The following is a 144,179-nucleotide window of genomic DNA, read 5'->3' on the forward strand; positions in this document are numbered from 1 at the left end:
CGAGTGACTTTTGATGTTGTTGATAAAAACGATAGCATAGGAGATCGACATTACAAATCTGTTCAGAAAATGTTCCGATCGAGTGTGCATGGGTGATAGGCTCTCGGAACAATATCATGGTCGGAACTGAGAAGGAGGCACGAGTGTCGGCTTAAATCCGGGATGGAGCTGTTTAGGGGTTCGTATCTCTCAAGTTTGTCTTAACTTGTCACAAAAAATCAAATGTAAATACAAAATTTAGTCATTGTTTTGATCAAAATATTAAAAACACATTTACATGGGGTAGAAAAACAAACTTAATACTTTCTTGTATTTCATCATCATCATCATCTTCCAATACTGTGCAGAAACCTCCGCTGGAGTATACTCGCACATTAGTTGTGGTGCATTCAAGTAAGTGCAGACAAAGAGTGCTGATCCTATATATACATATACAAGGTGAATGTGCAGCTTAAAAAGATGACTGGAAAGTGGACTGGTTAGGTGAAGGAGACGCCACACACTCTGGACTTGAAGACGTCTAGGGTTGGCGACTCACTGACGGATAGTGTCGGGGAAGAAAGAACCTTGCAGTAAAGCTGTGCGGGAGAATGGAACACGGGATCTCTGAGAGTTGCCCCTGGTGGTGGTGTTTGAGGGTATCAGCTGGCTGTCAGGACTGTCAATGAGATGGTTGACGATTCGGTACATCATGGTGGCTTTGGAGATTGCTCTTCGTTGTTGTAGAGATTCCCATCCGAGGTCATTCAGCATGGATGTAACACTGCTTTCTCGGGAGTAGTCGTTCATGACGTACCTGGCAGCACTGCGTTGCACAGACTCAACCTTGGCGATATTTCTCTTGGTGGTAGGATTCCATACGCAGCTGGCATACTCAACAACTGGTCTGACAAATGTGTTGTAGCAACGGGTCTTGACATCACGGGGACAGCAGCTCAAGTTGCGTCGTAGGAAACCAAGGGATTTCATGCCTTTCTTGCTGGTGCAGTCTGCTTGTCTGTTCCAGGATAAGTTGTCAGTGAATTCAACACCCAGGTATTTGGCGGATGGGACTGCCTCCAGAGGATGGTCATGGATAAAATATGTAGAATTCACTGGCTTGCGGCGTTTGGTAATGCGAAGAAGTTGGCATTTCTCGGGGTGGAACTCCATCAGCCATTTCCTTTCCCATTCTTGCAAGGCGTCAAGATCGTTTTGGAGCTGGGTTGCATCATCGGTGTTGTTAATAACACGGTAAATAACGTTGTCATCAGCAAACAGTCTCACATGGGAGTCAACAGAGATACAGTCTGGGAGGTCGTTAATATACGCCAAGAAGAGTAGTGGGCCCAGGACTGTTCCTTGGGGCACTCCCGATGACACAGGTGTTTGGTCTGAATATTCTCCATCCAAAACCACCTTCTGGACTCTGCCCTGGAGAAAGTTGCTGATCCAGATGAGCAGGCTCCCATGGATGCCATAGAACTTGAGTTTATGGAGGAGGCGATGGTGTGGCACTTTGTCAAACGCCTTGGAGAAATCAAGAAGAATGAGATCGGTTTGGAGGCCTTTATCCATGTTGTGAGCGAGGTCGTCAACCGTGATGATGAGTTGAGACTCACATGAGCGGGACTTCCTGAAACCATGCTGGTGGTCAGTCAAGAAGTTGTGTGACTCGAAGTGGCGCATCACTGAGCTATGTACGACATGCTCGAGGAGCTTACTGCAGATGGAGGTGAGGGAAATAGGTCTATAATTGGATGGTTTGTTCCGGTCACCCTTTTTGAAGACTGGTGCGACGGTGGCCGACTTCCACACATCAGGGAGAATACCACTATCCAAAGAGGCCTGGTACAGAATGGTAAGCATGGGTCTAAGGCTATCAGCGAGTTCTTTTAAGAGACGAGCTGGGATGTTGTCTGGACCGGTGGCTTTATGGGGGTTGATCTTTTTCGGCAACTTGATGACACCATTAGTTGACACCTCAATGTGTTGGATTGGTGGAAATGGGCTAGGTCCAAGGTCTGGAATGCCTGAAGTATCTTCATTCTTGGTAAAGACAGAGCAAAACCGGTCGTTAAGGATGTTGGCCTTGTCTTCGCTACCTGTATATGTCGCACCCAACGGACCACGGAGATGAGCAACACCATTGTTGTCGCATCGCTTGCTCGAGACATGACTCTAAAAACGCTTTGGGTTTGCATTGAGGTCTGAACAGATGATGTTGTTTATGTAGCTATTGTACCCCGCCTTGCATGCTTTTTGCATTTTCTTCTTTATGTCACTGTATCTGGCCCAAAGGCGATGTTTGTGTTTACGGCGACAGGAGCGGGATTTGTTATAGGCACGTTGTGTACGCCTGCTGAGCTGTTTGATTTTGCGAGTGACCCAGGGTTGAATTTTGAAGGAACAAGATCCAGTATTTGAGACAACTTGGTTTCAATGGTGTCCCACATGTCGCTTACCGATGATGAAGTGTCATATTTTGCAACAAACTCCTCCATCATCTTGTTACCTTCATGATGAATTATATCCATGTCTGCCTTGTTCCATAAATAAATCTTCCTCCGCACAGGTTTGCGGCGCTTGGGTTTAATATCTGTGTCAACAAAAACAATCTCGTGATCACTTATGCCTGGGATTGGTAGGCACTTGTTGACACACGATGGGCGATTTGTCAGGAAGAGGTCCAAAGTGTTGTCCAGTCTGGTAGGAAAGGTAACAATTTGGTCAAGGCCAGACTCCGTCATTGTAGTAATCATGTTGTTGTTAATTGCTTGTGAATACTGGTGTCCCACTCAATGTGAGGCAAGTTCAGATCTCCTCCTATCCACACTATAGATTTGTTGTTGCTATTGACAACTTTCTGCATACAGTTACATAGGCAGGTCATGTAGCTCTCGTTGTTATCAGTGGGGCGGTAGACAGCGCCGACAATGAGGGATTCACTTTTGTTTATTCTGTTCTGTTTGATATTCAGGTCAATCTGAACAAAGATGGCTTCACAGTCATCAGCTGTGAGCAAAAGTTTACCATCTAAACCAGGGCCAACACCTATGGCAACTCCGCCACAGCTGTCTGATCGGTCCCTCCTGTGTACCTCATAATCTAATTCAGGGGGGAGATTTCATGATTGGCGATGTTTGGATTCAGCCAAGTCTCTGTCAGAATTACAATTCCTGGTTTGGCGGTGTGTAAAATGTTCCAGAATTCAACAAGTTTGCTTCTAATACTACGGCAGTTGATAACGAGGACACAAAGATTTGCAGGTGGGTTGGAACTGGTGGCTTTAGTTGATGGATTGGGCTCATTCGGGGATGAACAAGCAGAGGGCAAGCCAATTGGGCTAGTAATACTGCATCCACCATCAGAGTTTTCCTGCGATTCATTAATTGATGTTGAAAGTGACGAATCAGAGTTTGTAATGATTGACTCGAAGAAGCTTGATGTAAACTTAGGAATACCACAGGCAGGACATTGCCAACTTGCACTGGTAGTACACAGGTAATTAAATACATGTGAACTGATGTGGACACAATTCTTGTGGAACCATACTTCACAGTCATCACATGCAACTGCAGGCGCTTTCCAGCGAACAGCACGGTCACCTACACCGCATGGGTACTTGGGTTTATAAGGCATATTACAGATCCATGTGGAGGGGTATTTGAAGCTTAAAATGATGATAGTTAGTAACCATCATCCACAAAATCAAGATGGCTGCCACTTGGCGGCAAAAACCAAGGTCATGGATACTCACTTAACAATCACCAATATAAAAACGTGAGAGGTGGCATACAGCTGTATGACTTGCAAACAATATGTCTGAAGTAAGATTGAAGGTGGATGGTTATACTAGAACTCAGATTTCTACTTGCGTGTCTACTGATCAGCATCACCAGTGTAGGTAAGCTTAAAGGCCTACTACTGTAGTAAGAATGATAAAGTCTTCCGAATTCGGATCCTGCATTCAACACAGTGGAAGAAGCTTAAAAAGTCTCAAAATCCAGCACAACAAAGAAACAGATTTTCAACAAGTATCAATCCAGGTGATAAAGGAGATACTTTGAGGTGAGTAGATGGCTCCAGGAAACAAAACAAAGTGAATTTCCAGGTAAAAATCAGGTAAAAATCAGAGAGGTCAGGAGACCATGTCTACATTACATTTCCACGTGTATATCAATTGGACGTTACCCTTTTCTTGGAAAAACGAAGTGGAATTAGAATTTGCCATATATGTTCACTGCAAAATTCAAGCGTTTAGATTCTAAACACTTTTTTGTAATAGTATGAAACGTTTCACAGTATTTATTTTCTAAACATGTCACAGTGCTTAGTTTTTATAACAGTCAAAACCATGTTTAGAAATTAAACACTATAGTGTCCAGGTCAACTAAACACTATAGTGTTTAGTTTCTAAACATGATGTTGACTCCATGTTTAGAAACTAAACACTATACAGTTTAGTTGACCTGGACACTATAGAGTTTAGTTTCTAAACATGCTGTTCACACATGACATGTTTAGGACAATGTGTTAAGCCAAGAAGTGTTTAGGATTTTCAATCACATACCTAATCTTGAACATGTGACATGTTTAATGTGATTTCAACCAAAACACGACAGATTTTCCGTAAAATATGATCATGTCATTAATGCACTGCCTAGTGCTACAATAATGTTGTAAACAAACATACAAAAACTTACATTTTCTTTGTCATTTAATAATTAACCAAATTTCAGAAAACACATTACTTCCTTCGACCATTTTCATGTTTTACCACATTTGTTTTCAGAATTTTTACCATAAAACAGTGGTAAAAATTGTTACAATGTATCATATATGAATATCATTAAATAAGGAACACTATGCCACCATCCGTACAATTTATCTGACATAAATATGCTAACATGCATAATTAAATATCCACAAACATGGTCATGAAAATATCAGAATAGTCACAATTTCAAAAATGCAATACTTAATTCACAAAATCAACTTTAGGCCAGGTGACCCCAAATTTTCTCATTTTGCAGGGTAAATGAAATAAGCTAAATCAGTTATATTAAATCTGTTAATTTCTTAAACTATTACCTGAACACGAAGTGAGAGAAAAAATTTGAAAATGAAAAGTATAATCTGACAAAACTGGTTTTGTGAACAAGTTGAGGGTTTATGACTCAAAACATCATCACAACTAGCAGATATTTGAACAAAAGTTAAAGCAAAAAAGACACCATTGTTAATGCCAACTACCATTTCAGATTTCAGGAAGCAGTCACTCCACGGCTATGTAATTACACTCTGACAATACACGTAAAAAACTGCATTTCCTGAATTTAATATTTAATCTACCATGAAACAATATTGGAAAGTAACTATGCGTACGGTAATCAGTGAAGGATCAACAGCTCTTTACACCAGATACAATTATAATTTTACTTTAAAAGATTGGAAGAACTTGTCAATGTTTACTCCATTTACAATACCAAAGAGCATTAAACTGTGACATAATAAAATTGTAAATAAACGATGGCAGCCATCACTTTCGTGTATATATTTATTTATTTATATAGGTTTGAAAATGTGAAAATATATAACCTTACGATTACTTAATTATTATAATACACCAGGTGCAAAAAGTAATCTAAACCCCTCCACAAGTTTCTTGAAAATAAAATAAAAAATCAACATGAAAAATGCAGTAAAATGAGTACAAACAAGCCTACACTGCAAAAACAGCAGAGCAACACTTAATAAACACTTTAACACATCATAAACACTTGTTTGTACAGTGAAGGTACAGGGATGTTAATTTATAAACACCCAAACACGTTTAAAAATATGAAGGTGTTTATGTTTTTTAAACACATCTTGTGTTAAAAAAACATAAACATCTTCATATTTCTAAACGTGTTTTGTGTTTATAAATTAACACCCTAATACCTTCACTGTACAAACAAGTGTTTATGAAGTGTTAAAGTGTTAATTAAGTGTTGCTCTGCTGTTTTGCAGTGTAGTATTGGTTCATTGGTTCTTGAGATAGCTCTTGATATTTTGAAAAAAATATCTCAAAACCTGGAATATTATGTTGTAGCCTATGACTAGCACGCATAGCACTAATATCTCCGACATAAATTTAGCCCATTAACTATACACATTTATATCACCTCAGCTATACTTCATAATATATTTAGCATGCTCAATATTGATATTATACGGTGAATGACAAAACACACCAGGTGTATCCAGCTTGTACCGTAGATTACAAATATTGCTCGTTTCGGATATAATATTATACCATGCTATCAAACGCAATGATCTAAAATAAAATGCAATTTTGTAATAAAACCAAAAGCATCTCGATTTCGTTACAACATGGTTTATTTGCTACCTAGTATTAATTATATACCTTTTTAAGTGCACTCTAACATTACTGTTTCCGATGAATATTTCTAGGCAAAACGTAAGATTTAATATTAAACTATTTTGATACCTAATACATTAAGTTACAATTTTGATAGATACTGTATCCTTAAGACTGGCTTAGATGAATCGTTACATTGAAGAGTTTTCCTCAATTCCAAATACCCTAAAAATCACGTCCGATGGTCTCATGTTATCAGCGGCATACATTTCAACTAACATATGAATACGTATACGTGTCGTTCTAGATAGTTAAGGAAACTGTCAGTGGTTTTAATCATTTGTTTGAGGTAAGGGTTACAAAAATTTATATTGTAGATAAAGCTCGTATGTATTTTGACTAAAGGATTTTAAAAAGAAAAGCAAACAAATGCTTGTTTAAATATCTATTGAAGCTCGAATTACTAATACTACCTGAGTTTATTTCTGTTCAGAGTACTAGAGTTGACAAGTTTAAGTATTGACATTATAACTGGGATATAAATAAGTCAAACGAGGAATCAGATGTAAAGTTGTAGATTAGTAATATTTAATATCTATATTCTCGCGTGTACCCATAATACGATGTTAACTCGACAGATCTGTAATCATAACACACTACTGGTTGATACAACATAATTATCATAAAATTAGAATATGTGTGGGAGTAGGGGATAGACTCACTCTGATCATGGAGGTAGTGACGGCATAATGTGAGCGCCCTCTTGCAACATTGGAAAATTCTGGTTATGTACAAAAGTATAGGCAAAATGGATGTTAGGCTAACAATGCTAGGAACATGTGATTTTTACCAAACTTACTCTTTTAATATAAAAAGATGTGACTATTTGAAACTAACAAACAAGTGAGAAGTCATTGTATCTTGAAATAATTTTACAACAGGGAAATGAAAACCACATATTTTACTCTATCACTAAAAGGAGCGCAACGGATGGATCTACGATTAGCTTAAATCGTTTGGGAGTCAAGACGCGCATTTTTGTGACGGATGAAAACCTTAGGACGGGGTGGTACAACCCCAGTAGTAATATGGCCTTTGTTCGTGTTATAAATGTTCATTCTTCTCGTCTGGTGTCCGTATTGACGATGAAGGAGACGGGATACGCTTCGATACATTTGGGTAGTTTGTCCCTGGGTAGGATCCCTTCGAAAGTTTGACGAACGACGTCGAAAGCCTTGACGATGCGAAGCAACTCCACCATATTCATCCTACTAAAACACTTAAATGTCAAAGGTCCGCAATGACATGTCTCGAGTTATTAATTTCTACCATGGAATCCCACCTGCTTACGCTTTCATACAGGAAATAATATAAAGGGAGTAATTAATTACAGGAAATAATTGAATTGGTGTCAACACAATGCCAGCACACACACATGCAACACATAAACGTCTCAAAATGCGTCGATTACGCAAGGAAATGCGTCAATTCCATAACAAATTGACTCAAACTGCGTTGATTGCGTAACAAAATTCTTCAATTGCATAACAAAATGTGTAGATTGCGTAATGAAATTTTTTAAAGCAAAAGGAATTTTACAGATTTAAGATTTGAATTATGACGAGTTGACTCAGTGGATATCATTTTATTTTTCCATTTTATTTTCGTTAAAAAGTGTGCGAGCTACCTTCGTCCACAGCGCTATCGTTTTCCTAGACGTTCTCAATCGTACTGAAACAGCCCATCAAATTTAGATCGATCTTTGGCCACCGTTCTCTTCACAGCTTGGTCTACGACGACTTTCTCCATTTTATCCAATAGATTTTCAGTGAAAGCTACATAAACATCTTCGTAATTGAGATGTGCATGGCTTATTTTTGCAAAATGTCCAGTACTGATCGAAATAATTCCGTGTCACGGCCCATATGGACCTCGTACTATTAACGATAAACATCATCTTCTTCATCTTCGTTCTATGCACCATAAAAGCAATATGTAAAAGTTGCAGGTCTTTTCGTAAAGAGCAGGGGATCAGCCCGTGTATGTTGTCTGTCACACTCAGCATTGAGGTCAACTTGGGCTGCCCTTTGGGGCTTGGCAGCATATCGGCCCGTGACGCGCTTTGAGGAATCTGAGTACATTCAGAAAGCGTGGATAAATGCCGTATTATTATTATTATTATTATTATTATTATTATTATTATTATTATTATTATTATTATTATTATTATTATTATTATTATTATTATAGTAGTAGTAGTAGTAGTAGTAGTAGTAGTAGTAGTAGTAGGCCCATTCTCCGATAAAGCGTTCAAGTTTGGTCTCAGGAATGACAAAATGCCAACCACGAAGAATTCATAAAATTCATTCAGAATCGTAAACTTTAATAGTTTAAGAACACAAAACAATGCATGGGTGATTTTTCAACAATACTTCATTTTTTAGCAATATTACTTGTACGTATTGGGGGTAACGTATCAGTGGTAACGTATCTGTGAAGCCCTTTCCCACCCTTGTCTTAATCGTGCAAGTGTAAAAACTTACCGACTTAATACCCATACTTGATCAATCATCACCCAATGTACTAAAGTATGGTATGGTATAAAGTCTGGTATGGTATTTGGCTTCATTTATCACAGCGTTTTTTCCGAGGGAGTAGAATTTAGGTAACGTATCTGTGACGACATGAACGTAACGTCAGGACTTTTTGCCATTAATAGACCTGATGATATAATATAACTATGGAGCCTGCTTGATACATCACATATGAGAAAATTCATCTAGCCAATTATTTTCACAGATTGTTATCCATTAGAAAAATGGTAACGTATCTGTGAACAATATTGGCGACATAGTCTCAAAAACATGTTGACAAAATTTAATAATCTGTGTTGTGATGTTTTATACTTTATAATAAGGGCATGATACCAGCTAATGAAAAGTACCTATAATCCATTATTATTATTATTATTATTATTATTATTATTATTATTATTATTATTATTATTATTATTATTATTATTATTATTATTATTATTATTATTATTATTTTAACATACAAACAACGTAATATTTGTGACAGGGGATAGATTGCACTATGTCACGTGGAACACACTACTCAACCTTGTGATAAGAAATAAAGATTCTAATCGATCATATATATAGCTGTACGTAGCTTTAATAAGCTGCGCGTAGCTAATTTAACGTTATGACCTCAAACGCTTGCCATAAACGTATGCATATGAGTACGTGCAGCTAACTTCAAATCGAGGCTATGAACGGTCTGTCTTTTAAGCTATATGACATAACGTTTCTGTGCAAAGACAAGTAAGGGCTCTTATAAGTGTGTATCTGAAGCTTATATTTCTATGTGAGTTTCTTTCAGTGAACTGTGTTATTTGAAATTAACAAATTAGGTTATTCCTAATGCTTTGTTTAAATCATCGATTATTTATAGTCTTACTTATTTTCACCTCTAGTATAAGGTAGCACTCGAAGACAAATTAATTTGACAAGTAGAATTGATTAAATATTTGTTCAAATCATCGATTATTTATAGTCTTACTTATTTTCACCTCTAGTATAAGGTAGCACTCGAAGACAAATTAATTTGAATTGATTGAATTGAAAAGTAGAATTGATTAAATATTGATATCCCGGAACGACTATTTTGTTTTAAACCCTGTGATTGTTATGATATGCACATATTAATCACGTGTTTAACATTGAGTAGGCACAAATACACAATCAATATTGGTGCATCAAACACTACTAAACTTTGCTTGTTCTGCTCATGAGAGCTATTGACGTATTCCCAGATATTTGTTGTCTATCTCGTATTCTATTTTTTGTTTGGTGAATCTAGGACACCTTACGTTAGTGCCTACGAGTTGTCGTCTTGATGTCTTGGTCGAATTAAAATATATATTTCAGTACATAAATGCACAAGTTTGTGAAAATCCGATTGTAATTTCCATAGTAAATATCGCGGAATGGGAAAAAATATTCTCTACTCGTTTTTTTTCTTTGACACCTCAAGGAGCGTCACACATTGTTCAGTTTTCGAGCCTTGGATGTTGACCTGATTTTGACTGGGGGTTGTTTCAGGTTAACAAAGTTTCTGCTTCTAACGACATGTTTAAGAGAGCCGCTGTTTCGCCAGACAATAGCATTGTCAACAGTAAAGTAAACCTGTCTTAGTCATAAGAATTAAAACTGTATAATGACTGAAATAAGTTTTGAAAATAATGTTTCAATGCATGTTAGTCATAATAGTTGAACACTTTTTTTCCACTCAAACATTATATATCTAAACGTCGAGCTCAAATTTCCAAAAGGTCTGCCTCAATAAACCAATATAAAAAAATCATGATGTGGTGAACAGCGGCCTCTTTCAAGAGTGTACTGTTAGCAATATGATCTCTCGATCGTGTTGTGTAACTTCTGTTAAGGGAGTGAATATAGAGTTGTCGAAAGAATAAAGAGTGACTTTCCTCAAGGCTGTCTTTGAAATCTAAATCCCATTAGATTTAAAATCACGCCCGACGTCTCAAGACATCAGTGACAGAAACATCAGCTAAGCTATCAATACGAGTACGTGCTGCTCTAAAAAGTTAAGAATAACTCGTTTGACTAAAGGCTATTGTAAACAAAAATAGCGATTTTTATGTGAGTTTGTTTCAAGGGCTTCATAGAGCTGACATGTTTCATGGTCGTAACACGCGAGCCGTTAAAGAAAATTGAAATCGGCGAAGTCTGTCAAAGCGCCCATATTTTGTACTGAAAGAATATAATTCATCCCCATCTACTTCCACAACAAATTATACACTGAACTTACATTGAAATACTCTTGTAAAAAGTACTTCATCTGTATCTTTATAGTATCAATATAAAAAACACCACCTAATGACGTTTTGAACTTTGGCATATGATAAGAATTTATGGGAATCTTGTATAAATTATATCATAAGCTACTGATTAAGTTTAGGTTGATTATTGTAAAGTCAAATTCCAAACTTGGTCTCACATAAATGGTTTTCCTCAAGGCCGGCTTTTGAAACGAAAATACCATTAAAATCATGCCCGACGTCTCATATCAGAAATTTTAGCTAAACATATGAATACTAGTACGTGCCGATATACAAAGGAAGAAAATGCTTATATAAATATCCATTGAAGCTTCACGTAAGTTTGTTTCAGTAAAGAGTAATAGCCTAGGTTACTAAAGCTGTTATATAGGATCAACCGATGTTGAGTTTGTTCCAGGACACTGATCTTCTATAATCTGAAAGTTCATTTTCCTGACTCAGTCCTAGGTTTTGGAGGGACAAGATTACCCTGCTTGCTACCCCTAGTTTGATAGGTCGAGTATTCATTTACTTTGTGAAATATATTGCACAGGTACATTTCTTTTAGAAACACATCTATACACCATGACATTGAGATGTCTAGCCCGCCTAGTATCAAGGTCAGTCCACCCTAGAAACCCTAACATATCTTTGGTGGGGAAACGCCTGTTGTCTTTTAAAATAGTTTTACCTTGTTTAGATTTTTAGCAGCATTACCCCACACCACATCGCAGTAGAAGAATCAAAGATTGGTACATTGTGCTCAGGGTGTCATCTTTCAAGAAAGACCTGGTTCTGTATAAGACCCCTATCTTTCTATTAGTTACTTGAAGAGTTTGACCTCTTCAAGGACATTATCTTGGATTTCAACTTCAAATTTGTCAGGGTTCTCGGCCCCGGTGGGTTCAGTTTGTATTTAAAGGTAGGACGTATGACCGTTCAAGGATTTGAAAATTACCCCTATTTCACGGGGAATCGAGGACATTTGCAGCAATTTTACCCCCTATTTTGCGTGAAATCAAGGAAAATTTGCCCCCAAATACCTCCCCTATTTTTATCATTTTGAGGACGCATTTTCATTTCACCCCCTTATCACGAGGAATCGAGGACATTTTTCCGAAATAAATACCCCTTTTTTTACCATTTCAAGGACGCTTTTGAATTTCCCCCCTATTTCACGGGGAAATGAGGACAATAACGAAAACTGTAGCGGACGAAAGTCCTAGAAATACACCCTATTTTTCATTTCAAGGACAATTTTGCTCCAAAACACCCCTAATTTGGACAATCGCGAACAATTTTGTCCTCGAAAATTCCGAGGACATTTCTTGAAAAGTACCCCTAATTGGAACCATCATGCGTACACATTGTCAGTGAAGACTGAACCCACCGGGTTCTCGGCACGTTTGATGTTACTTCCAAAAAGCATGACCTTTTTTTTTTTGACATTTAGGGTGAGTTTGGTCACCTTGTACATTTCCTGAGTTAATGTTGCAGCAACCTGAGATACACTTTAATTTTGGGTAAAAATTGCTGTGTCATCAGCATAAAGGCACACTTTAGCCTGGTCCCTGTATATATGGGATAGAAGATCATTAACATAAAGGCTAAACAACAGGGGTCCCAGAATAGATCCCCGTGGCACGCCAAAGAGAAAGGAAGCATCTCAGTTTGCTCGTCATTGATTTTACAAATTTGAAAACGATCACTCAGGTAGGATTTTAACCAGTCAAGCTCCAGACCATTGATTCCACTCTTACTCAGTTTGTTGATAAGCATTTTGTGATGGACTGTATCAAACGCTTTGCGAAGGTCTAAAAAGATTGCGCCAGTTGGAACATGCCTTCGTCCAAGTTTCGAAGCAGGTAGTCAGAAACATCTAACAAGCAAGTTTGAGTTGAATGCTCTGGTCTGAAGCTTGAATGGTCAGGTGACATAATATCGTTACTTTGGAGATAACTATATAATTGATCATGAATCAAACGCTCATACACTTTCATTATAGGTGGTATAACAGAGATGGGGCGATAATTACTTGTATTTACATCCAATAATGCTAAAATTTAAGTAAAGTTGACATTTGGTACTTTTTTGCAGTGTTGAAAAAATATAAATGCAATTGTTAAAATGATGAAGAACTGCTTTTTTCATTTTCTCATTATAAAGGATACTAAATCACATTCAAATATGAATTTTAAGTCATTTCAAGATCTTTTTTATTTTGGAAAATTAACGGAAAATATTACTTTATGACAAATTATGTTGGTCATGTTGGGTCTGAATTGGGACCTGTGAGTTTCCTATGCATGCCCAGCAACTTTATATCCATTCATTTTGCATTTTTAGACAATGCTTTATCTAAAAACACCCCTTTCAAATGATTTTTTTGCCATTTTAAAAGTTTGAGTCAATGTCATACTTTTGGACATTGTCACACTTTTGGACATACCCTAATACTGAAATTTGTTGCAAACACAATTTCCCTTCATCTTTCCAAATTAATCTTTTAATGCATCACTTGTATTTAAGACCTTTTAATCAAAAAGTAAAATTGATAAATTACATTAAATCAAAAATATAACTTTCAAGATATTTCTGATCAATGCATAAATGGTAGAAAAGTGCACATAATGTCATAGCTGTATCTCTCAGTGAAAATGATAAAGGTAGCAAAAAGACGCTCACTTGATGTTCCTATTTTCTATCTGTCCACGTAGTAATGCAAAATACACAATATGTTGATTACTTACATGACTAGGGTGCAATGTTCAACTTGATATCGTTATGAATTCGGCAGAGTGACGAATCGAGCATTTTAGGCAAATTGAGTTTTTGTATGCTTGTGATTATGTTTCAGGCGATCTTTCATTTCCATCAAAAATTAATGATAAATCTTACTTCCCGACGTAGATATTGAAATTGTGATTTGGACGAATCGCGCCTAAGTGCGATTAATGAATTTGACCAAAAGACGAATCGTATACTTAGCTGTACAAATCAGGTTGATAAATTGTATAGTATAGCTGGAAACTCCGAATTTTCTATATTACATGTCATTTACTGTTATTTTTGATACCAATGGGTAGCTATAGGTGTCTTCTATCCAGTGATGCCAAAATAAGTACAAACATTCCCCACACGATATCGCTATGGCGTAATTATGTCAGAGCGCCGTCGCAAAATTGGGAAATCACAGAAAAATATACACAAAATATAGGCCAATATTGTTATATCTACTCTAAAATCTCTGATTTCAACCGGAGTTTTCACTAAATATTACGGGGATGACTAATTATAACTTATATACCAAGTTTAGAATCTATAGCCTTAGGACAAACAGCAATTTTTACATAAAATCCCCAAATCAAGGATGAGTGCTATAGTTTACACGTAGTTAAATGCGGATTCGTCCCCGTATGTAAATCTTTGCGCAGCGATTGACACTTTTTGGATTTAGCATAAAGCCGAATAGCTGTAAACACCTGTTTTGAGGGATATTTCGATTGTTTCAGAACATGCAAGTATTGCAAATAATTAGTGCACATTCACTTCTATAATATACATTTCAAATGAGTGCTCACGAATGTTCTCATATTTTAGCAGCGCCGATGGAATGGTACCAATATTTTCAAACGCCGTTTACTCAGAACAGCGATTTTGCGGATTCGTCACTCTGCCGTATTCATAACGAATATTAATAGTAGCTATGCACCATTGGTCTGTATCCCTATTCTATTCAGACGGGACAGTCCCCACTCCCTCGGTACATTATGTCGTGTCGATTTCGCCACATACCGGTTATATATAATATTTTTACGTTATAATTTGTTGAAAACGTTGTATTTTGTTGATGATAAAATAAAATAAAAACATTTACTTGCTGTTGTTGTTAGTGAGCCGTGGCGGGGCTCTTTAAACTTCTGCTTACTTTACTTTGTCAACGTTTTTTGGTGGATTTCCTCAATAGAATGTGGCGCTTGGAAAGTTATCAGGTTATGAAGTAGTCCATGAAACGAACAAATCAAAAAATACATGTTTGAAATTATTTTGTGATTGATTGATGACAATAAATTGTTAAATAAAACTTTATCATTCGTTTATTTTCAAAACTTGCCGGTCAACATGTGTGCATCTGATAATGCGCGTAATTGCAGGCTTGTACACTAGTATTTATTGTAATTTATAATTAGAATTCTTTCAAAGTTATGAGAACTGGACAAAAGTATGAGAATTAAAACTTTGTCATCCAAATGAATAAGGAATACTAATTCACGTTTCAACCACCTGCCACGTTGTTTTAAATAGGTAAAGTTAAGTTTCGACCGTCATCCTGATGTGCAATATATAGCTTGGTTACTTTGAAGACGAAATGTTGTTCTCTAGAGTTGTGTTTCCTGATAATAATGATACGAAGCAAATGTTTGGTATAATTTAATATTTCAGCACCTCGACATGGTAAATAATCTAGATATGGTCAACATTACATATGTCTCATTTCTAAAGCAGAAATGGTATATCTCATTACTTAGTAGGTACGTCTTCCTCGCCTTCTCAAGACGAGGTCAAGTTGCTAATAGTAGAAATCGGTATGTCTCATGCTTATCCGACAATGTGAGCTGAACAGCGTATCTGCACTTGAAGGCACAGACTTTTGTAATAGGAGACGGAAGTACCTGCTTCTAAATAAGTGGATTTACGTATCTCAACTGTGATCAAAGAGTGTGCAGCCTACAAATGTCAAAATTTGTCATATCAGTTCTGTAATATCATTAATTTTACATGAACATATTGACAACCCTGTTCCAGTAGGGAATGATGATGAGCACGTGTAAATTAATTACAGCTTATAAATATACCAGATAAACAGGAATGTATGGTTGATTTTTAGCTGCCGTGGGGACACTACAGTTCCCCTAGAATGACTAATAGAATCGTATTTGTTGTGAAATTAGGGCGAGCGAAGGGACCAGGAACTTTTGTTCTTTTGAATGTTGGTATTGATTCTGAGAATGTTTCTTTGTACATCCGTTTTTATTCACGCGCTATTTAATATAAACCTGATTTCAAACTAACAATAAAAATGTATGTTATGATCTGAGCAATATTTCTGTTCGCCTCGTATGCTATGGGGGTTTAAAAAGTATTAACTTATGAATTGATGATCAAGCTCCTTAGCTAGACAATGAGGACAGTGTTGACACAATTTTCTATTGCAAAGGAATTATACTTTTGATAACGAAACATCCTATAGTAGTTACCATTCCTTTCTATGGTTAGAAGGTAAAAAAAAGTCATTACCCTCATTACAGAAAAGACATGGAGTTTGGAAACATTATGCCTATGGAGACACTTCAAGGTCATTTACGGATATACAATACCAGAAATGTACTCGCACATCCCTCTAAGCTTAATTTGCTTTTAGGTCTCTAACACACATTAATCCATGTTCTGTGCCGTTTATGGTTGTCTGATGTTATTGTTGTTTTATTTGCGATATTGATAGTTATTGTCTGGTACTCTAGTTTGTTATATTAGGCTAGGCAATTGGAAAATATACGACTCTATCACTACGGAATACTATTATGAGTCTTTATTACGGCGATACCCAATTTAACGTTTTGTCCACCCGAGGCACCATGCATTTTGAATAAGAGCACACAATGCGCAATAAAGGAAATAAAGACACCAGATCTGAAACTGGCTTTATATGAAATCAAGGTTGATTTTTGCGTTCTGTCGATTCCTTTTTTTCGGTTCAAACTTACTTTCTAATATTTCCTCATCTAACTCCAACTCCACTTTTTCTATTACCTGCAATAGTTACTTACACAACGTACTGGATATTTTGTAATGCACACCACAATAATTTGCGCGCATTTCCTTTCGACATTTGAATAACCCGCCCATATTTCTTACTTTCTTTTGTAGAGCATGAACATTTTTAATGTAAAGATATGAAAATAGAACAACGTAATGTTTCTTTACTTATACAACACCAGGGACAATAAAACTTTGGGTGCTCCGTTCTACGTCAGTACAAATGAGGTTAAGAAAATAGCAGTTGTTGAAAATGTACCTTACATAGAGTGTGCTGACATTTATCTTATCCATTTGTACGCGCTCTTTTAGCAAAGTTATAGTTCATTGAATTTACAACCGTATGACAAAACAGGCGACAATATATATTTTTGCACAAGATTAGCAATTTAAAGATAATTGGCCATTGCTCATTCTAGTGACGCTAGTGTATGGACAATATAAGTGTGCTTTTTCATTTAATGACATAAAATGTCAAGGAACACTTGAGGTTTTGACTTTTATAATCTACATGTTGGTCCAAAAATGTGCTGGATAGGTAGTTTTTAACAAATTTACATATAACATTGAATTGCGTTCTTTGTTGACCTAGTGACGAAAAATGTTCTTAGGGGGAAGTGTTAGCTTTGGTTTGATATAAAAAAAATCTGATTGGATGAGGAAAACACTTGGGGTTTCGACAAAAAGCAATCAAAGAGGCCCATTTTCAGCTAGAAGCTCCAAAGCTCTCACATTCCTATGCACTCAACCGTGTAATGTAATCAAAGACTGTGGTGAATACATTAACTGCTTTTGTACTCTGCTTGGAAGCTCCTGGACGAAAATGTGTTCTCAGGTGTATAGAGGTGGAAACTGTGGGCATGATGGTTTATTAAGAGAATCGTTTTGTATAGAAACATTTCCATATGAATTTAGATGTCTCGTGGACAAACATTACAATAAGTAGTTGCTCTAAAATGTGTCATAAAAACAGAACGGTAAGTGCTAATTACTTCGGGGTTTTTCACAAATGGTCACTAATGCATATATCATACACATAAACTTTTAAAAACCAAAGAAGTCATATCCACTATTGATTGGATAAACATCTCATCTGTCTAATATCTAAAGGAGAAATGTTCCTACGAAGCAAACATGGCAGTTCTATTCCATTACTAGGATTTTCTTTTTTGCTCTCACAAGATGAACGTTCTCACGAGTTCAAGTGCTTAATAGTAGAAATCGGTATGTCTCAAGTATAACTGATAATCTGTGTTGAGAAGTGTTTCTACACCTAGAGGCGCAGACCTTTCGGATTTGGAGACGGAAATGCCTGCTTCTAATAAGTGGCTTTCAGTATCTCATCTGTGATGAACAAAAATACAGCTTAGATGTCAGAAATGATCTGACATGCATATGCTGCTCTTGTAAATACGTCCATACAAAACATATTTAGGACGCAATTTACTGTGAGCCAATATTATGTTTACAATAAAACAACAAACCAACAGCCAAGTTAACTATAAAACAAGTTCATAATAAATGAGTCATTAGTTACCCCATGAATATTTTTCTAAAGCCACTTTCCAATAATGAATCAATACGACCAATCATTCTTATAGTAGGTTCTGTAGATAAAGCATGCCAGGGAATCTATGTTTAAAATTAAGCTGAAGTTTAGTTGACTAATTTATAAGTTTGTTTCTTCGGTGTCATTCTTTAAATCTAATGGGACTTTAAAGGCGCTAAACTAAATACCACCGTTAACGTAATGCTTCCCCCAAATTTATGATAGAAATGACCGGTATATAATGCCCTTTACGTAAGAATATAAAAACATGATATACCTTTACAGCAATTGAAAGTGATAACTAAACCGGTCCTAGTTGCTGATTGGTGCAATTGTTAATTATCGTGTCGAACAAAAGTAGGCATGGGAAAACGAGCATAATTTGCCATCGTTCATCATTCAAAAAACGTGACCTGGTGCGCGTTTGCGGCAAAGAATGACAGCATAATGCATAATAGAAATAAACTATCAGTTTTCTTTTCATAAAAAGAATGGTATCTGATCTTTCTTGTCCTTTATGCATCCTTTATGAATTTATTTCAATGAAAGTAGATCTATTTTTAACAGCTGAAATCTAGGAGATAACGTTAACGACATTTCAGCCACGCACAAGTGACTTGGTGAAGGGGGTCGCCGTAGATAGCTGGACGGGGTATTTTTAAAGGACAGGCAAGTGTAGCTGACAAGCGGGCGACAATATATATTTTTGCCCAAGATTAGCAATTTAAAGATACTTGGCCATTGCTCATTCTAGTGACGCTAGTGTATGGACAATATAAGTGTGCTTTTTCATTTAATGACATAAAATGTCAAGGAACACTTGAGGTTTTGACTTTTATAATCTACATTTTGGTCCAAGAATGTGCTGGATAGGTAGTTTTTAACAAATTTACATATAACATTGAATTGCGTTCTTTGTTGACCTAGTGACGAAAAATGTTCTTAGGGGAAGTGTTAGCTTTGGTTTGATATAAAAAAAAATCTGATTGGATGAGGAAAACACTTGGGGTTTCGACAAAAAGCAATCAAAGAGGCCCATTTTCAGCTAGAAGCTCCAAAGCTCTCACATTCCTATGCACTCAACCGTGTAATGTAATCAAAGACTGTGGTGATTACATCAACTGCTTGTTGTACTCTGCTTGGAAGCTCCTGGACGAAAATGTGTTCTCAGGTGTATAGAGGTGGAAACTGTGGGCATGATGGTTTATTAAGAGAATCGTTTTGTATAGAAACATTTCCATATGAATTTAGATGTCTCGTGGACAAACATTACAATTGGTAGTTGCTCTAAAATGTGTCATAAAAACAGAACGGTAAGTGCTAATTACTTCGGTTTTTTTCACAAATGGTCACTAATGCATATATCATACACATAAACTTTTAAAAACCAAAGAAGTCATATCCCCTATTGATTGGATAAACATCTCATCTGTCTAATATCTAAAGGAGAAATGTTCCTACGAAGCAAACATGGCAGTTCTATTCCATTACTAGGATTTTCTTTCTTGCTCTCACAAGATGAACGTTCTCACGAGTTCAAGTGCTTAATAGTAGAAATCGGTATGTCTCAAGTATAACTGATAATCTGTGTTGAGAAGTGTTTCTACACCTAGAGGCGCAGACCTTTCGGATTTGGAGACGGAAATGCCTGCTTCTAATAAGTGGCTTTCAGTATCTCATCTGTGATGAACAAAGATGCATCTTAGATGTCAGAAATGATCTGACATGCATATGCTGATCTTGTAAATACGTCCATACAAAACATATTTAGGACCCAATTTACTGTGAGCCAATATTATGTTTACAATAAAACAACAAACCAACAACCAAGTTAACTATAACACAAGTTCAGAATAAATGAGTCATTAGTTATCCCATGAATACTTTTCTAAAGCCACTTTCCAATAATGAATCAATACGACCAATCATTCTTATAGTAGGTTCTGTAGATAAAGCATGCCAGGGAATCTATGTTTAAAATTAAGCTGAAGTTTAGTTGACTAATTTATAAGTTTGTTTCTTCGGCGTCATTCTTTAAATCTAATGGGACTTTAAAGGCGCTAAACTAAATACCACCGTTTACGTAATGCTTCCCCCAAATTTATGATAGAAATGACCGGTTATAATGCCCTTTACGTAAGAATATAAAAACATGATATACCTTTACAGCAATTGAAAGTGATAACTAAACCGGTCCTAGTTGCTGATTGGTGCAATTGTTAATTATCGTGTCGAACAAAAGTAGGCATGTGAAAACGAGCATAATTTGCCATCGTTCATCATTCAAAAAACGTGACCTGGTGCGCGTTTGCGGCAAAGAATGATAGCATAATGCATAATAGAAATAAACTATAAGTTTTCTTTTCATAAAAAAATGGTATCTGATCTTTCTTGTCCTTTATGCATTACTAATATTGAACTGACGAATTTATTTCAATGAAAGTAGATCTATTTTTAACAGCTGAAATCTAGGAGATAACGTTTACGACATTTCAGCCACGCACAAGTGACTTGGTGAAGGGGGTCGCCGTAGATAGCTGGACGGGGTATTTTTAAAGGACATGCAAGTGTAGCTGACAAGCGGGCGTTACCCTGATCGGAATAGACTGTAGAGAAACGTTATATATTCCAGAACAGTTTTGGATATTGAACTTTTTTTTACGAATTCATATCCAGTAATTATTCTACATAGTAATTACAGCAATTGGAAAAAAACACTTTTATGTGCATCTAATTTTAGAATCCTTGCAGAAACGGTAAATCCGTTTGAATTATAGTGACAAATACAAATTGAAAACTATTTTAAAAGTTTATTTAAAGTGTGTGATTAATTTGGAAACATAATAACAGATAATTTCTGAACCATTGACTGACAGACAGTAAATCAATTTAACATCTAATAACAACTGCAAATTATGATTTTTTTTTTTTTTTTTGTATAACATAAATAAAAAAGATAATTTAAAACAATCATGAAAAAATGAAGGTAATGGCCCTGTTTGCATTCATGTTCGCATAAAACCCATTTTTACAGAGACGAATAACGGCCTTTCAAATTGATTAACTTGAGTAATGATCTCAAGTGCATTCACCTTGAATATGTGGGATGTGTTGTCATAACCTGTTTTCCAAGGCACTGCGTTTTCAAAGCTGGGACTCAATATAGGTTATTATTATGTTTTGATGAATCCAATTGTGTAAAAATATTGGATCCGAGACAACATAATGATAAAATTTAATGATTTACGCCCAATATTTATTGGTCTTGGTATGAGTTTATGTCGGACGTGACTACGCGGCGTCTAATATTTCCAAACTAATATGTGTGGGCTTAAACGATCCAATTTTATATCACTATTGGTTAGAGGAGTAAAGGGATGTTGAGAGCCCAAAAGTTAGTAGCAGGAAATTTGAAAGAAGTCTAAGCTGTTGACAAAATATTTACGTAGACGTAAATACATCACAATAACATAATGCAGACAAAAAACTATAAAAAAAACCTAGACGTTAGCACTATTGTGGATGGGCGGTTGAGTAATAGTACCAGACACCGCAATTGGCGAAAAGCCCACTATGGAAACAGCACTGCCTTATTTCAAGACAATAGTATCATTGACTAGCGAAGCCTACGCAAACTTTCGGCAAGAGTGCTCTCATAAGTCTAGAAATAGACATCAGAATAAAAAAAAATTAAAACCCAGCGATTAGCTCATTTTATTGTGCATCATTATACATATATTATACTATTCGATAGACATTTTTCTGTGAAAAATCTGTGACTAGTTGAAAAATCCGTGGAAAATCACAGATTTTGTCTCCTAGTGAAATGAACGATTACACGCGTTAATACAATACAGTAAGCCAAATAATTAAGGTACCAGTTATGTTCACCCCTGCGTATCCTAATCAAAGACAAGTATGTCCAAATTAAAACAAACAACAATACCTGTACTCTTTATAGCTCTGATTTGAGGCCTTATTAATGAAATTGGTTGATAGTTAAAGAAACGGCGATCAGTGTACTTCGCTTATATCTATAAATGCGCTTTTATAAATGCCCACTTGACCTATGAGCACGTCATACCAAGACCAGCAAGCGTGACCATATCCTCATGCATTGACCACTATACAGAAAGGGACAGGAACTCTGTAGATATATATCATCAAATTTAAGTATTAATTGAATTGCAAAATTATTACACATTTGCAAACAACATTTTAAAAGTATTTGACGACGGAAAAAACATTCAACGACGGAAACGTTTACTATATATTCACAAAGTTGAACAAAAATGACAATTTTGCTGCACATCAGTCTCATGTTGTTCCGCCTTTGCATTCAAATGTAAAGAAAGACTACTCGCTATGTAAAAGGTCACTTCGAGACTCACTGTCTATAAGCTGTTATGGCCGCGCGGAGGTGGTCACGTGTGCATTTATAAAAGCGCATTTATATATATAACCGAAGTACACTTGTGATCTAGAACCTAATGAAGAGACGAAATCCAAAGTTGCACTTTTGTGTTCTAATCAATGGAAGCACGGCTCTAGTTTTAACGTGCTAATCAATAGAGCACGACGCTGCAAACTGCAACTTTTAAATTGGCATCTTCTTGGGTTTTGGATCGTGGTGTCTATATTTCTTGAACAATTTCAACAAATGAGGTCTTAAATTCGAGCTAAAAGATGTGGCTTTTGGCTGCTGGTTCCAATTATGACATATCTGTCTTTAGTTAGAAAATACACTGGTGAACGTAACTGGCACCTTAATGTTTTGGCTTACTGTATACTAGTATTCCAATTTGACCAACAGACGCTGTTTTCCATACTCGCTCATCCCTTCCTAAAATGTGTGTATCTCATTTAATTAAGTCCTCTTATTTAGTTTTATAATGCAACAGTGTTATAATATTCATGTCTTCAATGAAGGTAAACAACCTGAATATAACTTTTGATTTGCATTCACATTGATACACAGTGGGTGAATTATAAGAAATATAACATGTATTCCTGATATTCCATAGATATAACATTGACCCATAGAGGAAAGAGATAAACAGAGAAAGTACCACCAGTCAAAGTCCCCGTGTATTGTATGCTACCAGTTCTCGCATATTCATGAGGGCCGATTGTTCGATTGTGTCGTGTCAAACAATCACGCCAGCGCTGCGTGCCTTCGCGTATACGCGATAGAGCGTTGCGTGCTTTCGCGATTACGCGATAGACCATGAAAATACGCGGTAATTGCGTAGCAGTCTCGCCTGGCGCATTTCATGGAACAATCGGCCCTCATTATCGGATGATGCGGAGACTTTGACTGGTGGTACGCGCTCTGTAGTCTTCTGTGCATTGACCGCTTTAATCAGCGGTGGCGAAACGATTTTAAAAGTGGGGAGGGGGCAGTCAGCTGACTCAGGTGGGTGTGTGAGAGGGACTGTGCTCCCCTGAGAAGGGCTCTGGTAACAACGTTTGCACAGTAATTTTGTGGGACATGTCCCACCACTGTAAGGCAAATCGTGTAGGTCTATATATTACATATAAAAACAGGGAAAATCTGTTCCAACTGACCGGCGGGGAACCAAAGGATGGATCCAAAAGGATACAATAGTGTCACACTAGCACTGGATAAAATTAAAAACAGGGAAAATATGACACAACATCCAATGGGGGAGTAACATAAGACATATAAACAAAGTTAAAAACCCGACGTTTCGAAAAGACAAAACTTTTCTTTCTCAAGGGATAAAATAAGAGACCTGCTCTCAGTATATTGGAGACCAGCTCTGATCAAAAAATGAAGATAAAAAGCTGCATTGACTGGAGCATTGATTATAACAGCAAAAAATAAAAGAAATCTGAATAGCTGTGGAGGCTTAAGTGTGTTGGGACAGGTGTGAAAAACCATAACAGCAGGCAAAGTATGGAGAGCCAAATGGGACAAAAAACTGTAGAAAGGCACACAAATATATGGTAGGCCAAGCAGGTCACAAAAAGTGGAAATCGACAAGGGTAGGGAAAATTGAAAATAACCAAAATCTAATGAAAAAGGGGGACCACTGACCCCACAACCCGGCACACGGAACAACATAGCCCGCCTAGGTGGGACAGCCATGCGGTACCAACGTCTATGTGCGTTGGCTCCCGCTCTCAGACCATGGAGACGGCATGCCAGGAGTGGAGAGGTGGTCCAATTTTGAACAAAAAGTGATGAGAAAAAGGTAAGGGACAGTGACCTGCATGACCAAACCATAGGAAAGGAGGGGGGATTATTGATGACCCTTGATGTTGATGCCTTTCGGTGTGGTAGTCTGCAGTGTTTTAATCCATTTGGCTTCCAAAGCCAGACGATGGTAGTAGTTCTTGCTGTTAGGTCTGTCAATGGCCATGATGGTGATGTCGTCAGTGCTGTGACCTGTTTGATTGAAGTGTCTGGCAACTGGCTTGTCTCGGTTGTGTTTAGTGTCCCCACAGTGTTCAAGTAACCGGGTCTTCAGGGCTCTCTTAGTTTCACCGATGTATTGTTGACCGCATTTCTTACAGGTGATGAGGTAGATGACATTTGTAGACTGGCAGTTGAGAGGGTGTTGAATATCATATCTTTCTCCAGTGATGGTGCTGCGGAATGTCTCACCAGCAGTCGTATGCTTGGTCTGCTCTCTGGTGTGTTGGTGGTTGCAGGCAGCACATTTGTTGCACGGAGAGAATCCCAATTCAGGAGCTTCCGTAGAGGGGATCTTGAGAGATGATCTAACAACCAAGTCCTTGATATTTGTTGGTCTACGGAAAGCTACCATGGGTGGCTCCGGGATGGCTTTCTTGCAGCGTTCAGAGGCATGAAGAATGGGTAGATATTTGTGTATGGTGGTGGCGATGGTGGAGTGGATAGGGTTGTAGGTTACCACAAGAGGAATGCGGGTGCATGTTTCTTCCTTCAGCCGAGGTTTGAGAGCCTCTGATCTGGGGACTTCAACAGCCTTCTTGACTTGTTTGTCAATAACTTTGGTAGGGTACCCTCTGTCACGTAGATGTTGTTTGAGTTGACTGGCTCGGGTGCAAAGGGTCTCCTCAGATGAGCATATGCGTCGTAATCTGAAGGCCAGGCTGTATGGGAGACTTTCCTTAGTATGTTTGGGATGACAGGATGACCACTGCAGGTACTGATGAGTGTCCGTAGGTTTGGAGTAAAGATCACTCTCCAGGTACCCATTGTGCAGGCTGACCATGACATCAAGGAATGGAATCGACTCCTTAGATTGCTCTGCTGTGAACTTGATACTGGGGTGCTTGGTGTTGCAATGGATGATGAAGTTGTCAAGTTCTTCTTGGCCATGAGTCCAGATGAGGAAAATATCATCAATATATCTCAGCCAGATCAGGGGTTTGTAAGCAGCCGAATTCAAGAAATCCTCCTCAAGACGGCCCATAAAAGGCAGGCTCCTGAGGGCGCCATCCGTGTTCCCATTGCAGATCCATGGATTTGAAGATAGTGGTTGCCAGCCAGTTCGAAGTTATTTTGGGTGAGAACGAGCTCCATGAATTTGCTCAAAGTGTTGATCTCAGTGGGAGAGTGCTGCTGACTGAGATAGTGTTGGGCTGCTATGATGAACTCATCGGTGGGTATGTTGGTGTAGAGGGATGTGACATCCATGGTGCAGAGGATGGTGTTCTCAGGTAGAGGACCATGTTGAGTGTTGATTACGGAGAGTCTACGCAGGAAGTCATTGTCATCCTCCACATACGATGACAGAGTTTTAACATGGGGCTGGAGATGCAAATCAACATATAGTGATATCTTCTCTGTAGGGGTGCCACAGCCACTGATGATAGGTCTACCAACAGGAATGGTGTTGTATTTCTTGTGGATCTTAGGAAGTATGTAGAAGCGACCAGGTCTCGGTAGCTTGGGATTCAGCGCAGATTGCATGTCTGCATCAATGACAGCTGTAACCTTCCGAGCGAATTTGGACCACCTCTCCACTCCTGGCATGCCGTCTCCATGGTCTGGGAGCGGGAGCCAACGCACATAGACGTTGGTACCGCATGGCTGTCCCACCTAGGCGGGCTATGTTGTTCCGTGTGTTCCGTGTGCCGGGTTGTGGGGTCAGTGGTCCCCCTTTTTCATTAGATTTTGGTTATTTTCAATTTTCCCTACCCTTGTCGATTTCCCCTTTTTGTGACCTGCTTGGCCTACCATATATTTGTGTGCCTTTCTACAGTCTTTTGTCCCATTTGGCTCTCCATACTTTGCCTGCTGTTATGGTTTTTCACACCTGTCCCAACCCACTTAAGCCTCCACTGTTATTCAGATTTCTTTTATTTTTTGCTGTTATAATCAATCTTCATTTTTTGATCAGAGCTGGTCTCCAATATACTGAGAGCAGGTCTCTTATTTTATCCCTTGAGAAAGAAAAGTTTTGTCTTTTCGAAACGTCGGGTTTTTAACTTTGTTTATATGTCTTATGTTACTCCCCCATTGGATGTTGTGTCATATTTTCCCTGTTTTTAACTATATATTACAGTTTTGTCAGAACATCCGTTTTGATTCCACCTTTGTTCCACTTGCGACTCCCAAAATGTCCAACCAGCACTTCATTTCTAATATAACCATTAGAAATAATCGATATTTCTATTGTGGCTTGCAAAATCATCCATCCATGGGTACATTCGAGAGTTGATTTTGACAAAATTAAAAGTCGGAATTGAAAAATGGTGCAATCAAAACCAAAATGCTGACAAAACTATTAGATATATAGCCCTATATGACGTGCTTTAGAAAGTCAGGAAATATCGTTCGTCACCGAATTACTTTAAAAAGCAAAAACGTTGACCCCAGAAAAAGCTCGTGGGTCAAAATGAAGCCTGTGAAAATCAACAATCTTACATTAGAAGCCTAAATTGCACAGTTTAAAACCAGGGTTTGAAAAAAATACAGTACCAAGCATTATAGTTTGCTTCTGACATTTACCGAAGAAATGAAAATTATTGCTATTCATTTGACTGAGAAAACTAATTATGAAGTGAAAAGGTGTACCTAAAAATTGGCTTATTTCAACACCGAATTCGATCGTTTCAAGCGCCTAATTAGGTGACTGAGTGTGTCTTGTTTAACAATAGGCATCGACTGACCATCGTTCAGCCTGTATAACTCAGCTTAAACCGCTTTTTGACGTCAGTCTATTCAATAAACCGGAGATTAATTTCTACGAATCAACACTTTTACATCTACAGAATGGGATTTGTACAGAGAAGTGTGGGTTCGTACAAAACATGTAATATACAGTTTATTTAATAGAATTGCGGTTGTTTCTAAAAAAAGACAAAAGAAGATTATCAAGAACAAATAAGATGAAAGACATCAGAAAATAATGAAACCATTTTACACAGTACAAAATACAACGAAAACAATATTTTATTTGTACAAAGCGCGTAACTTACGTTTATTCCAAATTATATAATATAGAGATTCTGTAATTGTATACAAAATATTATGCTTTTAAATCTATATTTTAACATTTCCAAAAGAATTAGAATCATGTATTTTGTTTCTGTATAAAATATTTATTTTTACTGTTAGATATGTCCGCTTTTAATTTGGGCCCAAACAGACGATGCAAACCAACGAAAATCGCTATTTAATACCAGCGCAAATGTCGCCAATGCGAGCCAATCCTTCGAACGTGAGTCGTGTCGGTTCTTTTGATATGTCATGACTGTAATGTCCAAAATTTACACAAAATAAATGGAATAGTTACAGTTATTTCATATTGAAATGGTAACTATGGAAAGCCAACCATGTAATAGTTTTTTAATTGCGCATTTAACCCAATATTGAATTCAGTCCAGGTGGCGGCGGATCCGATATCGCCATTTTTGACGTCGTCATTGGATTAACACATAATCATCACAAACAATATTCTAAATTTGATATGTGGGTTCAAAGCAAAATTATATTACTGTAAAACCATGGGGTTCGATAAAGTGCCCCATTGTAAGTATGCTGTTTTTCAATTTAAAACTGGTAATCGTATGTTTTGAATGGGGCTGTCAGCCAGCCCCGAACGTCACGTGTCGCATGTCCTACACCGCCTGATTCTGTCTGCGGATATTATAAGCTCTCTCTAGCAAGGTCACGACGTCATATTAATTACAATCCGCTCTTACATAAGAATTGGATACATGCTAATGAGCTATTGTCACATCCTGATTTAATAATCCTTGGTAATATACAGAAACAACGCAGGCCTTCCTTCGGCAGGTACACTGCAATGATAACATGTATGTTGTGGATGTTAATGGTTGTTAGATTCTCACTTGCTTTGTAAACTCCACTAGAGACATTGTGAATTTTTGTCTGTCCGTCTGTCCATTCGTCTGTCCATCCTAGCCCGTGAGCATTAGTAAGGTGCGGGAGAGGGGCACTTGGCGGTTTTTCAAATGCTATTGCAAAACATGCTCATGACGTAAGCAAATACTTACATTGTGGGACTTTTTGTATACCTTGCGAATTGGGGGGGCGTCGCATCAACTGCACCCCCTGGCTAGAGCCCTGCTCTCTCTCAGAAGCAAAGCAGATGGTCGTACTACTCACCTAATGCCTTTTTCGACGCCGTCACTACGTCCCAACGATGTGGACCTCTCTTTTACTATACAGACCTCTTGTTTACACTATTTTAATCACATAGATCCAAATATGTTTCAAGGACTTTTCAGGGCAGGAAAAACATGGTATGTAATTCCAAGGTCAAAACAAATTCTGTAAAATAAAAGTGGGCACCAGTAGAAAAAAAAACACATACACATTATGTCTAATTTTTGTCAAATAATTTGTGTGCGTCTCACTTGATATAAAAAATGATATTTTTTTTGGATAATTTCCTTTAAACTATAAAGTAAATAAGTCTCTGTTTGGTCATCATCAATTAAACAACACCATTTTTCAGGTAATTATCTTAATTGTCATTATTTGTTTTTGTGTTTTAGTACCATTGCAAAGTTTGCTGGTTTCAAAATGGCATGCATTTTATTGCGATTAAGGCTTGAAATGGCAATTCTTACACATATAAGATATATCATGGTCTGGACGTCGAGATTTCATTGGTCGAGGATTTTTCCTTTTTGCGCGTAAGAAATTTTTTATTACATTTTCGTCAACTTAAGCATCCCGCTAAGACATATAAGATGAAAGCTTACACGTATAAGAGGCGATCTTACAAGTGTAGGGTTACACGTATAATCTTACACGATTTTTAGCGCACTTGTCAACTCATCTATTCGGCGTCTTTAAGCGCGTGCGTGTAGGTCAGTGCTTTGACTGAAGGCCAGTGATTTGAAGCTGCCCCCAATGAAATGCGCACTGACGTCACTGCCACATCAGGGTAACAAATGGCATAATGTGATAGTTAGAAGACTACTAACATTCCAAACAAATAAGTAATTTGATAGTCGTCAATTGCTTTTTTTTCAAAAAAAAACCTCATTAATCTAACCGTCCACTTGTGTATTAGTGACAGGTCACAAATATGTCCCCCAAAAGAAGCGCGAAAGATGGTCTATAGACTAGCATACATCATTTTGATGGCTTATTTCAGTGTTTTAAAATTGCATTAAATAGTCTAATAGCCAGGAGGGGTTCACGAACACCCCCCTTATAACTAAATTCTAACATCACAGTTTTGATGTTACCAGTGAAAACAAATGTCCCACGGGGGTCAAATGGGGGTCATATTGAAAGTAAGGGGGTCAAAATTCAAAATTGCTCAGATTTTGGTAAAATGGACATCAAATTGTTCCTCTGGTCATAACGATTCAGAAAAAGTATACTTACATCGTCTAGGCGGGTACAGGTTGTCCCTGAAAGGACCGTATCGACGGAAACTTAATTGTTTGGTTATAATGCCACAACTAAACATAACTAAATAATTGCCGTGGTTGAGGAATAAATCAGCTATCACATACTTGAATGTTGTCAATTTACCACATATTTCTTAAAATATATATAAGAATTGTACAAAACTCGCTCATTTTCAAACCTTTCCACGGATTTATATCCATCGATCTGATCTGTATTCAGAGTGTTAATCACTGCGCATCATCGGCGTATGATAGATATTTGACTCGGTTGAAAAATTCAAAAAGTATTCTGTTTACCTCAACCACATCATTTATTCCCCAACCACATCATTCATTTAGTTGTGTTTGGTTCCTCAACCACATAATGTATTTAGTTATGTTTGGTTTATGCGTTTAAATACCCAAACAATTCTGTTTCCGACGATACTATTCTTTCAGGGACACACTGTATAATACGTATTTAGCGCTAGAGTTTTCCATACGTCTTTCGTTTCCATTGTTTGAAAGGGTAGACGTATTTACATTTACTAATACACGCACGCAACACAATCGTTATAAAACAACAATCGGTTACCTTTAATGCACTGAATATATTTTAATCTATTTCAAAACATAAGTGATATTATGTACAGAGTGATAATAAGTATAATAGTACATGGTAATGTCAAGAACATTATTTACAGATGCAATAGTACATTTAATACAATTAACTGTTAGATAATGTTATCATATGGATTTCAACTCATTCATTCAACTACAGCTAGAGGCTTTTGTTAAAGCAGATATTTAACAATATACTGAAACAGTCTGTTCAACCTTCCATAGAATGTTCTTATCATCATGCTGAATTTAATTTTGAAATGTTGGTAGTAATATAACGAAAATATGTTTAATATTGTGACAAATGTGAACATGAAAAAAAGGTATTATAATAATAATAATACAGGTGAAAAGCATATCACGGTGAATGTCGCCGCCCATGGGAAAATTACTGTGCCAAATATGTGGAGACAGCTGTCTCATGATGATCAACATTATGTACAAATATGAGACAAGTCCCATTAATTAAGCTTATGCTAAAGTAAACAGTGAATTGTGAATAGAAACTGAAGCGATGATATCATTTATTAATATCTATTAGAAGCTTAGAAGTAAGTGAGTTGTTCTTTTGGGATTATGAACCACGTGTACTTTTTTGGTAATAATAAATAGTCATTAGATATAGTGATATAGTGCTCCTTTGTGGCTCGTAGAGAAGATGAGAGAGAGATGAGAAGAGAAGAGAAGAGAAGAGGGGAGGGGAGGGGAGAAGTGAAGAGAAGAGAAGAGAGAAGAGAAGAGAAGGAGAAGGGAGAGAGGAGAAAGGAGAAGAGAGAAGAAGAGAAGAGAAGAGAAGAGAAGAGAAGAGAAGAGAAGAGAAGAGAAGAGAAGAGAAGAGAAGAGAAGAGAAGAGAAGAGAAGAGAAGAGAAGAGAAGAGAAGAGAGAAGAGAAGAGAAGAGAAGAGAAGAGAAGAGAAGAGAAGAGAAGAGAAGAGAAGAGAAGAGAAGAGAAGAGAAGAGAAGAGAAGAGAAGAGAAGAGAAGAAAGAGAAGAAGAAGAGAAGAGAAGAGAGAAGAGAAGAGAAGAGAAGAGAGAGAAGAGAAGAGAAGAGAAAGAGAAGAGAAGAGAAGAGAAGAGAAGAGAAGAGAAGAGAAGAGAAGAGAAGAGAAGAGAAGAGAAGAGAAGAGGAGAGAGGAGAAGAGAAGGGAAGAGAAGAGGAGAGAAGAGAAGAGGGGAGGAGAGGAAAGGAGAGGAGAGGAGAGGAGGAGAGGAGAGGAGAGGAGAGGAGAGGAGAGAGAGGAGAGGAGAGGAGAGGAGAGGAGAGAGAGAGAGGAGAGGAGAGGAGAGGAGAGGAGAGGAGAGAGAGGAGAAGAGATCCATCGCTGAGACAAACTTGTTTATAGATAGTGAGTGTGTTTTTGTGGTATTTTTCGTTTAGGTCCGTTATTAAATAAGGGACTGGTGATCATATTGAATACTCTAGTTACCATTAAAAAATAAGAATTGAATGGTTGAATATTTTGTGTATTGGGCTATTGTATCGTTCATTCTGTGTGAGTGATAATGTTTAACTTTCGCTAACTGTGGGTAAACATGTTTATTTTTAGTGATTTGGCGAGCTTTTTCGTTGTGTGTGTATGTACAGGGTAATAATAAGTAGGGCTATATGCAATCATATGTATCTGTTGGGATGTGTAGAGGTGGGTGAATATATGGTGCGTGAAGGTGGAATAGAAAACGTGATGGGGTGTGTTCAGATAGTTCGTTTGTTCAATGTTAGTGGGTGTGTACAGTTCAAGTTGCGAAAGAGACGTTTCGCGTAATGTCACATTTGTTAGGAAAAAATCAATTTGTATGGGGTACACTCACTCTGTGCGGAAGGTGTATGTTGTGTGTAACTGACTAACATATAGATTAGTACATTGTGGAATTGTCTATAAAAATGAACATGTGTTTCGACTCAAGGGGCACTTTTATTGAGCTTTCGCTTATGCTAAAAATTTATATTAAAATATGCAAGTTAATTTTATCGTCCAGAAAATTGTAAGGGATGGTATTATTGGAATAATGATGAATAAATTACACGAAATAATCAGAACTGTAAGCACCAGATATCTTGGAGAAGATAAAATAAGATGAAATGCGTTACTATTCCCTCTATTTCCCACACAATACACTAATTAGTAATTATCATCGTGCATTCGCACAATATTAGAACCATCCATAAAGGCGTTAGAAAAAATAAATGAACGAAGTGAATGAATAATGTATAGTTATATTCACGCGCGTTTGTGTGTTGCATGATTGATTCATTTTTGTTGTTGTATTTTTGTATTTTTATTTTGTTATAAAAAATAGTAGAAATTGCAGAAATTCTGTATCGTGCATGAATACGTTAATAACTGTGAATCCTTTGTTACAGGGGAGATTATACTGATGCACTTGCGCAGGGCTCGTCCAAGTGATACGTATTTTGTTAACCTATAATTACTGTAATGATCGTTGGATTTGTGTTCAACATGTCTTTACGAGTATAGCCAAGATAAGCCAAACATTAAGATACCAGTTATGTTCATCCCCTGTATATCCTAAACAAAGACAGCTATGTCATAATCGGAACGAGCAGCCAGTAGCTGCATCGCTTAGCTCGATTTTAAGATCTCGTTGAAGAAAAAAATAAAGACACGACTATCAAAAAACCCAAGGAAGATGCAAATTGCGTGCCCTAATGATTTGCACACAAAGCGTTCGTGAACAAGAGAACTAGCACCGTGCTTCCATTGATTAGCACGCTAAAACTAGCGTCGTGCTTTCATTGATTAGAACACAAAAGTGCAACTTTTGATTTCGTTTCTTCATTTGGTTTTAGATCACTGTTTCTTTAATTCTCAACTAATTAAAGTAAGGTCTTAAATTAGAGCTAAAGAGTACAGGTATTGGCTGCTTGTTTTAATTTTGACACATTTGTCTTTATTTAAGATATACATGGGTAAACACAACTGGTACCTTAATTCTATGGCTTACCGTAGATTACCCCTCCACGCCCTTTATATGTTTAACGACAGACTACCAATAAAAGCTTCATACAAGCTTATCTAGTCGGATATATGTTTGGCTGGTTATGACTTACAATACCCCAGGGGTCTAAAATATATCATTCAGGCATACTGCAAGCGACCGGGTTGCAAAACATGTTGTACGAGATGTCTTGTTCAAAATATAAATAACGAACAGAAAGGTTTTTTTTGTTCATTGTTGCAAGGATACGCGAAAGCAATAAGCATATACTAGAAATACAACCTTGAATAGGGAAAATGTATCATATTGGCATAATAATAATTGACATATTCAAAAGGGAGAACTGACTTCAAAATATAGAATAAAATGGAGAGCAGTCTCGAGTGAACGACAAACGAAACGCATTAAGCAAATTGTAGCGATCCTTCAATCGCTCATAGCATAAATATTGATTCTTAGTTTTACTTCAACTCAATACCTTTAGGTATGACAATCTATAGTTAAGTATTCGCCTTTTACTAAAGGGAAGAGCGTGAAACCGGTTTCTTTATCAAGGAAAAAAAGCGTTGCTGACAAAAATATCAAATAAATAGGTATTGGATCTGAGAGGCAGATGAAATGTATGAAATCAAAGCATAATATTCATCGGTCTTTCTGTGTTATAGAAATATTAGAAGGAACGTTGTGAGTTATTTATTCTAAAATAAAACATCTCTATAAGAACGATTTGAACGAGCTTACAGCGGAAGTTCAGTCTGTTTTTGTTATTTACCCTGGGATGATTTCCAATATGATATGACATTTTCTTAATATAAGTGCTACTGTAAAGTAATTCAAACAATATATTAAATCAATTGATATTAGTATTATGTTGCTCTTAACGAGCAGCAAAACGTCACCACGGAATTAAAATATACATATATTTATCAGATTAGTAGATTTAGTAGATTACCCCTGCACGCCTTTATATGTTTAACGACAGACTACCAATAACAGCTTCATACAAGCTTATCCAGTCAGAGATAAGTTTGGCTGGTTATGACTTACAGTACCCCAGAGGTCTAAAAGATATCATTCAGGCATACTGCAAGCGACCGGGTTGCAAAACATGTTGTACGAGATTTCTGGTTCAAAATATAAATAACGAACAGAAAGGGTGTTTTTTTTTGTTCATTGTTGCAAGGATACACAAAAGCAATAAACATATACTAGAAATACAACCTTGAATAGGGAAAATGTATCATATTGGCATAATAATAATTGACATATTCAAAAGGGAGAACTGACTTCAAAATATAGAATAAAATGGAGAGCAGTCTCGAGTGAACGACAAACGAAACGCATTAAGCAAATTGTAGCGATCCTTCAATCGCTCATAGCATAAATATTGATTCTTAGTTCTACCTCAACTCAATACCTTTAGGTATGACAATCTATAGGTAAGTATTCGCCTTTTACTAAAGGGAAGAGCGTGAAACCGGTTTCTTTATTAAGGAAAAAAAGCGTTGCTGACAAAAATATCAAATAAAAAGGTATTGGATCTGAGAGGCAGATGAAATGTATAAAATCAAAGCATGATATTCATCTGTCTTTCTATGTTATAGAAGTATTAGAAGGAACGTTGTGAGTTATTTATTCTAAAATAAAACACCTCTATAAGAACGATTTGAACGAGCTTACAGCGGTAGTTCAGTCTGTTTTTGTTATTTACCCTGGGATGATTTTCAATATGATATGACATTTTCTTAATTAAAGTGCTACTGTAAAGTAATTCAAACAATATATTAAATCAATTGATATTAGTATTATGTTGCTCTTAACGAGCAGCAAAACGTCACCACGGAATTAAAATATACATATATTTATTATTAAAAAGTTATACTTCCGTATCTATATCACTTTTTAATGGCAACCCATTAGCAAGACCTTGTGTCTCCTCTGTGGCGCCCGTTGATACCAGTCGTTTTGAGGGACCCCTGTACGCATTACTTAATGTCTCATGGCTTGTATGACAACTTAAGGCTTCTCGTGTAGCTTTCCTATACCTCGCATTAGTAACATTATAAATTACTGGATTTATACTCGCATTTACAAACAATAAAATACGGCTTAATATCACCAAAACATAATGGCAATATTGTTGTATAGATAAACCTACTAACATTTTTAAAAATTGGCTAATCAAAAGAACTCGAGCTAAAAATTGACAAAAGAAAAATATCACACCGTTGGCGATGAGCATTAAGGCTACGGCGTTCCTCACATTTGTGGCGTGTGCTTGAGATCTTGGCTGCGTATTACAATGTTCCGTTTCTCCGTCCAAGTTATCAAATCGTTTGTTCAAACATCTGATGATACGTATGTATAAGTAGAAATTTCCAATAAGTGCGACAAAGAAGGGACACGCTTGAACGCACGTTTCCAGATATTTTGCCCAAGTGCCCACTGCGTCACAATATCCAACCATTTGTGGCAGGTGCGAGTATTCGCCTTCATCGGGGACTTCTAAACAGTAAATTGTTAATTTAGAGAAACCTGGGGTTACAAGAGCGCCAAGGAGGAGTGCTAACACCCAGCTACCGATGAGGAGTTTTGCAACACGCCAGTGATTGTGGATCAACCGGTGCTTTAATGGTTGTGTTACCGCATAAAAACGTTCCAACGAGACTAAAGTTATTATAGCGATCGATGCAAAATACGACGTATATATTATAGCGGTGATGATAGCACAACCGGCTGCTCCTAAGGACGATGCATCGTCCATGTACGGAAAGTATAGATATTGATATATACTTTTGCCACCTGCAACAATCAGAAACACTAAATCCGCTATGGATAAGTTAACCAAGTACAGATTGGTTATGTTTCGCATCGATCGGATTCGGTACACCGCGAAAAGAAATATTCCATTTGCAAGGATTCCAAGGCTGACGACGGTAGGTATTATAAAACTGACAAGAATTCGTGTTCCAATGTCATATAACAATCCAGGTTGAATCTGGCCATTAAGGATTATCGGATACGAGTTATTCGGTGTGCAAAATGAAGACATTATGCAATAACTTAAATACAGTTTCTATTTAATTCAGGAAACGTTGACGTTAAATTGAAATGTTAATGTTAAATTGAAAACAATCAAATCATTTTGAATAAAAATGACTACAATGAACCACATTTATGTAGGTTAACATAGTCAATCATTGCCTGAATCTAATGGGCATCATATCGGTAGAAGTAGATGCATTACCCTAGTAGTGCGTGTGTTATAATAAAGTTGACCGAGCAAGCATTTGCGCTACGGTGTGTTTTATCAAACTGCTCGCTAACTATTCTAGAACATCTAAAAATATATTATCAAATATACAGATAAATTATACAGTGTTTAAAAGTTTTATATATATCACGTAGTGGCACAGATTTCTTGTTTTGTTATCTCGGGAAGCTGCATTCCATCGGACGAAACCATCGTGTAACTTTCTTAAGTGTTCAAGCTAAAGCGTATCAAGAGTTTGTAATACAAGAACATAATCAAATGCATATCAACGTCAGACCAGTATTAAAATGTCTCTTGATATAGCCAAATATATATTGTTATGACATTAATGATTTAATCTCCGAAAACTAGCTGATGCGATACTAATAAACTTTCGCACTACTTATTTATCTCTCACGGGTACCGGTCTCTCAGGAACACAATCACTGGTCTGGAAACAGATGCCGTGCCCTACGTTATTTATAATGTAATAATTGATAACCAATGTGTTACAATCGCCATGTTAAGCTTAGAAGCGTGACAAATGTCCAGAAGCAGTTCATTACACTTCCCCTATAATTTGCTGCAATTTTAGGCAATAATGTGTCGTGTATTACACACGTAATACCGCTTACCCAAAATCAAATTTATCATCCAATCAATCCGATCTCACCCAAACAAGTCTTTCTCGTCCGATTATTTTTCGTTTTCTTTGATGAAAACTTCAAACTCTTCGTCGAAATTTAACAAGTTCACCACAATGATCTTGCAAGAAAATAAATTCTCTCGACAATTTCAGTCCACAGTATCTATACCAGAAGAGGACTGGCGTGGTTTGTGATGTAAACTTCTTCAATTTTCCGAGTATTCTAGATAGCAAACCCAGTTTGGAGACACTGCATAGTACGATCTGTAGTCAATTAAATAAGATAAACAAAATCTTCTTTATTCGATTCTTATATATCTTTTTGAGCTTGACCAACAATAAAGCACAATTCATGGTAATTCTTTATCAACGTGTTCCATTTGCAGTGGATCAATACCACAATTCCACACGTAATAATAGTATTTACTTTTTCTCCAGCAATACCAAACTCAAATCACTGTGTGTTTCACTTCTGTTAAACAAATATCAAATACAAATATTTGTAACGAGACAATCATGTAGCAAGATGCTGCAAGCAGATGTAGCTTGATGCCAATCCCAACAAAATCGTGTTTTATCAACAAAATCAACAGTCGCCCATTAACAGACGCGATAAAGAGTCTGACGAAGTATGTTCCAGCGCATAGAGTCAATGCGACTAATGTAACATATTGGTTCACAACTTAACTTGTAAGGATACTTTGCGTACTCAGTCACCCCTTTCGTAGTCCTGCATTATTTCCACGTTTTCACTTAGTTAAATTAGAGAATCTTCCTCTGCACGGTCACTGCACGGATAACAAACCACTCTGTCAAGTTGTCTCGTGTAAAAGAGAAACGTATTGACTAAAGCCTGGCTATTCCTAAAAAAATCCATACGTTGGTTCAATTGAAAGAGTTTATATTTCAGCGGTATTTAGCATGACGGGTGTTATATGCTAATGTCTGGGCTTAGTGCATAGCTCTGAGTTCTGTAGTTCTGCATTCAATACATAACATGTGTCACTGTATTAAAATTCGCATAAAAATTCGTTTTTAGAACTGCAGGTTCTTCACCGCGTAAAACGTAATAAAATGTATATTTTACAACATATGGTTTGGCGTACAGCTTGATGTCATAAAAGTTATTGTTTTCAGCAGGCAGTGGCACGTCGAAGACATTCAAATTCCCGAACAACTGAATTCCATCGAATTTTACATAATTATTGAAAACAAAATACCAATAAAAACGATCATAAGTCGTCTGCAGTTATGTTCAGGTGACTTCATAAAATTTCTAAACACGTTTTTTAAAGTGGCATCAGCTAAATTGAAAAGAAAGTAAGATTTGTTCGCAGCTTTTTTTGGTAAATCGCAATGGTGCGTACGTGTTATTTCCTTTAGTCCAAAAGTCAATTCAATAGGGTAGTAAACATACGATAGAGTACTTGTAGTCTTCCGTGGTAGAAGAAGTGGTCTTAAATGGTACAAAATGATGGAGTGTTATCTTCAAGAGTACAATCGAGGCGTGATAGAATCCGTTAAAGGGTATTATATGCCGTGTTCACGCTAGCACCAGAGTGTGCTGATTTACTGAGTAGTTCTAGTTGCTTTAGTGGCGTGCATCCTACCTAACAGACTACTGGTTAGTGTTGCCAACACCTAGTTGTCATCAAATGATATTGCCCTATTTTTGGTCACGACCATCTGCCTTATTATGTTCAGATAAAACCACACAATACGGGAAAGAAAAAGAAAGTCCATGTGTACACTGACAAATTCAGAATGTAAAATGAAACCACATTATACTTCAGGCATTAAAATATCTTTACAAAACTTAAATATGAGCCCAATTTAGTGGCTTTACGATGAGGTTGGCAATCATGTAAGTAGTCAGTCTTTCATTGGACAGCTGTACGTTAAAGCTTCTCATTCGATTATAACAGGGACTTTATTGCAAGTCACGTGTTTTGTGTGACTTACAAACATTGCTGGCGCTATTTCAGTTTACCAGGCTTTGCGAAATTTGGATAATAGATAAATTAGAACAAGCCGTCGATTCATGCGGCGGTAAGCGAATGGTGAGAACTTAAATTCATACGATCTTTATGCTAGTACTTATAGTTTGCTCTATTAGTGTTTTTGCATATTTTGTTCCATGTTTAAAAAATGCATTCGTCGAGAGCACCTGGAAAATTGAAAGACAACACTAAACAGCTTGTGATTTTTAATATATTATGATAATATCAAAATAAATTTTAATTGGAATTTTAAATCGAAAATTTCAGTTTAGAGGTAACACTAAGTGGCGGGACAAAGTTTGTTGTTGTTCTAAATGAATGCCATAAATAGCTTCTTCTACGCATGAAAGCAATTTCATGTACTCTCTGCCATGTTTTATTCACATGTTTATTCGCTGTTACTAAGCAATTGTAGTACTTAATATTGCATGATAATAAATGAAACACGTGTTTCTTTTGTAAAGTTTGCCGTACTCTTTACTTTAATATGGTAAAGACAGGAATGATGGCGTTGGGTCTTACGTGACAAAAATATATTTACATATTATATAAACTCTCTTACCTTTTACATAAAAGTATTGAGTAAATAATAAGCATACTAGGGACATAACTAAATGGTCAGTAAAAATAACATTCAAATATACCTACATGTAAACAATTTTATATAAATTGATGTCTTTGTAATGCAACAACTTTGATATATAGCTTAGTTTTTATTTTCACCTACATTACGAACATTGCATTAGTCTACAATTACCCTTTGCAGTATTATAATTATCAATAATAACTATGTATAGTCTATCCCAGCAAACACAAAACGTTTTCGACATCATTTACAAAAGGTTATAAAAGCTTGTCAGGAAACGTTTAAATGTCGGGATATATGAAGGGTACATTAATGGTATAAAACGTTTTCATAACATTAAATAACATTTGTTGGTAATTTACTGCACAGCAAACACAAATGTTTTACAGAAAAAATTTAAATGTCGGGTTATATAAAGGTTATAAAACGTTTCAATAACATTCCCAAAACATTTGTGAAAACTTGGTACAAATCATTCTGAACAGAATGTTATTTTGGGGTTGAAAAAATATTTTGCAAAAACTGTTTGCCCAAAATATTTACAATAACGTTTTTAAAATGTTTTCACGACCTTTATATAACCTGACATTTAAATGTTGTTAAAACGTTTTGTAAAGAACATATTAAGAACATTTCTGTGTTTGATGGATGCAAAAGTGTTGACAAAATATTTGGCCAAAAATATTTGCAAAAATAGTTTACAATGACATTTCGAAAACATTTTAAAAATATTGCTGTAGTGTGTTTTTATGCAAAACGTTTTAAAACGATTTCATGACCTTCATATAACCCGACATTTTAATGTTATTAAAACATTGTTACCTAAACCAAAACCCAAAATATAATGTATTTCAAACGTTTTAAAAACGTTTTTGTGTTTGCTGGGATGTGACATTATTTTCTTCTTTTAACAAATGTGTGTTTTGATGAAAATTAAACTTAACCTGAACTGAATCGAATAGAAAGGGCGGTACGAAAAAGGAAATTAACAAATAGATGCTAGAGGTTGTTTGAAATTAATCAGGAGTAGCTTACGCATAGTTTGGAGCTGTCCATTGATTGATTGATTCGTTGCCGATATCAGATTGTATTCGCCATTGAAAAATGAAAACGAGTTATGAAATTGAAACTCTTAGTTCATTTTTACCTTTAGTGTTGTCTATCAGTTTTGGCAAAAGGATATACAAAAAAAAACAGAAAAGAAAAGGAAAAGGAAATGTTACATTAGAGTACATTAATGTTGTATCTGGTCCTGAAATACCCGCAATTACAATAATATGAAAGCTTTGACTAAAAACCAGGAAAAATGACTGAAATCGCATTTAGATCTAAAAATCAAGTATTTCAATATCACTAGTGCGAAAGGTTAAGCAGAGAAAAAAACCGAGCAGTGTAAAAGGACAGAAAACCTGAATTGATCAGGAATTGGATACAGCCGGCCTGGCAATGTCCACAAAAGATAATTACTTCCTCCTTATAGACGTAGAGCTACTTCCCTAGGGCAGATGCAAAGACCAATTCATTCTGCTTGTAAGATATTAAACCTACGAGGAAAATAACTGATAGGTCAATCACAATAGGTCAATCCACATTATTAAAAGTACACACTTGAGTTGAAACTTGTATTTCCCGGCAAACGCTTACAAAAAGCTTTTAAATGTCGGGTTATATAACGTTTACTATTAATCGGATAACATTCATGAAAACTTGATATAAAACATTCTAATATATATTGTTTTTATGTGTTGACAAAATATTTTGTAAATACGTTTGCCAAAAAGATATTTTACAATAACATTTTGACAAAATCTTGCAAATGTTGTTTTCATGACCTTTATACACCCCGATATTCAAATGTTAACAATGTTGACTCCTACTTATTTGTCTCATCATACACCCAATATCGGTTGGTGAGGTGGAGGAGGATTGGAATGTTAGGAAAAGGTTTAAGCTTGCCACCTCTATTTCAGCATTAATGTAAAAAATAAACCGGAAATAAGGCCCCTTTTTCATAACATATTTTGACGGATTATAGTCTTACAAGTGAAGAAGATTCAAGGAAAAGAAAACAGTCTAGAGATACGTGCTTTATATAGGGACTATTTGGCCTTTTTTCCGCTTTTAAAGTTTTTCTGTAAAAACATGACAACTTACGTAATTGTCCGGGTTCTTTTTTACAGAATGTCCGGCTTCGGCTGTTTATGTTACCGTTTTTTATATCATGATTTTTCCGGAGATACAGACGGTCTGTGTTTTTATATCAATTTGTAAGCGCTCTTTTAGCAAAAGTCATAGTTCATTGAATTTACAACCGTATGACAAAACAGGCGAAAATAGTAACTTTTTGCACAAGATTTGCAATTTAAAGAGAATTGACCATTGCTCATTCTAGTGACTCTAGTGTATGTACAATATAAGTGTGCTTTTTCATTTAATGACACATAATTTTACAAATAGTGTAAGGAATACTGGAGGGTTTGACTTTTAAAACCTACATTTTGTTCAAAAAATGTACTTGGATAGGTAGTTTTCAAAAGCTATACCACATTCTTCCTGGCTATAACATTGAATTGCGTTATCTGTTGACCTAGTGACTAAAGGTGTTTTTAGGGGGAAGTGTTAGCTTTCGTTTGATATAAAAAAATTCTGATTGGATGAAGGGAACACTTAAGGTTTCGACAAAAATTAATCAAAGAGGTCCATTTTTCAGCTAGACGCTCCAGAGCTCTCACATTGCTATGCACTCAACCGTGTGGTGTAATCAAAGACTGTGGTGGAGACATTCACTGCTTGTTGTTCTCTGCTTGGAGGAAAATGTGTGCTCAGGTGTATCGAGGTGGAAACTGTGCGCATGATGGTTTATAAGAGAATCGTTTATAAGAACACCTTTCCATACGTCATTCTCAAAACATTTCTATTTGTTCACATCATATTTGCTGTTTTAAAACGGAGAATGGCCAATTCGGAAAAAAGACCGGAGAACACCGAATGTCTGTCACCCCTCCCCCTAAAAAAAACAGCTAAATTGCTGGCATATCAGCTGTCAGCAGGTTTGGGCTTTTTACGGAATGCTCTACTTTGATATTCATCATCGCAACTCCAATTACCTTGCCTGGAAACAGATACTTTAAACGTTGTATCCAAAACTTTTAACTTGTTATGAAAAGGGCGTGTCTTTCTAGTATTTGTGACAGTATCCGTGCGACGTAAAAGTTATAGGCAGTAGACACAACACGTCCTCACATGCAGACACATTTGGCAGCTTGTAATTATAAAGAAACATAGAACTAGTCTATATAATTGACTTGATAGCTCACGCGAAATATAAAACGGTAATATGAGCATTATATTTGCACAATATTCATAATGAGAAAAAATCATGTTACTGCTCCATGGCCAAGTATGTAAATATACTTGATGCACTCGACATAATATTGCAATGGCACCATTTCTGCATGGATTGAATTTAATTCCGTTTATCAGGTAGACGGCAACACACAAACATGATTTAAGTTATAAATTGTTTTTGATGTACATGAAATATAATTACAACTTACAAGGCAAAGTAGTGCGCACTTCCTTCCAACCCCCGGACCTGATTTCGAGCAGCTGTCTGATTTATTAGTGTCCTCCATACGGGTTGTTTCTTTCTATATCCAATCAAACAAGCGAGTCGGATCAATTCAGAACGTCATTGTATTGCATATGGTTATGAATTCGGCAGAGTGACGAATCGAGCGTTTTGAGCAAATTGAGTTATTGTATGCTTGTGATTATGATTCAGGCAATCTTTCCTTTCCAACAAAATTAATGATAAATCTTTCTTCCCGACTTACATATTGATATTGTATCAAGTTGATTTAATTAAAATCTAGTCAACTGGACTTACTATTTATTGACTGGCGACGTTTCACATCCTATCCTGGATGCTTCCTCAAGCCGTCTGATTTTTCGGCGGCGATTGGTCAGTGACCCGTGACGGGGTGACAGGGTCTGCGCCACAACTTGGCATGGGCCTACAGTTCAGCTATCCAAAAGATCCCTCGACGTCTCAGTTCTGTGACTCCGTCACGGGTCACTGACCAATCGCCGCCGAAAAATCAGACGGCTTGAGGAAGCATCCAGGATAGGATGTGAAACGTCGCCAGTCAATAAATAGTAAGTCCAGTTGACTAGATTTTAATTAAATCAACTTGATATTTTATTTACCTGGATGACTGAGAATATACACAAATATATTGATATTGTGATTTGAACGAATCGCGCGTAAGTGCGATTAATGAATTTGATCGAAAGAAGAATCGTATACTTAGCTGTACAAATCAGGTTGATCTATTATATAGTATAGCTGGAAATTCCGAATGTTCTATATTACATATCCTATACTTATCATATATGTTCTATAATTGCATCGTGTGAATTAATATATAATAGCCAGCAGGGAGAGTACCACTAATGTAACAGGATTAACTAGCATAGCAATAAATTATGCTTACACAATTTTTAAATACACCAGGCACAAAAAGAAACTCGTCAGTTATATTCATCCTTGCTGTTCAATAACTTGATAATTTTGGATTATTCTAAAATATACATTTTGTTAATTGGACTTTGCTTTCTCATTTGACACCCTGTTCGTGAAAAACGAACAAGAATTGACCAAGATATGCGCCTCCAAAGCCTCAAACCCCAACATCAAAAGTTGCATTTTCAACGATTTTCAATGGGAACGCATCGTTGTATTGCACACAAGCACCACGGGCCAATCAATAAAGCACACAGTGTAACAGGCACAATAATATTGAATCGTTAAAATTGCAACTTTTCATTTTGGGGTTTGAGAGTTTGGAGGCGCATATCTTGGTCAATTCTTACTCAATGTTCACCATCAGGGTGTCAAATGAGAAAGAAAAGTCCAATTAACAAAATGTATATTTCAGAATAATCCAAAATTATCAAGTTATTGAACAGCAAGGATGAATATAACTGACGAGTTTCTTTTTGTGCCTGGTGTATATCGCACTAGTACGCTCACGCGGTACCTCTGCATTGAACCATATATGTCAAAGAACAATTATGAGCAACTACCAAATCGCAATAGTTTAAAACAGTTAATAACTTTAAACTACCTCAGGGAAAATGAATAGATTGGGAAATTGCGTAACTATTCAGATGATGTGTTCTATCTATGTCTATGGTCTAGACAATAAGCGCCATCTGCGGTCATTTTGCTTCCTATATGCATGGTGTTATTCTGGGTCGCAGTACTTTAGTACAAAAATATAGAAGTTCACAGGTTTACAATTATAAATTCTGTAGTAAGTTATAACAGAATGTGACGGTGATTGCTGCGGTATTATATGCTTGATAGAATTGGACCGTCTGACCAGCTAATATTCTCCTCAACCGTCAGTGCAATTCCAGTCACTCAACATACTGACCCATTCCATGTCAACTCCAGGGATGTGCACCGCAGCACCTCTTCAATTTTTTTCTTTTTCTGTGTGGTGGTAGATATTGATGAGAAAGTAAAATCCCGAAAATTTGAGCTTCATACTCCATTTCGTTTTCCCGTGGCATCAATTTGAAATTTAGGGGGGTCAGCATAAAAATGTGTCGTAACGCGAAAGACGACGTTTGGAGGTCCATAAATGTATAAAGGGAACCCTTTACAACTTTGAAAAGTATGTATCCTGGGATACTTATTTGTGTAGAATTCAAATTTGGCATCAGAAAATGTGTAACTCCTTGACTTTAAAAGATATAGGGTCATGAAAATGCAATTTCGTCCATCCGGGACCAACTTTGGGGGGTCAAAACTCCAAAAGTAAAAATAATTTTATTGTCCATTTTTTGCCATAAACTTGTAATAAGTCATTATATATGCAAATCAAAATGTGTACTTTTGGAGTAGCTAACCAAGTCAGAGCCCTTTGGTAGGACCCTCTTATTCAATATCCTATTAGAATACTTTTGCTCCATATTACATATCTTCAATTGTACCTTTTTGTAATTTTGATGGTGGGGCCAATGTCTGACAATTGGTTTTCAGGGGAAAATATGTACAAAAAATGTACAATTGGGGATTAACATAGGTAATATCTCAGCTAAAAGTATTCTAATAGGCTCAATATTGATAAGAGTAATGTCCTACCAAAGGGCTCTGACTGGCAAAAAATGGACAATAAAATTATTTTTACTTTGAGTTCTGACTTCAAAGTTGGTTCTGGATGGACGAAGTTGCATTTTGATGGCCCTATATATTTTAAAGTAAAGGAGTTACAAGTTTTCTGATGCCAGATTTGAATTCTACACAAATAAGTACCCCAGGATACATACTTTTCAAAGTTGTAAAGGGTTCCCTTTATACATTTATGGACCTCCAAACCTTGTCTTTCGCGTTACGACACATTTTTTATGCTGACTCCCCTAAATTTCAAATTGATGCCACGGGAAAACGAAATAGAGTACGAAGCTCAAATTTTCGGATTTTACTTTCTCATCAATATCTACCACCACACAGAAAAAAGAAAAAATTGAAGAGGTGCTGCGGTGCACATCCCTGGAGTTGACATGGAATGGGTCTACTGTGTTTCGAAGGTGGAGGAAACTAAAGCTGTTGTGACGAACACGCATGGGTTAAAATTGATGTGTCTTAAGTCCAGCATTGACACGGCATTGCTCCTTTGGACTATCACCCTCCTGACTACCTGTGCGCCATGTGCGTGAATACGCGGAGAAGGGTTAGCACACACAGGGTGGTGAGCGTTTATAAGAGCAATGACCTATTGTCTAGACCTATGGTACATCATCCGAATTCTCGCGAGATTTCAGTCGTCTATCCCATTATTTTGAATCCCATGCGCACACGCACTGTGCACGTGGCTGGTCAATCCTTACTGCTGAAAGTGGGTTTTCATCAAAAACAAAAAAAATGCCCGTATTTACGCCCAAACGACTAATCATTGATACCCTTTTGCGCTCATTTAAGTAATACAATTTTTACCATATATGGGATAGAGGTGGTGAGGCCCACCATAACAGTAAAATCCATGATTTTCATTTTGTTCTTGTGCACCTATTCCAAGAGACATCGACTTGGTACTTTATATCGATAGTTCACGCTTTTAAATTTATTTCGTACCTTACATTTATCGTATCTTTACATATTACATATTCTTATTTACATGTTTGCACTCTTGTGTCTCTGTACTCAAACATGCAGGTCACACTATCATTATTTCCCTCTATAAATATTATTTTCATTTTAAAATCAGTATCGATATGCATAACGATGTCGACTTAATTAGATTTTTCTTCTTTGAAATGATTCAATGATTAATACTAGCAGTACACAAGGGGGCTTATTCCAAAGGTTTGTGCTCAAGGGTTTTCGTCCGTCATCAAGAAACGTATATTTGTACGCCCAAACGACTTGTGCTAATGATGAATTGTTTACCATAATGGTGGTGAGGCCTACCATAACAGTAACATCCATGATTCTTATTTTGTTCTTGTAAAACTATTCCAAGAGACATCGTCTTAGTGCTTTATATCGAGCCACAAGCAGATTTTAGCTCGATATAATAAATGCACTCACATTCTGATTTGATTCCAAATTCTGTGCCAATACTTTGACCTGGGTCAGAGGTCATTCGTCCATTGATTTAGTGTCTCTCTATATATAACCCCTCATGTATAGTGTATGTTACGCGGGTATATTCCTACGGGAATATTATTTTTGAAGATGGTCCCTACCGCCCGTCAGCCAAATCCGGAGAACAAAAGTACCTTGACCACTTAAGTAGGAAGACGATTGCTGATGACCTTTTCATTTGTACCGAGCAGTAGGTAAAACAATGTGATAATGGATTTAATGGACTAAAAACTTAATTTAACACTAGTCTATACTAAGGCGACGTTTCAGTAACGCTGTTCATTTGTATCTACGTTGGACAAGAAAATGTAATCTCGTAGGGAAAACATTAAGACGCAACATAAAATTAACACAAGGAGACATGAGTAAATGAAGCAGTATTCCTCTGAAGAATCTCAAGTAATAGCTCGTCTCTTAATGAACTAAGCCATCTGATGAAAACAAGTTTGCGATTGTTGCTTGGACTGGGTAAGGCTTTAGTCGTGTTAAGACCGATCATGACAATACAGGAACAAATAGGGAACATTGCGATGATAGCAAACAATAAATAAATAAATAAAAAAAATACTGATGCAAAACAAAACTAAGGAAACAATGAAACCATACACTGGTCCATTTATGATTTTAAAAAGTTCCTTTATATTTTCTTAATAGTATGAACCTGGACGAGGTTTAAATCATCATGATTATGATAATGATGTTGATGATGATGATGATGATGATGATGACGGCGATGGTGATCATGATTATGGTCATGGTAGACAACAGGTGGTAAAATACAGACGCTAAATAATTAAAAATAATACCAATATTGTAACACCTGTATATCCTAAACAAATACAGATGTCATAAATAACCTATAGGTATTGGGACTTGTGATTGGAATTCCAGTTTCCTTTTCCCACGATGTAAGGGCTAAGAGTAAAATTGTACAATTGTGTTTGGGAGTGGCATTCTCTCCTTTCTCCTAGCTTTTCCTTGCTATTTTCTTCCATTTCCTGCTTTGTTTATCAAAGCTATCTAGGCCAGCATGTATTTTATTAGCCTACACTGGCTATCCAGGCTTTTTTATAATATGATCTTGGTCCATGGTTCTCCCATGAATTAGCTTGTGTCCCTCACGGACCAACCTGGGTAAACAAACAATAATCTAGGAGTTAAGATCTTATTCATTGAAACTGGACAAGAAACGAAGGCGCAGCAGGTGTAATTTGCTCAATTGGATGCGCTACAGATATGTACACAAAGCGTTATCAAACAAAGGAACCTGTGCCGTGTTTTTCATTTAAATAAAATACAGCATTTGACTTCGTTCCTTCCTTGAGTTTTAGGTCAGCGTTTCTTTATTGTCAACCGATTTCAGCAAATAAAGTCTTAAATCAGAGCTAAACGGTACAGGTATGACTGCATTTTGACATATTCATCTTTGTTTCGGATATACATGGGTGAACATAAATGGTATCCTAATTTTTGGCCAGTCTGCATTTTACATTTAATGGCCTGCATACTAAATTCGTCGATGTTCTACAAAGTTAGTTTAATGTGAGAATATGTCTATATATATTTACTTTGAACTGGGAAGGTGAGATGGAAGTTGTTTTTGTCGTAAGAAACATCAAGACGTGAACACAAATTAAGGAGACATAATTGATGAGTGCATACTGCAGCGCGACGGCAAGTCACGCTATGTTATCATGAAAACATTGAGTAGTGGGCTCAGCGTATCGTGCTTTTGAACTGAAACACCCGAAGTAAAGTAAATAGCGTGAAAAACGTAAACGTGGTAAATTGATTGCAGTAAAATATTTTAGTTATTTTAGCTACCCAGCAAACACAAAAATGTTTTTAAAACATTTATTCAAAACTTTTTAATAGCACTAGGCATAAATGTCGGGTGATATAAAGATCGTGAATACGTATTCAAAACGTTTTTGTAAAATATTTGTCAACAGGTGAATAAGATTCTGTTAGAATGTTTTGCAAAATATTTTCATAAATGTTGTATAACTCGACATTTAAATAGATTCTGTATTTTTTTTGTATTTGCTGGGTAAGGATCAAAATAACTTGAAAGAAAATATGAGAAGTTTGGATAGTGAAGGTGATGCAGAAGGTTCACATTGTAAAAATGATATTATCAGTCTATGTGATCCGTTTATAATACAGGATTTCAGCAACCATTAATCGTGGATTCGAGCGTTAACTTACATATTCGAAATGTTATATCAAAGTCATTAGGCTTGATTGAAAAATAGAAAAAAAAACACCATAGTAACGTTTGTTATTATCACGTATATTTCCAAAAATTGACCAAGTATTAATAGTTAAATTATGGTCCTTTTAGTTGGTTGGGGTGAACCACAAATGCACAAATGCCCTATACTTAGAGGTGCGTCAGTCCGAAAATGAAAATGACCTGAAAGAGGGCGAGAGGTGCCATATTTACGGATTCAGGCTAAATTTAAAATTGGTATAAAACGTTTGTTTTTGATCAATTACAAAATTAATGTTTGTCGTAAAAAATTGTGCATGCGTGAATTACACTACAGTTTTTATTCCTAGGGCTCTTTGATTTTTTTATAATGATAGAGTGAATCTACTGGCCCTCTATAATTACGCACAAAAGATCGTGTTCCACTAGACCTTTTATACATGTATCAGGGTTGTGGTGCTAGTTGTCACGCCCTTCCAGTGAACATTGGCCTTATCCTACCTAAGACAATATGCATGAGATGTCTTTGGATATGGAACAGATAATATACGTCTAGCCCTTTTGTATTTACACATTATTCAGTTTAATTCTTTTGTTCATTATTAAAAAATAGGTACAGATAAACGAGCTGAACCAAGGGAATACAAAGCACTATAGAAAGCATCACAACATACTTGTAGAATATGGAACAAAGTTAATGCATTTAAATGTTGTATGACAAGGGGAAACTACAGAGGGATGTATTGCATTCCGCATAACAGTATTACGATGGGGACACTAAACAATGCAAGCCTGTAACGATTGTTGTTGCTTTACAGTAGAGAGTTAACCGTATTGGCCGGCACGGGTTTGTGGTTATGGTTATGGTTATGGTTATGGTTATGGTTATGGTTATGGTTATGGTTATGGTTATGGTTATGGTTATGGTTATGGTTATGGTTATGGTTATGGTTATGGTTATGGTTATGGTTATGGTTATGGTTATGGTTATGGTTATGGTTATGGTTATGGTTATGGGTTATGGGTTGATTAGGGAATGCCAGTAGTTGCTATAGTAATTTCGAAATTAGGACTTAATAGCAGTAATGAGAAAGAGATGCGGGGTCTTAACCTAAAACCAACTAACATCTCACCAGTCCTGAACAACACGCCCAATAATTTATTTCTGGTCTGTTTTTACCCTTTATCAAATTATTTCTGTTGCAATTAACGTCTTTTCGTATAGAATACAATGATAGAGATTTCTCAAAAGAGTCCGTTACATGAAGGACGTTAATGTGTAGATGTGTTCAATAAAACCATTGATGGCAGTATGCACAATTTGTTGTACATGTATGATCAGATGATGTGCGCCAAGATTTTGGTTTAAGTTGTTATACTCAGCTGTCTCCCATTGATAGACCGTGTGAAGTTATGACATTTTGGTTTAAAACTACAATAGCATCACACCATTAAGTATTCTATTAGGTAATATTATTGCAACCTAAAACAATTGAGGTTCGAGAGTGAACCTCGCTGATTTAAATTAAAGATTGAATACAGTAAGAATATCACCTTGACTGTTTTAAATCATAACCGGCTAAGCAGGCGTTCCAAATATTTCGGGACGAAATCAAAATTCGACCGGCAACTGACCGTCGGTTCCGTCCGGTTGCTATTGTTCTAAACAATGGTAACCGGACGTAACCAGGCGGAACCGGAGGTCAACCGCCTGTCGAGTTTTGATTGGACTGTTAAATGTCAAAAATATAATTTTTTTAAATAATTTGCCATTAAATTTGTATTATATCGCGTACTTTAAAATATCAAATTAATTAAAAATCAGAAGGACATTCTTCTTATTCAGAATGAAATGCGATATGTCTTATGTGATCTCATGTCCCACCAAAATACTATGCAAGTCCAAAGGAAAAACACTGACAAATAGTTTGTTCTAGAAAGACTCAGAATGACTCAAAATTAGTTACCGTGTCAACATATTATATTTCAATAGCATACCATGTATAATGTACTGACCAATACGTAACAAACCAATTTTTACCTACAGAGGGACAAGATATGAATAATAGAGAGATTGCGATGTTACGTGGTGTCCAAAATGTGATATCGCAATGTCATTTTTATACGGAAAGTATCGCACACATTTCAATGGACAATCTCGGCGTGTATACATAAACATCGCGTATAAAGGATTTCAAGGATAGCTTTATTGTAATAATTTGCTTCAAATATAAATGAGCATAATAGTAATTAGAAATTCCTTGGTATGTTCATTATCCTCTACTGTCTTTAACATATTGTGAAATGGACAAATTCCGTGCATTTTCAACAGTTCAACGATGTATCTACGTTAGTTTTGCACAGGCAAAATCATCAAAACCGTCTTAATACGCGACCTCACCTCGATACATGAGAGTTGTTTTGAATAGATCGACGTGCGCCCGATTACTGTGTTTAGATGAAATATGCAAATTGTTGTTATAGGTGGAAGGAATTAACCTACATATCAGATTGATTTGTATTGAAATGTTGTAATAACGGGCTCTTACATACGTATGTCAATATGCACGGCATCCACACGTCTTTAAAGCAAGATGTTAGAACATGATCACGAAATTCATGAAATAACAGTCATTATTTTGTCAAAGTAATGTGCGGCTACGTCAAGTGATATCACTTGATATTGTGAAATATTTGTGATGCGATCAAGCAAAATCACTCGTAACTCGTAAATATTACATTTTCAGTTTTTATAGGACAGTAACAAGCATTTTAGAAAACTTGATTTTGCAGAAAAGCTCTTTGAAATTGAACAACTACCGGTAGTTCCAAAGAAAAAAAACAAGAGGAAACAAATGGAAACATTTCCTTTGTTTGGTTATTTCTCAAAATTGATATTTCCGAGCGCCGACTGATTTTGCTTGGTAGCGTCACATTTGTAGAGCTATATGTAACGATCTAGGTTGTATGATTACCTGTTATATGTACACGATTTCATATTTTATCATACTTAGATACTACTTATCTAGCAATGTTATATTTTGAAAGAGGCCAGTTTATTCCTTGTCTTTTTTTTTTCTCAAAATAATCTCTGGTATTTATTTCATTCATGTATATGTATTCGTATTTCTTAATATCAATCGCTTCTCGAAACGTGCCAAGTGAATTCACCATTCCGTTTTCATTAAGTGCGCCAACAAGTAATTTGCTCCTGCAGTTTTCCCACCTTGTGTATAATTAGGTGCACCCGTTTTTGCTGGATCATGAAATGGTACCAGCCTATAATAGTGTATGTTACTAGCTTACAAGCTTACCTTTTGGTCTGATATGGACATATCTATAATGCCACAAAAAGTATGACCCACGAGTGGTGTGAAATGATCATGAAAGTTATAAAAAGGAAAAGAATATAATAAAAATAATTTCTCACCAGGGATGACACTCCTCATAACAATGGGTCAATGTTCATATTTTAGGTCATTTTTATATCTCGTCAAGATATATAAGTCAAGAAGGTATGACCCCCGAGTGGTGTCAAATGAAAGAGAAAAAAGTAAATAAATATGATAAAAAATAATTTCCCACCAGGGATGACACTCGTCATAAGACCTGGGTCAATTAATATGTATATTTTGGGTCATCTCGAAATGCCAAGAAGGTATGACCCCCGAGTGCGTTCAATTGAAAGAGAACAAAGTAAAGAATAGAATAAGAATCATTTTCCTACCGGGGATGACGTTCCTTATAAGAATTAGGCCTAAATAACATTATGTTAGAACATTTACAGTAGGTTATCACAAAATGTTGTTGAGTGATTTGAAAAACATTTTATACCCTTTATATGCCCTTTAAATAACCTGACATTTAAACGTTTTCTGACAACCTTTTCTAACCGTTGCGAATGATATCCAAACCGTATTGTGTTTGCTGGGATTGTCATTCTTAGCTCAAACATTCGTTGGAAAGTTGAAATATACAATGTTGAACAACATGAAATATATGAGCTGGGAAGCTTCCAGTTGCACTAAAAATCAACGTTTTATCGGACGAAATGGAGGTTAAAATATATTCATGAACAATTAACGCAAACATTTAAACAAAACCTTAAAGCATTAAACATAATATTGCACATTATCAACATTAGAATCTAAAAGCCTATCACGTAATGACGTGTTGCTTGGTTTTATGGAAAGTTTAACATAAAGTATTTAAACTGTTTTATATGATATAGCTGTTTGATTTTGGGAATTCATGTTAAGTTTTTTATTTTTTAATACGATGGTTTACCATTAATTTATATAATCAATTAATTATCTTGGTTTATTTAACATATCTTTTAAATGAAGACAAGCGGTGTTTGCATATCTGGTATAATTAATACAATAATTTATAATATTTAAAAAACCTCAAAATGCAATTTTACCTCTATTTCCAAGTTCGAACTTGTTTGTGGTGGTTCCCGTTTTTCTTTTAATTTTGTGGTTGAGCATGTGAGTGGTACCTGAAAACCGGAGGGACTAGCTTAACTGCCTTGTTACTACCGTATATCCATCTTACCACATCCACGGTTTTGTAAGTAACTAGTAATGATTCACTTTACGAGTTATTAAACTTTGGTGACCTTCGTGTCCTATTCGGGCATTGAACCCAACGTTGCCGATTAGTACCGTGTATCCATCTTACCACCATTTATTGAAATTGTCAGTTATTCACTATTGTATTTTTCTCGATTCAAAATAATATTAAAACTTATTGAAATTGTCAGTATGTTGGTAACATGTTATGTTCATTTTACTTGTTATTTTAAGTCTACGTTTAGTGTCATTGAACTTGTTGTTGAACTTGCTAAACGCTACATAAGTATTTACCCAGGGCATTGTCCTTATCATCTTTTTTAACTGAGTTCAATGGCTACCACATGTGATAATCGATTGATAATCTTTATCATCATAACTTTACACATAATTTTGAAAAATATCGATGATTTCTTTGTTTCAGATGGGCAACATTAGTCTGATAAGCAGTTTCCAGTCCCTTCATTACAAGCAAAAACAATTTTACGAAATTTAACTGATACACGCTAAAAAATCATTAAAAAAAACAAAAAAAAAACACTTTAACCGCCAGGAAAATCAGCAAGGAGTCGGTGAATTAGTTTGAAGGATTTAAAATAGTTGGAGTTGTTTCGTAAAAGCATGAACTGAGTTGCATTTACGCAATGGGGTCTGAATGAATTTCCAGAGTCTTGGCGCAGCTGCCCGAAATGCATTGTCACCATAGGTGCGACGAGTGCGTGGAATTTGGAGAAGTCGTTTATTAAGGGTGCTGAAAGATGATATCTATCAGTCCTGAAGACAATTCTCGCAGTACGGTTTTGAAGTTGCTGAAGCTTTGTCATGTCATTCGAAGAAATACCGAACATAGGAGTAGTCAAGTCAAAATAAATGTGCGTACAAGAAGGTAACAGCTGCCAATGGTGGTGAAGCGGCGAATACGGTACACATTCCTGCGATGGAAATTAACAGATTTAATGGTGGCTTTTACACGGTCCGTCTTAGACATGGTGACGTCACCTAGGTTTTTGATTTTGTTGACAAAATATACTGGTATCACCTTCATATATGGCGACGCCGAGATACAAAATTCTGATTTATCATCATTCAGTTTAAGGGGACTCGATCTTTTTTGCGTAATTATAGAGGGCCAGGGGATTCACTCTATCATTAAAAAAATTATTTGAAGAAGTCAAAGAGCCCTAGGAATAAAAACTGTGGTGTAATTCACGCCAGATACAATTTCTTTATACGACAAAAAATTAATTTTTGTAATCGATAAAAAAAAACCAAAAAAACGTTTTATATCAATTTTAAATTTAGTTTCTTGTATATGACTTATTGAGGGGCACCCTTCACTTTTGTTTCCAATTGACATTTTTATTGTGAAATTTCATTGTACAAGGAATATTTTGTGTGAATTTTACATCCGAACTAGGTGCTATTAATTTTTTATGAGCCTTTTAATTTTACATGTAAAGTCTATGGGGTGACGATTAGAAATGGACGGCAATATTGAAACAACCTCATTTTTGGGCCATTTTAGACACTAAAATGCCAATAAAAAGAATAGCACTTAGTTTGGATGTAAAATTCACACACAATGCTACCTGAGTGAGTACAAACATAATTAAATACATTTCATTCGGGGGCTATAGCAAAAACAAAACATGTCCTATACCTTAATGTTATGGAACAAATGTGTTAATCACTAAAGTACCGGAACCCTAAATCTAGATTAGAAGAAATATTGATTATGGGAAAAATCGCAGTGTTACGGGCTCTGATGGGGCACAATGCTGGCACATCTAGAGGGGATGACACGACCAATCACAGCGCCAGATCAGACCATTAAGTGCGAATGTATATCTATTTCGGAAGGTTCGTGTTTGGTTTGGTTGATATTATTATGACGTTAAACGCCAAAAGAGGAAACCGAGATCAAACACAAAATAACTAGCTGAAACCAATAAATTAATTTCTTTGCAATATATTTAATTCTTATTTCAAGTTACTACAAATCAAATTGATTATGTATAAAATGTAGTCACTAATTAAAGACGTGTTGTCAACCAGCCAGCTCGCAATCAACTGACCCAACAAGGGGCGGGGCAGTCTTTGCCAAGCTGGCTTAGTCGTCAATGCGCCGACTCATAAATAGTTAAAAAGGTTAGGTTAACGAGGTCATGGTGTCTCCATCCGATGAAATCGGGAACGGGGCTCCATAACAATTTTTCAAGAAAGCGACATACCAACGACAAATATTTGGACACATAGCTTGCTATTGATTAGTGGCGTAGCCGGCCCTTTTAGGAGGGTAGAAAATGAGGGGACAAGGGAGGCTAGCCAACCTTTAAGGGACTGAACTTGAACGAAAATGGCCAAAAATGCGCTATGAAGTATTAAAAATAGCTAAAACCGTACATATCGTTATGAACACGGCAGAGTGCCGCATACGCAAAATTACTGTTCTGAGTAAATGGTGTTTGAAAATCTTGGTTCCATTTCATTGGTCCTTTTAAAAATTTGAACATTCGTGAGCACTCATTTGAAATGTATATTATAGAAGTGAAGTTCGCGATTTATTTGCAATACTCGCCTGTTTTGAAACAATCGAGATATCCCCTCAAAACGCGTTTTAACAGCTATTCGGCTTTATGCTGCATTCAAAATGTCTCTATACCACCGCACAGAGAGTCGTATTCGGGATCGAATACGCATAAACCATAGCACCCATCCTTGATTTGGGGATTTTGTGTAGAAATTATTGGTTGTCCTAAGGCTATGTAAACTTAACTTGGTATATAAGTTATAAATAGTCATCCCTGAAATATTTAGCAAAAGCTCGAGGATTTTAAAGCAGAAATAACAATATTAGCTTATATTTTGCGTATGATTTTCTGCGATTTTTCAATTTCATGGGGGCCCACTCACATTATTAAGCCATAGCGATATCATGTGGGGAATGTTTGTACTTATTTTGATATCACTGAATAGAGGATTCGTACAGCTATACGTTGGTATCAAATATATTAGTATAGGACATTTAATATAGAAAATTCGGGGTTTCCAGGTATATAATACTATAGATCCACCTGATTTGTACAGTTAAGTATACGATTCGTCTGTTCGCCGAGTTTATTAATCGCATATAGGCGCGATTCGTCCAGATCAAGATTTTAGTATTTACGTCGGGGAGTAAGATTTAGTCAAGTATAAAAAAACTCTATTTGCTCAAAATTCTCGATTCGTCACTCTGCCGAATTCATAACGATATCATCCCACGGGGAAGGATTTTCAAAGCCCGTAGCTTGCCAACTCCCACCCCTTCCCCTGCTAACGCCACCGCTACTTTTCGGCATATCTACGTTATACCATTTTGGTGATTTACTAATTTATACATTTTGTGACTGCATTTGTTGGATGGTCGGCAATGGCCAACAACATAATGTAAATTGGCTACGACAATTGTCATAAATGTGGGTATTTTTAAGCTAAAACCTATTTGAAGTCACTGTAACAAGATCAAATAGTATTTCTAAATACATATCAAAGTGAATGACCATGCGCGATCAAATGTATTATTAATGTATTATATTATCATGAAAGTTCATCTGTGTTGGTAATCAAATAAATGAAGAATTGAACTTTTGTTCACAACACATAAAGTTGCTCACCTGAAATTTTCGGTTGTTATTACTACAACCTTCTTCAGCAGAATGATCCAGTTCGTTGATCGATTTGACGACCTTGACTTATATTATAACGATCCAGTTCTGACGTCACAAGTCAAGAGTCGTCAAATCGATCAACGAACTGGATCATTCTGCTGAAGAAGGTTGTAGTAATAACAACCGAAAATTTCAGGTGAGCAACTTTATGTGTTGTGAACAAAAGTTCAATTTTCATTTATTTGATTACCAACACAGATGAACTTTCATGATAGTTTAAGAAGTGATTACGGCAAGGATTGCCTAAACAACGTGAGACTCTTGGAACGAAACGGAAAGAAAATCGCACGTTTTCGGAACCATCTCCGTTTTTCTTTGCATTGCAAACACCTGGATATAACACCGGTGAGTTTACGACTGTCCAGTACGGTTAAAGGAAACAAAGCGAATAACATCTTAAGAAGCGCAGAGAGAGCCTTGTTAAATGTTAGAGTCGGACAAATTGTTAATAAGATCAACAATCTGAACCAGGAAAAACAAAGACTAGAAAACATCGTTTTGAGTGACAGTAGTACGTTACCTGATACGATCAAAGAGGAAGTTAAATCACGCACTGGTAAATCGCAATTAAAAGAGCACGAAGTGTCAAAAGTACGACAACAAAAGAAATTCTCTCGCTTGTTGGAACATAAAAATGAGCTTAATTCAAAGAAATTGAATAATAACCTAGCATCGGAGTGTATTAGCAAGTGGGTGAAACATTGCTCGCAGAGAATTCTCAATGATCCCGAGTTATCAGTGTTAGCTAAGGGATTGAATTACGCTGTTGCGCCTAATAAATTTCCCGTTGTGGACATAATAACTTCCACGGAAACGGCCTGTAGAAATCTATCGGAGCGCGACAGGGGTGAAGGTAAAGATCGAAAGTCGCTAACTTGTTATATGTATGTCACACTACGACGGACTGGATCAACGTACATCACCGAATACAAAAATATTTTATTCGGTGGAAAAATCACCAGTCCGGCAGAAGATTCGGTGGGATTTTGGGTTCGATTCCCGTTCGTCGCTCTATGCGTTGTGGCCGCTAATAATCCTGCAGGCGTCTTATATCCGATCGTTCAACGTCCGACAAATGACCGGATTTAGGGGTCCGATTCCCGTTCGTTTCTCTATGCGTTGTGGCCGCTAATAATCCTGCAGGCGTCTTATTTTCGATCGTTCAACGTCCGACAAATAACCGGATTTGGGGGGCAACGTCCGACAAATGTCCGGATTTGGGGGTCCGATTCCCGTTCGTCTCTCTATGCGTTGTGGCCGCTAATAATCCTGCAGGCGTTTTATATTCAATCGTTCAACGTCCGACAAATGACCGGCGAATCCGTCGCATGTGGCACCAACAGGGACGTCCACCCTATCAGAAAAGTGGGGGAGGAGAGGGTGTTTGAGAGGGTTTTTGACCCCTTAGATGCAGTGACGTAGCAAGCACTTTTTCAGAGGGTGAACAAAGTGGGAAAGAAAACTTTAAGGGGTAAATTTTGACGAAAATGGTCAAATATTGGCTAATAAGTACCAAATGTCTACAAATCTGATATATCAGGGCAACCAGCGTCCGGGGGCAATAGAGGTGAGAAACCTTTGGACAATGAAGGCCCAATTGAAGCCATTTGTCATTTTTGGATCAATTTTAGCACTATTATTGGGTACTATTTTAGTTTGAAACAGCCGCAAATTGGTGAAACGAAAGCCTAATTGAAGCCATTAAGAAGTTTTCACCATTATTGTATAATATAAACAATTGTTTTAAAAATAACACGTGGATGTCCATAGCAGAAGCAAAAAGGAAGACTTGTCCATTTTTGAAAATGAAGGTCCAATTGAAGCCATTTGCATGGGGACTGTAGGGCCTATTTACATTATTAGGCCTAGGCCTATTGTGTATAAATTTAGTTTTAAAAATGGAAAATTTGGAAAATTGTTTTTAGTGCATCATTGTGAATTTGCAAAATTTAAAATGTTACACTGATCCACTGACACTTAGATATAAGACTTCAGACTCGTAATTTCAGGTAAAGCATGCATGGATTGATATGTTAAAGTCAGGAATAGACCTATAAGTCCGTCTTAAATACTGACTTTGGTGACAAAATATCACGGGCCCTGCATATGGACTGGCCGGCAGTAAGTTTCACAGGCTTTTGGGCCAAGGAACCACATATAAGCACTGTCTAAATAATCACAGGCCTATACTTAGGCTTACTAGTACTACTATCCTGGGCCTACTCAATAACGTATACAATTTAACCTTTTCCATGTTTTCTCTTCTTTTTTCTTTCTTGTCAATCACTAAAACTGGTAGGAATTTGATATTGCGTCCTCTACCCTTCAGAAAGTGCCCCTCCCTCAATCCTACTTACATGCAACTTTTTCTCTTCTCTTCTCTCTTCAATTTTTCTCACTTTCTTTTCTTTTTTCTCTCCTTTCCCCTTTTTCTACTTGTCAGTCACTAAAGTACTGGGGAAATATGATATTGCGTCACACACCCTTCAGAAGCCCCCCCAATGATAGATGCACATGTTCGCCATAGGCCTACATCCGGCACAAGCGCCTGCGAAACCTTGCAAACACCCGCGGTATATAAACGAAAGAATAACGAACAAACCCATGGTATATATATACAGAACAGTACGAACACACATCGGACAACTTCCGAACATGTGTATTCGGCACACTCCGTTTCAAGTTTTGTGCGTGCACAAAACTTGAAACGTATTGTCGACGGACTAAACAAACATCACCTAACACGAAACGCATTTGGCGGATAGTAACAGGACATATGAAGAACATAAAACGAACATTGACGAACACTAACGGATTTGCTAAAATACCATCCGTTTCTTATACGGAAGACCGATCCGGTGTAGTGTGACACTAACACGGTCTGGGTCAACGTACATCACCGAATGCAAAAATATGCTATCCGGTGGTGAAGGCCTCACAGGAACGTATTTGCAACGAACACGGGCCGAGTGCAACGAACAAAGAACGAACATGAACGAAAGGAGGGCGAACAAACTCCGTTAATATGCAGCACGGTACGAACACAAATCGGATAAATACCGAACATGTGTATTCGGTACACTCCGTTTCAAGTTTTGTGCATGCACAAACTTGCCGACGGACTTAACGAACATCACCTAACACGAAACGCATTTGGCGGATGATAGCAGGACATAAAAAGAACATAAAACGATCATTGACGAACAACAACGGATTTACTAAAATGCCATCCGTTTCTTGTACGGAAGACCTATTCGGTGTAGTGTGACAGACCTATTAAGTAGACCGAAGAAACTTGACAATAACTTGAATAAAGAGGAATTAAAAGCTGTTGACAATCTTAAGAAAGACAAGGACATACGCATATTACCAGCGGATAAAGGGAGGATTGTTGTTGTATTAGACACGGTAGAGTACCAACAAAAGTGTGAACAACTTCTTGGTGATACAACTACTTACACAAATCTTGGCACTAAAGACCCTACTACCAAATATAAGAAACAACTTGTGTCTGTGTTACAAGAATTGGGAAATGAAGGTGCGATAAATCGCGATGAATATAGGAAGCTTTACCCTACTACAGAATCACCACCGAAATTCTATGGCTTGCCAAAAGTGCACAAAAAGGACATACCTCTAAGGCCTATAGTTCATGAGTTAGTAGCGTTGGCGCAATTACCTACAACAGTGCCAAATTTATCGCTGATATTCTTTCACCATTGGTTGGCAACACTACCCATCATATTGCCAACTCGCAAGATTTTTCCGAGCGCATAAATAAATAAATAAATATTTTGTTTACAATGGAGTGTTTTATTTACAAATACACGGAGCGGCAATGGGGAGCCCAGTCAGTCCAATTGGCTGCAATCTGTATTTGGAACATTTGGAACAATTAGCCATCTCTACTGCTCCTCATCCTCCATTGTGGTGGTTCAGATATGTTGACGACACCCACACCAAATTAAAGAAACGCTACGCCCAGGAATTCACTGATCACTTAAATTCGCTCGATCCGGATATCAAATTCACCACAGAGGGTGAAGATAACAGGACTCTGGCCTTCTTGGACACTCTAACAGTTATAAAACCGGACGGCTCACTCAACATCAAGATTTATCGCAAACCCACACATACAGACCAGTATCTGAACTTTTCTTCGAATCACCCTTTACAACACAAACTGGGAGTGATACACACGCTTTTTCATCGCGCTGAGACAGTTATTTCAGACGCGGTAGATTGTGACGAAGAGAAGTTGCATATCACTGAAGCCCTCTCTAAATAGTGGGCATTTGACAGGCTAAACAAACCAAAGGACACTAGTAAACCGCCGAAGGACAGTACGAACACCAACAAAGGACGAGTCGTTATTCCTTATGTCAAAGGCATCTCCGATGCCTTAAAACGCATTTACAGCTCATATGGCATAAGAGTGTGTTTTAAGCCAACGCGCACACTGCGTCAACTGTTAGTTGCGCCTAAGGACAAAACGGCAAAAAGGACGTCACGGGTCCCGTATATCTGATTCCTTGCCAGGGTCAGACCACCCGGGGTCCCTGCTCGGAATCATACATAGGAGAGACTGGCAGGTCTCTAAAAACACGGTTCCTTGAGCACAGGCGGCCTAGCTCCACCTCGTCCGAGGTATCTCAGCATATACACATAGAGTCCCCAGGACATCACGTGGACCTAGAGAAAGTGCAGATCCTCGACAGAGAACCTCGGTACTTCGAAAGAGGAGTCAAAGAGGCCATCCACATCCGGGCCAACCAACCCTCTCTGAATAAGGACGGGGGGCGCTACAACTTAGCAAGAGTCTACGATCCAGTTCTGACGTCACAAGTCAAGAGTCGTCAAATCGATCAACGAACTGGATCATTCTGCTGAAGAAGGTTGTAGTAATAACAACCGAAAATTTCAGGTGAGCAACTTTATGTGTTGTGAACAAAAGTTCAATTCTTCATTTTTTTTTTTAATGTATTATATTGTTTTTCAATATAAACAAGTGATAAACAAGTGACATATAACATTTTTACAGTCACACTAAAAGACATATTATAACATTTCTGTAAAAGTAGATTAGTATTTATTTTCCATAAAATGTTAGCTTTTACTGTCAGATATGTCCCTTTTAATTTTGAGTCGAACAAGTGAGATAAAGCATAGAAAATTGGAATTTACTACTAGCGCCCATGCATGGTACTCACGCGGTTATAATACGGTACGATCTTCGGGGTGTGTGTGTATGTGTATCCCGCACGCCGTGTACGTACTGTGCATACGTGTTCGACTAATATTTCCATCGTAATAATAAAACACCGGTTCCATCGTTTTATTCAATATCTCGGATTTTGACAAAACTACATCACCTAAAGTCTTCATATTTGCAGAGTATAATTGACTAAAGTACATTACAATCGTAAAAACCAGAATTTAAAAAAATCTTGAGGGCGTTCTCCTCAGCAAATGTTATAATATGGCTTTAATTTTTTTGACTTTTCTTCCCGCCCAATCAGTATTCATGTATGCGCTGGGCCGTATAATTCAGTATAGAAATATAATGAATTAGTTTGAAATGTGTGTTTGCTATCGGGTATATCTGGGATTAATCGTTACACGTCTAGTCTTGTAAGCTCTTCCATGTGACCCTTCACTTGGATTTCGACCTTGCCTCTTTTCATTAAGCGTCGTGATGTTACTTCTCTGTGTCACTTATTTAAAATATTTGCTATTCTTTGTTTTCCCAATCATGTCCAGCCTCATCCCCGACCCGGTCTACTCAACCTCAATTCACGTGCATTAATATCCGTGATTTATGTTTTGTCTCATTTTACAATGCCATGCTTATGTATTTTCTAAAAATCAGGAAATGTGTGATTTCGCGTTTTTAACCAAACAAATTGGGTCATTTCTACCCATTTCGCCCCAGAAAAAAAGGTGCAATTTAAAATTACACACCCACCCAGTAAACACAAGACGTTTTTATTTGTTTTTTTAAACGTGTTGTTAACGTTTCCAAAACGTTTTTGATAAACATTGAGTTACCTGATGCCATTATTACCTCCCGGTTCCAAACGGGGTGTTTTCAGATCAAGAAATGCGATTCGCGAAAAAGTGTGTTTTTTTTCTTCAAACCACGTGTTTTTCAAACCACGTGTTTCAAACCACGTGTTTCAAACCACGTATTTTCATCGAAATATCACTTCTCTTGCTCTTTACAAGAGAAAATGTAATATTATGTGGTTTTACGAATATATCGCAGTTTCACAATTTTCCATTCGGTGCATCCGGTGTGCACCCGGCCAAGTGATCGAAGCTCATACATTTAGCAATGGGGCCTGTGATCCACCCCCACGCGTTTCTGCCAGAAAAGGGTATATGAGACCAGCTCCAACAAAACCCAGAGTAAGTCCCCAGACATATTTTTCGATCGAGTTATAGGACATTTCCATAGAAAAGTCCATTTTGGAATTCTTTATTTCATGGTATTTGTTGACTATGGGACTAAGTGAACTTTCAAATCTTTTTGAATGTATTTTTTTAAAAGAAGTTTATTTTTATCAATATTTAACAGTTCATCATGCAGTTAACTACATGTATGCACACAACACAGGGGCACTCACAATAGGCAATTGAACCCTACTGGTAGCGCTGTGTTGTAGCTATGGGGGATAAACTAGTTGGCATCATATATCAAAAAGTATAAAAGCTATGATTTTAGTACTTGCTCTATGTTTTTATTACTTATTCTTTTCCAAATATCTGAATCTTCAACCCGGTACAAGCTTTAATAACGGGGGAACATACATTTTTATTAAAAAGAAATCCTACCATCTATCCAAACTCGCCGTGTTAGTCCAATGCACATTTTGCTTCACCGGGCAGCCCTGACTTGGTCATATTTGGAAGATTGGTGTCATAAAACCGTCATAGGTACAAATTTAGTACTTTCTGTCAATCAAGTATGTCAATCTTTAAATAATTGGCATAGTCCTTATAATAACGGTGGTCCGCTTTGATGAGTAAATGACAGCAAACAGCTGCCTTTCAGTGAAAAATACCCCAAGTGGAGCTCCACTCGTACATGTCAATTGCGTCATTATCGATTGGATTGATTGTCCGTAGCGGACAATTCGGTCGCCCATTGGAGTAATATTATCAGGTGGTAATGAATTTGCATTGGACAATATATTACTATATAATGATTTAGTACTGCATGTATCGGTTTAATCTTCAATAAGTTTCAATAAGCGGGTTTATGGCGGGAAAGGTCACGGTGAATTTGCCGTGGGCGTAACTGCACTATGTGAAGTTGAACTGCACCCGGGTGATGATCACCACACATGTACCTAACATGATCACCACACATGCACCTAACATTTGATAGCGATGGCTTTTTTCTTCGCGATGATGTATACTTGCGCCTTAACTAGAACCATTTTCATATTAGCCCCCACCCCCACTAACCTGTCTGGCTTTGTTTCATATCTTATCAATCAAACAAGCAAGCAATCAATCAAGCAACGAATCAATCAATCAATTATTCAATTATCCAATCATTCAATCAATCAGTCAATCAAATTCACAAGACATATTGCAACATATCTAAACATTAATACTTAGGTCTACGTTCAAAGACCTGTGTTCTTGAACATGAAAGACTTTGATATTAAAATAAATATAAAAAACTTTAATACTAACGTCGGCTGACTGATACTTGACATTTCAATATTTACGTAAAAGTTCATTTATATATGGTGTGTTTTGAAATAACTCTTCACTTTCTATCAACTCATCTTGGGGAGAAAAAGAAACATTAAACCATGTTTCAGCTGATGTTTATGAACAGATAGAAAACTATGACTGGTGTCCATAGGATTCTTCCATTGCTCGCATTGCTCATTTGGAGCCAATGTGGTGCAAGTACCGGTAACTTCGGTAAGTTTCTTATCATTTTACAAGGATTTAAAAGACTTTTCTCTGGTGAAATGTGTTGTTATTATTTCAAAAGGTTACACTAATTAGCCTTATTATTTTGTGTACAAGAAGGCCAACATGTCACCTTTCATCAAAGGAATGCACCACTGATTACTGATCATGACCATAAAGACTATAAAGTGTTTCAGCTTAACTAGTTTTTTTTATTGGGGTATGCGTACTTTTTCTGTCTCTCTCACCATACTTGACAAGTACTTGGCTTTTTATTTCTTTAGTTTTGTTTTAAGTGGTAAAATTTATCATATGCATTAAATTATTTATGATGTATAATATACGTGGCCATGCTATCTTATATATATTTGTTTTCATGTCGCCGTTATCATTCTTGACATGTCCAACACATTGCTTTACAACCGGGAGGGAGGTACCGTGATCGATTCCCACTTCTCCCTATGATTTTTTTTTTTTCAAAACTGGGAAATAATAAGTTTATTTAATGTAAATAGGAATGCGGCACATGCTAATTAGCTATTGCCATTTCCATGAGATTATGCCATGTTACTACTATCGGGAAATGCCTGTCACGCATGGTCACACAAATCCGTAAGTGGAAAATCATGTCTATGAGCTCAATTGACATAGGTCAGTCTTTCCCGGCATAGGTGCTATTTTGTTTCCTACATAATATTATTCCCGTGTTGTAATACTTAGATATAAATACACATTTGGCAACATATTAGCATGAAAGTTCATCTGTGTACAAAGACACTTTTTCCTGTAAGTCGACCCCAAGAAATCCGAATCTAACATTAATTTGACGTTAAAAAAAGCAGCCAATACCTGTACTCTGTAGCTCTAATTTAAGACCTTACTTGTTGAAATTGGTTGAGAATTAAAGAAACAGTGATCTAAAACCTAATGAAGAAACGAAATCGTGATCTAATCAATGAAAGCACGACGCAAGTTTTAACGTGCTAATCAATGGAAGCACGGTGCCAGTTTTCTTGTTCACGAACTTTTTCTGTACAAATCAATAGGGCATGCGACGAAGCAAACTGCAACTTTTAAATTGGCATCTTCCTTGGGTTTTTGGATAGTCATGTCTTTATTTCTTGCACAATGTCAACGAATGAAGTCTTGAATTCGAGCTAAAAGATGCGGCTATTGGCTGCTGGTTCCAATTATGACATATCTGTCTTTGTTTATAGGATATACAGGGATGGACATAACTGGTACCTTAATTTTTTGGCTTACTGTATTCTATAATAAGGATGATTAGTGCAAGATCGTTTTTTTTTTGTCTACACATGATACTGCAGTATGTGATAAAGAGAATAACAAATATGTTGCAAAGAGTAAATAATGACTCCGGAGAAAGAAAAAAAAGAGAAAATTCCGAATAACGCCATTGTATTTAGAGACTATTTGAGATACATCGAGCGTATGGGATTTCCAGGAAACGTTATCGCCAAGTAATATGCCAATTTGAAGAAATTTTGCTATGTGGACTTTTTCTAGTTCATTGTGCGATCTAGTGATCATACTTCGTTACACCTTCAGACACAACTCTGTTCGAAACCGATGTCTATTTTGAGTAAAAAAGCAGGTTCTTTGGCTGGTTCATACAGAGCCACTCTAAAAAGAATTAATTTATAAAACACACTTTCAAGATTCAAGGGTCAAGATATTTTCATGACCTGGGGACGTTCATATTTAAAATGTACCTTCTTATCATATGAAATTGGTTTATTCTTTTCAAACCTAATTTTGTTTGCATATTTGTAATGTTTACACATGTCCTAACATACACCTAAATGGAATCGGCCAAATTTGTTGTCTTTGTAGGTCAACAGAGCAAAGTTCGACATATAATATGTCCTCCCATAGAACTAGTAGTAGGGAAAGGGGGATCCGGGCTCATTTCTGTCATTTTCTGTGTAAATCGACCCCAACCACCAAATTACACATAAAATCACAGAAATGCTGTGTAACTGCTGTGTAAACCTCCACTCTTCAAATCACAGTAAAATCACAGAAACCTGTGTAACTTCTGTGATTTTTTTAACCGCCAATTCTCACAGAAAATTCACCAGAATCTTAAACCTCCCCTCATTTCTCTGTGTAAAAAAAGCACTCCCACCTCGATTCCCAATCCTCCCAAAAATTTACACGGAAAAACCTCCCCCTGCATCTCAAATCAAAAAAAATTGATATTCTACACAGCAAAAAATCCCCCTGTATCTCATATCCTGTCTTCAACTATTATGACCTTGAGCTGACCCAAGTAGGGGAACAATCAATTTGTCTAACCGGAAACCTAGCCTGGAGGCAACTCGCAAATCCTTGACTAGCACACTTATGTACACTGTTGAGTTGCAGGAAGTGAGACGAAGTGGTTTCATGCTAAGCGGGAACAATCCAGTTTGTTTTGTTTACTATAGGCAGAATGTCTATCTAACTCCAAACCTATAGCCTGGAGGCATTTACATTTTTATGTTTAAGGATGGGTATGATTATTCATACTGAAAGCATCATGGGTAATTTTCCTTATGTTTAATGATGGGTATGATTATTCATACTGAAAGCATCATGGGTAAAAACAGTTACAAACATTGTTAAGCCAGCAGCCCTCCACTTTTTCCAGGCTTGGGACTGGATATGTTTGTTTCAAATTTTTGCTTGTGTGTTATGCAAACACTTGACAAAAATATTATCAAAAAATTTGCCTGCATTAGCAAACAAACAAGCATTTTTTGAAACATGTTTAATTTAGCGTCTTATGTTTCTTAGAATCAGGAGAAATATCTTATCTCAAGCTCTAAAAAATGACGCATGGACCTAGACCAAAAACAATGTGGTAGTCAGTCAGTGTTTTTTCCTACTTTAAGAAGCTGATTTGGGTTTTGTTTTGATGCTTTGTTTCCAATATTCTTTTATACTCGGATGCTGCCATATCATCAATTTGATAGCCTTTCTCATGATTTTCAAATTCTTGCATTGTTATGCCTAAGCTTTGAAAACGTTTAAGTTCCCCATGTTTCATACAACTTTTGATATTTATTTGCTTGCGAATAGCAAATATCGACAGTTTGCTTGATCCATTCTTTCCACGTGCCTGAAATCTTACCTTTAAGCTTAGACAATTCCCAGATATGATAGGCATTGCTTATAGATTGTCCAAACTTCAGATACATTTCGAAACATTTTGAATTTCGAAATTTTACTCTTTCGAAATTGTTTTGCAACTTTTTTTTAGCTTGTTTGAGATTGTCTGTTGACGAAACTAATTGAATATTACCAGTTGGTGCTGTTGGTTTAACAAGATGTTTTTGCAAGAATGCGTGCAAATCTTTTCCTGTTACAGCAGTAGACTCTTTAGACTTGCCCCAATTTTTGTCAACAAGAGGTTGCCACTTTTCCTTTGGTGGACTTGGAAAATCATCAATTGTTAAGTTTTCTCCTTTTTGTAACTGTATGAAACAAATAGCCGATTGACTATCATAGTCAATCCACTTTTGTATGGTATCTTTTTCACTGACTGACCACTTACTTGTTTCTGACATGCTAGATCCTTCATTCCTATTAGAATCAATATATTCCATAGGTTCATTGCCTGTGTCGGTATATGCGTGTGTATCAGTACCTTTCATTTTAGTTTGTGTTAACACAGAGCGCGAACCGTACCACAACACAGCTAGTTCTTTGTTCTCAGCCAGACATTCAAGGTCAAAGGTTCAAACTGTGTGATTATTTAATTTCCTGAGGGGGTTATGATTGGAATGAGTGTAGCAGAAATGATATGGAGCAATTATTGAGTGGTGGCGGTATTTCACTTTTAACATTGTCATATAAATAAATCTTGAAATTTATCTACCAGTTTAAATTTGTCTTGATATTTTTTCAACGCAATCATGTCTTTTTTTTCAATTGGTGGTTCATTCGTAACAAACTCAAGAGTCTTTTCCAAAACCTCGAACTCCTCTGTCCTTTCAGGAAAAATCCAAGGTGGTCTTAAACACAATCTCATCCTGTATCTATCCTTATACCACCCAATGTAACACATCAAAAGGTTGATTGCCTGGATTCTTACTTTGTTTCCGTTGTAACCGCTAGCAGCAACAAACAGGTTTCCGAGACTAGTACCATTCCACATATAAAAATCTCCTTTGGAAGAGTCTTCCAGTTGTTGGAATATTTCATCATCAGCGAGCTCAAAATAAACCGAATCTGCCATTTTTTATTCAAATAAAGATGATCGTAGCATTTTGGATTCTTACGACCGCTCTTTTGGATTCTCCCGAGAGAAGAATTAGGATGGAAGCCAAACGCATGACAGAAATTTTGAAAGCCTACAACGATGCTAAAGAAACAGAATGAGTACAAAAAATAAAAAACCTCTTGTGATTAATAATCACAAGAGGTTTTTTTGTCGTAGTTTACCACACCCATTTCAAAATGGTTGTAGTCCAGTAGGTTATTACAAATGCGGTGCATCCAGCAACCAAGGGATCCCACTCAGTCCAAAATTCCCGCGGTTCTCTAGGTACACCATCTTTGTATCTCTCTTCTGCTTTTATTAATCCGTCTTCGTACAAACATGTTATATACTCAGGATCATTGTCATCAAACACCAACTCAGCCTTTATTTTTGTTTTTTTCCTCGTCGTAGTACCATCTCCAAACGCCGCATGGTTTTCCTTCATCATCCCACATTTCTTTCCGATACTGTGAATACGCTTTTAGGTTCTCAACCAAGTTGTCGTCCGCTAGATTTGGAAGATACATTTCGTGTTTATTTGTACAAAACAAACTTAAATTCTATTTTAGGCAGAATGTTGTTTACGGCTTCAGAGTATCTCGGAGGACTTCCATCGTTTCTTTTTTCCCCGCTCCTCTCCAACCTTCTCAGCTTCCTCTCTGATCTCTTTTTCTCTTTCAGCATTCAACTCTATCAAAGATGCTCTGGTTCTGTGTTTGATCCCAGTTTTATGTCCCCTATAGTTCTCCATCTCACGCAGTACGTGGTGGAAATCCTCGTTGGACACCAGTCCATCTTCCAGGGCTCTGGAGACAAGATCGTTCACCGTGTTCAAACTGGACTCTGCGGTTCTTTTGACGCTTTCGTGCTTCTCGACCTTCTTCATGGTTGCTTTTCCGAGAGCCACGCATGCTCCACTAAGGACACCTCCAAAATTGCTATTCCTCCGAGAGGAATGCTTACGAAAGCTCCAACACCTGTGGCCAGAGTCCCGACAGCTCCCGTTCCGCTTCCAACTGCGACGAGTCCTGCTACTTGAGCCGTGTTGTAAAACACATTCCATACTGTTTTGTATTTTCTCCTTAGTTGATCTCTTTGGTCAACTTCCTTTTCGAGGGAGTCGCGGATTTCGGATATCTTACTTAGTCGAAATTGGACTCCCTGATCCTGTCGGTCCTCTCCCTGTGGAAGATTAGGGTACATTTGCGGTGCTGTAGGCTTCTTCATCCTTTTATTTAATTAGTCAATTAGAACTTCATTATCCGTGAAGTTTGAAACGTGGTGTTGCACGAAGTGCTGAATGATCTCCTGTTTGCTGAGGTTCTTTTCGTAGAAACTGAGAATTCCCAGCTGATCAATGTCCATGGTGATTCCGATCAAATTTGCTAGAGAGGATATCTTGTACATCTCCCTACGTTCGCCATTAACCCAAAAACATAAATTATTAGAGACGTACTCTATCGAAAAATGATTGAAGACATTCGAGTCGATGGTAACTGACGTAGAAAAGATATTTTCTGAGACACCGTTCGTTATCCTGAAACTCACGGAGTTAGCATTCCATAAGATGGTTATCCGCTTGATATTCCTGTCGGTTTGAAATTCCATAAGGACTGTGGACATAGCATGATCTTGTTTTGCCGAAAAGGAAAGGTTCCAGGGTTGATTGATGGAATGTGGTTCATTGAAATAAATTTGCAGTGGTCTACTTAGTCGCATAATTCTCAGATCCTTGCCAGGATTGGGTAGCATTGTAAAATTAGCCCCGGTGATTCCTATTTGCATCGGTTTTGCGTTGAACGTGGTGTTTTGTCCATCTTTGATCTCTATCAGCTTGTTCTCATCCAGATCTATATTCTTCTTAGCTCGAATCGAAACGTAGTGCGTCCCGTCTTCGTTCATCCACACCATGAATCTGCCTAGAACGTGCAAACTTGTGTCGTGCTCATGTCGAACTAAATTGTCCACGTATTTTTGGTTACAACGTCCTTATCATCCGTCGCTGTTCCCACGTTGGTTATTTTTTCCTCACCCATGTCTAGAGGACCCGTCATGAATCCTCCGGCTGTGTTCAACTTTATGCCGTTTAGATAACTCGTAAGCCTTCCGACTTCCGCCTTTGTGACAGCGTCTTCAGGATCTGTTGCTTCACCTAAATTTGTTATTTTTTTCCTCCCATATTAATCCTTCCAGTCATTCTTGCCCCAGTCTTTTTGACGTAGGTTGAAAGATCCTGGACGGTGTTGTCCGAGGGTGGCTTAGTTTTGAATCGTGGTCCACGAATACTCATTTTTTTTCTTTTATTTTATCAATAATCGTAAATCCATAGGCTGCTCATGGTTATCCAGTTTTTCCGCGCCCCATCTCCAAACTACTCTGAAGTCAAAATCCAGCTCATGAATGCTTGACTGTGTTAATGCTATTAAATCAGGTTTGTTATAATTTAAGGAAAAATATTCACCGAAAGGATTGTTTAAGAGAGGGATAAACCCGAGTAATTGCGAACCCCTCAAAATACCATCTTCGTCGTTACAATAAAGATTTTTTGAAATATTTAGCTGTCGAAGGTAAATCTCGATCCTTCGGGGTAAGAACTCGATCGCGTGATCTCCTTCGTGTTCTCCAGCTCTTAGCCAATCAGAGTTATCAATTCCCAATAGATTCAACACTTGTTTGGGAAACCAGATTTCATAGTTCTCTGGAATAGTCATAACGATCTTTCCCGTTTCTTCGTTGAGTGCAAATTCCAGTCCGACAATTTCGTCGGTGAACCATTTGGTCAGGGATTCAAAATTCCACAATCCTGGAGGGATAATTATAGGTTCTGAGGAGATCCTCCTTCAAGTGTGTACCTCCAATCCAGTTCTTTCTTGATGTTGTACCAACCAACTCGTCCGCTGATACTTTTGATTCCGATTTTCAGATTTCCGTTTGTGTTTTCTATAGGTTGACTCAGTCTGTAGGGACCTTCACCAGTAATTGTGACAAACATTTTTCTTTTATCTTTCAATAAAATGAGAACTGGAGGAGTATTCGAACCGACGCACGGTTTCAGTCTTGTGAATCAAGAAATTCAAGTCAACAAAAAAGGAAAATTTTACGTAAGATTTCCCAGTTTGTGGCAAAAGTACAAACTTCCGAGAGTCACGGAAAAAGAGGTGTACGATGACTGGCTCTCCAACCAGATGCAATTTTGGCAAAACCAGCTGAACTTCGCGGTCTGGTGCGCCACGTCAGGATGCGGGGTGTCCAAAGAACTTCTCAGTTACAAAGATCCGATGATTCGATCCGTGTTCAGATTTCACGCATATTATCAGATCAGAAGAATCCTGTCGGAAATGTCCTGTCCACTACCCTCGGAGGAATCCTTCAATCCTCTGAACAACGGGATCGACACCCACGCTTACGAAAGAATTTGCAACGAATTTGGAGTGTCCACGAGAGCTAACTGGAGACAAAAGTTCGATCTTTCCAACGGAATGGGCAGTTACTTCTTCAACAAACAATTTTACGACTGGAAATTCGTGACCACCAAAAAATGGTCGAAGCTTACCAACGGAGGAAACTACAGTCAGTCGATGGACTGGAAAGTTCACTTTGACGCGGACAGCTTCGGAGGTGTGGACAATCAGACTGACAAGATTCTATACATTGAACAGCTGTTCGATAACGATCCGGATATAACCGACAAAAGTATCAGAAAAGGAGATGCCATGGCTGCTATCGGAAGTTTCGTAGCAGACACTTGGAGCGAGGGTTTCACACGTGCGGGAGTTTCGAGAATCAACGACTCCATCAGGACTTACACGTGGGCAATTCTCGGATCCCAAGCTCAAGCCAGATCCGGAATCAGAAACAATTTCTAGCAAACGTCGAGGATGCGATCAACTCGGTCGTGGATCTTCCGGACTCGATCGACAGATACCAAAGAACTCTTCAGTACGCTCAAAGCAAACTGGATTTTGTCGTGGGTCACGGACTTTACTTGCTTCCGAGCAATATGGAAATCCTCGTGGGATCCGTAAACGGATACAACAATTTCATCCAAATCGCCACGGATGACATGCAGATAGGGCTAAACTCAGACGTAAACACCGACTCTCGACTGAATGTTGGAGACAGTGCTCCTGAGGAAAGTCCGTTGTTTTTAGAGGAGGTTGAAAGTCCACCCTTGACTGAAAGGGTTGAAAGTCCACCCTTGACTGAAGAGCCTCTAATGCATGATGAGAAAAAGCTTTCTCTATTTTTGGCAGCCGCTGCAATTTGCTTATTTTTCTGGCAAACGGTTTAAAAAAAATAAGTTGGATTAAAACTCGGTAACACACACAAAAAAAGTCTTCTCACTAAATTCTAGTGAGAAGATTTTTATTTTTACTTCTTTTGACAAATTCCATAACTGTAGTGTACAACAAAATTCCAACACCCAAAGCTAATGTCCATAAGTGATCAGCTAGAAATCCAGCAACAGACCCCGCAGCTTTGAGACAGAAATTCACAACAGCCCTGATGATCCCTGGAAGTGCGATCAAAGCTTTGTCTCCAAGTTTCAAAAGGAGATTGGCTATTTTCTTGAGCTGATCCTTAATCCAATCGGTCCAAGTTTTAGGCTTTGGTGGGGGTCCTGGTGATGGTCCAGGTTCAGGACCTGGGTCTGGTTTAGGAGGACCTGGTTTTGGTTCTGGAGGCTTCGGTGTGATCGCTGAGACTGCGGATTTGGTGGCTAACTCAATGGCCTCGACGACGGTTGCTATCGTCATTCCGATGGCTGTGAGCAGCGAAACTATGGTAACACCCACTCGTCTAAAGAGTTCTCGAATCCGACTTCCCGTGGTAACATCGCTGTCTATGAAACTTTCGATCGATCTTCGCAGACGCTGAAGCGAATTTCTGACCTTGGCATCTTGATCTGCGATGGCGTTGTCAAACTCTTTGATATCACTTTCAAGCTCCCTAGCTCTTTCAGCATCTTCTTCGCTGACAGGTAGCAGAGGCTCTCCTTCATCACCTTCGTAAGTTGGGTTAGTAAAACTGACCGAACTGCGTCCTTTAGACTTTAATTCTTTCAGTTCAGTTTCCTTTTCATTCCTTCTTCGGACAAGGTGCTCATAGACATCAGACAGCTTCTTGAGTTGTCCTCGTTCGGTTAAAAAATTTCGGATTTCTTCATGATCTACAAGAGGATCATTTGGCAATTCATTGAAGACCCTCCAAAACTCTTTTAGTGTTGTTTGGTCTACCAGCGGGTGTAGTGGTTAGGGGTGATACATCTCCCGCGCTAGTTGACGCTTTTTCGGCACTTTCCTGCACTTGTGGCGTTGATCCTCGTTTGAAATCCTTGATTCCGAGACCTATTTTGACAAATTGGGTACCTCCTGGATCTTTGCCTTTGACTTGTTTAGCTATCGATTCTAGGGGTAAAATTCGCTCGAATTTTGTTTGGTTAACCAAACTTGTTTTTTTCTGTAACTAACTTTGATTCTTCCGGTTTCATCTACCGCAAAAACCGCTTCAGTAGCAAAGGTCGTTCCTTGTTGCGTGTATCCTAAGCGTTTCACGTAATCCCGAAACTCATCCCTAGCCAGTTCCGCTTTTTGTCGATTCAATGTTTCGACGGTTCTCCTCAGGGAAGGACTGTCTTCACGAAGTTTTAATAGATCGAGTCGATCGTTGAGATCTTCGATGGAATTTCGACTCTTATCGGAAACGAAACTCACATCTGGATTTTCCCAACCGACGCTTCCTCGTCGTCTCTGACCCTCCGTTTGTATTTGCTCATCACCAAAATCAGTCTCAGCCGGTGTACCACCAACTGCTCCTGTGGTATCTCCGAGCATATCTTCGAAGTCATCGTGGTAGACCTCTTCCATCTGAATGTCTTCTCGAGGATTAAAATCTGCCATCTTTTGGTTTTATTTTACGTATAAATAAAAGATGGCAACTGAATACGGAATAAAACTTCACCCTGACCGACAGCTGCGCAAAGCGCGAGGAGTCAAAGGTGGTGGAAGACGCAACATTCGGAATACGCACGTTCCGAGTACCATCGACCAAACCGGAATTCTCACGGTGAGATTTCCTGATCTTGGAAAAGATGACGTAATATACCCTGGAACCAGCAATCTTTGGTTCAAGATTGCTCTAAATTCCGTCGACGGCGGAAACCAAGATCTCGACAGGACTATCGTAAATAATCTCGGAAGAGCAATAGTGTCAAAAATTGAGGTTAAATTGGAAGGACAGAACATCTTCACTCTGAACGATGCTGATATATTCCTATGCTACCAAGATCTCTGGAAGACGAGCAAGGAAAGAGAGAACGCCGCTGATCAGGGTATCCAGTCTGAGGCAGGTCGAAAGATAAGAATCGACACTGGTGACAAAGGTACAGATGCCAAGGATGTTGCTGTAGGATGGTCCTCGGCAACAACAACATGTTCTGCATCCCTCTGGACTTTGAGATGCTGGAATCTCACAATCCATATTTCCAGCACGAGATGAAGGACAGGCTGAGTTACGAGCTGACGTTCAACAATTACGGAAGAGTCGTGGTGTCCTCGGATACAGCAGCCAGCTATTCCATCTCAGATATTCACCTCGAGTTTGATGTAGTCAAAGATCCTGGGCTAGCGATGGATCTCAGGAACAAGGTGAATGGAAAAAGCGTCGTCATGTACGACAGAGTCATCAGACACAGCAAGGAGTCGCTTAACAAGTCAGATACCGTCTGGAATATCGCTCTAGCACCGCGAGCAAAGTCCATGAAAGGTATTCTGATTCTCTTCGTAGACCCAGCTGCGGATGGAGGAGGAGCCAATTACGCTCGAGATACCGAAAAGTTCTACAACCCAAAGATCAAGAAAGTTTCAACAACGCTCGACGGTATTCCAAATCAGCTGTACTCCTCTGGGATGCTGCCTCACCACCACTTCAAAGAAATTCAAAAGCACTTTGCGGATGGAAAATTCAGAACTGTTCCACACGTAATCAAGGAAGCGGAATTAGCTGATGTGACCTTGCCAGATTATCTCACGACCAAGTATGGACTCTGGTTGGACATGAGAACCACGGATGATGACACGTTGCATGGATCTGGTAGGAGAATTGAAGGAACTAGTCAGAGTATTCAGATCGAGATCGAAAAAGAAGCCGAGACGGCAGGTGCTTTGCACGGTTACGTGTACTACATACAGGATGCACAGGTGAATATCGAAACCGGAAGATTGCAGAGCGTGAAATACTAGAATAAAAGATGTTTCCAAAACACGCGCACTCGGCTATAATCTCAGGCGAAACCATGTCCGGCAAAACCGAGCATGTTTTAAATCTATTAGAAAACGAATATCGCGGATTTTTTGCTTACATAATGATCATCTGTCCGAACTGGGTTAATAATTCGACTTACCGTAGTAGGCAGTGGATCTTCGATAATCCCTACCAAGTATTTATGATCGATCCGGAAGAATGGTTTCCTAACAAAGACGATCAATTTCAATTAGCGATCAAGGTATTTTGGGAAACTATCGGAAAAATGGATGACTCCCAGGTTCTGTTTCTGATCGACGATAGCATAGCCGAAGAAGGAATCGACAAAAAAGAAGCGTTTTAACAAAACTCGCTTGTTCCGGCAGACACGATAACTGCTCTCTTTGGATGCTCACTCAAGCTTACGTAGCAGTTCCCAAAACCATTAGAAGACAGGTCAAATGGCTGTCTACCTTCTATTGCAAAGATGAAGATGATTTCGTCACCATCATGAAGGAGAACAAAGTAGTTCCCAAAGAAAAGAGGGAGGCATTGAATGAAAAACTAGAAAAAAATCAATATTCGAAATTAAATCTATTTCTACATCCACCCAGAGGATTTGAGTACAGATAAAAAAAAAAAAAAAAAAAAAGCTCGCTGAGGGAATTTTGCAATCAGAAAAAGAAAATCATGACCGAAATTGAAGATATAGTTAACGAGGCGATGACTGCGGGCGTTCTGCCCACCCTGAGCAAAACGTCTACCTTAGGTGAAACGTCTACCTTAGACGGTACGGCTACACGGGAGGAACCTATAAACACGGAGTTTAACGAAACGGAACAACTGCGGGAACGGTTGATCGGTGTAGTGGAGGCAGGAAAAAGCAAAGAGTATTTGGGAAAAACCATAACCTCCACTGAGATTGATAGGCTTGATCAAAAGAGTCTGACGAGACTCTACGGCAGATACGAGGCTCACATGGGTGGGATAGTGACCAGGTCGATGAAAAAGCACTTCGTTACCGCTTACATAAATTTGGTCGGACTTTTCCTTCCAAAAAATTTGGCGATTACCGATCGCGATGCTCTGGAAGAGTCTCTGAACGAAGGGCCCTTCATCGATTTAGCTTTAAACAAATGGACCTGTGGGCTGTATCATAGTTTTGGACATATGCTAGCTCCGTTGGAGGCTATTCTGTTAACTAGCAAAGTGCACAGTAAACAACTCCCCAAGTATTGATTGAGATCCTGGAAACTAAAAAAATCAAGAGGTCCTCTTGATTTTTTTTTTGGTTGAATTTTCATGGTACTTGAACAATTTGCTCAGACGGTGCTCAGATGGTGCTCAGATATCTGAGCAAATTTGCTCAGACGGTGCTCAGACGGTGCTCAGATATATGAGCAAATTTGCTCAGACGGTGCTCAGATGGTGCTCAGACGGTGCTCAGATATCTGAGCAAATTTGCTCAGCCGGTGCTCAGACGGTGCTCAGACGGTGCTCAGATGGTGCTCAGACGGTGCTCAGATTTTTCTCTAATAATAAAAGATGAGTGATCAAGAAACCAAATCAGTAAACGTTCCGTCCAAGGTGGAAATGTCAACAGCGTCAGCAACATCCGCGAAGCCGGCAAGGGTGATAGCAAAAGTGAGTCAAGCAAAAGTCAAAGACCCAAAGAGGGTTGCCGCTGGAAAGGCATTAGCCGTAAAAAACAGAGAAAAATTAGCAAAATTAAAAGCCTATGAAGCAGCGGAAACAACACGGGAGAACCCGTCCACCATAGACGAAACGTCATGTACACCTTCAGAAAAATCAACCGTGTCAAACTGGTTGTCAAGTCCAGTTCTTGTTGGAGGAGCGGTCGCCGTCGTTGGAGGGATAGTGGCATATGGGTATTCTACCGTAGGCAGAATGTCTACCTTAAACGATACGACTGAAAGCCCACCCACCGTGACCACAGCAGTCAACAGTCAACCAAAAGTCGATCCTTTCGGTGATTTTTAGTTACAATAAAGAAGATGGCAGAAACCAATCCAAACGTAAAAATGATCGTAAACGGCGCGTATCACGCAGCAACGATAAGCCTCGGTGTATGGGCTAACTCGTTCGTTATGAAAAAGTTCCTGAAATGGAAACCGGCTAATCTCTCGCAGCTTGATGCGGAGGATATCGGAAAGTTGACTTTGAGTGTCTTTTCGGCTACGATGCTCAGAGATTGGCTCGTGAATCAAGGAATTCTTCCGGATGAAATTATGGCTTAGACATAAGGTAGACATTCTGCCTATGGTAGACATTCTGCCTATGGTAGGTATATTAAAAAACCCTCTTAGCACTATCTGTGCTAAGAGGGTTTTTTTTGTAAAAATAAAGAGAAAATGGCGTCAATCGCATTCATGGTTGGTGGAGCCTTGGTTAACGCTTTGGCATTTTCAGGGAGCAATTATCTGTTCAACTCTCTTAATAATTCGGAAGAACGCAAAAGACACGATCTCGCTCTTGAGAAACTTCAGCACGACCGAGATTCTTGGAATTTAGCGCGTCTTTCAAGGATAGATTACATCAACGATCAGTTGAAAAAACAGGGTCATGCGGAGAGAACCTTTTCGGACGTCGATGACGCGATGAGACAGTATTATAATTTGACGGGAATTTTGATGGATCCTCTTCCACCCGAACCATATCTTTATGATGGAGAGTATCTCGATGAAGATCAAACAAAATTGATTCAGAATGGGGAGTTAGCTTTGCTCGGACTGGGATTGCTCGGAACCGGTGGGTCGCTCTCAAATATTTTGGATAAAAGTATTTGAGTGGGAGCCGAACCTCTAATCTCAGGAAAATCATCGAGAGTTACGGGATAATTTCTTCGCTTGAGTAGGTAGAAAAGAACGTAGTGGATATTGAAATTATTTCTCTCGGGTTTATTTTCCAGATAAATTTTCAGTATATTATCAAGATCGTGTAACAAATTAGCCCGATCGTGCCAAAAATCGATGGGAGAATTGCCCGTAATTTCGTAGTAAATCTTGTGAACGGCGTTTGAAAAGACCGGGTCTGATCTCAAGACTTTTAACAAGTCTTTTTTACTCAGGAACTCGAACAATTTTTTATTTTTTTAAACAAATTCGTCGATCAAAATCTGAGAAGTACTCGTAACATTTCCGCGGTAGACTTCAATGTATTCTTCAAACTGGTAGACTTCGGTTTCACAGTACTTTATCGGTTGTCGAATTTGGTCGATGTTAACTCGGGGTGAGTTCGTGGTAAGAGACGCATCATTTTCGGAGCCACAATCATAACACACGTCACCCACCATGTATTTTGAGTTGCAATTTTCACATTTTGGCAGACTTCGTTCCACTCGTGCGGGTTCTTTAAACAACCAATTAAATTCGGTACCGTATAGACAAATCGGTTTTTTGCTCCATTTTCGAAGGCGGGTTTTCTTTTTACACAATTTGCAAAAACAACGCTTGTATTTACTCGTACAATTCATTTTTGTATTTTTTTATTAGTCGGGATTTTCTTAAACTGTTTTTATTTTCAAATCAGGGCTAAAAATAAAAGATGGCTGAAACTAAAATGTCTAAGGTTTACTACAGTCCGAGAGGGTATTGGAAGGGTGTTTCTGCGATAGACAAGCTGGCGAAAGAGGCTGGAGTGACGAAAGAAAAAGCTAGAAATTTTTGAAAAAGCAGACTCAGTGGCAAATTTACCTACCACCTCCGAAGTACATTCCCAGAGCAAAATTTAACGTAAGTGTACCTAATGAAGTTCATCAAGCCGATTTGTTGTTTCTCCCTCACGACAGACCGAGTAAAGGAAAAAAGCTTTACAAGTACGCGTTGACTGTGGTGGATGTCGCGAGCAGATACAAGGAAGCTGAGCCTCTGAGCTCGAAGGAATCTGGGGAGGTGGCTAAGGCATTTGAGAAAATTTACTCTCGAGTTTTAAAGTGGCCGAAGCTTCTGCAGGTCGATCCTGGAAGAGAATTCATGGGCAAAGTGAACGAAGTGATGAAAAAGCACAAGGTCGATATCAGAAGAGGGTTGCCTGGTCAACATAGAGCTCAGGCAATTGTTGAAAGATTCAACAGAACTTTGGCTGAAAGACTGTTTGGTCATCAGTACTCGCAGGAAATACTAATGGAGGCTCGTGGTCGGAAAAATGTGAGGTCTACCGAGTGGGTGGGTAGGCTTCCGGATGTGATCAGAGCTTTGAACAGCGAAGAGACTCGGCTGATAGGAATGAAACCGGTTGATGCTATCAAGAAGAAAAAGATTGAAACGATGTCTTCAGCTCCACAGAAGTTGAAAAATGAGATTGAAATTCCAGGTAACGTGAGATTGAGATATCTTTACGCTCCCGGAGAGTTGGAGGGAGGTGAGAGAAGACGCGCAACCGTTCCCATTTGGTCTCTGGAAACTTACACGGTTGATAGTATCGTGAGGACACCGGGTGATCCAATTTTGTACTATTTGTTGAAGGGAGCACCAAAGAGAGCGTTTGTTAGACAGGAGCTTATGATAGTACCCGAGGGTACACAGTTGCCACCCGACAGAGTTTTGAAGTAAAATTTCTTGTTCAAGTTTTTCAACACAGTAACCGTGTGCATGTGAGTGAATTTTGTCCTCAAGTATGATTCGTTTGTCATCGTGCGGATCTAGGGCAACTTTGTTGATGGTTATAGTGTACACCTCGTGCTTGTAACTCCTAATCACATTCATCGTTCTCATCAGAGGTTTCTCATCGAAGAGACAACGCTTGTAGTCGCCGAAGGTAATTTTTCTTTCAACGACTGCTTTTTTGACACCCTTACATCTCTTTTCCTCTTTTCCCTCATGCATTATGTAAGAGTACAACTTTGGTCTGAGACCAACAAATTCGGTGATTTGCTTTCCTCCGGCTTCGTCTTTGAACATGCCGGGAACTTTTTTGTTCTTTCCAGTCCGAATTTTCGACGGATGATCGACTGGGTAGTTGGATGTGTCGAAAAGCTTTTCCACATCATCTGAAATGTCAGCGTAAAAATCCTCAGTCTGAATTTCATAGGTCAGTGAGTCGGTATCAGTCATACAAAGCTTTGCCCTTCCACCATACTTCCTCTTGATGTAATTGTAGTGGAAGTCATACATCTTTGTCTTTGAGATATCCAGAATACTCATTCCGAGATATATCGGTTTGTTGAAGTACAGTTTGATTTTTCTCATGTGAATCGCTACAAGGTTTTCATCAAAGATGGTGTATCGGTCGAAGTTGGGTCTTGAGGTTAATTTCCGAATTTTGGCTAGGCTGGTTACAAGATGAACGTTCACTCTGTTTCGAATGTTTTCCATCGTTTTCCCAAAGACGCTGTTGTTCATCAATTTGAAGAAATCCTTCTCAAACTCCGATTTAGCTTTTGTTCGAAGTCTGGTATTCTTGTCGATGTATGATTTCATGAAGGCTTCCTCTCGAAATTTTATCCCTCTGTGAATCTTGGTCAGTTTGAGACCAAGCTCCAAGTACTGCTTCAGAGCCTCGTGGTGGACGACGTACTTTTTCTTGTTGTTTAGATTCGGAATTAGTTTTTCCACTTTGTTCACGAGGAGTCTTTCCGGAGCTAAGGGATAGTCGTTGTGGTGGTCGTGTAGCTCCTTAGGGTATTCCAGATCCACTTCAAGAATGCATGGGGTTTCACCCCAAGAGTCTAGCTGTTTCGGAGTCATCCACTTGAAATCACCGACCGGGAGCGGTTGACTCATGGCCCATCCGTAGAGGTTGTTTGCGTCAAGGTACTGAATGAACTTGGACTTCTGAGTGGAATCGAAATCGGATCCCATGTATTTGTTGTTGGCTTTGGAATGTCTGGTAGATATCATGGAAACCCCACCTCTAATTCCTTTTTCGATCATCATAGCCATGTCATAATCCGTGACGAGTTCCAATTTTACACCCGTTGTTTTCAGCATGGCGTCGTAGGACAATCCAGGAGCCGTGTAATACCAACAAGGATCCAGTTCGTAGTTTTTCAGGCAGACTTTTCTAAAATTTTCGAACACGTCGGCTAAAAGGAGAACGTCCGACTTGAGATACAGATCGTGGTACTCCCTCATGGTTTTCATCTTGAAGGTATTCCAAACATTCTGCGCGTGCTGATAGTCCTCGTCGGAAATTTCCGATTCGTTGAGCTTGGAGTAAAACGCTTCTTTGGAAGGGAGACTAGTTTCCTGAAGTTTCTCAAGAGAGTTGACGTGATCGTAAGGGTATACTCCTTTTCTCAGAAGAAGTTCTAACCTTTCATCTTCAAAAATTTTTGAAATTTCAGAAAATTTTGAAAGATTCGCTACGAGTTTATCCAAGCCAGCAGACAGAAACTTAAAGCTATCAAGAAACCTGATTTCATATTTGATATCGACCGGTTTAATGCAGTTTTTGTGAGCTGCTCCTAAGAATTCTTTCTTAGGAAATGACACATCAGCTACAGTTAGATTTTTCTTTTCTTTAGGGGTTAGAGGGTCTTGGCAAATATAGCAGTGAGTGTCTTCCTGATCGATAGGATCTCTTTTTGGAACGAAGGAATTTACCACGATTTTTTTGCTAAAAGAGATGTACTTTTCCTCGTTGTTTGGAATACAGTCAATTTCACCCTCTGTCTTACCAAGATTTTTGATGAAAAGGTGGGAGTCATAACCCGAAAGGTTGTGAAAAAATACCGGAATGAACTTTGGTACTCTGCAAGCAAGATTGCACTGATTGTGAGCGGCTCCTCTGAATTTTCCAGTAAAGTGACAGTGATCTTTAACGGTGTTACTTGGGGTTAGAGATTTCTTACAAATATGACAGTGTGTGGACTTCTCGTAGATCTTTTGTTCTTTGGGACTAATGATCATATTTTTTGCATGTATGTATGGATTGTTTTCCAGTTTCCAAAACCTGGCGTAAATTTTTGTAATGTTCTCCTCAAGTTTGTTCACGAAAATTTGGGATATGTCCTCATCCTCAGATTGTTTGGTGTATACAACCGGATCTTGAGAGTACACGGAATCATCGAAACACTTGATGTAGTAGCAAAAGCCCGAAGGTTCGTGCTTTTGGTATTTTGTTGTTTTTTGAAGAACTTCTGGCTGACAGGTTTGAATCGGTTTCGTAAAGGATTCAAAGTCAGCGTAGACGACAAATGGGACATTCTGGGATTTGAAAAGGTGTTTGAAATACTGAGTTGGAAAATCACCGTCTTTCGTTACTTTAGGCATTTCAATTTTCACAGTCTCATAAAGATGGCAGAGATCTTCATGCACTGTTAGACGTTCTTTGGAAGTGAAGGGTGTGTAGCAGTTTCTGCAGTAGAAGTGTTCTACTTTCTTTTTGGTTTTTAGTCCATGCAGAAGTCTGCTCATGCTCTTAATCACACAATAGTGCTTGGTTTCATTGTTTGAAAACAAAAGAAGATCGACGTGATGCTCTCGACCAATGTGGGGGCTCTTTCTTAGGGGAGAGATAAGATGTTCATACCTTGCGTCTCTGCACGAACCCTTTGGAGTAAATCCTGCTACATTTACGGAAATTGTTGGATTGTTCCTTTCAAACTTGTCAATTTCTGAAAGAGGGGTTGGAAATTCGATGTCATCCCAGTTGAGGAGATCCGCTTTTGCTTTAAGCTTTTTATCAATCCGCTCTGCATTTTTGTCAACTGGATTGAGGGTTCGAGTGACAGCCCACTTGAAGCACTGATCATCATCATTTTTAAGATTGATGATTGCTTGCTTTTTGTCTAAAAAATCTGGAAGTGGAATATACGAAGCTCCTTGCATCGGTTGGTACTTGATCATGTGAATTTCCAAGGATACGATGGACACAAACACCCAACCACTTCCATTGTTCTGAAACACGTTGATAGCCTCTAAAATTTGACCCGTCGTGGTTTCATAAAAATCATCGAGATCCGTACCTGCTAGAATCTCCTTCGTGGTAGAACGAAATGCGCTACTTATAGCATCAGTTTCACCAGTTTGCAGGTTTGTTTTTTCAAACGTGCACTTGAGAACCAAATGAACTTTTTTCTGTCTGTTGTTTGAAAAAAGGCTGATGATGCTTGGCTTAACGGTTATAAAGAAGGTGTTAGGATCGTACCCATCGTGTCCACCGATCGTGTACTGTTCGGCGAAGTTGTTGAGAGCCGAATCGGTCTTTTTAGTCTTGAATGGATGACGAGGTTCTTTGGAAGGTTCCTGAACGTCGAGAATGTTCGAGGAAAGGATGTAATTTTCCTTGAGTTTCTCATTGAGAGCATCTTTGCTCAGTTTTGAGTATCCTCGAAGGCCTGCATTTTTTGCGAGCGTGTTTAATTCCTTTCTGGTGTACTATCCTCTTTGTCGTCTTTCTTCATTTTTTGCTTCCTCGATCGTCTTGTAATCCGCAGGAGGCTTGCTGATTAATTTTCTCAGCTCTTCCTTTTTCAGTTTAGAGTATCCTCGATATCCGTTTTTTTCTAGCGTATTCGCGAAATTCTTTCGCGGTTGAAATTTTACGAATATTCATTCTAGCTTTATTCTTTATTATATTATTTTTTTAATCAAATTTATTTTTAAACCAGAATATTTATTTTTCTAAATTAATTTTTTTTCTGCTTTCTTTTTAGCATAATATTTTTTAGAAGCCATTTTATATGATTCTTTGTATCTCAAATATAGCTCTTTCGAATATTTAATCGGATTATGCAGCCCAAGTTCAGTACACAAATTTCCATCATATCGATTAATCATCGTATGATAACCAAAAAATCTATCTGGATTTTTCTTGTAACTAAGTTGAATCCACTGATCCTTGTAAAATACAAACAAATGCTTGTTTTCAACTTTTGACTCGAGAGTAATATCTTTTTCGATATTGTGATATTTTTTAAACGCTTCCATTTTTTATTATAAATTTTTTTATTATAATTTTTTTTAATCAAATTTTTGGATTGGTGGTGGGTTGAAATGCAGGGGGGAGTTTTTTCCGTGTAAATTTTTGGGAGGATTGGGAATCGAGGTGGGAGTGCTTTTTTTACACAGAGAAATGAGGGGAGGTTTAAGATTCTGGTGAATTTTCTGTGAGAATTGGCGGTTAAAAAAATCACAGAAGTTACACAGGTTTCTGTGATTTTACTGTGATTTGAAGAGTGGAGGTTTACACAGCAGTTACACAGCATTTCTGTGATTTTATGTGTAATTTGGTGGTTGGGGTCGATTTACACAGAAAATGACAGAAATGAGCCCGGATCCCCCTTTCCCTACTACTGAACTGATTGTTAAATGGCCAAAAGAACCAGTGAGGTTTCTTTCACCTTACCTTGTTATTTCAACCTAAAATGGACAGCAACTCTTCTCGTCAGTTATTACTAAATATACTATTTCAACTTTTTGAATAAAGAATAACAAAATCAAAATTTGACGGAAATCGTACATTAAGGCTTTAATTTCTACTGCAATTTTGTTTTCTAACTGACTTGTTTTTAATGACTTTTTCATTACAAACAAAAGTATTCATGGTCACCTCACATGGCAAATTTATAATTTGTAATTTGTTGATAATACAATTGCGATTCGGGATGTTATAATGTGGAATTCAATTCAATCAATCCGTGTCCCCCTTGCCATCTTTCAAATCTACTTTTTTATTAGTACCCAGAAGAGTTTTTACACCGATTGTTTTTCGATGTATACTTTTTTCAGATGGTTGTTCGCCCAATATACTGTACATGCCAGTTTAAGGCAATTTATGGCATACGGCTACATGAGGGCGACTAATTATGGAATGGTGTATTGCTTATGCCCTGGTCTTATGTCAGCATACTTGTAACTACAAAACAAGTCTAACATGTCGCTTTAAAATAATATAAAATCTGCACAAAAAGTAACGCAGCTGTTATAAATAGGCCTATAGCTTCAGAACTATTAATTCTTGTCACAAAATTTCAACACAGGGAGAAGGATGATTTATTTACGCGCATTTTGTTTCACCATTTGTCCGATATCGTTCAGTATTACATAGCCACACAGTGCCTCATTTCAAATGTTTAGTTTTAGTTTCGGTTTTGATCACGTGGTTTCCTATTTCCCTGCCTAACCACTTGAATCATAAGATATCGAGCTCATTGTTTCTACCTATTGTTAAAAACTGAACATTTTGTGTCAGTCAGTTTCGGTTTTGATTTCAGTTTCTTATAAGTGGTGTAAATCGTAAAATTATTTGGTTTGAAGTTACCTACTATAAGTATACAAAAGAAATGTTTAAATTTTGCAGTGCGATATTCATGAGGAGAGACATCGAGCATGGTAATCTATACATTGAGCGTGTTTATGCAGATGTGCGGTACATTGCGGTACAATTTCTACCCGGTTAGAGATTATCCGGATACTTGCCCACTATAAACACTAGCAGTATATGTATGTACGGTACATCGATATCCTTCTCAACCGAAGGATATTGTGGCGAGATATTCCACTATAAACACACCAGTATAAATTGTGTGCGGTATTACCGTAAGGAGCTTCTTCATGATGCGTAGGATGCGCGCAGGTCATTCGGAACGATTCGCACCCCCAAGAGTTATCAAAACAGAGCTACATGTTCACCGCCATGATCATAATATGTGACGTGTCATGTCAAAAGGAGACACTTTTGGGCAGGATCATAAATGGAGAAATAGCCAAAAATCTGCCGGTGGGTGGCTTTGTTGCAAATGTGTGATGTTATTAATGCTAAAAATATTGCCTGATAATTTCAGACCGGAATATAACTGGTATCTTGTAGTTTTTGAGACATTTTTCACAATTTGGGTTTGTTGCAAATTTGTGATGTTATTAATGCTAAAAATATTGTCTGATAATTTCAGACCGGAATATAACTCGTATCTTGTAGTTTTTCAAGTTAATTCCTACTCTCAACATTGTCATTAATATTTTTTAAGGCCGATATCTCAATTTCCAATTTCATAATACCATAACTTTCAGACTCTATATCTTCGCTTAGGAATGTCCGGGAAAACGGCGTTGTGGAGCAAAATATCTCTATATTTAAGATATGTAAAAAACTCAAAATTCATAACCTGCCCAAAAGTGTCTCCTTTTGACATGACACGTCACATATTGTTGAATGAGCTGTTTATAGCTCGCGCCACACTATTTACACATTCTCCGTGTGACCTCGGGGTCATTGCAAATGTAATGAGCGTGTTTATAGTGAATATACCGCATTTTGAGTATACCGTACACGATAATCCTTGTATATGTACCGATACTCTTGCTGTTTATAGTGGGACACAGTTACCGCACAAATTATATACCAGCTAACATTAACGTACATTTGCAATGACCCCGAGGTCACACGGGGAATGTGTAAATATTGTGGCGCGAGCTATTAAGCTCTATAAACAGCCCATTCAACAATATGATCATGGCGGTGTACATGTAGATCATGTTTTGATAACTCTTGGGGTGAGAATCGTTCCGAATGTACTGCGCGCATCCTACGCATCATGAAGAAGCTCCTACTTCCGGTAATACCGCACACAATTTATACTGGTGTGTTTATAGTGGGAATATCTCGCCACAATATCCTTCGGTTGAGAAGGATATCGATGTACCGTACATACATATACTGCTAGTGTTTATAGTGGGCAAGTATCCGGATAATCTCTAACCGGGTAGCAATTCTCGCTATTCGCAATAAGGCCGCCGCCAGCGTTTTGCGATGTAATCGTGATGTATCATGGGAAAAGGTCGACATCAAGTCCGCGCAATACGAATATTACCATGCTATTAGGAACACGTGACAATATTTTTAGTTTGTCAATATAATGGTATTACACGCAAATCGATAGAGAAAAATTAATTGTGCACATTTCAAATCACATTATTAAGTATTATTGAGTATCGATTCGCGTGTAACACCTTTATTTTGACAAACTAAAAAATATTGTCACGTGTTCCTATGTAATAGCATGGTAATATTCGTATTGCGCGGACTTGATGTCGACCTTTTCCCATGATACATCACGATTACATCGCAAAAATCCGCTGGCGGCGCCTTATTGTGAATAGCGAGAATTGTACCGTAATGTACCGCACATCTGTTCCCACTATAAACACGCTCATTGAAAGGCGTGGTTTACAAAATCGAATAAGCCTGGGCTATTTCACCTGTGAAAAAATATAGACCATCGAAATATTTGCATTCGACATTACAAAAGGGGCCACTATTGTAATTGTATAGGTGCTATAAACAAAATCGATTCATGTCCTTAATCCCATGTACCAGAATCGATGGAAGGCCATTATATGACCTCTAATAACCTAATGAGTTTTACTGAAGCATTTTTTACTCCTTACTGCAAAAAGTAGAAGATAGAAGGGAGAAGAGATTGTGTGCGGTGTGTGTGTGTGGGGGAGGGGGTGGGGGTGGGGAGGGCAAGGGGTGTGGGCCGGGAGAAAGAGAAACAGATGGGAGAAATGAAAGAGAAGGGGGAGGAGAGCTCGAGATGAAGATATCGAATGTAGGGGAGGAGGAGGGGGGAAAGTCACTTCGGGAAGAGGTGGTTATATAGGGAGGGGAGCCCCCTCTTAAAGAGGTATGGGTTGTGTTTCCCGGGATAATAAACTAATTCATAATCAAATCATCTCCATACATCGTTTATGTTTCAAACAAACAAACAAAGCCCCCACCCCACCCCATCATTCAATATACGTGCATGTACAGGGTGAGTAAAAAAAGTGCAATAGAGAAAAGAATCCATTTTTATTTAAGAACCGAGTTGAACCTTTTAGGTTTTCAAACACTGTATAAAGGATATATCCATTAGTGACCTTGTGTGAAGAAATCAAGGATTTAGCATTTACCGACATCTAAAATTTAAATGTCAGCCCACTCTGTGTAAGGTTGATTTGGATTGCCATTTTCTTAACCTCGTTGGCATTGAAATAAAATTGAGCACCAAAGTATTATTGCCATCGGTTTTGTTTAAGGAGAAGAAACATTATTTGTTGTTATTTTCATTTTACCTCTACTTTAAAAGATGTTTATTCTCTGTCAAAAACATACACATTTCTAGGCGGGCTTTTCAAATATCGAAATGAAATGCGCGCAAATTGAAGTGGAGTGAATTACAAAATATATAGGCATATTGGAATTTTAAAAACTGGAGTTGGAGTCGGGTGAGGTATGAAGGACTTAAAGTAATGCTCAAAAGATTGTTTGAACAGCAAAAAAAACCCGCAAAAATCAACCTTATTTAAGGTTAGGTCAGTTTCAGAGCTGGTGCCTTTATCGTGCATTGTGTACTCTCATTCAAAATACATGGTACCTCGTGGACAAATAAAGAAATTTAGTATCGCAGCAAAAGGACTCATAAAAATTAAACGGTAGTTGCGATTCACTTCATATTTGCATAGAAGGTGACTATTGAGTGTGGCATTTATAGAAATTTTCAATAAAGGGAAAGTTCAACTTGGTTCTTACATTAATATCGATTCTTTGCTCTATTGCACTTTTTTTTGACTCACCCTGTATATGATTTCTAGGCCTAGAACTCGTGAGTGTAATATGCCACAGCATCAACTGTCGTCCGCGGGATATATTTCCGATATCAATCATGATAATAATTATGTTAGCACAAGTATTGTATACTTCTAGTTATATACCCTGTGTCCTCCCAGCATAATAGTGTTATGATTGCAGACCAGATCTGCTCTACTTTTTAATCCCTTGATTTTTGGTTTCTGAACAAAAGAGAAACCAAAACTAAAGATTTCAAATGAGGGAGTGGTGCTTTTAAAGAAAATACCCGAATAAAAAAGTTGCAGTTTACAGCCATCAATGGTTATTACGAAATCAATACTTCAAATCAATACAAATAGCTGCAACTTTTATATACGGGTATTTTATCTTCAAAAACACCGCTGTGTTGTGAATATTGAACGAATTTGGACGAATGTGGTATCAAAATGCGCGCAAATAAACAATCCTTCTTTCTGTGTGGAAATATTATGAAAGCAATTATTAGTTGTGAACCTGTAGGCGTATTTATAACAGCTGCGTTAATTTTTGTGCAGTCTTTATATGCTTTCCAATGTTATTATTGCAAAAAAAATACAAACACATAATTCGTCGTCCGTATTCCATAGTGGCGTATAGTGGGGCGCCGCGAATAAACAACTTTTCGAGAAAATCGGGTTTGAAGAAATGCCAATTTAAAATCGAGTTGTGTAAATCAGACATTCATTATATTTTGTAAATGATGTGAAATTTCTGTAGTAAACTAAATAGATTTTATTGTTATATATTTTTCAAAAGAAATAAATAGTCAATTCCAGCCAAAGCGGGACAAAATTCTCTCTGGGGGCCATTTTGAAAATGTTTTCCTTTTCAATTCTAGACTTATCAAATGAGACGATCATATCTAGTGAATCATCAGGTGGAAGTGCCATCGGATTGAAAAATAACTTTTCTTGCTAGACCAAATAAAGTGTTAAATGCGCATATGCATGTTACCCACGAATTCAAGCCTTTTTCACCTGTTGCACGCCATAAAATTTCACTTTCTTTAATATCTTTCAATATTTTATGTGTGACTCATATACACTAGAAATCGGTGAAGACTTTGAACGTAAAATATAATTTTATTACATATATCTACAAAGAAATATTTTGGTTATTACAAATTTTAAGAAAGAACCAGGTGTACAGTTAAGATTGTGTCAATTCTTCGAACTCTTTCCAAAGTGGCTGTCATTTAACATTACTGTATTATTTCGAAAGATTAGAATAAATGCTTCATATAAATATAAAGTTAGATTTTGTATCTCGTCGCAGGATGAGGATCTCGGATGGATTCGTGGGTAACAGCGTCTAGAAAATAGCATTTCCTAGTATTTTTTTAAATAAAAATAAAAAATACTTTTCCGCATGTCAATAATTCAGGCTGCAATGGCACTAAAATGAATTTTAATCAAAATACAAACTACATGGAATATTTAGAATGGATCATTATGGCATTTTGGGTATAAAAATTTTGAGAATAATGAAGTTGCCAAATTCAAATAGACAGAGCAAACAGTTTTATATTATTATTTTAGTAAAATCATTCCATATTTTCATGCAGCAATATTCTATTAATTCGTGTTTGACAGTTCCTATGAACTAAAACACTATTAATACATTGTTAACTATAATTTAAGTAGGGATTCGTGGGTAACCAAAATGTTCGTGGGTAACACATATTTGAAGGTATGTATTGGTAGGCGGCAAAATAAAAAATATTACAGAAGGTTGGAAACCATCATGCAGTTATTCCTCCATTGTGTTTCAATGATTCCCGTTTCTCTAACCAATTGCATTTACCCAAAAAATGGTAATTTAGGATAATCAATCAAAACCTCATGATACAGCTTCAGTATACCTTCAAGAGGACGCTATTAAACAGGACTGTTTTGGAACCTATTTCGCATGTTTTCAAAATGTTAAGATGCATAAGAAACATATAATTTACGAGTAAATCCTTGGATTCGTGGGTAACGACGAATTTGTGGGTAAAGCTATAAGTACTATAGTACCGTTTAGGGTTTGCGTTTCTTAGGTGCATAAACTGTAAGTACTGTAAAAATTATAGCATACCCATGGCTTGAATATGTGCTAATTTAAACTTAAAATAAACAATCACCTTGTTTTTCAAGGTTAGCATCTATTCGGGATTCGTGGGGAACAAAAGTTTAAACCGTCGTAGATTCTTTTTTTTAAAGCGGTGAACGTATTTTTTACGATTTACAATTTTAAGCGCTTGTCAAACTAAATTCAGTGTCCAAAGTCATTAAATGTTAATTTAAGTTATGGCAATTATATTTGCTGGACTCGTGGGTAACAGTTGATACGTGGGTAACGTCAAATTTGATTTTATGGAATTTTATGGGTAAAACGTATTTGCATAAAATAATCACTTGGACCTCAGAATTATAGAACGAAACTTCGTTTCATGATATAGTCATTTATGGCATAATCACTTAACATTGTTCAGAACGATCATTTTATTTTTGATACGCGGATAACAAAATTATTAGCCAAATTGACTTAATGGCCTCTAGAGTCCACAAACTTTGGTGGAATTCAATCGTTTTACATATGATGAGAGATCACGCAAACGTCTTTTAACGGTAATAATTTCATTTTGATTGAAGGACATTCAATGACATATATGGTGCTTTATCTTTGAATTCGTGGGTAATGCCAATTCATTTAAGCCATCATAACTTGTCCCTGGTATGACTTGCTAGTAAAGGCCTATATGCACAAAGAGAGCACATTGGACGTGACATGATATGCTCCATCAATAACGTGATTTCCTTTATTAATGACATTTTAAAGTGGAAAGTTAACATAGAGAGAATTTTGTCCCGCTTTCGCTGGAATTGACCAAATACATACTATTGCTGGCAAACTGAATATAAAACTATACGTCACTATGGAAAACAAACAAAACGCAATACCCTAACCTAACGTTAACCGTACGCCACCTCGGTCGCCGTGTAATCCCTATGGCGTTACTTTTCGTCGTTCGTATTCCATAGTGGCGTATAGGTCCGATACGTGTACGCCACTATGACATACGATGTTTTTCATTTTTGCCGATATTTCATAATTATAAAATGTGTATAAAAAGTGGCGTATGGTCGTAACGCCACTATGGAATACAAAAAATGTCAATTTGTAACTATACGCCACATTTAATTAATTAATTACTAATTAATTAGCTAATTATGACTGATGAGACGTAGAAAAAATGAAAGAGAACATCATTAATAACATATGTGCCAATTTTCACAAATATGACCAAAAATCACTATACGCCACTATGGAATACAGCCGACATATTATGTCGATTAAAGACCCATTCAGTGATCCCAGTGCAAGTGTAAAAAATATAAAATTGTTTATAAATTGCTTAAAAGTGAAGGATAAGTCATTCAAATTGTCATTTGGTATTTTTTGAAATGACAAATTTGGCAAAAAACGAAGAAAACAGCAGTACTGACGAAGTTGAAGCCCCGTTCAAATACATGTAGCTAATTTAGTTACTGACAGTATCTAAATTACAGATTCATGTGAAATGTCTTATTTTGTCTTAAATACACAGCTTTCAGCTGAACCACTCGCAGGCTATGTTAGCAGATCTATGACAATGACAAAGGTACCAAAATCTGAATTTTGATGATTTTTACGATCATCTTGATGAGCAAATCACTGAATGGGCCTTTAATCAAAGCCAACTGCGTGCCTATAGAATGACATCGTTATCAAAATTATTTAAACGGATTTTTTTCTGATTTGCGACATTTCGGACAATCCAAGTTCAAAATTCAATAATTTCGGTTTGGCATGTCCAACTTAAATTTCATCTCCTGCCTAAACATGCCACGTTTTGCCATTTCAGGTCACATATTCCGTTGGGGTTGGGTTCCTCAAAGAATTATGTTTTGCTCTAATGTTATGTGACCGTAATATAAACACCCATGTAAGGAAGTATGTGGATGACCTAATACTTGGTGAGCATTACAGTTACGGCAACATAAAATATGTAGAGACAGAAATGAAATATTTTACATATTCTGCATTGGTATTAATTACAGACTGTGGGGGTAACAACGTACCGGTCATTAGTATCAACGAGTCCTACGCCTTGGAATATTTGAATTATGGTAATAACGCAGTCTGCCAATGGACATTCAACACGACTCAAGGAAGACCCATCTTAGTTCACTTTGAGACATTTAGAATTGAAGAATGTTGTGACTTCCTACAGTTTGGCACCTCGGAGGATATTGATGCATATGGTAGATACAGTGGGCACAGGCTGCCACCAGACGTCTATATTACTGATAGTTTTGTAGTGGTGACATTTGCTAGTGACTCCAGCATGACTGACTTGGGATTTGCTATTACACTGTCAACTGTCAATTCAGGTATTTTTGTGTCCGTGTTTGGTTTGTAAGCGCCTTCAGTTGGGGACACACACGTACATACGAAATCAATGGTTAACAGTCGATGTACACGACATGTGGTTGACCATGCTTTCTGAAAATAAATGTATGTAAAATAAAATGCATAATATACAATACAAACAGTGAGGGGTGAAGTAGAAGTACACAACTGAACACAAGAGTCAAAGGAAAGGCAAATACAACTCAAATGTGTGTGTCCGCAGGAAGGTTGAGAAAACTTTAAGTGACTGTCCGTTTGTTGTCGGAGTTACTGCACCGTAAATTGACTAGTATCACTTGGTCACAATAATAATGTAAAAAAAAGATCAACAACAATATTTCCCAATTGCATGAATCCTTAAACACATGTAAAACAGTACATAAGAAGTGTAACATTCACTTGTTACAGGATATAAGTTGTAATTATGCGAGATTAAGTCCCGGTGGTTAAACTACTGAACAGCCTTTAGCCTTTGGCATCAATTAGACTGATGGGATTTAGATTTGATTTTGGAAAATAATCTAAAAAATCAAGAGTTCAAGAAGACACTTTGTTTGTCGGATCATTGTGTGTGAGCATGATTGTTGGCATTCTGTGAGAGGAAAATGTAAATAATATGGGGTCAATGGGTGAAAATATGACCTTTTTTAAAATCTAACCTTTGCGTGAGAGGCGAATCAGTGCCACAGAAACTTCGAACATAAAAGTTCTGGCTTTAAATGTCTTTTTATTTTCAAAAAAAGTATTAAAAAATCAGTGATAAATGAAAATTGCCTTTTAAATTGAGAAATAAGGGTCTTTTGTTGACAGATCAAATGGCAAAATAAGGGGTCTTCGGGTGACAGAGCACGTGTTCGTAAACAAATATGTGGTCTTTGGATGACAGCGACGCTAACTGAAAAGCGGGTCTTATCAGGCCTACATCGAGTGGGAGCAAATACATGAAGATCGTCAAAATACATGCATACATTGCTTTAACACTATGAAGGCCAGACCTCGCTGCTGTTGGTTTAACTGGCTCCATGCACGCTGCAGGGTGTGTTGCAAGGGGTTGCAAAGTAATATAAGGTGGTGTTGTCCCTTAATTTTCAGGGTTTTTTAGGTTTGTATCTTTTAAAGGTTTGAACCATTAAAGGTTTAAACCATCCCAGGAAAGTCCAGTCAAATAAAGTGATTGGATTTCAGCAAAAGAGACTAAACAAAAAAGGAACTATTGGTCCATGAATAATATTACAACAAAACATTTATCATTGAAGTTACTGTTGTCGCTACCTGATAATTTAAAATAGAATGGAAACCATGTTAATTTTACGCATGCTAAGGGGCTGTGCAACAATTATGAGCCCCCCCCAAAAAAAAAATCCAAACGGCTCGCCAAAAATCGCTTGCCCTCTCGGTCCGCTATAAAATCGCTTGCCCCCCCTCTCGGTCTGCCAAAAATCCCCCACCCCTTGCGCATGCCAATTGTTTGGGATCACAATTTACAAAGCTCAAATGGTCTAGATGCATGTTGCGAACGTTTCCGTACCGTTTTCATAAACCATTTTAGAGCGTTTTATTTAAAAGGCGCGCCATGAATGTGTGCCAAAATCGCTTGCCTCCCCCTCTCGGCTTGCCAAAATGTGCTTGCCCCCTCTTTCGGCTCGCCAAACATTTCTTGCCCCCCCCCCATTTTACCCTCCCCAGGGCTCATAATTATTGCAAAGCCCCTAATGCATGCAAAAACTATGAAGAAAAGTTTGTAAAAAATGTAATTCCAAAAAAATGACTACATTTCTCATTTAACATGTGTGAAAACTAAAGCATGAACACCTGAACTTAAAGTATTTGAACAAAAGACGGCAACATGTTCTATCAATTTGTTTTAAGTGAAAGATGCCTCAAAGAAATATTTCATAAATGGCTGAAGTTCGCTTAATTAATAACTTATCAGTCGGTGTTCCAAACGTTAAAATTAGAGAAATGATCGATTGGATCATGCCAAAAGTGACTTTGGGGGGACTTACTTCTTGGGAACCGTGTATTTAACATATTTTACTCTAGCACGAATCACAGAATGTTGGAACACCAACATAACGGTCATCGGTAACAACGAGACACACGCCTTGGAGTATTTGAATTATGGTAACGATGCATTATGTCAATGGAAATACAGCACTACTCAAGAAAGACATATCGTAGTTCACTTTGAAATATTCAGACTTGAGGAATGTTGTGACTTCCTTCATTTTGCTACTTCGGAGAAATTATATGGTACATACAGTGGGTATAATCAGCCACCAGACTTAATTATTGCTGATAGTTTTGTAGTGGTGACATTTACTAGTGACTCCAGCATAACTGACTTGGGATTTGCTATTTTACTCTCAGGTAAATAGGTGTGCTTGTTTTGTTTTAAACATCAACACGCAAAGTCGAAAAGTCAAATAGAACACCAGCTTTCCCTCCAACCAACCAGTAGTAATTTCCTAAATTTATTAATCAATTCTTTCTATTAAAATGTAAGAATTTCATAAAACAATACATAATTAAGTGATTTAAGCTTTTGATCCAAACACAAAGACACTTAATTCCTACCTTGGAATTTTCAGATGGCACTCCATCTTTCATCAGTGAGTGATTATATCAACTCAACAAAGACGGGGAACGATTCAAACTGTCATGAATCTATTATCAAGTTAAAGGTCAAAGAAATCGCAACTTGATACACTCACTCATTCGCTGATGAAGGAGTACCATCTAAAAATACACAGGAATGCATTTCTTTGTATTTGCATCAATTCATGATTTATACCAACACAGATGAACTTTCGTGAACACATTAGAAGTGTTACATTTACTTTTTACAGATAATGATGTGAGATTAAGTCTTGATGACTAGACTCTGGAATCAATTAGGACTGATAGGATTTAGATTTGATTTTGGAAAAGAAATGATAAATCATTAATAATTACATGTCAGCAAGCGCTGAAGAAGACGTAATTTGTTTCCTTTACATTGGGTTCAAAATGAGAGCAAATAGTCACTTTTTTCTTTTTTTGTATAGCACATTGATCCACTTAAAAATAATTTTACTTATGTTACTTTTCAAGATATCGCCGGGTGCTCTGTAGAACCGTGTCAAAATGGAGGGACATGTAAAAATATAATCAGTGGATACATCTGTCAGTGCGATGGAGGTTATACGGGACCTAATTGTGAACGAAGTAAGTATCCGAAGTAAAGCAAACCCAGTGAGTACATCACAGGTCAACGTCGATACAATAGAGTCATTAGAGACATTGCGATGTTCCAACCGCAGCACGTGGAACGTACGTTTTCACGTACGTTTTTACGTACGTTAATACGGTGTTAAATATTGCTAGTCTCGGCTCCAAACTGGATTGTGCTCATTCGTTACGAAGGAGAACAAGTCATCTGTAATGATGGCTATAATATTTGATCTAATCTAATCTAGGTCGATAGAGGGCATAGTGATTGAAAAAATAACAGTAAGCTGAGTGTCTGCTTTATTCAAACAGGCCGCTTTTGATTTTGACTAAAATTTTGACCTACATGCTGATTAAACTTAATTGTTTTTTTTTTGTGCTCCCCAAATATTATAGTTTTGGTAGATTAAAGATCACTACATCTATACATCATGACTTTACTTTCAAAATGAGACTTTTTTTGTCCTGAAAATTGGACGCGTTGCATGGACTTAGACATGAGGTAAAATCAGCATATTTCAACGTACCATCTGCGTTTTATTCTACGTTGGAATCCAAAATGGGAAATCGCAATGTATTTTTTGTACGCAAAGTATCACACACATATCAATGGACAATATCTACGTATGAATATTGCGTTTAAATTTAGTCCATTTTTAACACATCTCTGTACCTTTATTATAATGCTTGTTACAAACAAAAAGATCATAATAATAATTAGACTTTCCTTAGTATGTTCATTATCTTTGACTGTCTTTAACATATTCTGAGATGGACACATTTTGTGCATTTTCAACGATGCATCTACGTCGATTTCGAACGTGGAATATCTTCAAAAATAGCTAAATATGTGACCTCGCTTCGATACAGGAGAGTGGTTTTGAATAGATCAACGTACGTCCGATGTCTACGTTTGGAAATCGCAATGTCTCTAAGAGCGTGTTTATAGTGAATATACCGCATTTTGAGTATACCATACGATAATTCGTGTATATTATACCGATACCCTTGCTGTTTATAGTGAGACACAGTTACCGCACAAATTATATACCAACTAACATTATCGTACATTTGCAATGACCCCGAGGTCACACGGGGAATGTGTAAATATTGTGGCGCGAGCTATAAACAGCCCATTCAACAATATGATCATGGCGGTGAACATGTAGCTTCTGGGGTTTTTTTTTGGGGGGGATCGTTCCGACTGTCCTGCGCGCATCCTACGCATCATGAGGAAGTTCCTACTTCCGGTAATACCACACACAATTGATAACTCTTGGGGTGAGAATCGTTCCGAATGTCCTGCGCGCATCCTACGCATCATGAAGAAGATCCTACTTCCGGCAATAACGCACACAATTTATACTGGTGTGTTTATAGTGGGAATATCTCGCCACAATATCCTTCGGTTGAGAAGGATATCGATGTACCGTACATACATATACTGCTAGTGTTTATAGTGGGCAAGTATCCGGATAATCTCTAACCGGGTAGAAATTGTACCGCAATGTACCGCACATCTGCTCCCACTATAAACACGCTCAATCAGCAGCCTGGACAACCGATTCTTTTGTTCTGCTTAGTCGCGCTAAAAGTCGATCGATACATGTTAAAATCAGCACAATTCAGAGATACACCTTTTTGCTATGAAATTTATTTTCTCGGTCAAATATAAAGCAATTTTTTTTCCTTCAGTAATGTCAGTTAAAAACTTGGTGCTTGGATATACATTTTTTTAAATCCTGGTGTTAAAATTAAGCATCGAATTGTGTCTTTTAGTGTGATATTCTTGATTTTTATAGGCCTTGAGTTCGCCCGCGAACTTTTTACGGAATTCATTTTTCGGCGTCTCAAACTAATATAGTTTGCTAAAGAAAGATATTTCCCACCTCTGTAAAGCACATCGTGTGGGTCTATATATTATAGTTTTGTTAGAATTTCCGTTTTTATTTTACCCTTTTTCTCTTCATGCTCCGAAAATGTCAAACGCAGTACTTTTATCTCGAGAGCAACCAGCAGAAATAATCGATATTTCCATTGTTGTCATCCAGGTCAATTTTCCATTGGAAGCAAGGATTGCCTGACCAGCGATTTGGTAGCCCAAATCCGGCCCAATTGTGTGTTCTGGTAAATGAGGTGACTTTTGGAAATTTGCTCCCGTGATAGCCTGCAATTTCAATTACTCACGTGATAAAAGATTCTCATCGTGCTTACCATGATCACTGAGGAGCGCTATAGGCCAAATTTCTCTCCTATATTGAAGTTCTGGCAACACTGTAACCATGCCGGTCTTCCTATTAAACCCAGGGCTATCGATCCACAATGCTAGTATTAGCCTTTGATTTCACGCGTTGATTTTGAAAAAATTTCAGCCGGCAGTAAAAAATGGTGAAATCGAAACGGAAATTCTGACAAAACCATAATTCGCTCACGGTGATTGCGTTAGAAAGTTGGGAAAAATCCTTCATTATAGCGAACTAAACTGAGCTCAAAAAGAAACTTATAATTTTTCACAAGGTCATATCTTGAAATCCTGTCCATCAAATTGAACCAAAATTACAAACAGGTTTACTTCAATACTCTACTCTTAACACATGTCAGTAACCAAGCAGTTATCCAACTGACACAACAGCAAAATGCACTGACATGGAACAGCTTCCTGGACCACATTTATAGCCCAGCCCTGTTTCATGAAAAAAGTGTATGAAAAGCAGAAAGCAGCACCATTTTATCATCTGCGAAAGGATCTTGTGTGCATTCTCACAAATGTTGGGCTGTGAAAGTGGAGGAAGTCCAGGAGGCTGTCCCATGACAGTGCATTTTGCTGTTGTGTCAGTTGGACAACTGCTTGGTTACTGACATGTGTTTTGAGTAGAGTATTAAAGTAATCCTGTGTGTAATTTTGGTTCATTTTGATTGACACTATTTTAAGATATGACCTTGTGATTCACAAGTTGTAAACAATTCGTCGGTCGCAACACATAGTGGCGTACGTGAAGGACAAAATACGTCTCCGAGCAAAACGTTTTTGAAGGATACGCTACTACTAAAGGAGTCGATACTCCCCCACTGTTATCTCTCAGTGCCCCGATTCCATTTAAAATTAAACTTAAAGGTTCAAATCATTAAACTGTATATTTAATAGTTAACAAGGAATAACTATTATAGGATATTAGCTAGCTCTTAACCTATACGCCACTATGTGAAACGGAAAATTTGGAAAATGGCTATACGCCACTATGTGTTGCGACCGACGAATTATAAGTTTCTTTTTGAGCTCAGTTTATATTACTTTGAAAAGCTAAAAGGTTGATCCAAAAAAGGCTCGCGGGCAGAGTTTAAGCCTATCAAAATCGAAAATCTTACACTAAATGACTAAATTTCACGCCTAAGTTTAACACTTAAAAATAAAATACAGTATCAAGCACGACAGTTTTTCCTGACATTTACTGAAAAAATGAAAATGATTGCTTTTCATTTTGCCGAGAAAATTACTTTTACATTGAAAAGGTGTAACTCAAAGTGTTGCTCATTTCAAAACCAAATTCGGTCGTTTGTATTGCCTCATTAAATGACTGAGTGAGCCTTGCATAACAAAGAATCGTTTGTCCAGGATGCTGACTGTAGACAGGCAGCTAATAATTATATCATTTTTGTCATCTTGAAATGAAAGAGAAAAGAAACGGTTTATTGCATTACCTGAGGCCAGGATTAGTATCGTAACTTACCATACAGTACTATGCAATACAACACAATTTAGTGTCTGTGCAAGGCTTCCGAATTTGGAGGGTCATTTGCCGTTATCGCCAAGTTTATTGCACTCCTAACACAAATAACACTTTATGATTCTAAAACAAACATATTTTTGTTGGGGCAACGTTGAAATTGATGATAGCACTTTAAGCGTCACCTTTTCATTGTACATTTGATCGCTGATTTGATCGATAGCATTGTGATACTTGGCTATGCACATTTGTGTCAGTGTGTTTGATACATTTCATAGCGAGGTTGTAATCAATATTTTCACATGTAAAATAACTTGATTTATAATATTAACCACAGGAACTGAATAAATAATAAATAACAATACTGAAAGAAACAGTGATTTGGATTAAAACCCTTGCTAAATATCATTCTTGAACAAATTCATAGTGTATAAAATATAGCAGCTTGAACCCCCCCCATAATGCTCGTCTTAGTTCCATGTATTACCAATCGAGACCTTGTGTGGGAGCTTATGCAATGATTATCTATCGAACTCGTTGCACTCGCAGAAGACTACTGTAGAGCGGCATTTTTCAACTTGAAAATTGTGATTTTTTGGCACTTTTAAGAGCAAATAAATGCTTTCAATAGGCTCTAGAACAAATATTTCCTGACTATTTCCAACACAGGTTTTATGAGTACTACATTTGACTAATAAATGATGCATTTAATACAGAAACAACATCGGGAATTGGAAACATTCTGAAGACTGACAGACTGAATGCGAAATTTCGGACAATCCAAGTTCAAAATTCAATAATTTCGGTTTGGCATGTCCGATTTTAAGCAGTGATGCAAATTTCAAAATTCAATAAATATTTTAATAATGTGAATATAACTTAAATTTCATCTCCTGCCTAAATATGCCAAGTTTTGCCATTTCAGGTCACATATTCCGTTGGGGTTGGGTTCCTCAAAGAATTATGTTTTGCTTTTAATGTTATGTGACCGTAATATAAACAAACATGTAAGGAAGTATGTGGATGACCTAATACTTGGTGAGCATTACAGTTACGGCAACATAAAATATGTAGACACAGAACTGAAATGTTTTATATATTCTCCATTAGTATTAATTACAGACTGTGGGGGTAACAACGTACCGGTCATTGGTATCAACGAGTCCTACGCCTTGGATTATTTGAATTATGGTATTAATGAAGTCTGTCAATGGACATTCAACACGACTCAAGGAAGACACATCTTAGTTCACTTTGAGATATTTAGAATTGAAGAATGTTGTGACTTCCTACAGTTTGGCACCTCGGAGGATATTGATGCATATGGTAGATACAGTGGGCTTAGGCTGCCACCAGACGTCTATATTACTGATAGTTTCGTAGTGGTGACATTTGCTAGTGACTCCAGCATGACTGACTTGGGATTTGCTATTACACTGTCAACTGTCAAATCAGGTATTTTTTTATCCGTGTTTGATTTGTAAGCGCCTTCAGTTGGGGAAACACACGTACATACGAAATCAATGGTTAACAGTCAGTGCACACGACATGTGGTTGACCATACTTTCTGGAAATAAATGTATGTAAAATAAAAGTGAGGGGTCTAGAAGTACATAACTGAACCCAAGAGTCAAAGAAAAGGCCAATACAACTCAAATGTGTGTGTCTGCAAGAAGGTTGGGAAAACTTTAAGTGACTCTCTGTTTGTCACTGTTACTGCACCGCAAATTGACATGGTCACAATAATTAAAAAAATAATAATAATAACGATCAACAACAATATTTCCCAATTGCATGAATCCTTGAACACATGTAAAACAGTACATAAGAAGTGTAATATTCACTTGTTACATGATATAAGTTGTAATTATGCGAGATTAAGTCCCGGTGGTTAAACTACTGAACAGCCTTTAGCCTTTGGCATCAATTAGACTGATGGGATTTAGATTTGATTTTGGAAAATAATTAATAAATCATGAAATGTCAGCAAGAGTTCAAGAAGACACTTTGTTTGTCGGATCATTGTGTGTGAGCATGATTTTTGGCATTCGGTGAGAGGAAAATGTAAATAATATGGGTGAAAATATGACCTTTTTTTTAAATGGAACCTTTGGGTGAGAGGCGAAATAGTGCCACAGAAACTTCGAACATTTAAAGTTCTAGTTTTAAATGGCTTTAAATGTCTTTTTTTTTTTTCCAAAATAAGTAACAAAATCAGTGATAAATGAAAATTACTGTTTAAATTGAGAAATGTGTGTCTTTGGGGGACAGATTCAAACCACACCACTCCACGCCATACATAAATTCTCCCAGTCACATTTCCCCAATATGAAATTTAAAAAAAAAGTTCAATTGTAATTTTACTTCTTTTAAAGTTTGGCAGAGGCGGGGTTCGAACTCACGGCGCACCACGCCGCTTTGGATTTGCTCTATGAGCCTAGCGCCTTAGACCACTCGGCCACTTGTCTTGATGGAATCCATTTGAAACTTATCTGAAGATATAATCGCAACTTCAATATAGGCCTACCACGTGACAAGCAAAACCAGAAAACGTACCATATTTTGGAATTTTATTTTCAATTTTAATTTCAATTGTTGTTAATCCGACAATAAACATGATAAATGCGCGTCTATATGGTCAATACATTATATCGATTTTGACATGTGCTCGCACGGTGTCAGTACATTTCCATGGTCAGTAAAATACTATATCCTGAAAAAATCAGCTTGTTATGAGAAATTTTGGGGTTATAGCTAATACTATTGGCCTATTTGTAATATATATTTCTTATATTCTTATTATCATGTTTATGTTATATATTATATATAAAATCAGGTCTTCCAGGGAGACCAGTACATTTGTATTGATGGAATTTCCTGAATAAATAACGAATAAATAAAATAATATAGAGGAACCTACCATTTTTCTTGTATACACGTTCGATGTTTTTATCAATTACAGTAGTATGTTTTTGCCGATTCTAACACATTTCTGTATTTTTTCGTGTTTAAATCGCCCCCAACCATCAAATACACATAAAATCACAAAAACCCGTGTAAATCGACTCAACCACCAAATACACAGTAAAATCACAAAAACCTGTGTAACTGCCGTGTACACAGGATTACACAGAAAAACATCCTTGCATTTTTAATTCACCCCAATCCAAATTACACAAAAAATTCCCCTGCATTTTAACTTATCCAAAAAAAAATGCAGGGGAATTTTTTCCTGCATTCAATTTATCCAAAAAAAAAAAATGCAGGGAAAAATTCCCCCATTTTTTAACCTCTTCATTTTATTCATTTAAGAAAAAACTATTTAAAAAAATAAATATAATAAAAAAATGGAATCATTCAAAAATCATTACAACGTTAAAAAAGAAATAACTCTCGAATCGAAAGTAGAAAATAACCGTCTGTTCGTATTTTACAACAACCAGTGGGTTCAACTCAGTCAAAAAATCCAAACAAATTTTACAAACCCGTAACATTGCAGAATCGTTACAATGTCGGTCTATGTAAAGAGTTGGGAATTCCGACAAATAAGGGTAAAAATATAGTTCGGCTTATTACCAAAAAATAGAGAGAAGTATTGTATGGCTTCAAAAAATATTACGAAAAAATGAAATCCTCATAATAATTTGATATTGATTTTTTTTTGAAAATAAAAAAAAAAGGTTTAAGAAAATAAAAACATTGTATATAATAAAAGAAGATGAGAAGAATACTAAAATTTTCATCGAACGCTAAATGGGAGCGTTTTAAAAAAATCAAGAGTGAATATACGGTAAAGGATCTACGAGCCATTGCGAAAAATGCTGGCCTGCAAGGAGATTGGAGACACACCCGCAAAACCGATCTGATAAAATTTCTTCAAGAAAACTATGTCTTAGATCCGCTGGATGCTCCGATACAAAATATCGATGTACCCATTCTTGAACCAACGCCGTATACCACCCCCGCTCCACCGCTGGATGCTCCGATACAAAATATCGATGTACCCATTCTTGAACCAACGCCGTATACCACCACCCCCGTTCCCCCCCAGATAGAAATAAAGCCAACGCAAGATTGGTCATTCTTGGATACCCCCAAACCACCTCCCAGACGAACCAGATTTCAACGAAAGATTGCAAAGCTTTACAAACAGAAGGAAAAACCTTTTAAAATTCAAGAAACCGAATCTGCTCTCAATCGATTTACTACTCAATACAAAATTGATGGAAGATCACGTTATGAACCAAGAACCTTTTTAGCAGCAACTAAACAACCTGTTGTGAACCTTTTAACCAACAATCGTCAAACAAAGGTTGTGCTAGTTCTTCGCTGCATGATGGAAAAGACGAATCTCCAAACGGGAGAACTTATCACCAAAGAAGCCGTATTTACCTCCACTACGGATGTTAATCTGGAGGCAACTGATCTTGATGAATTATACAAAAGGTGGTCTGAAAGAATTTTGGAAAACATTGCGACATTTCAAAACAGCGGAAGCGGATGGGTATTCAAATCGATCGTAGACTTGAGCATTCACACAGTTAAATACAAACCGATGAGTGGTTCGTCATACATTCCGACTCCAAAAGATCTAGCCAAAAAGAAAGCGATCATCAATCTTAAAAATGAGGACAACCAATGCTCCAAGTGGTCTATCACTCGAGCCCTCAATCCAGTTGACGATAATCCAAATCGGGTAGACAACAAGCTTATAGAACGAGCCAAAGAGCGCAACTGGGATGGTATCCTCTTTCCAACCTCCCCTAAAGATTTTGCCAAGTTTGAAAGGAACAATCCTACAATTTCCATTAATGTCTTGGGATACGCCGAAAAAAATTCATCCAAGAGGTTGTACAAAAAAAATGAAGTCTACCCGCTGAGAGTAGGTGCTAGCAATCGAAAACACGAAGTTATTCTTCTTTTAATTTCGGGCAAAAATAAGGATGGCCATGACACCCAACATTACTGCGTCATCAAGAGTATGAGCAGACTAATGTCGTCACGAGAGAGTAAAAATGGTCATGCTAGATATTATTGTATGCGATGTCTCACGTCCTACATCTCCAAACAAAAATTGGTGAAACATAAAGAGCTATGTCAAAATAATGAAACCGTGAAAATTGAAATGCCGGATCCAGAGAAGGATTCATCTCAGTATTTTAAACATCATTTTAAGTCTCAGAACGTCCCCTTTGTCGTGTACGCCGACTTTGAATCCTTGACGGCGCCGATACAAACCTGCCAACCGGAAGTTTCTCAGAAGACGACGAAATACCAAAAGCACGAACCATCGGGCTTTTGCTATTATATCAAGTGTTTCGATGACTCGGTGTACACTCAAGAACCAGTGATCTTCACCAAGGAATCCGAGGACCAAGATGTGGCTCAGATTTTTGTGGAAACTCTAGAGCAAAACATCAAAAAGATCTATCAAGAATTCAAGTTCCAAAAGGAGATGATCTTTGGGGAGCAAGAGCGAGAGATCTTCAAAAATCCACCCACTGCCACATCTGTAAGGATCCACTGACTCCCGATGATAAAGATAATTACAACGTCAGAGACCACTGTCACTATAAGGGAACCTTTAGAGGAGCTGCCCACAATATCTGCAATATGAAATATAGGAAACCAAATTTCTTTCCCGTGATTTTCCATAATCTAGCCGGATATGACGCTCATCTGTTCATCAAGAATCTTGGCAAGACCGAGGAGAGATCGACTGTATTCCTTCCAACGAAGAGAAGTACATCTCATTCACCAAGAAGATATTGGTTGACACCTTTACCAATAAGGAAGGAAAGAAAGAAGTCGATGTCAAGCGTGATCTCAGATTTATCGACAGCTTCAAATTTATGGCTGCTGGACTTGGCAAACTCGTCGAAAATTTGGATGAGTTTTCTGAATTACCGAAATTTTATCAGGATGAACAACTTCAGCTGCTCTTGAGAAAAGGGGTGTATCCGTACGATCACGTCAACTCTTTGGAAAAACTCCAGGAGACTAGTCTTCCACCCAAAGACACCTTCTACTCCAAACTCAACGAAGAACACATTTCCGATGAGGATTATGAACACGCTCAAAAGGTGTGGAATACCTTCGAGATGAAAACCATGAGGGAGTACCACGATTTGTATCTCAAGTCGGACGTTCTTCTTCTAGCGGATGTTTTTGAGAGTTTTAGGAAACTATGCTTGAAAAATTACAAATTAGATCCTTGTTGGTACTACACAGCTCCTGGACTTTCCTACGACGCCATGCTGAAAACGACGGGTGTAAAATTGGAACTCCTCGTGGATTATGACATGGCTATGATGATCGAAAAAGGGATCAGAGGTGGGGTTTCCATGATATCAACCAGATATTCAGAAGCAAATAACAAATACATGGGATCCGATTACGATCCGAGCAAGCCCTCCAAGTATATCCAATACCTTGACAATAATAACCTTTATGGCTGGGCGATGAGTCAACCATTGCCAACCGGAGGTTTTGAGTGGATGACTCCGAAACAGCTAGACTCTTGGGATGAAATCCCATGCATTCTTGAAGTGGATCTGGAATACCCTAAGAAGCTACACGACCTCCATAACGACTATCCCCTAGCTCCTGAGAGAGTCACCGTAAACAGGGTGGAAAAACTCATTCCAAATCTTGGAGATAAGGAAAAGTACGTCATTCACCACACGGCTTTGAAACAATGTCTAGACCTTGGACTCAAATTAACCAAGATTCACAGAGGAATCATATTTAATGAGAGTCCCTTTATGAAAAAGTACATCGATCTGAATACCGAGCTTCGCAAAAATGCAAACTCGGAGTTTGAAAAGGATTTTTTCAAATTGATGAATAACTCGGTTTTTGGCAAAACTATGGAAAACATCAGAAATCGCGTCAATATCCATCTCGTGAATTCGGAACACAAAGCCATCAAATTAGCCGCGAAACCCAACTACGAGCGAAACACAATCTTTGATGAAAATCTTATAGCGGTTCACATGAAGAAAATCAAACTGTACTTCAACAAGCCGATATATCTCGGAATGAGTATCCTGGATATCTCAAAGACGAAGATGTACGACTTTCACTACGATTACATCAAGAAAAAGTACGGAAACAAAGCGAAGCTCTGTATGACAGATACCGACTCGCTACTTTATGAAATCGAGACCGAAGATTTTTACGAGAATAGCGCACTAGACGTGGACCGCTACTTTGACACTTCCAACTACCCAGCTGATCATCCGTCAGGAATTCCGACGGGAAAGAACAAAAAAGTTCCCGGCATGTTCAAGGACGAAGCCGGAGGAAAGCAGATAGTGGAATTTGTTGGACTGAGAGCAAAGTTGTACTCTTTCAGAATGCACGAGGGAAACGAGGAAAAGAGGTGCAAAGGCGTTAAGAAAGCGGTTGTCGAAAAAAAATTACCCACGACGACTACAAGCGTTGTGTCTTCGATGAGAAACCTCTGATGAGAACGATGAATGTGATTAGGAGTTCCAAGCACGAGGTGTACACTGAAACCGTTAACAAAGTTGCTCTAGATCCGCACGATGACAAACGAATCATACTTGAGGACAAAATTCACACACATGCATACGGTTACTGTGTTGAAAAACTTGAATAAGAAATTTTACTTCAAAACTCTGTCGGGTGGCAACTGTGTGCCCTCGGGTACTATCATAAGCTCCTGTCTAACAAACGCTCTTTTTGGTGCACCTTCACTCAAATAGTACAAAATTGGATCACCCGGAGTTCTCACGATACTATCAACCGTGTAAGTTTCCAGAGACCAAATGGGAGCGGTTGCGCGTCTTCTCTCACCTCCCTCCAACTCTCCGGGAGCGTACAAATACCTCAATCTCACGTTACCTGGAATTTCAATCTCATTTTTCAACTTCTGTGGAGCTGAAGACATCGTTTCAATCTTTTTCTTCTTGATAGCATCAACCGGTTTCATTCCTATCAGCCGAGTCTCTTCGCTGTTCAAAGCTCTGATCACATCCGGAAGACTACCCACCCACTCGGTAGACCTCACATTTTTTTGACCACGAGCTTCCATCAGTATTTCCTGCGAGTACTGATGGCCAAACAGTCTTTCAGCCAAAGTTCTGTTGAATCTTTCAACAATTGCCTGAGCTCTATGTTGACCAGGCAACCCTCTTCTGATATCGACCTTGTGCTTTTTCATCACTTCGTTCACTTTGCCCATGAATTCTCTTCCAGGATCGACCTGCAGAAGCTTCGGCCACTTTAAAACTCGAGAGTAAATTTTTTCAAATGCCTTAGCCACCTCCCCAGATTCCTTCGAGCTCAGAGGCTCAGCTTCCTTGTATCTGCTCGCGACATCCACCACAGTCAACGCGTACTTGTAAAGCTTTTTTCCTTTACTCGGTCTGTCGTGAGGAGAAACAACAAATCGGCTTGATGAACTTCATTAGGTACACTTACGTTAAATTTTGCTCTGGGAATGTACTTCGGAGGTGGTAGGTAAATTTGCCACTGAGTCTGCTTTTTCAAAAAATTTCTAGCTTTTTCTTTTGTCACTCCAGCCTCTTTCGCCAGCTTGTCTATCGCAGAAACACCCTTCCAATACCCTCTTGGACTGTAGTAAACCTTAGACATTTTAGTTTCAGCCATCTTTTATTTTTAGCCCGATTTGAAAATAAAAACAGTTTAAGAAAATTCTGGCTAATAAAAAAACAAACAAAATGGCAAAACAATCAAGCATACTCAATATTGAATTTGAACATTTGTTAGAAGGGCAAAAAGGATCCTCAATTTTGAAATGGGTTGAACTAGAAGAAGGTGGAATTTACGAAATTACCAATTTTGAGATCATGGAAACCAGGGTTGGAAAATCCGGAGTTATCACTCTCAGTGATAACACTCGAGTTTGGAGTTGTTCTACCCTAACAAAAAGGCTAGAGAACTTGGACTTGGACTTTGGTGAATCAATAGCTCTTGTTAAACCCACGGGCAAAAAAAGAAAGCAAAACAACCGGGAACATGTACCACAGTTTTGACCTTGTAGTGAAAGAGTTGGAATATGATGAAGACTCAGACTAGTCGTACAGTCTACCATAACCAACAAAAAAATCTCCTTTAGACATTCAGTCTAAAGGAGATTTTTTATTGTTACAAAAATGAAGTGTACGAGTAAATATAAGCGTTGTTTTTGCAAATTGTGTAAAAAGAAAACTCGCCTCCGAAAACAGAACAAAAACCGATTTGCAACCTATACGGTACCGAATTCACTCGGTTGTTTAAAGAACCCGCACGAGTGGAGCAAAGAGTTCCGCCAAAATGTAAAAATTGCAACTCAGAATACATAGTAGACGATGTGTGTTATGATTGTGGTTTAGAAAATGACACGTCTCTTAACGAGAACTCACCCCGAGTTAACATCGACCAAATTCGACAATCGAAAAAGTACTGCGAAACCAAGACCTACCAGTTTGAAGAATACATCGAAATCTATCGAGGAAATGTTACGAGTACTTCTGAGATTTTGATCGACGAGTTTGTTACAAAAATGAAGTGTACGAGTAAATATAAGCGCTGTTTTTGCAAATTGTGTAAAAAGAAAACTTGCCTCCGAAAACAGAACAAAAACCGATTTGTCTATACGGTACTGAATTTAATCAGTTGTTTAAAGAACCCGCGCGAGTGCAAAGCATACCAAAATGTGAAAATTGTAACTCAAAATACAGTGGAAATGTTACGAGTACTTCTGAGATTTTGATCGACGAGTTTGTTAAAAAAATATAAAAAAAATAAAAATTGTTCGAGTCCCTGAGTAAAAAAGAATTGTTAAAAGTCTTGAGATCAGACCCAAAAGCCGTTCACAAGATTTACTACAAAATTACGGGCAATTCTCCCGTCGATTTTTGTCACGATCGAGCTAATTTGTTATGCGATCTTGATAATATACTGAAAATTTATCTACAAAATAAACCCAAGAGAAATAATTTCAATATTCACTACGTTCTCTTCTACCTACTCAAGCGAAGAAATTATTCCGTAACTCTCGATGATTTTCCAGAGATTAGAGGCTCAGCTCCCACCCAAATACTTTTATCCAAAGTATTTGATAGCGACCACACCGGTTCCGAGCAATCCCAGTCCGAGCAAAGCTAATTCCCCATTTTGGATCGATTTTGTTTGATCTTCGTCGAGATACTCTCCATCATAAAGTTGTGGTTCGGGTGGAAAAGAATCCATCAAAATTCCCGTTAAATTATAATACTGTCTCATCGCGTCATCGACGTCCGAAAAGGTTCTCTCCGCGTGACCCTGTTTTTTTAATTGATCGTTGATGTAATCTATTCTTGAAAGACGCGCTAGATTCCAAGAATCTCGGTCGTGCTGAAGTTTTTCGAGAGCGAGATCGTGTCTTTTGCGTTCTTCCGAACTACTGAGAGAGTTGAACAAATAATTGCTTCCTGAAAATGCCAAAGCGTTAACCATGGCTCCACCAACCATGAATGCGATCGACGCCATTTTTCTCTTTATTTTAAAATTAAAAAATGAATGTTTTGCAGTCGCGGTTATAATTTCAGGAAGTGGTTGAAAATATCATGAATTAGCCATATAATAGTCGTACCACTCTATACAGTTCCCGGTTTCATATTTTCTATAGAATAGTCTTTCCTGTATGAAAAAATAAAACCATGGGCTCTTCTCTTACGATGTATAGAGCCCATGGTTTTACGAGATGAATTTCATTCTCTACCTCGGGAATATCAGCCCAAGGAAGAGGATTTGCCTCAAGTCGGTCACCATTGGCGAGGAAGTGGATTCCGGTTTTAATATCGATCTTAGTAACTTCGTAATCTTTGTTCAACTCTAGATCTTCAATTTTCAAAAGTGCCATGCTTTTATTATAATTTAAAAAACCCTCTTAGCACAGATAGTGCTAAGAGGGTTTTTAATATACCTACCTTGACAGAATGTCTACCTTATGTCTAAGCCATAATTTGATCCGGAAGAATTCCTTGATTCACGAGCCAATCTCTTAGCATCGTAGCCGAATAGACGCTCAAAGTCAACTTTACAATATTCTCCACATCAAGCTGCGAGAGATTAGCCGGCTTCATTTTTAGGAACTTTTTCATAACGAACGAGTTAGTCCATACACCGAGACTTATCGTTGCTGCGTGATACGCGCCGTTTACAATCATTTTTACGTTTGGATTGGTTTCTGCCATCTTCTTTATTGTAACTAAAAATCAAAAGGATCGACTTTTGGTTGACTGTTGACTGCTGTGGTTACAGTGGGTGGGTTTTTAGTTGTATCGTTTAAGGTAGAATACCCATATGCCACTATCCCTCCAACGACGACGACCGCTCCTCCAACACGAACTGGACCTGACAACCAGTTTGACACGTCTGAAGGTGTACGTGACGTTTTGTCTATGGTGGACGGGTTCTCCCGTGTCGTTTCCTCTGCTTCAAAGGCTTTCATTTTTGCTACCCTTTCTTTGTTTCTTGCGGCTAATGCTTTTCCAGCGGCAACCCGGTTCGGGTTTTTGACTTTTGCTTGATTCACTCCTGCCGTCACTTTTGTCGGAGGCGTTGTGTCCACTGCTGAAACGACCACCTTGGGTGGAACGTCTACTTTAGGCGGAATGTCTACTGATTTGGTTTCTAGATCACTCATCTTTTATTATTAGAAAAAAAACTGAGCAAATTACTCAAGTACCTGAGTAACACCTGAGTAACATCTGAGCAACACCTGAGTAACATTACTCAAGTACCTGAGTAACACCTGAGCAATTTATTCAGATACCATGGATTCAACCAAAAAAATTCAAGAGGAATAAATACTTCCTCTTGAATTTTTAGTTTCAGGATCTTAACCCTTTTCATACTTTACGAGCTGTCTCCAGAAGAAAAGATTGCATTCAATCATCATGGTAGTCAACAGAGCTGGCGATTCGCTTCTTCCTAAAATCACGGCCCTCGTAAAATCATCCTTGCTGGATTCGCTAAAAATGTTGTAAAGCGGAGTCGGAAACGGTGAAAATGAAGAAAGTATGTAGCTTGCCATCAGCCTTACGGTTCTTCCGTTTCCGTCCGAAAAAGGATGCAGTTCGAGCATTTCGGCTACGAAATATGCGCAAGCTTTGAAGGTATTCAACAATCTTTTTTCCTCGTCAGGATCTTCCCTGCTTTGAATAAACAAACTATTGAATCTATCGACAATGTTGATTACCGCCATTTCCATATCTTCAGGCATGCGATACTCGTGTCTCTGACCCATAAACGTTGTAAACCTCCGAGCCCGACTATACTCTCCGGGCTTTGTTTCGCCAAATTTTAACGGAAGATTTTTTCTCACAATTTTGTTGGTCTGTCTAATCAAGTTTTCTTCTAGAAACCCAAAATTGCTATCATTTTCAAACTCATTAAATTTTGGCAGGCTTCGCGTAGGTTGAGCGTTTCTTTTGCTTGTAAGGTGTCGCCGGAGTCGGGGTTCGATAGAAACTCTCGCGTTTGCGATAGGTTTTGAAATCCGTGATATTCTTCGTCTAGACAATGATAAACAAATTCCGTCAAGAGAAAGTCTTTCGGAACCTCGCAATTATTCATCTTTTTGCACTTCAGAATCTCTCGAATGGCATCTTTGATGCTTGGAAATTCGCCCTTTCTCCAACTAGGGTTTTCTTCTGGAGAAAAATCGATCAAATCGCTAACCGAAGAAATAAATGGCATTTTTAGAATATAAAAAAAGTTATATCTTAAAAACTGTTTCGCAAACTTCAAAGGGTTAATCAATCACATCAATACTTGGGGAGTCGTCTACTGTGCACTTCGCTTCTGGTGGAAAGTCAACTTTTTTTTTTTTGTTGCTAGTTAACAGAATAGCCTCCAACGGAGCTAGCATACGTCCAAAACTATGATACAGCCCACAGGTCCATTTGTTTAAAGCTAAATCAATAAAGGGTCCTTCGTTCAGAGACTCTTCCAGAGCATCGCGATCGGTAATCGCCAAATTTTTTGGAAGGAAGAGTCCGACCAAATTTACGTAAGCGGTAACGAAGTGCTTTTTCATTGACCTAGTCACTATCCCACCCATGTGAGCCTCGTATCTGGCGTAGAGTCTCATCAGGCTCTTTTGATCAAGCCTATCGATCTCAGCGGAGGTTATGGTCTTTCCCAAATACTCTTTGCTTTTTCCTGCCTCTGCTACGCCGATCAACCGTTCCCGCAGCTGTTCCGTTTTAGCAGAGTCCGTGTTGACAGGTTCCTCCCGTGTAGCCGTACCGTCTAAGGTAGACATTCCGCCTATGGTAGGCGTTTCGCTCAGGGTGGGCAGAACGTCCACGGTCATCGCCTCGTTAACTATATCTTCAATTTCAGTCATCTTGCTTTTTTATCTTAAGATTATTTTTGCCACCAGTACTCAGTCGGTTGCTCGGTAATTAGAATTAGTTTGGAATGTTTTTGTTTAGCTAGCTTTTTTTGATCTCTTTCTTCTCTTCTAGAGTTGGGATTATATCGTTCTCCCTTAGAGTCTCGCCGAAACTATCTTGATCTTTTGTGTAAAACAAGGCTGTCCATTTTGTCTGCTCTCTGAGATCGGTAACGATAGAGTTATATTTTTGTGTAAGCACCCAAACGGAGCAATTATCGTGTCTTCCCTAGAATGCTAGCTGAGAAAGCATCTGTTTCTTTTGGTTAATGATCTGTCAGAGCTGCAGTCGTCGATAATGAAAAGTGTGTGTCCGTCTTGTATTCCATAAGTTTTGTAGCCAAATTTCAAACAATCGTTCAGCCAATCGTCGGACTTTGGACACCAGTTAGGATCCATTGGAATGACATCAACGTCCTTAAAAAACCAGGATCTGTTTAAGTACGCTTTGTTGCGCGTCCAGGTAGGGCAAACGATTATGATGTATTCAAAGAAATTCTTGTATTCCCTCTCGAGTAAATCCAAAACAAATTCAGTCTTGCCACAGCCGGTGGCTCCGCAGATTATAGCCGAGTGCGCGTGTTTTGGAAACATCTTTTATTTTTTAGTATTTTACGCTCTGCAATTTTCCGGCTTCGATATTCACCTGTGCATCCTGTATGTAGTACACGTAAGCGTTCAACGCTCCTGCAGCCTCGGCTTCTTTTTCGATCTCGATCTGAATACTCTGACTAGCTCCTTCAATTTTCCTACCAGATCCATACAACGTGTCATCATCCGTGGTTCTCATGTCCAACCAGAGACCATACTTGGTTGTGAGATAATCTGGTAAAATCACATCGGCCAATTCCGCTTCTTTGATCGTGTGTGGAACGGTTCTGTGTTTTCCATCCGCAAAGTGCTTTTGAATTTCTTCAAAATGGTGGTGAGGTAACATTCCGCTCGCATACAGCTGGTTTGGGTTCCCGTCTAGAGTGGCTGTGACTTTTTTGATTTTTGGGTTGTATAATTTCTCGGAATCTCGAGCATAATCGGCTCCTCCATCCGCGGGATCTACGAAAAGAATCAAAATGCCTTTCATGGACTTTGCTCGTGGTGCCAGGACAATATTCCAGACGGTGTTTGATTTGTCCAGCGACTCCTTGCTGTGTCTGATAACTCTATCATACAAAACCACGCTTTTTCCATCGTACATGTTTTTGATCATCATCGCCATCTCTTGTGAGCTTACCACATCAAACTCCAGGTGAATGTTAGAAATGGAGTAACTGGCAGCTGTGTCTGTGGAAACTATCACTTTCCCATAGTTGTTAAAAGTTAGTTCGTAAGAGAGTCTGTCTTTTAACTCGAACTGGAAAAATGGGTTGTGGGAACTCAGCATTTCAAAGTCCAACGGGATGCAGAACATGTTGCCATAATTCTTGTCCACGGCAATATCCTTGGCGTCGGCACCTTTGTCACCGGCATCTATTCTGTGCTTACGCCCTGCTCCAGATTGAATATCCTGATAGACGGAATTTGATCGCTCCTTGGTTGTTTTCCAAAGATCTTGATAGCACAGGAAAACGTCAGCATCGTTCAGGGTGTATATGCTCTGTCCTTCCAATTTGACCTCAATTTTGACACTATCGCTCTTCCAAGATTATTTACGATCGTTCGATTAACATCTTGGTTTCCACCAGCCGCAGAATTCAAATCAACATTGAATGAAAGTCTGCTAGTTCCAGGGACTATGACATCATTTTTCCAAGGTCTGGGAGCCTCACTGTAAGGATTCCACCCTGATCGATAGTACTTGGAACGTGTGTGTTTCGAATGCTGCGTCGAATACCATTGATTCCTCGTGCATTACGAAGTTGTCGGTATGGGTCCAATTTGTATCCGTATTCAGTCGCCATCTTTTATTTATACGTAAAATAAAACCAAAAGATGGCAGATTTTAATCCTCGAGAAGACATTCAGATGGATGACTTCGATGAATTCGAAGATACGATCGGAGATAGCACGGGAGCAGTTGGTGGTACACCGGCTGAGACTGATTTTGGTGATGAGCAAATACAAACGGAGGGTCAGAGACGACGAGGAAGCGTCGGTTGGGAAAATCCCGATGTGAGTTTCGTTTCCGATAAGAGTCGAAATTCCATCGAAGATCTCAACGAACGACTCGATCTATTAAAAATGCGCGACAGCAGTCCTTCCCTGAGGAGAACCATCAAAACATTGAATCGACAAAAAGCGGAACTGGCTAGGGACGAGTTTCGGGATTACGTGAAACGCTTAGGATACACGCAACAAGGAACGATCTTTGCTACTGAAGCGGTTTTGCGGTAGATGAAACCGGAAGAATCAAAGTTAGTTACAGAAAAAAACAAGTTTGGTTAACCAAACAAAATTCGAGCGAATTTTACCCCCTAGAATCGATAGCTAAACAAGTCAAAGGCAAAGATCCAGGAGGTACCAATTTTGTCAAAATAGGTCTCGGAATCAAGGATTTCAAACGAGGATTAACGCCGCAAGTGCAGGAAAGTGCCGAAAAAGCGTCAACTAGCGCGAGAGATGTATCACCCCTAACCACTACACCCGCTGGTAGACCAAACAACACTCAAAGAGTTTTGGAGGGTCTTCAAAAAACAAACCAAGACATGGAAGGTTTAGCCAATGAATTGCCAAATGATCCTCACGAAGAAATCCGAAATTTTTTAACCGAACGAGGACAACTCAAGAAGCTGTCTGATGTCTATGAGCACCTTGTCCGAAGAAGGAATGAAAAGGAAACTGAACTGAAAGAATTAAAGTCTAAAGGACGCGGTTCGGTCAGTTTTACTAACCCAACTTACGAAGGTGATGAAGGAGAGCCTCTGCTACCTGTCAGCGAAGAAGATGCTAAAAGAGCTAGGGAGCTTGAAAGCGATATCAAAGAGTTTGACAATGCCATCGCGGATCAAGATGCCAAGGTCAGAAATTCGCTTCAGCGTCTGCGAAGATCGATCGAAAGTTTCATAGACAGCGATGCTACCACGGGAAGTCGGATTCGAGAACTCTTTAGACGAGAGGGTGTTACCATAGTTTCGCTGCTCACAGCCATCGGAATGACGATAGCAACCGTCGTCGAGGGTATTCTGTTAGCCACCAAATCCGCAGTCTCAGCGATTACGCCGAAGCCTCCAGAACCAAAACCAGGTCCTCCTAAACCAGACCCAGGTCCTGAACCTGGACCATCACCAGGACCCCCACCATAGCCTAAAACTTGGACCGCTTGGATTAAGGATCAGCTCAAGAAAATAGCCAATCTCCTTTTGAAACTCGGAGACAAAGCTTTGATCGCACTTCCAGGGATTATCGGGGCTGTTGTGAATTTCTGTCTCAAAGCTGCGGGGTCTGTTGCTGGATTTCTAGCTGATCACATATGGACATTAGCTTTGGGTGTTGGAATTTTGTTGTACACTACAGTTATGGAATTTGTCAAAGAAGTAAAAAAATCTTCTCACTAGAATTTAGTGAGAAGACTTTTTAATGTGTGTCAACTTATTTTTTTTTAAACCCAGAAAAATAAGAAAATTGCAGCGGCTGCCAAAAATAGAGAAAGCTTTTTTTCATCATGCATTAGAGGCTCTTCAGTCAAGGGTGGACTTTCAGTCAAGGGTGGACTTTCAACCTCCTCTAAAAACAACGGACTTTCCTCAGGAGCACTGTCTTCAACATTCGGTCGAGAGTCGGTGTTTACGTCTGAGTTTAGCCCTATCTGCATGTCATCCGTGGCGATTTGGATAAAATTGTTGTATCCGTTTACGGATCCCACGAGGATTTCCATGTTGCTCGGGAGCAAGTAAAGTCCGTGACCCACGACAAAATCCAGTTTGCTTTGAGCGTACTGAAGAGTTCTCTGGTATCTGTCGATCGAGTCCGGAAGATCCACGACCGAGTTGATCGCATCCTCGACGTTTGCTAGAAATTGTTTCTGAGCGTCGAACGCCTTGCCGGAACGCAGGATGCCAGATCTGGATTGAGCTTGGGATCCGAGAATTGCCCACGTGTAAGTCCTGATGGAGTCGTTGATTCTCGAAACTCCCGCGCGTGTGAAACCCTCGTTCCAAGTGTCTGCTACGAAACTTCCGATGGCAGCCATGGCATCTCCTTTCCGAATGGATCTGTCGGTTATATCCGGATCGTGATCGAACAGCTGTTCAATGTATAGAATTTTGTCAGTCTGCTTGTCCACGCCTCCGAAGCTGTCCGCATCAAAGTGAACTTTCCAGTCCATCGACTGACTGTAGTTTCCTCCGTTGGTAAGCTTCGACCATTTTTTGGTGGTCACGAATTTCCAGTCGTAAAATTGTTTGTTGAAGAAGTAACTGCCCATTCCGTTGGAAAGATCGAACTTTTGTCTCCAGTTAGCTCTCGCGGACACTCCGAATTCGTTGCAAATTCTTTCGTAAGCGTGGGTGTCGATCCCGTTGTTCAGAGGATTGAAGGATTCCTCCGAGGGTAGTGGACAGGACATTTCCGACAGGATTCTTCTGATCTGATAATATGCGTGAAATCTGAACACGGATCGAATCATCGGATCTTTGTGACTGAGAAGTTCTTTGGACACCCCGCATCCTGACGTGGCGCACCAGACCGCGAAGTTCAGCTGGTTTTGCCAGAATTGCATCTGGGTGGAGAGCCAGTCATCGTACACGGTTTTGTCCGTGACTCTCGGAAGTTTGTACTTTTGCCACAAACTGGGAAATCTTACGTAAAATGTTCCTTTTTTGCTGACTTGAATTTCTTGATTCACGAGACTGAAACCGTGCGTCGGTTCGAATACTCCTCCGACTCTCATTTTATTGAAAGATAAAAGAAAAATGTTTGTCACAATTACCGGCACCGGCAAAGGAAAACCTTATCGCCCGTTGCAAAGTATAGACAATAACGGCAAAAACTTAAAAATTGGAATCAAAAGGATCTCGGGTCGAGTAGGTTGGTTCAACGTCGAAGAAGAACTCGAATGGAGGTACACTCAAGGAGGGCAGGGACCTGAAGAAGCGATAAAAATAAGCCCGGGGCTGTATAATTTTGACCTGCTCGCGAAAGAATTCACGAGTCAAATCGACGGTTTCGAATTCGAAGTCGACGACCGCGATGGAAAACTCAACATGAGAATTCACGAGCAGTATCAGATTTGGTTTCCGGACCGCGTTCGAGAAATGTTCGGATTGGACGACGAAGGGTGGCTAGCAGATGGTGAATACACGGGAGATCGGGCGATAGAATTTTTACCTCGAAGAATTCTCGTATACCTGAATCAGCTGTCAACCACGGACAATCTCGTAGACAACGACGACGTTCTGCAGGGAGGTCAGGTTCTTGGGTCCTTCGATCTCACAAACGCCGCGTTCGGAGAATACTTTGTTTCGACCTACGAAAAGCCAAGTTTCAAAAAACTGCAAAACGGAACCATCCACGAGCTCGACTTCAACTTCAAAGTAGAATGGAAAAATTCTTCGAGAAAGCTCGATAATCACGATCAACCGCTGGATTTGGAATTTGAAATCCGATAAAATAAAAGAAAGAATGTCTATCCGGGGACCAACGATCAAAAAAAATCAACGTCAATAGCTGGCGAAGATGTAGATCTTTCCGCGTACGTCAAAAAACTGGAGCGCGAATGACCGGAAGGATTAACATGGGAGGAAAAAAATAACGGGGTTGATGAATCCAACCGAGCCGCAAGATGCAGCTACTATGGGTTCCGTGACCAGCCTAACCTCATGGTTAAACGACAGAAAAGTTTCGAAGGATGGCGACTCGATGACCGGCGAACTCGCTATGAGCGGCAATAGAGTCACGGGTCTTGGAACCCCCACGGACAACGAGGACGCTGTGACGAAAGAGTACGTAGACCGGCAAATTGGACACGAGCACGATACCAGCTTGCATGTTTTGGGGAGATTCATGGTATGGATGAACGAAGACGGAACGCACTATGTTTCCATCCGAGCCAAAAAAACATCGACTTGGAGAGAGACAAGTTGATCGAAATTAAAACGGAATGAACAACACTTTCAACGCTAGGCCTATGCAAATTGGCATCACTGCTGGGTTTACGAATTTGCCGAATCCCGGAAAAGATTTGACCCCATGCGACTCACTAGACCTTTAGAAATTTTCTTCAACAACCCACATTTTATTGTTCAGCCTTGGAACCTCTCTTTTTCCGGTAAAATCGGGAGTGAACCCGCCGAACGCCCCAGCGAACGCTTGTTCTTTGACGTTTCAGTCTAATCAGAATTTCTTCATGTACCTAAATATTACTTGGACCGACGACTCGATATCGTTCAAAGTGCTAAATAACGCGCGGCAAACCCTCTTTTCCACATCCGTTCAAACGGACACTACGATTATGCATCATGTCTCGATCGAGTACGTTGAAAATAAGCTTTGCTTTTGGATCAACGGGGTTTCAGCAAATGTCTACAAAACTCAAGCCCTGGTAAGTCTCCTTGGAATCAACATGAATTTTGAGCAACTGGGAATACTTAGCTTCTACGAAAAAAATTTAACCAAGCAAGAAATCATACAGCATTTTGTTGAAAATCACATCTCGAATTTTACAGAGCACGAAGTTTTGCTGGACTAACGTGATATAAATAAATAAGCATGAAGAAACCTAACGCACCGCCACTTTATCCCGATCTTCCTCAGGAAAGCGAAGATCGAGGAGTCAATTCCGACTAAAAAATATCGAAGAGATTAGGAATTTCTTGGACAACGAGGTTAACAAGAGGGAAAAATTGAGGAGAAAATACAAGGCAGCGTGGAACATGTTCTACAACACGGCTCAAGTTTCCGGGCTCATCGCGGTCGGATCTGGAACAGGGGCTGTGGGGACGCTGGCCAGTGGAATTGGCGCGATCGTGAGCATTCCACTCGGTGGAATCGCCATCGCTGGTGGTCTAGTTAGCGCGGCATGCGTAGCTCTTGGAAAGGCTACCATGAAAAAATTGGAAAAGCACGAAAGCGTAAAACGAACGGCTGAGTCCAGTTTGAATACGGTAAATGATCTGGTGTCCAAAGCCCTCGAAGACGGACGGGTCAGCAACGAAGACTTCCACCACATTCGGCGAGAGTTGGAAAACTACAGAGGTCACAAGGCTGGAATCAAGCACAGAACCAGAGCGGATCTAATTGAACTTACGGCTGATAGAGAACGTAAAATTCGCACAGAGGCAGAACAGGCTGGATTGGAAAGGGAAAAAAAGAAGCCCTGGAGAGCCTCCGAGATACTCTGAAGCCGTAGAAAATAAAAAATTAGAAATCAAACTTGTTTTGTATAAATAAAAAAGAAATGGATATTCCATATTTAACGGATGACAACTTTGTTGAGGACCTAAAAGCGTATGGAGAGTATCGAAAAGAAATGTGGGACGATAAAGGAAAACCATACGGCGTTTGGAGATGGTATCATAACAAAGAAAAAACAAAAATGAAAGCTGAGATAGTGTTTGATAACAACATTCCCACGTATATAACAAGTTGGCGCAAAGACGGATTAGTAGAAGCAGAAGGTAAATACAGAGAAGATGGTGTACCAGCTTTTACTCTTTTCGGTCATAAAAAATGGTGGAAATCTTGGAATGTAATGGACTCATTGGGTGTTGGATACCTTGCATTTGTAGCAACCCACGGTGTTACATCCATTTTGAAATGGATGTGGTAAACTATGGCAAAAAAAAAAACCTCTTGTGATTATTAATCACAAGAGGTTTTTTATTTTTTTGTACTCATTCTGCCTAAGATAGAATTTAAGTTCGTTTTGTACAAATAACCACGTTTAAATAAAATGGATCTTCCAAATCTAACGGATGACAACTGGGTTGAGAACCTGAAAGCGTACGGAGAGTATCGGAAAGAAATGTGGGATAATGAAGGAAAAACATGCGGCGTTTGGAGATGGTACTATGACGAGGAAAAAACAAAAATGAAGGCTGAGATGGTGTTTGATGACAATTATCCTGTGTATATAACATGTTGGTACAAAAACGGGTTAGTAAAAGCAGAAGGTAGATACAAAGACGGCGCACCTAGAGAACCTTGGGAATTTTGTGCTGGACGGGATCCTTTAGTTACTGGATACGTCGCATTTGTAGTAACCTACTTGATTACAACCATTTTAAACTGGGTGTGGTAAACTACAACAAAAAACCTCTTGTGATTAATAATCACAAGAGGTTTTTTATTCTGTACTCATTCTGTCTTTTTAGCATCGTTGTAGGCTTTTAAAATTTCTGTCATGCGTTTAGCTTCCATCCTAATTCTTCTCTCAGGAGAATCCAAAAGAGCACTAGTAAAAATCCAAAATGCTACGATCATCTTTTATTTGAATAAAAGATGGCAGATTCGATTTATTTTGAGCTCGCTGATGATGAAATATTCCAAAAACTGGAAGACTCGTCCAAAGGAGATTTTTATATGTGGAATGGTACTAGTCTCGGAAACCTGTTTGTTGCTGTCAGCGGTTACAACGGAAACAAAGTAAGAATTCAGGCAATCAACCTTTTGATGTGTTACATAGTGGTATAAGGATAAATACAGGATGAGATTGTGTTTAAGACCACCTTGGATTTTTCCTGAAAGGACAGAGGAGTTCGAGGTTTTGAAAAAGACTCTTGAGTTTGTTACGAATGAACCACCGATTGAAAAAAAGATATGACTATGTTAAAAATTATCAAGACAAATTTGGTCTTGTGGATAATTTTGTGAGATAATATATTAAAAGTAAAAATCAAAATTTTTTTGATAATACAGGACGTGGTCAAAAATTGGTAGTGCTCCATTCTTTGCAGAGTTTGACGATATTTTCGCGCCCACAGTTCGCTGCACACCTCATCGCGCCTTCAAAATCGGTGGCGCCAGATTCTTTGCAGAGTATGACAATATTTTCGTATCCACCGAATGCGGCACCCCTCATCGCGGAGTCAAAATCGGTGGCGCCCCACTCTATACAGAGCTTGACGATGTTTTCGCGTCCACGTATTGCAGCACACTTCATCGTGTCGTTAAATTCAAGAGCACCGGATTCTTTACAGAGTCTGACCTCGTTTTCGAGGCCAATCATCGCAGCACCTATCATCCTAAGGTCAAATTCGGTGACACCAAATTCTTTACAGACTTTATCTATGTTTTTATAATCGGGTAATGAGAACCAAAGTGTTTTATCATTATCATTCTTAACAGGGTAGTATAACCCCGAGCTAAGTGACTCATATGAACCGAATTTTGTAATTTTAGCTAGTGTTTGTAATTCATCCATTTTGTTTTTTTATTAATTGGGATTTTCTTAAACCAAAAATTATTTTTTTATTAATCGGGGAAAAAATTAAAATAATTTTTAATTATCAAGACAAATTTAAACTGGTAGATAAATTTCAAGATTTATTTATTTGACAATGTTAAAAGTAAAATACCGCCACCACTCAATAATTGCTCCATATCATTTCTGCTACACTCATTCCAATCATAACCCCCTCAGGAAATTAAATAATCACACAGTTTGAACCTTTGACCTTGAATGTCTGGCTGAGAACAAAGAACTAGCTGTGTGTCAGCATGAATAATCATACCCATCCTTAAACATAAGAAAAAATTACCCATGATGCTTTCAGGATGAATAATCATACCCAACCTTAAACATAAGAAATAAATATTACCCATGATGCTTTCAGGATGAACAATCATACCCAACCTTAAACATAAGAAATATTACCCATGATGCTTTCAGGATGAACAATCATACCCAACCTTAAACATAAGAAATATTACCCATGATGCTTTCAGGATGAACAATCATACCCAACCTTAAACATAAGAAATATTACCCATGATGCTTTCAGGATGAACAATCATACCCAACCTTAAACATAAGAAATATTACCCATGATGCTTTCAGGATGAACAATCATACCTTACCATAAACATAAGAAATATTACCCATGATGCTTTCAGGATGAACAATCATACCTTACCATAAACATAAGAAATAAATATTACCCATGATGCTTTCAGGATGAACAATCATACCTTACCATAAACATAAGAAATATTACCCATGATGCTTTCAGGATGAATAATCATACCTTACCATAAAACATAAGAAATAAATATTACCCATGATGCTTTCAGGATGAACAATCATACCTTACCATAAACATAAGAAATAAATATTACCCATGATGCTTTCAGGATGAACAATCATACCTTACCATAAACATAAGAAATATTACCCATGATGCTTTCAGGATGAATAATCATACCTTACCATAAACATAAGAAATAAATATTACCCATGATGCTTTCAGGATGAACAATCATACCCAACCTTAAACATAAAAATGTAAATGCCTTCAGGCTAGGTTTCCGCCTGGTTAGACATATTAAATTAATTCTTTCCGCTTAGCATAAAACCACTTTGTCTCACTTCCTACAACTCAACAGTGTACATAAGTGTGCTAGTCAAGGATTTGTGAGTTGCCTCCAGGCTAGGTTTGCGGTTAGACAAATTGATTGGTTCCCCTACTTGGGTCAGCTCAAGGTCATAATAGTTGAAGACAGGATATGAGATACAGGGGGATTTTTTTTTTGTGTAGAATATCAATTTTTTTTTTATTTGAATTGCAGGGGAATTTTTTCCCCTGATTTTTTTTTTTTGGATAAATTGAAATGCAGGGAATTTTTCCCCTGCATTTTTTTTTTTTTTTGATAAGTTGAAATGCAGGGGGAATTTTTTTGTGTAATTTGGATTGGGGTGAATTAAAAATGCAAGGATGTTTTTCTGTGTAATCCTGTGTACACGGCAGTTACACAGGTTTTTGTGATTTTACTGTGTATTTGGTGGTTGAGTCGATTTACACGGGTTTTTGTGATTTTATGTGTATTTGATGGTTGGGGGCGATTTACACGAAAAAATACAGAAATGTGTTAGAATCGGCAAAAACATACTACTATTACATAAAAAATCCATTTTAGACCCCAAATGTTTTTTCAGGAAATAAAAGATTAGATTACCATAAAAACGAAACAGTAATCTTTTGCCGGGTCTAATGTTATTTATACATAGAATTTTCAACGTTTTTCTATCCTTATTCTTGCTCAATTAAAAAAATATTTTGGCGTATATAAAATTGAAATAAAATTCTCTGCCTCATAAACGACATCAAATGTGCCACAATTGGGTATCACGAATCGTTATATATGATGTGCAGTTAATATTCATATTTTCTTTTATACAGAGGATGCTTCAGTTTTGACAGGAAAAATATTTCCTTGAAAACCCTCTCACTCGGTTATTTCAAAACGGTAACCACGCTTCCCTAGAATGTGCAATAATTTAGCATTAAAATTTTTCTTATTCTAACAGCAAGCGTTTCTAGAATGCAGTATGGCGAAATGTGGTGTAGATTCAAACTTCCATGAGCTACGAATCTATTATGAAGTTCAAGGTCAAAGAGATCGCAACTTTTTTCGCTGATGAAGGAGTACCATCTAAAAATACACAGGAATGCATTTCTTTGTATTTGCATCAATTCATGATTTATACCAACACAGATTAACTTTCGTGAACACATAAGAAGTATTACATGTTACAAGATATTAGTTGTAATGATGTGAGATTAAGTCTTGATGACTAGACTCTGGAATCAATTGGGACTGATAGGATTTAGATTTCCTGTCGGAAAAGAAATGATCAATCATTAATAATTGCATGTCAGCAAGGGTTGAAGAAGACGTAATTTTTTTCTTTACATTGGGTTCAAAATGAGAGCAAAAAGTCACTTTTTTCTTTTTTTGTATAGCACCTTGGTCCACTTAAGAATAAGTTTACTTATGTTACTTTTCAAGATATCGTCGGGTGCTCTGTAGAACCGTGTCAAAATGGAGGGACATGTAAAAATGAAATCAGCGGATACATCTGTCAGTGTGACGGAGGTTATACGGGACCTAATTGTGAACGAAGTAAGTATTCGAAGTCATTGTAAGTCATTTTGTAGGCAAAAATGGTGGCATTTACTACACACACACACATATCAAAACATTATTTTTCAATGATTTTTAACCGAAATAATATAAATGACAGAAATTTTAATGTCAAGTGATGCGTTTTTTGTACACGTGGTGATTTTTGGGGTCCCAGGAATGACCATATCATCCTACTCATTGACCTTTTACATGATATAAAGTCTTGACGTTTAAACTGCTGCACAATCTATATCCTTTGGTATCAAAAGTGATAGGATTTAGGTTTGAAAATATTTAATAGATCATTGACCATTAAATGTCACGTCAGCAATAGTTTAAGAAGACGGAGTTTGTTTCCGTGACATTTGGCTCAAAAAAGAGCAAAAAGCACTTTCCTCTTTTTTGTTCGTTTGTATGTAATACCTTTATCCACTTTTTTTTTTTTTTTTTGAAGATATTAACAGGTGCTCTGCAGAAACATGTAAAAATAGAGGGACCTGTGAAGATGGACCCAGTGACTACACCTGTCATTGCCATGACGGTTATATGGGAACTAATTGTGAACAGAGTAAGTATCCCAAGATAAAACAGAGTGGCAAAGAAACCCATAATAATTTATTGACAAGAAAAGCCAAATCATACAATAGAGTCTATCATACTCTCATCCCTTTTAAGGTTATAGCCAGCTTAGCCAGGTAGAGTAAAAACTTCAGTTGAGTAAGTTGTCCTAATTATGTACTATAGCAGTTTTATTTACTTTGTTTACTTTACTCGTGTGCGTGAGTCGAATATAATATCAACACAGGGGGTGGTAGTGGGGACTTAGATGTAGGGCTGATACTTTCACAATAAGGGGCATTCGGTGAGAGGAAAATGTAAACCATATGGGATCATCGGGTGAGAATACTAAATGGCTTCAAATTTTTTGATTTTTCAAAATTAGTATCAAAATCAGTTATAAATGAAAGTTGCTGTTCAAATTGAGAAATAACGGTCATTAGGGTGACAGATCTAATAGAAGAAATGGTCTTCGGGTGACAGCACATATGTGTTGTAAACAAAATGGGGTCTTAAGGGATGGGCCTATAATAGGAAAATAGACCAAACAAACATATTCTTGTTTACGCCGTGATATTGTAGTTATTTCACCCATTTCACATCTTCAGTTGTGTAACTTACAAAAATTCCCGCTAAAAAGTGGTTCTTTTAATTTTAAAAATACATTAAAACTCGCATTGGACGTTTCGTACTGATCGTACTATAAATGACCACCAGCCTATAATGTTCTGACCACACTATAGACTGGGATTATATGTGACGTCGTTGCCAGGAAATTTGTCTCTGTTGTTCCTTGTCTGGAAATATGCCCAAGCATCATGATGTGTTCAGAGACCGTGCTTTTAAAAACCCCGCCAGATCACAATAAGGCCATTGACCCGTGTAGTAGTCATACATTTGTTCGTTCAACCATCAAAGTATTCAGTCCCTTAGCGACTCGTTAATAATGCGTTGCATCAGGTCAGGGATTCTATTATAATAATTCTAATCCTTTCTTTGAGGTCAATAGATAAAGAGAGGCCTTGAAAAACATGTGTGAGGTTGTAGATAATATTTTATCATCAAAGTTGCTGGCATAGGAAATTTCATGGAGGTGACGCTTATTATTTCTTGTAAACACAATCTAATGTGCATGTAGAAGACCGGTCTGCAAATGTTCAGTGCATGAAGCTAGTAGAGATATTATAGCTTCATGTTCAGTGAAATCAATTAAAATACTATAGCTAGATATCAACAATTCGTGATGCATTTCTTCTTGTTATGAACGACAAGAATTAATTTTGATATTATTGTATCCATTCCCTTCTCAATTGATTTGGCTCCAGGATTAGGCTTTCTTTTCGGAAAACAAAGCACAGGGCCTAGAGGCCATGAAATAGGCTAAACCCACGTGTACTCGCATTAAACAGACACAGTTCGCTAAACCGAAGCCTACTTCAATTGCCAACCTTTATCTATGCGGCGCTTTTATAATATGAAAGACCTGTACACCAGCGCTTTGATCGAACGCTAGCGAGTGTAATGAAATTCACACAGTACTGACGTCACTACCACACCAGGCTGAAAATGGTATAGCTTATCGCAAACCAGCCAAATTTGTCATATGTTTGAATAGCTAGTAAAAAACCCGTGAATATAGTGTTAGAAACTCTCACACATCTTAGGATAATCTTGTCTTTAATGTGATACCGAAAGCACCGCCATTTTTGGAATATATTCGAACATTGCGTGGGAAACCATTGCTGTAAAAAGTAAGTTAATAATAAAAATCGTTTAATTTTAATAATACCAGCCAGTAACGGACATTGAGCTATGTAAGAAGTTTGGGGTATGTAAAACATTGTCTTGTTATAAAAAACAAGAAAAATAGAAAAAGCAGTGACTGTCCAAAATTAAACTTTTTATCACAACGCGATATTTAAAAAAAATATTTTGAGAGGGCCTATGCTGGTTCTTTTATTTACTGTTTGAAATCTGTTCATCACCTACATTCCGATTTGGTATCTATGGTTTCATCAAAGTATTGGAAACTAATGTGGATGGTATTTTTGTTAAAAAAACCCGATACTGTTAAAAATATCGGTATTTATGCCAGCGACATTTGTAGTGTGTAAAATGCATTTTAAATTGTCGGCTAAAACGTGCATAATGTGATGTGCCCTGAGTAATTTAATTTGATTATCTTTGTTTACAATATTATTAAAGTCTATTTTATGAGACATTTTAGGATTCCCCTTTCTTGCATCAACGTGATCAAAAACAAATTGAATCATTTCTTATTTTGGATCATATGGGATTCCCCTCAGGAAGTGATGTAATGGGATTTCCCCTCAGGAAGTGATGTAATGAGAAAGGTTAATGTTATAATTAAGGCTTGGGAATTCCTAAGCTCTCATCATGTGTATTAATACTTGGGATTTCCCAGGGCCTGATATATAAGAAAAGGTAAACATATTTCTTCACAGTTGATAGTGTTGATCTGGGCTGGCTAGCTAATATGATTACAGTCCAATTCCTTCAAAGAAAGGAAATTGCGAACCAGAATTAATTTAAGTAGTCAATGCACTACTACCTGCCAGTGTTGTCGGAGAAGATCTAGAATACGTCAAAGAACGTACTTCTTCCAAGAAAGGGAAACATATTCTTCTGCCGATTTGCTGAAGTCTGGTTAAAGGAGCAACACAACTGTCAAAATAAGTGGGGACAACTGCATCGCAGTCCTGCTTCCTGAAGATATTGTGTGAAAGGTGGAAATAGCACCAAGTTTGGAGAAAGCAGCGCAAGGAGTTTAATATTGGAGAACGGCGCAAGGAGTAAAGTGATTTGGAGAACTGCGCAAGGAGTTACGAATGTGTTTGGAGAACGACGCAAGGAGTTTAGTACTTGGGAGAAAGTAACATCATTTTCGTATGAGGATTTTATACGCAAGGATTTATCAATGCAAGTGTACAAAGGACTTCGCTGATTTTCGCAGGACAAGTGATTAAGGATATATACATCAGCCGTCCAGAACATTGCAAGAACTTTATGATCACCAAGAAGAAGAATGCTGGCTAAGTACTAAATAGTTAAAGAGTGATTATATTTGATTATTGTGTATGTGCATTTGTTATATATTGTACCAATAATAACATGCTTTCAATTAAAGACTTAGATTTTTGTTAGCTTAAACAAACAGTGTATTTGTGTTCTGCATTCGTGTGAGTTCGGCTAAAAGGTGATTTTGGCCTTGAGTCAAGTACGACTCGTAACAAAATTAGGGGCTCGTCCGGGAGATTCACTGTAAAAAAAGTTGACGTTAGTGATATACTGAGTCTTGAAAGTGAAAGTACAGTATGGCAGAGCTCAAAGCAGAAGAGTTTCTTGAAACTATAGATTGGGAGAAGTTTGATAAGTTGAAGAAACCTGATTTATTAGAATTTGCAAAATACTATGAATTGGATGTAAAGCAAGCCAACAGAAAAAAAATAATCAAAAATGCCTTAATTGATATTTTGGTTGATGAAGAGTACTTTGAAGAATCCATTTTGGACAAGAGAAAAGAGGTCAAAACTGAAATCGGGGATGCAGTAAAGATTATGCGATTAAGATTGTGCGAGATACGTGTTGTACACGGTCTATGATTCTGGAAGGAACTTTGCCCTTTAATGAGGATAGTTCAGCTGGTAATGCTTTGATCCAGGGTATTGGGATGGAAATACTTAATGTACCTCTCCACAAAATTAACTTGACATCTGACTTGGTTTCTGGTCCTGTAACCATAGGAGTTAGACATGAGTTGCCAGTCAAAGGAGTGCCCATGTTACTAGGAAATGATTTGGCAGGGGGAAGGTTTTTCCTGACTCAATAGTCACAGATAAGCCCTGTTTACAGGATGATAGTAGTGAGGAAAAGGAGATATTTTCTGCATGTGCTGTTACACGGGCAATGAGTAAGAAAGCCTCATTAGAAACAATTGAGGACAACCAAATTGATGACTTAGGCTACAATTTGGAAGACACATTTGTGTCAAAGTTGAATGAGAAAGAAGATAAACTTCCTTCTCCAGGGGATAAAAAGACCCCTAAAAATGACACAGCCTCTGAGCATGAACAAATTGGGGAAACATTGAGAGACCCATTAAGTCATGACAAGCTGATTCTGGAGCAACAAAATGACCCAGAACTCATAGAGATCAATCAAAGGGCATTTACCCTAGAAGAAGCAGAACAAAATTCTGTCTGTTTTTACAAACAAGATGATGTGTTAATGAGAAAGTGGCGCCTTCCTGATCAGCTGATGCACCTGCCGATGAAGAGTGGAAGGTAGTGCACCAAATTGTGGTACCAAAAGTCTACCACACTGAAGTTATTAACATAGCACATGATAGTCCCATGGCAGGGCATTTGGGTGTTAGGAAAACACATGAAAGAATTCTGAGACATTTCTGTGGCCCACTCTCAGAAAAGATGTTTCTGAATATTGCAAAACATGTCACATATATGCCAAGTAGTAGGGAAGCCAAATCAGAAAATACCTGCTGCTCCATTAAAGCCAATTCCAGCCTTTGAGGAACCATTTAGTAGGGTTATTATTGATTGTGTAGGCCCCCTACCAAAGACTAAGTCAGGTAATCAATACCTTCTGACAATTATGTGCGCGTCAACACGAGAAATATTAAAGCAGTGACTATAGTGAAAGCTTTAACTAAGTGCTTCACATTTGTGGGGCTCCCCAAGTCCATACAGTCAGCTCAAGGATCAAACTTTACTTCTGGAGTATTTCAGCAGGTCATGTATCAATTAGGTATAGAGCAGTATACCTCAAGTGCTTACCATCCAGAATCACAAGGTGCACTAGAAAGGTTCCACCAAACTTTGCAAAAAAATGATCAGGACATACTGTTTGGAATTTCAGAGGGACTGGGATGAAGGAGTGCACTTGTTGTTGTTTGCTGCTAGGGAAGCTGTTCAGGAAACTTTACGATTTAGTCCTTTTGAGTTTGGACTGTGTTTGGACACACAGTGCGCAGGCCCTTAAAGTTGTTGAAAGAAAAGTGGCTCAATGAGAAATCAGATATCAATTTATTGGATTATGTCTCCAATTTTAAGCATAGGCTTAATAGAGCAACGGATATCGTCAAAGAAAACTTGAAAATCACGAACAATACAGGGTGTATCAAAATGATTGGTACCGAAGACTTCTCATTTTTTGCCGATTTTTTTATCTACTTTTTGTGCCAGTTTGGGGTTAATTGTTTAAATATTTGTAATTATAGTAGTTTTATCTTTTCTAAGAATTTTAGATCATAAAGATAGCACATTCTATTCAGAAGTTACATGATTCTAAAGGAAAGTAGGTGTTTTTACACTTTTCATCGTAACGCTGGATCAATAGCGCACCATTTTCAAAGATCTATTTTCCTGCAAATACCTTGTGAGGATGATATGTTGAAAATCAAGGAAATGTTCAATATTTTCCTTGCCTGTTTCTTCATTCATAATATATATTAATGTAATAATCTATATATTATTGATTTGAATAATTTAGGTGGGTGAAAGAAGTTTGTGTATAAACACCATCCAGGGCGGTAATTTAAATTGTATTTTTGAGATTACTTTAGATGGTGTGGCAGAATGGCTATAGACTCTAGACAGTGTAGGTTATTTTAGACCTGGTAAAAGTTATTGTAATGGCTCCACAGTATTCCACACTTCAGTGTGCATTCATGTACTGCGTCAATAAAGTATCCTTACATTTGGAAAAATAACCATGTCTTTTTAGAACAATATTGGGGTAAATTTGTTTTTTAATAGATGCACTATCTAATCCTGCACATTATAACATCACATTGAATCCAATGTGACCTCTAGAAGTAAAGTTACAAGCAATTGAACAGACGAGGGTCCAGTTTTAAAAGTGACAGACTGGCCTATACAAGGCTCAAAAAGATTCCAATAAGCGAAACAAAGAGACAACACAGTTTCTTCAATGAAGTGTGATTTAAAGCAGTTTTATTTCAGTTTTTACTTCTCTATATTTTTCAAAACTTTCATTTTATTTGTCAGTTCTTTTGTTTTAGTTTTCTTTTGTTCCTTTTGATTTAAATTAAAGCCAATTGCAAAAATTAGCCATTCACCATTCTCAAACCAGATGTCTAGTCTGTGGAGTTTTGAATAGGCCAGTTTGTCATTTTTAAAACTGGACCTTCGTCTAATGAAATGCTTGTAACTTTGCTTCTTGAAGTCACATTGGATTCAATGCGGTGTCATAATGTGCAGGATTTAATAGTGCATCTATTAAAAAAACAAACTTTTTTTTCCAACTGTAAGGATACTTTATTGGCGCAGTATTGTTAATTATCACTGGTGACACGAAGCTATGGAGAAGTGCAGAGAAGATTTAGGAGACAGTTTCTAAGAGCAAGGTGTATCCCATGCAAACATGCTATAACTTGCAATGCTTCAAAATTTGATATGGGCAGTTACAGAATGGACCCATCCCAGTTGTTAAGTTCTTTCACGATAGGGCTTCACCTGACACTGCCAGAGTCGTAAGACAGGGACTTCAGGAACTAAAAGCAATTTATGTTATGTATACTGAGGTAAGATATTGAAGAGTATGTATGCAATAAATGATTCAAGCAGTGAACCTAATCATCTTGTGTAGTGTAAGTCAAACCATGATTACGTCGATCTTCGTTTAAATGACAATAGCTCCCAGATGCATCAACCTATCAACTTCAGATTAATAGATCAATAAGTTAACATATGCCCCTTTATATTTATAGTACAAAAAATATATAATTAGCAATTTTATAATTTTGATATATTTATGAAAATGTCATATAGCCCGGTACTAATCATTTTGATTCTCCCTGTAATAGCAACAATAACTATCTACATTCCAAGCGGAAACGTTTTTCAAAAACATACCACCTTTTTCGGGAATCGTTGAAACCGAAATATGAAATTCCAGGCCATCTATAACAAAGTGCGTGGGCGGAAATGACCATGAACTTGTCAGGCCTTTCATAGTGATACAACAATTAGCCCTCAATAATGGCTTTCAATTTAACCGTTATTTGTTAAACTGCGATTTTAACTTTTTGAGAAATTAATGAACGTATCAAAAAACTTTTCGAAGATCAATTTAAAATTGCCCGACCCGTTAACAGCCCTACATATGTGTCACCTCCAAAGTGGGAGTCCCAATGGTATCAACAATATTCGTAAATAAATGTAAATTACAAATTATATATAATATGACAACTTATAATATTATTTAGGTTGATAAGATACATGTAGCTTGCCTTATCAAAATGAATAGCACACGTCTCTGCTGTTGGTCAAGCTGCAATCAACTAATTTAATATTTGGCACACCTGACAATATGTTGGAACTCTTCATTGCCGCTCTGATAGTTAAGTGAAATTATTATAACTATGTTTTATGACAGAGGAGGCTTAAAGGCATTCCTACAATGCACTATGATTGGGAAATTTGATCAATATAACCTAATTTTAAAGGCAAAGTCCACATTACCACACACACACACAAAATGGTAATTTTAAAACTGCAGCCAACAAGCTAATAGTTGAGACGTATGACTGATATTTGATATCTCGATGTTTTGAATGTTAAATAATAGGATGAAAACACCAGATATATTTGCACACAATCCCAATGCAAGGTATGATCAACTGTACCACATGTGTACAAAAGCCAGACATACAAGGTCAGAAACCCCATTGGGTTGTGGGAATGTCTTTAAACACCCTCTGGTTTTATGAGAAGTACATGCCTTCTACGTTCCCCTTCCCTTCCCCATTCCCCCTCAATCAATGTTGGGGAGACTGGAGAGCCCAATGGAAAAAGTTTTTTCATCAGCATTTAACTGGGGGAGAGGGTGGCGATTTACATTTAGTATGCCCGAGTGTGCCAACATTAATTTGTTTGATTGTCCGAGGCGAATGTAAATATTTCATATAAATTTCGGTTTTGTCTCATATTATCTTATTTCACACAATTTAGGAGTGGATTATAGGCCTTTGAATTATAATAACTTTGTAAATAAAGAAATTGTTTTATTTAGGGAGTGGTCACTGATATCCTCCCCTATGCTATATTAAACACATTTTATGATGGGTCTAAACTGCATCTAAAATATGTAGCACACCATGTACCGACGAAGGCCAAATAAACTGCATAATGGTGACATTTTGCATTTGAGCTAAAAAAAAGAGTTTGACAACACAGAAAAAGGACTACGAACAAAATACTAAGGTTTTGTTATTAATCATTGAGAGAATAGCTTTGGACTCTATCAAGAAGAGATAAAAAAAAATGCCGGGGTTCGAACCCGGCACCTCCAGATCATGGGCCACATACCACACCACTGGACTATTATGTGCAACTGTGATATAGACTTAAATCATTGTACTAATACATTAAAGATGTTAAACCATGACGCGTATTGAATACTTCTTTTCTGTAACTATTGTGTAAACTGAATAAAGTATGCTCTATGCATGAAGTTTTGCAAATTGACTCGGTAATCCACGATATAATATATTCATATTGTGTGCAGAAACACCTCTTTCCATGATCGCTACAGGGTGTGTTGCAAAGTCATGGTGGTGTTGTCCCTTGCTTGTCCGCTTGTAATGCTGGTTTCATACTACCCTGCCGCTTGCCGCTGAGCGGCGTGGTGCATGCGTATTGCAGACTAACGGACACAATCAAGGCTTGGTTGAAACGCCCTGCCGCTTGCCGCAGCGGCAAGCGGCAGGAAAGTATGCTGGAGGATTAAGACGCTGAGCCTTAATAACGGTCATCCATAAAATATTTTTTAAACCATTTAAGATTTAAACCATCCCAGGAATGGTCCTATAAAATAAAGTAATTGGGTTTCAGCAAAAGAGACTAAACTAAAAAAGAAACTACTGGTCCATGAATAATATTTAAACAGGTTGCTGTTGAAAGTTTAAACTTACTGTTGTTAATTTTTTTTAAGTAAGTTAAATTTACGCATACTAATGCTTCATGCAAAAATGTGAAGAAAGGAACAAGTTTTATTTTTTTTATGCATGGGATTCCATAAATGACTACATTTCTCACTGAACATGTGTGAAACCTAAATCATGAACACCTGAAAGTTATTTTAACAAAAGACAGACACATTTGTGATTAATTTGTTTTAAGTGAAAGAGCTCTTTTCATTAGTGCCTGTCATTTTCAGTGAAGCTCGCTTGATTAAAACTAATCAGCCGGTATTCCGAACTTTAAAACTAGAAATTTGGTCGATTGGATTATGCCAAAAGTGTCTTGGGTGGAGGACTTACTTCTTGGAAACCGTGTATTTAACATATTTTACTCTAATACTGATCACAGACTGTTGGAATACCAACATAACGGTCATCGGTATCAACGAGACCTACGCCTTGGAATATTTGAATTATGGTAATGATGCATTATGTCAATGGAAATACAGCACTACTCAAGAAAGACACATCGTAGTTCATTTTGATACACTCAGACTGGAGGAATGTTGTGACTTCCTTCATTTTGCTACCTCGGAAAAAGTATATGCGTATTACAGTGGATATAGTCAGCCACCAGACTTACTTATTGCTGATAGTTTTGTAGTGGTAACATTTACTAGTGACTCCAGCATATATGACTTGGGATTTGCTATAGCACTGTCAGATGTAAATCCGGGTAAATATGTATGTGTGCTTGTTTTGTTTCCAACATCAACACACCCCCACACACATACGCATAATCGCTGGTTAACAGTAGATTCTGACCAAATGTTGTCATCCATGTTTTCTGGTTGATATCGATAGATATGAAGTAGTAACATTATGCCTCATAAATAACATAATAAAGTTGGGGTTCGTGGTATATCCCCGCCCATAAGTACACAAATCCAAGAGCGGTATAAAAAGCTAAAACAACTCAAATGTGTGTACATGTCCGTGTTTGACTAGTATTGCTCGGTCAATTTGATTATAATAACTTAAATTGGTAAATAAAGTCAAAGACAATACCAGCTTTCCATCCAACCATCCAGTATTAATTTCCCAAATATATTAATTAGTTTTTTCTATATATCAAAATGAAAGAATTTCATAAAACAATAGACAATGAAGTGATTTTGATTGCAAATTTGATCCGAACACAAAAACGCTTAATTCCTAACTCGGAATTTTCAGATGGCACTCCATCTTTCATCAGCGAGTGACTATCAACTCAACAAAGAAGGGGACCGGTTCAATCTTTCATGAGCTACGACTCTATTATCCGGTTAAAGGTCAAAGCGATTGCAACTTGATACACCCACTTGCTGATGATGGAATACCATCTGAAAATTCCGACGTAGGGATACATTTTTTTGTATTTGCATCAAATATGTCATCTAAAAGCATGATTTATACCATTTATACCAACACAGATGAACTTTCGTGAACACATAAGAAGTGTTACATATACATGTTACAAGATATTAGTTGTAATGATGTGAGATTAAGTCTTGATGACTAGACTCTGGAATCAATAATGGGACTGATAGGAAAAGAAATAATAAATCATTAATAATTACACGTCAGCAAGAGTTGAAGAAGACGTATTTTTTTTCCTTTACATTGGACTCAAAATGAGAGCAAAAAGTCACTTCCGTTTTTCTTTTTTTGTATAGCACCTTTATCCACTTAAATACGTTTACTTATATGTTACTTTTCAAGATATCGCCGAGTGCTCTGTAGAACCGTGTCAAAATGGAGGACATGTAAAAATGAAATCAGTGGATACATCTGTCAGTGCGATGGAGGTTATACGGGACCTAATTGTGAACGAAGTAAGTGTGTTGTGGGATAGGCTTTTACGACGGGATTTTCATAACAATTTGTTGGTTTTTAGCGGGTTCGACGTCAGACAAGTTTAGAACTGTCAGTTCTAAACTTATCCGACAGCGAACCCAGAACGAAATTCAAATTTGGCTAGAGTTTTGCTAAACGAATTAATCTCCAAAAAATATTTGATACATAAACATTGTGCAGCCATAGGTATCCAGTGGTATAAAAATCTCAACTTTTTTTGAGAAAAGTGGGATGAGGCTGTGGATCACGAAATGCCCTTTTAAATTTAAAAAAAATGAAAAATTTAAAAATCCAAGCCTGTCTATAGCAACACAGTTAAAAATATGAATAGCACCATCATATAAATGAACTGTGATATGAAAAGTGATGACCTCGCTACAAGAGAAAAAAAATCTATTTCCTATACCATTGTTCATGTGGCAGTGACGTCAACGCGTTGAAACAGCTGTTTCGCTCGTACATCTGTGCGTCTTTAAGCGCGTGCGTATGTACACCAGCGCTTTGATCGAACTTTAGCGAGTGAGGCTGCGCCTAATAAAATTCGTACAGTTCTGACGTGACGCCACTGCCACATCAGGACGAAAATGGTATTGAACATCGCAAACCAGCCAAATTTGTCACATGTTTAAATAGCTAGTAGAAAAACCGTGAATATAGTGCCAGAAAGTCTCACACAGCATAGTATAACCTTGTCATTAATGTGACACCGAATGCAGCGCCATTTTTGGAATATATTCGAACATTGTTTGGGCAAATATTTGGTCAAATGTAGGCTAAGTAGGCCTAAATCACGAAAATCGCTTAATCGGAACAATACCAACTAGCAACGGACATTAAGACAACACCCCGTGAGAGGTTTGGGGTAAGTAAAGCTTTTCCTTGTTATCAAAAACAAGGAAACGCATTCCTTTTTTAACACATAAAAAAGTATTTTTTGAAATTTTTTTTGAGAGGGCCTACGCTGGTTCTTTTGATTCTAGTTTAAAATCTGTTCATCACCTGCAGTCCGATTTGGTACGGTACTGTTATGCAAGCGACATTTCTAGTGTGTAAAATGCATTGAAAATTGTCGGCTAAAGAGTGCATAAATTAAAATTGCGAAGAGCAATAGCAACAGATTTTTTAAAAACATACCACCTTTTTTCGGGCAATCGCTGAAACTGAAATATGAAATTCCAGGCCATATGTACAAAAGGGCGCGAGCGGAAAAACTTGGGTCACCGAAACAAAGGTTTATATTGGTGTCAGGCCTTTCATAGCGATATACAACAATTAGCCCCCAATAATGGCTTTCATTTGAACCGTTATTTGTTGAACTGCTATTTTTACTTTTTGAGAAATTAATGAAAAAAACAAAAAACTGGTCGATTTAAAATTGCCCGACCCATTAAGTTAAATATGTATATATTTTTTTAACCGAAAAATTGCAAATGGCAGTATTTCAATGTCAAGTGATGAGTGCTTTGGGCGCCATCTTGGATTTGGGAAAATTTGAGGTGGTCCGTGGGCTTTTTTGTTCCTATTAACCTAAGCAACATAATTATGTGCCAATTGTGGTTCTGGTAGGTAAAAGTGTTTTTTTTTCCTGGGATGGACCTGCCTAATATATACTCTGAGGAATGGTTATGACCTTTTTGTGTGTGGAATAAACAATACCGCAAAATAATTATTACTTTGTCTTTGTGTAACTCAAGGTCAGTTGAAAGATTCCATTTTTTATTATATGATTTTTTTTTCTTATGCAATTTGTTCTTGTATAATTTTTGGTAGGATGGACGAGGTGCTGAGAAAGACACTTGATTTGACAGGAACTTCCTGTGGGTAGGGGTGCAAGATTGTCAGGAGGGTTTACTTGAGAGGAGTTGCTGTGTAGTTGGGGGGGGGGGGGGATGGGTTGATTTGAGATTGGTTCCTTTGTGAGTTCACAGTGAGTTTGGTCGAGCAAATATTTTTCATTTGGATTGATTTGAGAAGTGCTTCTTTGTAGTAAGGGCTCAAGGGTTGATGAGACTTGATTTGCGAGAAGCTCCTGTTATGTGGGATATGAGCCTTAATTTGAAAGGAAATGATGTGGGGTTTGTTACACAGGAGCCATAGAGAAAATGTCCCAGGAATGACCATATCCTGCTACTCATTGACCTGTTACAGGATATAAAGTCTTGCCGGTTAAACTACTGCACTTTGGTATCAAAAGTGATAGGATGTAGGAAAATAATTTATAGATCATTAATCAAATGATTTCAGCAAGAGTTTAAGAAGACAGAGTTTGTTTCCGTGACATTTGGGTCAAACAAGAGCAAAAATTTCCTTTCCTCTTTTCCTTTTTTTTCGTATGTAACACCTTTACCCTCTTTGTCACTTAATTTTAAAGATATTGACGGGTGCTCTGCAGAACCATGTCAAAATGGAGGGACCTGTGAAGATAAAAACAGTTACTACATCTGTCATTGCGATGGAGGTTATACGGGTACTAATTGTGAACATAGTAAGTATGCCAAGTAAAACAGAGTAGCAAAGAAAACCATTTATGAGTTAGGTGAGAAACAGTGCCACAGAAACCTCGGACATTGAATTTCTAGTTTTAAAATTCAAAATAAGTAACAAAATCAGTGATAAATGAAACTTGCTGTTCAAATTGAGAAATATTAGTCATTCGGTGACAGATCTAATAAAAAAAGGTCTTCGGGTGACAAAGCATGTGTGTCGTAAACAATTATGGGGCCTTTGGATGACAGCGACGCTGTAAAGGGGTGTCTTAAGGCCAGAGTAATGGAAGACACATTCGTCCACGACCGAATTTGAGATTTTTTGATATTTATCAACACTAAGATGTATTCTTTCACTTGAAACTGATAAAATACAACTTGCTAATATTTATTCGTATTTTTGCTTGATTTATTTCACTCTTTTCAACTCTAAAAAGTCACATGGCTCAAGACAGCTTAGTAAATTGGCGGGAAATAATGAGTCAGAAATGCGCGAATGCGAAATATTGCGCGGACGGCGCAACTCTGCGCGTATGTCCAACGCAGTCAAGGCGCATTCGGTATGTTGTTAACGCCAGCAAATGTGGTGTAAACAAAACAAAAATTTGCAGTCAAAATGCCACTTAGATTTTTTAATTATTTTGAATTTTGGCGCACTGAAAGCAGAGATTATAGATTCATTGGTGCAAAAAGATGCATATTTAGACCATGCACCAGATACAGCTTTTACAAGTGTGAAAGTCTTACCGTTTTAAAATTTAAGGACGTTTTGTGCATAATTTTGACATTTTTACTAAAACGTCGATTTCTCAGAGTTCACTTTTGACAATATTGCGCGATTTTTGTGACAAGATAACTCGAAAAATATGCAAGCAAAGGGTAAACTTTTGCACTATCCTTTAGAGTACATCAAAGTCTAGGGAAGGTTTTTTCATTTTTCAAAATATTTGTTTTAAACAAAAATATACACCATTATGTGCAATTTTAGCTTAATAGAGTGACAAAATGGCTTTTTTCACATGTTTTTTTCAATATCTCGAAAAAAGACGAATTTCAAAAAATAAAAAACCTTCCCTAAGTTCATGTCTCTTCTTCATGAAAAGCTAACTGAATTATTTTTACTCCGAACGGATTTTTTTCTAAGTTGTCACAAAAAAATTGGGGTAAAAAAGTGAATTTTTGTGTTTTTTTCAAAAACTTGAGATTTTTGAACAAATCTGACGTCACCATGGGATTCCTTGACTCATTTCCTTTCAATTAATGTATAGTTTTATATACTTTGGACATACAATTCAGAAATAATGAAGCTCGAAAAGATCCATGTTCTCTCCCATTACACTGCCCTTAACAGCACGTGTCAACTCCAATGTGTGAGTCCCTCCGGTATCAACAATATTCGTAAACAGCATTTGAAATACGCCGTAAATTTCCCACGTTACGGGTCCGTGTGACCCTTAAAAATGGAACAAATCAAAGAGCAGACAATCCTACTGTTGTTGTTCCACTGGACAATCTGGTTCACATGATACGTTCAGCTCCCTGAGTACACTTTCATCTTGGATTCCCATCAAGTTTTCAACCCCGAGTGTTCAATTTTCTACACTCTACGTACTGTGATCGCCGTAGCTAATTATAATAGGCGCATTTTGGGTGCCTCGTTATAGCAATTGTTAGTGTTAAGGAGGAGGTATTGTTAGTTATTGTTTCTATAGACTACACCAACATTAAATACTTCATAATAGTCGGACCCTTGAAAATTATTAAGAACCCTCGAAATTACAAAAGCAAGGGTCTGAGGTCGGACCCTAGGAAATTGAAAAAGAAACTATTAGTCGATGAATAATATTTAAACAGGTTACTTTTTAAAGTTTGAAGTTACCGTTGTCTTTACCTAATAA

At 37.8% G+C, this 144,179-nt stretch overlaps 6 protein-coding genes across 6 annotated transcripts; 4 read left to right on the forward strand and 2 right to left on the reverse strand.

The window, feature by feature from the left end:
- Positions 1 to 25,954: 25,954 nt before the first annotated feature.
- Positions 25,955 to 26,545, reverse strand: LOC140154837 (uncharacterized). Its single transcript, XM_072177456.1, has one exon. The coding sequence runs from the start codon at positions 26,543 to 26,545 to the stop codon at positions 25,955 to 25,957; it is 591 nt and encodes a 196-aa protein (XP_072033557.1).
- Positions 26,546 to 26,598: 53 nt separating this feature from the next.
- LOC140154838 (uncharacterized) lies at positions 26,599 to 62,381 on the forward strand. The gene is made up of 3 exons (XM_072177472.1): positions 26,599 to 26,658; positions 58,803 to 59,457; positions 61,921 to 62,381. The coding sequence occupies exons 1-3, from the start codon at positions 26,599 to 26,601 to the stop codon at positions 62,379 to 62,381; spliced, it is 1,176 nt and encodes a 391-aa protein (XP_072033573.1).
- Positions 62,382 to 62,442: 61 nt separating this feature from the next.
- LOC140154840 (uncharacterized) lies at positions 62,443 to 62,892 on the forward strand. The gene has a single exon (XM_072177485.1). It carries the CDS (start codon positions 62,443 to 62,445, stop codon positions 62,890 to 62,892), a length of 450 nt encoding a protein of 149 aa, XP_072033586.1.
- Positions 62,893 to 78,405: 15,513 nt separating this feature from the next.
- Positions 78,406 to 85,853, reverse strand: LOC140154849 (uncharacterized). Its single transcript, XM_072177498.1, has 2 exons — positions 82,602 to 85,853; positions 78,406 to 78,609 (listed from the first exon to the last, which is right to left on the reverse strand). The coding sequence occupies exons 1-2, from the start codon at positions 85,851 to 85,853 to the stop codon at positions 78,406 to 78,408; spliced, it is 3,456 nt and encodes a 1,151-aa protein (XP_072033599.1).
- A 371-nt stretch (positions 85,854 to 86,224) lies between these two features.
- On the forward strand, positions 86,225 to 104,452 carry LOC140154858 (exoskeleton protein RP43-like). Its single transcript, XM_072177509.1, has 5 exons — positions 86,225 to 86,282; positions 95,682 to 96,014; positions 98,077 to 98,403; positions 99,127 to 99,240; positions 104,079 to 104,452. Exons 1-5 carry the CDS (start codon positions 86,225 to 86,227, stop codon positions 104,450 to 104,452), a joined length of 1,206 nt encoding a protein of 401 aa, XP_072033610.1.
- A 4,368-nt stretch (positions 104,453 to 108,820) lies between these two features.
- LOC140154867 (uncharacterized) lies at positions 108,821 to 110,437 on the forward strand. Its single transcript, XM_072177521.1, has one exon. It carries the CDS (start codon positions 108,821 to 108,823, stop codon positions 110,435 to 110,437), a length of 1,617 nt encoding a protein of 538 aa, XP_072033622.1.
- Positions 110,438 to 144,179: the final 33,742 nt, after the last annotated feature.

This window comes from Amphiura filiformis, chromosome 1, assembly GCF_039555335.1.
Source record: "Amphiura filiformis chromosome 1, Afil_fr2py, whole genome shotgun sequence".
In the NCBI taxonomy this organism is placed as follows: Eukaryota; Metazoa; Echinodermata; class Ophiuroidea; order Amphilepidida; family Amphiuridae; genus Amphiura; species Amphiura filiformis.

Coding starts and splice junctions, on each gene's coding strand:
- LOC140154858 (XM_072177509.1), top strand. CDS start 86,225: ATGGATGACGAGGTTCTTTGGAAGGTTCCTGAACGTCGAGAATGTTCG. Junction 96,015..98,076: donor ACTGTCAACTGTCAATTCAG/GTATTTTTGTGT, acceptor ATTTTACTCTAG/CACGAATCACAGAATGTTGG. Junction 99,241..104,078: donor GGGACCTAATTGTGAACGAA/GTAAGTATCCGA, acceptor ATTCTCCATTAG/TATTAATTACAGACTGTGGG.
- LOC140154837 (XM_072177456.1), bottom strand. CDS start 26,545: ATGCCAGGAGTGGAGAGGTGGTCCAAATTCGCTCGGAAGGTTACAGCT.
- LOC140154840 (XM_072177485.1), top strand. CDS start 62,443: ATGGGGAGCCCAGTCAGTCCAATTGGCTGCAATCTGTATTTGGAACAT.
- LOC140154867 (XM_072177521.1), top strand. CDS start 108,821: ATGGCTGCTGGACTTGGCAAACTCGTCGAAAATTTGGATGAGTTTTCT.
- LOC140154838 (XM_072177472.1), top strand. CDS start 26,599: ATGGCTGTCCCACCTAGGCGGGCTATGTTGTTCCGTGTGTTCCGTGTG. Junction 26,659..58,802: donor TCCGTGTGCCGGGTTGTGGG/GTCAGTGGTCCC, acceptor TTACCAACACAG/ATGAACTTTCATGATAGTTT. Junction 59,458..61,920: donor GGAGCGCGACAGGGGTGAAG/GTAAAGATCGAA, acceptor ACTTGAATAAAG/AGGAATTAAAAGCTGTTGAC.
- LOC140154849 (XM_072177498.1), bottom strand. CDS start 85,853: ATGATCAAGTACCAACCGATGCAAGGAGCTTCGTATATTCCACTTCCA. Junction 78,610..82,601: donor AAATTTTACTTCAAAACTCT/GTCGGGTGGCAA, acceptor ATTTTTTTCTAG/TTTTTCATTCAATGCCTCCC.